Raw genomic sequence first — 121,158 nt, forward strand, 5'->3', positions numbered from 1 at the left:
AGATACAGCTGTGGCCTACCGTACAACTATATACTGTTAGTCACCTAAATGCTGCACTGTAATACTATATATACTGCTCACAAAAATGCCGCACAGATATGGAATGGATACTTGCAGTGACACAGAGCTGCAAGATACAGCAATGGCCTAATGTACTGTACTACTATAATTATTATATACTGGTGGTCCCAGTCCCCACAATGCAGCACACTGAGCAGATATTTGCAGCACACTGAGCACAGATATGGAGCGTTTTCAGGCAGAGAACGTAGATATTTTCAGCACACTGAGCACAGATTATTTGCAGCACACTGAGCACAGATATTTGCAGCACACTGAGCACAGATATTTGCAGCACACTAAGCACAGATTACGGAGCTTTTCAGGGAGAGAATGCTGCCACATCCTCTCCGTTCAATCTCCAATGCACGAGTGAAAATGGCGGCGACGCTCGTCTCCTTATATAGAATACGAATCTCGCGAGAATACGACAGTGGGATGATGACGTTCGGGCGCGTTCTGGTTAAACGAGCAAAACGGGAAGATCCGAGGCTGCCTCGGAACCGTGTAAAATAGGTGAAGTTCGGGGGGGTTCGGATCCCGAGGAACCGAACACGCTCATCTCTAGTTGTTACATCCCATCTGAAATAGAGCTCCCATCTTAATAAATTTACCCCTGTGTTTTAACTGGAAGACTTGTCTCATAAGTCCTTATTTCCAGTATCCATTTTACAATATACATAGAGAGAGAGAGAAAGATAATTCTATAGGTGACAGGCACTTCCTATCTTATACAGCAGCTGGCTTGGGTGCCATCCGAAATAAATAGTAGATGTAGAATAGGCAGCGGCACTCACAGTTTCTTAAATACATTTTTGTCAGGACATGTCCCGACAAAAATGTATTTAAATAAATTGACTGATTGGAGTAAGTTGTCTTTGTGAATCATGCTTTAAAATGACTACCGCTGCCTATTCTACATCTGTGTATATATATATATATATATATATATATATATATATATATATATATATATACATGGGTTAAAGTGAGCCGTGACGGGGCAGAACTGCGTTCCATCAGTTCCACTTGGAGACTGAACACAGTTCCGCCTCCTCTGGCTCACCCAACCCGATGTGTGCCCAGCACTGCAGGGAGATGCCGGGCGCCCGCTGAGATTGTGTTACCAGTGGGCGCCCGGCTCTCTCTCCACAGCGGAAGCCAGCGGCAGGAGCTCACTACTGAGCGCCGACTTCCGGCTCTGGCAGGGCGCGCTATGGGAGAGACGTCATGACGTCTCTCTCAAAGTGCTGAGGAGCGGACGCTAGGAAGACTGCAGCGGTCGGACGCGGAAACGGGGCTTGGTGAGTATGGTGTGTTGTTTGTTTGTTTTTTAATATGTGTGAGTGCTTCTGCTGGGGGAAAACTAAAAGGGGGCTAACTCCTAGGGGCAAATTACAGGTGATCATTACTACTGGAGGCATAACTACAGGGGCATTACTACTTGGGGACATTGCTACTGGGGACAAACTACTGGGGCCAGTTGCTGGGAGCAAACTACAAGGGGGCTAACTACTGGGGGCAAACTACAAGGGGGTTAACTACTGGGGCAAACTACAGGGGGGCATTACTACTGGGGGCATAACTACAGGGTCATTACTACTTGGGGACATTACTACTGGGGCAAGCTTCGGGGGCAAACTATAAGGGGGCAAACTACAAGGGGGCTAACTACTGGGGGAAAACTACAGTGGGGCATTACTACAGGGGCATTACTACTTGGGTGCATTACTACTTGGGAGCATTACTACTTGGGGCAAAATACAAGGGGGCAAGCTACTGGTGGCAAACTGCTGGGGGCAAACTACAAGGGGGCAAACTATAATGGGGCTAAATACTGGGGGCAATCTACAGGGGGCATAACTACAGGGGTATTACTACTTGGGGGCATTACTACTGGGTAATGGGGCAAAATACAGGGGGGCTAAACTACTGGGGGCATAACTACAGAGGCTAAACTACTGGGGGCATTACTACTTGGGGGCTAAACTACAGGGGGCATTAGTACAAGGGGGCTAAACTACAAGGGAGCTAAACTACAGGGGCTAAACTACTGGGGGCATTACTACTTGGGGCTAAACTAAAGGAGGGCAAACTACAGGGGGGCACTACTACATAGGGCTAAACTACTGGGGGCATTACTACTTGGGGATAAACTACAAGGGGGCTAAACTACAGGGGAGCTAAACTACCGGGGGCTCAACTACTAGTGGCAAAACTACAGGGGCTAAACTACTGGGGGTATAACTACTGGGGGCATTACTACTTGGGGCTAAACTACTGGGGGCATTACTAATAGGGGCTAACTACATGGGGGCTAAACTACAGGGGCAAAACTACTGGGGGCATAACTGCAGGGGCTAAACTACAGGGGGCATTACCACTGGGGGCTAAACTACATGTGGCAAACTACATGAGGGCTAAACTACAGGGGCTAAACTACAGGGGGCATTACCACTGGAGGCTAAACTACAGGGGGCTAAACTACATGTGGCAAACTACATGAGGGCTAAACTACAGGGGCTAAACTACAGGGGGCATTACCACTGAGGGCTAAACTACAGGGGGCTAAACTACATGTGGCAAACTACATGAGGGCTAAACTACAGGGGCTAAACTACAGGGGGCATTACCACTGGGGGCTAAACTACATGTGGCAAACTACATGAGGGCTAAACTACAGGGGCTAAACTACTGGGGGCATCACCACTGGGAGGCTAAACTAAAGGGCAGGTAAATTACTGGGGCCATAACTGCAGGAGCATTACCACTGGGGGCTAAACTACTGGGACATAACTACAGGGGCATAATTACTGGGGTTAAATGACTGGGGGCATTACTACAGGCGACATTACTACTGGGTGCAATACTACACAGGGGCATTACCATTAAGGGCATTACTAATGGGGGCACTACTAATGAGGGCATTGTAAAGGGGGCACTTCATAAGGGGTATCACTCCTGGGGACATAAGGGGCACTACTACTGGGGGGCATTGCATAAGGGGCACCACTACTATGGGCTCTTTATAAGGGGCACTACCACTGTGGGCACTACCACTGTGGACACTACTAGTACAGTGGACATTGCATAAGGAGCACTACTACTGTGGGCATTGTATAAGGGGCGCTACTGCTGTGGGCATTATGTGTATTACGGGGTGCTACTACTGTGGGCATTATGTGTATTAGGGGTGCTACTACTGTGGGCATTATTACTATTGTGTGATCATGCCCCTTTTCTCTAACGTCCTAGTGGATGCTGGGGACTCCGTAAGGACCATGGGGAATAGACGGGCTCCGCAGGAGACAGGGCACTTTAAGAAAGAATTTGGATACTGGTGTGCTCTGGCTCCTCCCTCTATGTCCCTCCTCCAGACCTCAGTTTGAATCTGTGCCCGGACGAGCTGGGTGCTACTTAGTGAGCTCTCCTGAGCTTGCTAAAAAGAAAGTATTTTGTTAGGTTTTTTTATTTTCAGAGAGATCTGCTGGCAACAGACTCTCTGCTACGTGGGACTGAGGGGAGAGAAGCAGCCCTACTCACTGAAGATAGGTCCTGCTTCTTAGGCTACTGGACACCATTAGCTCCAGAGGGATCGTACACAGGATCGCACCCTTGGTCGTCCGATCCCGGAACCGCGCAGCCGTCACCCTCGCAGAGCCGGAAGACAGAAGCCGGTGACAGAAGCAAGAAGACTTCGAAATCGGCTGCAGAAGACTCCAGTCTTCATATGAGGTAGCGCACAGCACTGCAGCTGTGCGCCATTGCTCCCACACTACACCCACATACTCCGGTCACTGTAAGGGTGCAGGGCGCGGGGGGGGCGCCCTGGGCAGCAATTAGAGACCTCTTTGGCAAAAGTTTGCATAATATACAGTTGGGCACTGTATATATGTATGAGCCCCCGCCAAAATTGTACATGAAAGCGGGACAGAAGCCCGCCGCCGAGGGGGCGGGGCTTCTTCCTCAGCACTCACCAGCGCCATGTTTTTTCTCCACAGCACCGCTGAGAGGAAGCTCCCCAGTCTCTCCCCTGCAGTTACACGGTAGAAGAGGGTAAAAAGAGAGGGGGGGGGCACATAATTAGGCGCAAAAATCAATATAAACAGCAGCTACTGGGTTAACATTAAGTTACTGTGCTATTCCTGGGTTAATAGCGCTGGGGTGTGTGCTGGCATACTCTATCTCTGTCTCTCCAAAGGGCCTTATGGGGGAATTGTCTTCAGATGAGCATTCCCTGAGTGTGTGGTGTGTCGGTACGTGTGTGTCGACATGTCTGAGGTAAAAGGCTCCCCTAAGGAGGAGATGGAGCAAATATGTGTGTGAGAGGGTGTCTCCGTCGACAACGCCGACACCTGTTTGGATATGTGTAATTAAGTGCTAAGGTGAATTTATTGCACAAAAGATTAGAGAACAGACAGGAAATCTACCCATGTCTGTCCCTATGTCGCAGAGACCTTTAGAGTCTCTCAATGCTCACTATCCAAAATAATAGACACTGATATCGACACGGAGTTTGACTCCAGTGTCGACTACGATAATGCAAAGTTACAGCCAAAATGGCAGAAAAGTATTCAATATATGATTATTGTAATAAAAGATGATTTGCATATCACTGATGACTCATCTGTCCCTGACACAAGGGTACACATGTTTAAGGGGAAGAAAGCTGAGGTAAATTTCCCTCCTCTCATGATGAAAAAGAGCGGGAATCTCCAGACAAGAAGCTGCAGCTTCCCACAAAGAATTCTCAGCCAGTATCCTTTCCCCACTAGGGCCAGGATATGATGGGAATCTTCCCCTAGGGTGTCACGTTTGCCCAAAAGGTAGCCCTGACGTAACAGCTATTCTCAGGGATCCTGCAAATAGCGTGCACATTCTGGTATACTACCCAGACCGGCGATTGTGTCGGCATGGGTTTATAGCGCTGTGGCAGCGTGGACAGGTACCTTATCAGCAGAGATTGAGACCCTAGTATGTATTGTATATAGATATATATATGTATATATAGAGATATATATATATATTAAAGATGCTGTCTTAAGAGATATGTATATATAAAACATGCCCAAAGAGACATGAGTATACTGGGTCCTAGAGTCAAAGCTATGTCGATTTCTGCTTGACGTGTCCTGTAGAATATGCAATGGACAGATGATGCCGACTTAAGAGGCATATGGAAGGCTGAGGATTGTGTGGAGAAGGGTTCTCGGACCTGGTCTCCACAGCTATAGCTGGTAATTCTGATATTTTGCCTTATATTTCTGCACAGCCTAGGAAAGCACGACATTATCAAATGCAGCCTTTCGAATAAAGAAACAAAGTCCGAGGTGCGTCCTTTCTTGCCAGAGGCGGGGGCAGAGGAAAGAAGCTGCACAACACAGCTAGTTCCCAGGAACAGAAGTCCTCCCCGGCCTCTACAAAAATCCACCGCATGTCGCTGGGGCTCCACAGGCGGAGCTAGGCCCGGTGGGGGCACGCCTTCGTTAGTTCAGCCACAAGTGGGTTCACTCCCTGTTAGATCCCTGGGCAATAGATATTGTGTCTCAGGGATACAAGCTGGACTTTGAGAAGATGCCCCCTCACCGACGGCCCTGCCGGCTTCCCCCCACGAGAGGGAAACAGTGTAAACTGCAATTCACAGATTGTATCTTCAACAGGTGGTGGTCAAGGTTCCCCTCCTTCAACAAGGAAGGGGGTATTATTCGACCATGTTGTAGTCCCGAAACCAGACGGTTCGGTCAGACCCATATTGAATTTAAAATCCCTGAACATATACCTGAAAAGGTTCAAGTTCAAGATGGAATCGCTAAGAGCGGTCATTGCAAGCCTGAAAGGGGGAGATTTTATGGTGACTCGGGACATCAAGGATGCATACCTTCATGTCCCCATTTATCCACCTCATCAGGCGTATCTCAGAATTGCGATACGGGATTGTTATTACCAATTTCAGACGTTGCCGTTTGGTCTCTCCACGGCGTTGAGAATATTCACCAATGTAATGGCGGAAATGATGGTGCTCCTGCGGAAGCAAGGTGTCACTATTATCACGTACTTGGACGATCTCCTCATAAAAGCGAGATCAAGAGAGCAGTTGCTGAACAGCGTATCACTTTCTCTGGAAGTGTGACGGCAACACGGCTGGATTCTATATATTCCAAAGTCGCAGTTGGTTCTTACAGCTCATCTGCCTCTCCTAGGCATGATCCTAGACACAGACCAGAAAAGGGTTTATCTCCCGATAGAGCTCAGGAGCTCGTGACACTGGTCAGGAATCTATTAAAACCAAAACAGGTGTCAGTGCATCACTGCACTCGAGTCCTGGGAAGGAGGGTGGCATCATACGAGGCCATTCCCTTCGGCAGGTTCCATGCAAGGACCTTCCAATGGGACTTACTGGACAAGTGGTCCGGATCACATCTTCAGATGCATCGGTTAATCACCCTATCCCCCAGGGCCAGGGTGTCTCTCCTGTGGTGGCTGCAGAGTGTTCACCTTCTCGAAGGTCGCAGATTCGGCATACAGGACTGGGTGCTGGTGACCACGGATGCAAGCCTCCGAGGGTGGGGGGCAGTCACACAGGGAAGAAATTTCCAAGGGCTGTGGTCAAGGCAGGAGACTTGCCTTCACATCAATATCCTGGAACTAAGGGCCATATACAACGCCCTAAGTCAAGCGGAGACCCTGATTCGCGACCAACCGGTTCTGGTTCAGTCAGACAATATCACCGCAGTGGCTCATGTAAACCGCCAAGGCGGCACAAGGAGCAGGGTGGCGATGGTAGAAGCCACCAGAATTCTTCGCTGGGCGGAGAATCACGTAAGTGCACTGTCAGCAGTGTTCATTCCGGGAGTGGACAACTGGGAAGCAGACTTCCTCAGCAGGCACGACCTCCACCCGGGAGAGTGGGGACTTCATCAAGAAGTCTTCATGCAGATTGCAAGTCAGTGGGAACTGCCACAGGTGGACATGATGGCATCCCGCCTCAACAAAAAGCTGCAGAGATATTGCGCCAGGTCAAGAGACCCTCAGGCGATAGCTGTGGACGCACTGGTGACACCGTGGGTGTTCCCGTCGGTCTATGTATTTCCTCCTCTTCCTCTCATACCCAAGGTGCTGAGAATCATAAGAAAAGAGGAGTGAGAACAATACTCTTTGTTCCGGATTGGCCAAGAAGGACTTGGTATCCAGATCTGCAAGAAATGCTCACAGAGGACCCGTGGCCTCTGCCTCTAAGACAGGGGCCCTGTCTGTTCCAAGACTTACCGCGGCTGCGTTTGACGGCATGGCGGTTGAACGCCGGATCCTAGCAGAAAAAGGCATTCCGGATGAGGTCATTCCTACGCTGATAAAGGCTAGGAAGGATGTGACGGCTCAACATTATCACCGTATATGGCGAAAATATGTTGCTTGGTGTGAGGCCAGGAATGCCCCTACGGAGGAATTCCAGCTGGGCCGTTTCATTCACTTCCTACAGTCGGGAGTGGCTTTGGGCCGGAAATTGGGTTCCATTAAGGTCCAGATTTCGGTCCTATCCATTTTCTTTCAAAAAGAACTGGCTTCTCTTCCTGAAGTTCAGATGTTGTAAAGGGAGTGCTGCATATTCAGCCCTCTTTTGTGCCTCCAGTGGCACCTTGGGATCTTAACGTGGTGTTGAGTTTCCTGAAGTCACACTGATTTGAGCCACTCAAAACCGTGGAGTTAAAATTTATCACGTGGAAGGTGGTCATGCTATTAGCCTTGGCTTCAGCTAGGCGTGTGTCAGAATTAACGGCTTTGTCACATAAAAGCCCCTATCTGGTTTTCCATGTGGACAGTGCAGAATTGCGGACCCGTCCACAATTTCTGCCAAAAGTGGTGTCATCTTTTCATATGAACCAACCTATGGTGGTGCCTGTGGCTACTCGTGACTTGGAGGATTCCGAGTTGCTGGATGTGGTCAGGGCTTTGAAGGTTTATGTAGCCAGAATGGCTAGAGTCAGGAAAACTGAGTCGCTGTTTATCCTGTATGCATCCAACAAGCTGGGTGCTCCTGCTTCAAAGCAAACTATTGCTCGCTGGATCTGTAACACGATTCAGCAGGCTCATTCTGCGGCTGGATGGCCGCTTCCAAAATCAGTAAAAGCCCACTCCACAAGGAAGGTGGGCTCTTCTTGGGCGGCTGCCCGAGGGGTCTCGGCATTACAGCTTTGCCGAGCAGCTACTTGGTCAGGTTCAAACACTTTTGCAAAGTTTTACAAGTGTGATACCCTGGCTGAGCAGGACCTTGTGTTGCTCATTCGGTGCTGCAGAGTCATCCGTACTCTCCCGCCCGTTTGGGAGCTTTGGTATAATCCCCATGGTCCTTACGGAGTCCCCAGCATCCACTAGGACGTTAGAGAAAATAAGATTTTACTTACCGGTGAATCTATTTCTCGTAGTCCGTAGTGGATGCTGGGCGCCCGTCCCAAGTGCGGACTTCTTCTGTAATACTTGTATATAGTTATTGCTTAAATAAGGGTTATGGTGTGGTTGCATCAGGGTTGATCTGATGCTCCGTTGTTGTTCATCCTGTTAACTGGGTAAGTTTATCACAAGTTATACGGTGTGATTGGTGTGACTGGTATGAGTCTTGCCCTGGGTTCCAAAATCCTTTCCTTGTACTGTCAGCTCTTCCGGGCACAGTTTCTCTAACTGAGGTCTGGAGGAGGGACATAGAGGGAGGAGCCAGAGCACACCAGTATCCAAATTCTTTCTTAAAGTGCCCTGTCTCCTGCGGAGCCCGTCTATTCCCCATGGTCCTTACGGAGTACCCAGCATCCACTATGGACTACGAGAAATAGATTTACTGGTAAGTTAAATCTTATTTTTTGAGACCATGACCCCTTTTTTGGGCGAGAGAGGGGGCATCAGGGAGAGACAGTGTCAGGTGGAGAGACGTGTCAGAGAGAGACAGTGTCAGGGAGAGAGACAAAGAGAGTGTCAGGGAGAGAAAGGGCAAGACAGGGTCAGGGAGAGAGGGACAGGGTCAGGGAGAGAGAGCCAGTGTCAGAAAGAGGTAGAGAGAGAGACATTGGCCCTCATTCCGAGTTGATCGGTCGGTATTTTTCATCGCATCGCAATGAAAATCCGCTTAGTACGCATGCGCAATATTCGCACTGCGACTGCGCCAAGTAATTTAACAATGAAGATAGTATTTTTACTCACGGCTTTTTCATCGCTCCGGCGATCGTAATGTGATTGACAGGAAATGGGTGTTACTGGGCGGAAACACGGCGTTTTAGGGGCGTGTGGATGAAAACGCTACCGTTTCCGGAAAAAACGCAGGAGTGGCTGGAGAAACGGAGGAGTGTCTGGGCGAACGCTGGGTGTGTTTGTGACGTCAAACCAGGAACGACAAGCACTGAACTGATCGCACAGGCAGAGTAAGTCTGAAGCTACTCTGAAACTGCTAAGTAGTTTGTAATCGCAATATTGCGAATACATCGGTTGCAATTTTAAGAAGCTAAGATACACTCCCAGTAGGCGTAGGCTTAGCGTGTGTAACTCTGCTAAATTCGCCTTGCGACCGATCAACTCGGAATGAGGGCCATTGTCAGGGAGAATGAGACAAGGAGAGAGGCACAGTGTCTGGGAGGGACAGAGACAGTGTCAGGAAGGGAGAGAGTTTCAGTGAGGGAGAGACAGTGTCAGGGAGAGAGAGTGTTTCAGGGAGAGAGTGTCAGGGAGAGAGAGACAGTGTCAGGGAGAGACAGTAACAGTGTCAGAAAGATAGAGAGCGACAGTGTCAGTGAGAAAGAGGGAGAGAGGCACAGTGTCAGTGAGGGAGAGACTGTGTCAGGGAGAGAGAGAGAGAGCAGATAGAGAGGGAGAGAGACAGTGTCAGGCAGATAGAGAGAGGTAGAGAGACAGTGTAAGGTGTAAAGAGACAGTGTCAGGGAAAAATAAGGAGAAAGAGACCATGTCAGGGAGAGAGATATAGTGTCAGGGAGATAGAGGGAGAGAGACAGTGTCAGGTGGAGAGAGATAGTGTCAGGGTGAGAGAGAGTGTCAGGGAGAGATAGGGAGAGAGAGTGTCAGGGAGAGAGATAGGGAGAGAGACAGTGTCAGGAGGAGAGAAAGTGTCAGGGAGAGGGAGAGACAGACAGCGTCAGGTAGAAAGACGGAGAGAGGCACAGTGTCAGGGAGGTATATGGACATTGTCAGGGAAGAGAGAGTGTCAGAGAGAGAGAGATAGTGTTAGGTAGAGAGCGACAGTGTCAGGAAGATAGAGAAAAGGAGTGTATCAGGAAGAGAGTGAGGGAGAGAGAGAGACAGTGTCATCAGGGAGAGAAAGAGACAGTGTCGGAGAGAGAGAAAAGAGGAGCAAGAGAGGGAGTGTCAGGGAGATAGAGAGACAGTGTCATGGAGAGAGAGACACACTGTCAGGGAGACAGTGTCAGGGAGAGAGATAGGGAGAGACAGTGGGAAAAAGAGATAAGTAGAGAGAGTGTCAGGGAGAAACAGAGATAGTGTCAGAGAGAAAGAGAGAGTGTGTCAGGGAGATAGAGAGAAAGTGTGTCAGTAAAAGAGTGAGGGAGAGAGAGTGTATTCAGCAAAAAAGAGAGACAGTGACAGGGCAAAAGATAGAGAGAGGAGCAAGAGAGGGAGCTTCAGGGAGAGAAATAGAGAGACAGTGTCAAGGAAAGAGAGAGTGTCAGGAAGAGAGACAGTGTCAGAGAGAGAGAGAGAGAGAGAGGGCGAGACAGTGTCAGGGAGATAGAGAGAGTGTGTCAGGAACAGAGAAAGAGTCAGGACAGAGAGACAGTGTCAAGAGGAGAGAGATGGAGAAAGAAAGTATCAGATAGAGGGAAAGACAGTGACAGAGAGAGGGATGAGAGGGATAGAGACAGTGCATTGGAGGGAGAGAAACAGTGTCAAGGAGGAAGAGAGTGTCAGAGAGAGAAACAATGTCAGGAAGAGTGAGAGACAGGCTCTGTGAGCCGCTGGCATGCCCCCTCTCCCTCTGAATCCAGTGAATAGACGCTGTGCGTCTATTCACCGCTGCTTGCAAAGCAGGGCAGCGAGACGCAGAGCCTCCCAACTGCCCCCCCCCCCCCCCCACACACACACACTGCGGCCCGCGGGTGGGACAGCGGGACAGTCCCCAAAAATCGGGACTGTCCCGCGAAAATCGGGACAGTTGGGAGGTATGCATAAACTACTACATAATACCAGATTTAGAAAAAAGGAACTCATATACCAAAAACAGGTGGCAGAGTAGTGAGACTACAAGGAGGAATAAAATAACACCCTGTGTTCACCACTGGTCTTAAAATGCATGCAAGGCCTACCCCTCCTCACCTCTATCAGCACATTCCAACGGGGCTGCATGTCTGAACTGCTGTATACCAAGTGTGGAGAATGTCCATATAATCACAGCTCTGCAACCCAGAGGCGTCACTAGGGTTGGTGTCACCCGGTGTGGTAACTCATGGTGTCACCCCCCCATGATCCTCCTCCTGTATCACACCACACAGAACCCTTAGTAATGTACTAGTACTAGTTTTACTTGTAAATCATAATTCCTGTATATCACTGAATGCAATGGCAATAGTAGTGACATAAACAGCTAACAAAATTAATATCATACCTTTAAATTACAATATCATATGCACAGCCTAAATGTAATAACATTTACATTGGTTAGGCAAATTAGACTCAATGCCTAAATTATTACACTCAACAGTTTCATGATTTACTGGCCACAAACTGTCTTGCACTGCAATGGTGTTTTTACCGACGGGGTTTGTCCTCATTCGGCATACCAGAAAACGCACATTTGATTGTGTTCTGCCTTGAAAAAAGGACGGAAGTCCTGAAATGTCGCCACTTAGCCGAATATACAGTACACACACACATATAACACACACATGTTCTGCAGCGCTGTACAGAGAATATTTGGCCATTCACATCAGTCCCTGACCCAGTGGAGCTTACACTCTATATTCCCTACCACATATACATGAACACACATTCACACTAGGGTTAATTTTTTGTTGGGAGCCAATTAACCTACCAGTATATTTTTGGATTGTGACGCAAGCACGGGGAGAATATACAAACTCCGCACAGTTAGGGCCGAGGTGGGAATTGAACACACGACCTCTGTGCTGTTAGGCAGTAATGCTAATCATTACACCATCCGTGCTGCAAATTGTATCCATATTACAAGGAGGGCAACGAAGCACATTTATACTGCCGGGCTGACACAGTATATATATATATATATATATATATATATATATATGGTGGACGTAGTTGGCACTCAGGAACAGTTGCTGTTGTATGGACCGGGGTGCCCTCCTCAGTGGTATGTACAAAGTAGATGTTCCTGGTGACCGGTGCCACAAGACAATGACCCCCTCACCACAGAAACAGGCGGCACTCCACGGATTTGAAAGTGAAAAAAATTCTTTATGCAACAAGCATCATGTAAAATCCAACGTTTCAACACCACGCTGGGTGTTTTTCTCAAGGATACATGTATCCTTGAGAAAAACACCCATGTATCCTTGAGAAAAACACCCAGCGTGGTGTTGAAACGTTGGATTTTACATGATGCTTGTTGCATAAAGAATTTTTTTCACTTTCAAATCCGTGGAGTGCCGCCTGTTTCTGTGGTGAGGGGGTCATTGTCTTGTGGCACCGGTCACCAGGAACATCTACTTTGTATATATATATATATATATAAAGCACGGCACTACATGAATTTGGTAGTGCCGTGCTTCCGGCTATATGACGTTTGGCAAGGTCAATCTGTACTATTACAGCAAAGGCAGATATGTGGTTTCAACAATTGATACAGAGTGCCAGATTGCTCAAGTATATGTGTGTGTGTATATATATACATAGATCTAGTTACATAAATATATAATATATGTAAATATATATATATGTATGAGTGTGTGTATAGCGAGAGAGAGAGATAGATATACATAGATAGCAGACAATGTGTGTGCGTGTGGAGGGGTTGTTGTGCCCTCATCTAACCCACAGCGGGGTTAATGTATAGCAGCAATATAGACGTGGCACTCTGAGGACTTTTTAGTTAAGTAAAAACATTGACGGACGTCTTAGGAAGATGTCAACGTTTCAGTTACTTTATTTGCAATAAACCTCATCTAACCCCACTGTGGGCACAACAACCCCTCCACACATACACACATTACGGAGCAGGTATCCCACATATCTAAAAAAAAAAGAGAAAAAAAAGAAAAATCCACATAAAATACATTGCAAAAGCCAGATCCACATTAAAAAAAAAAAAACTTAAAGCCACATCCGCATTAAAAATAAAAACACTGAAAAAGCCAAATCCACACAAAATATCCACATAAAATACATTGCAAACGGCAGGTCCACATTAACAAAACAATACTTAAAAAGCCAGATCCACATTAAAAATAAAAAACACTGAAAAGCCAAATCCACATAAAATACATTGCAAAAGGTAGATCCACATTAACAAAAAAATACTTAAAAAGTTCAGATCCACTTAAAAAAACGTATAAAGTCAGATCCACGTTACAAAAAAAGCTGAAAAAGCAAAATCCACATAAAAAAAAAACACTGAAAAAGCATGATCCATATAAAATACATTGCAAAAGCCAGATCCACACCACATGAACAAAAAAAAACCCGTAAAAGCCATATACACTTTAAAAAAAAAAGTGACAGTACTATACTCACCATTGGCTGAAGTCTTACTGTTATGCGGGTCCCTCACCATGGAGCTCACAGACGGGCAGGCTGTGGGAGACCAAGCAGCAGGAATGCGAAGCTGCAATGCATCAGGCCATCAGTGGGATGGGGATAACCAGGCACAGTGGTGGGCGGCCAGGAGCCATTTTAAATGTGGCGCCTACTTGCGAACCAATAGGAGCTTGCGGTGCGGCAACGCTCCTGATCGGCTGTCGGTCCGTGAGCTCAGAATGGCTGGAGGTCGGCGCCTCATTTGAAGTATTGTTAGCGCTATCATCCATAGCTGCCCAGCCCCTGCCTTACCGCTTGTGTCGATGTTCCCTTCGTGATCAGGACCAGGAAGTGACAGCACGAGAGGGCAGTAGATTACTTCCGCCCTTACAGCACCTTAATGTTGTATCCATTCTCCGTTCGTTTGTGGTTATTTCGTTTTACCTATGCACCATTGGACGCTCGACACGCTTCGGGCTGGGTGTCTCACTCTGCTTCGCTCGCCACAGGTTACTATTAAAAATAGTTTGTGACATGGACCCAGGGGGTTATGGGAAAGGTCCTCTCCACAAAAGATAACTAGACGCTACCCTACCTGACCTCATGCCCGGCCCCATCCTCACTACCTTCCCAGTCCTCTCTTCATAGTGTTCAGGGCCCTGGTCGCCAGGCACCAATACCTGGTCGCCATGGCGTCTTGGCAGCCGGAATTTGTCGTGCCATGCAATGCACACTTACAAAATCTAATCTAAATTACCTTTTATCTTTTTGATAATCAAATAAACATTTAGTATCAGTTGTACAGCAGTCACATAGGGTTGTGTCTATGTTACCTTCGTGCTAAGGACCTGGACGTGACAAAACGAGTGGGCAGGAGAGAACTTCCGCCCTTACAGCTCCTAAATGTTTTCTTCGTTCTCCGATAGTCTGGGGTATTTTTTTTGTCTATGCAGCATTGGACCCTCGCCACGCTTCGGACTCGGTGTCTCGCTCGCCACACTTTTCTATTACAAATAGATTGTGACATGGACCCAGGGGGTTATGGGAAAGGTCCTCTGCACGAAGAGAATCTGGACGCTACCAGTCACATAGGTGTACTAACCTCCCCCGCCGTATTATTTGGCTTGTCTCAGAGCACTTTTTGTATTATCTTTGCGGCTACTGGTCACCGCTCCGCTGCCCGGCGCTACCCATTGCTCCCCATCTTCATTCTCCTCTCTGCCATCCGCATCATTACTGCCGTGGCCACTGATTCCTCCGCTCTCCGTAGAGCTTAGTCAGCACTGCGCTCCCCCTGTCAGCTGTCTAACAGGAAGTTGTGACAAGTGCGCATGCGCAGCTGACAGGGGGAGCGCAGCGCAGACCAAGCTCTACGGAGAGCGGAGGAATCAGTGGCCGCGGAGGTGATGATGCGGATGGCAGAGAGGATAATGAAGACGGGGAGCGTGGGGGAGCAACGAGTAGCGCCAGGCAGCGGAGCGGTGACCAGTAGCCACAAAGATAATACAAAAATAGCGCTGGGAAAAGCCAAATAACATGGTGGGGGAGGTTAGTACATCCCACCCTCAGACTGTACAGGAGGAGCTTATACCAACTTACTCAGCACTGCAGTCTCTGCTCCAGACAAAAATACAGGCCAGCCCTGCCCCTGCTTCAAGTTGTGAACTGCGCCACAGGACTCAGCTACATGCACCCACCCAGTGTCAGCTTATCCCGCAGAGTCCCCGCCCGCTCCTCCCAGCGCCTCCCAGCCTCCCTCTACAGCCGCTACAGTGCAGAGAGAAAGACTCGCGAGATGATGATGTCATCATCTCACGAGTCTGTTCTCCGTGCATAGCTCCGCAGCGGCGGCTATGACTGAGACACAGTGCCGCTGCCGGACCCCCAGTAGCAGTGACAATACCCCGGGCGGCGGAGCACATGAAGCGCGCTGTCCGTGGCATTGTCCGCGTCGCAAAGGGTATGTGTTTGTTTACTTTAAACATAGCGGGCGTGACTGCGGTCCGCTATAGGAGGAGGTGGTGCGGACGTGAGAGTGCTTGTATTTGGTTTCACCCCATTGAAGGGTGACACCGGGGTGCGGGCCGCACCCCCCGCACCCACTAAGTGACGCCACTGCTGCAACCAAACCACTGCTGTAATCAAAGGATATCTCTATTATAAACGTGTATCAGAATCAAATGTATATATCAAACCTTGTTACCACATAAATACCTATGGGTCTGGAAAGGTGTGCACAAGACTACACCTGGATATATATATATATATATATATATATATATATATATATATAGAATACATATGTGTTTCCGGTGGACTGGATGCCGGCTCTCAGTATCCCAACAGCGGCATCCCACCCGCCAGAATGCCAGCAGTGGGGTGATGAATCCCTCTCATGGTCTCATGATTGCCTCCTGTTGTATAGCATCTTGGTCTTACTGCCATTCTCCATCTTCTCCATTTTTTATGAAGAGCCTACTGCCTGTAGTCAATGAGACACTTCCAAAAAAGACTCAGTGATCTCACTGTATGATATACAGGACTGCATTTTCCCACTAGTAATAAGGAGATCCTCTTTAGTTAAGTAATGGATGCAATGTTGAAGAGTCTAGACAAACTATTTTTAAATACCATTAGCATTGCATGGGCACTGCATCCAGAACAGGACTAATCCATAGGGAAAATAGCAGCTTTAGGCCTGTTACTACTATGTTCTGCCCAAGCGTAAACTCTCTAATCAGCAACTAGAGAATCATTTGATTACACTGTACAAAGTAAAGCGCCCAACATGGCTGCCCCATATGGTACACTTGTGGATGGGATGAAAAATACATAGGCCTGATGGTTTTGATGGAACCCTACTCTGAACTGTAGGACTCTGAAATCGCCCCCATTTTGTGTCATCTCTTCTAGGGGTGGACTATTCCACCGTGGGTAATCCTATGCTGAGCGCCCAAGATGGCTGCTGCACTTGGTACCTGTGAGGATGGAATACACAACCCTTGGAAGTTATTACCCAAAATGCCTACACCAATCCTGCATTATGCTTTCTGTGTGCTTAAGGTTTTCTTTTATGTCTGTGTTGCTTGTCTATTGTTGTATTACTCAAATCCTCTGTATCATGTGCATTGTTTTTGATATCTGTAAAGCGCCTTGAGTCCTGTTGGAGAAAGAGCGCTATATAAATAAAATTATTATTATTATTATTATTATTATTATTATATGCCTGCCACAAATGTGAGAACTATGATATACCACATGGCATAATTGAAGAGTTTTGTGGACGAAAGTGTTATGTTACGTTTAGAAGATAGTTAAATTCACATGAATGTTATGCTATATTCAGTACATTTGGCATTATGATGGAATGATCCCTATGTCATAACATAAGATACATTAAAAAAAACTAATTTTACAGAAAATTGTTACTTACTTTATTCACTCACCTATTCAATTATATAGCATTCTTAACAGTGCCTATATGAGTATAAACTATAAATTTAAGCTCACCGCTGTTGGAAGTGTTTCCAAACTCCCATCTATTGCTGTTCAGCGGTGTCCCCGCCTCCCCTGCAGGCTTACCAGTGTGCGCTGATGAATCGGACGTCTCCGGCAGTGATGTGGAGCCTGATTTGCAGACTAGGGGAGAAAGCTGGATGAAACTTCTACTCTACCTATAGCGGAGAAACGCGTCAAGGAACCTACAATTTCTCTGTGGAAATCAACTTATATCTATCCGTCACCACTTTGCTCCGTGCTGCCTGCATCCAGCTTTCTCCCCTAGTCTGCAAATCAGGCTCCACATCACTGCCGGAGACGTCCGGCTGTGCGGCCACGGTTCATCAGCGCACACTGGTAAGCCTGCAGGGGAGACGGGGACACCGCTGAACAGCAATAGATGGGAGTTTGGAAACACTTCCAACAGCGGTGAGCTTAAATTTAAGTGGCATTGGACTGCTACAGTACATCTTTTAACAGTTAAAAGCTACTTGCTGGTGACATTAACGATACACTAGGATTCTGGACTTGCTCAGTAATTATTGGCTAAATAGCCTAATCTGGACCCTTTAACACCAGCAACTGAGTTGTTTATTTCCACGAGAGATGTCCATTTGATATGGTTTTTAATTTTTTAATTGATATATCTTATTATTATTAAATTGTGCATTGTCATTCTATTTTTTATTGTCTAAATAAATTAGATACTTATGAATATTTAGCGCTCCCTGTGTACACATGTATGTATACATTATTGTAATTTCTTGTTCGGTTTGAATAATTGCAGATTATTAATTGGGAGCAGCATTGTAGATCTTTCTTATCCAGGTTATTTAAAGTTGGTAATAAGTGCGCCTGATTGCCTCTTTCTAAGTAAAATTAGTGTGAGTTTTATAAGGTGTCACTGAGCAGGAACGTTACAGTGCAGCAACCTGTCTCCTGTCACTGAGCAGGAGCCGGCACTGCAGCAAGAGCACTCATTGGGGCTGCCCGTTCCTCCCGGACCCCGACGTGATGAAAACGGGGGTCGGGACGGCTAACCACGCCCCTGTCCTGTAAAGCCCTGCCCGTGAGGCCACGCACTATTTGTACCCGCCGCACCGGGTGTCAAGGGGCAGAGCGACGCCTCTGTTATATTCATGTATAAGTGGTCTTCTGTATTCCTTTCTGTTGGGCCTTTCTAACTATAAATATGCATGTATTTGTTTCTGTTATGTTTATTGTTCATTGATTTATACATTGTTTCAATAAAATATGTATAAAAAAAATAAAAAATAGTTCTTAGGTATAGTGTCAGTGCAAGATAAAGAGAGGTCACAGTGATACCTTGTTTCAAAACCAAGATAAAGCTGCAGTCCTATTCACGCACATTGGCTGTGGCTTTGTTGCATCAGGCGGGCAGGACTCCAGGCCTTGGAGAGCAGATGTGAATGTTTCTTGGCCTGAGTCAACAAGTGTGAGCTTACAAGAAGGTTACATCAGACATGAGAACAGAGTTCTAGATGCTGGAATGTGCCACACGGAGAGGAAATGAAATATAAATATAGAAACATTTACACCCATTTGTGTACCAGGTGGAAATGAATGACATATACTGCTTTTTATGTTTGGTTTAAAATAATAGTACACATTTTTTCTTTCTGCATAAAGGTTAAGCCAAATGGATAAACAAATTGGAATCATTACACACAGACCCAGCTTTTTAAAAAAGCCCATTCTAGGAGGACAGGTCACAATTTTTTTTATATGTACTGTAAAGTAGACAGACTACTGCTATCTATGAGGATCATTACGGTTCCTTTATGATGGTGGAATAGAGCAGACCCACAGCACTGGGCACCCAGGTTTATAAACAAGTGTATGGTTACTTAAACTCCTTTATTAGCTCCCAAAGAAGCTGCAGGCCCCTGCTTTTATAATGTGGAGCATGTCCATTAAATGGGTAAAATCAGTTGTTCCAAAGGCAGGCACAATAAACATTGCAGTGAAGTGTGGCATGAGTTTGTTATCTCTAAGACTACAGTACGTGCCATGTGGTCTTGATCACGAGTCACCGTGAAAGAGAACGTACAGGAACGTACAGACAATGACATGTACAACTGAGCTCTTAAAGTACAGTAATGTTTTTCCTGGGCTTTGGGCCCAAATGTATTAAAGCTTTAACACTGATAAAGTGGAGATGGATAAAGAGTGATAAATGTCCAGTCAACCAGCTCCGTGCCATCATTTTTCAAACACAACCTGTGACATGACAGTTATGAAGCTGATTGGCTGGTTATTTATCACTCTTTATCCGTCTCCACTTTGGGGGTCATCCCGACCTGATCGCGCACTAGGATTTTTCGCTGCGCTGCGATCAGGTCAGAACTGCGCATGCGTATGCACTGCAATGCGCAGGCGCGTCCTACGGGTACAAAGCGGATCGTAGCTGAGCAATGGATTTTACAAAGAAACCATTCGCACAGCCGATCGCAAGGAGATTGACAGGAAGAAGCCGTTTGCGGGTGTCAACTGACCGTTTTCTGGGAGTGGTTGGAAAAACGCAGTCGTATCCAAGCGTTTGCAGGGCGGGTGTCTGATGTCAATTCCGTGTGTGTGTGTGGTGGTGGTGGTGGTGGTGGTGGTGGTGGTGGTGGTGGAGGAGGGAAGGGAGCAGTACCGCACTCCTTGGTGTCTCCTTGTAGTGGGGAAACCAACCTTTATCTTGCACAGACTGATATGAGGGGGCAGATGGAGAGAGGAGTGCTCCGTCACACACGGTGTCCCTGGCACCTGCTGTTAGGGATTGTGTGTGTGTGTGTGTGTGTGTGTGTGTGTGGGTTACGTGTATGCAGAGTTCTGGGCACTACAGGGAAAGAGGGGACGTGCTGCAGTAAGTTGACCTTCTAAGTGGAGCTACCTCCTACCTCTGAATGATGCCAATGGTGCCTTCCACAATAAAATTTTAAAATGTTTGGTTAGATATATAAACTACCTACAAGCTTTTCTATCACGTAACTGGTGCTGCAGTCTCTGTGCCTCATAGTTTCTTTTAGTTACTTTAAGGCCCTTAATCCCTAATATACTGTAGGTCCTTTTTGTTTTATCTAACCATCCTTCCTTGGTCATCTGCAAAAAACTCCTCTTTTTTTCATTGCCCAAATAGCTCAAAATACTCCAGGCTATTCACCCAATCTTTAACTCACTACTTTGTCACTAATCTCCTGCCCACTCATTAAGCTTGCATGTGCCAGTCTACAAATTGATTCAAAACAGAACTGGTCCAGCGGCTGTGCTGTCCATTTCCTCTGTCACTGTCAAGTCTATCATCAAAGCTACATGCCAGGTTTGTTGTAATCTATTATGCTGAGCTGTCGTTCATTGAAGAAGCACAGTTTTCTCCAACAAGCACCCTGCTCTTACATGTGCTGCCAGTAAGATTGATTCAATGTTTGTATAACTATTACTTACCGCTCTATAAATATGGTGTGATGAGAGCCTAGGCATACGCCTGGGGTAGAATCTTGATTAAGGTTAGTAGATTTTTCCAAACCCAGTGGCATTAAATAACAATGACAATATACTGTATGTGCCTTTTACAGTAGATACCAAGACTACAGCAGCTGTCATTGTACTGCAGCTGTCATTACTACTCGGGTGGCTGACCGTACTAAGCTGACTAATGGGAGCACACAGCACCTGCCTGCCTATGGGGCTTTCTGTGCAATCAGATGCCAATCACCATTAGAGAAGCATCCTACTGTCATATAACAGAAAGCACATAGAAATGAAAGCTTTACATTTAGTAACCATTGTGCACGTTCTTTCCCCAAAATAAATATTTGAAAAGCACTAACATTAATAGCTAACATTGTAGCTGGATAATTGTTCAGAAGCTTTGTAAATAAAGGACTCAGAAGCTTTGTGATCCTGCGGCATGTGTGCTTCTAAAATGACCAACTACTACTGTACATATGCACAGCATAAAAATGTTATAGAGCCGAAAACTAGCCACACAAAGCCAAACCTCCTGCTGAGCCGCAAAGGTGACCACATTGGAACAAAAAGAGGCTGATCCTCTATTTATCAACATACCCTATTGGTGATCCTATGGATTTCAATAATAATAATAATAATAATAATAATTATTATTATTATTATTATTATTATTATATTAACAGCAATTTATATAGATCTTGCATATTATGCAGCACCACAGGAGCTTATACACACACACACTAGGGCTATACTTGTCTGAAGCCAGATTTCCAGTTTTTCTTCTATGTACAGTATGCACCCGAGTCACGCCACGCCACGCATGCTTCCAGATTTTATCCGTACAGAGTCACATATCAAATTTAGATTCACGGTACCAGAAATGTAAGGGACGTTCCTGGACAGTGACTGGAAGTTATAAGGAAGTGGACTCAGAGATGTTGCCTCTTATGGGAGGTCTGCAGGCATGTCACTGAAAATGCTCACATCGGGGGCCTACTCAGACAGAGAAACAGCATCTGCCATTGGGCCAAGTTTTGATGGGGCGTCTGATGGTTCATCTAAAGTGGTATTTCAGCACATAGGCAAATGCAGGGGAGGTTTCCAGTTGCCCGGAAAACCCCCCTTCCTCACAACCTGGCCAGTGGCTACTACATGCAGTATAAAGAGCAGAATGGAGCTGCTGCATATGCCCAGTGGCAGCAGATTTTTTTTAACCAAGTCTGCTGTTTGTGCATGTGTCTGTGGATCTGAGTGCTCAATCACCGCACAAAAGAGAGAATATAGTAAGCGGCTTACCTTGATCATTAGGCCTGTATATGTCCGATGTACTTTATTACAGAAACTGCATTTTGTTTGCTACGGACTATGGAGGGTATTCAGTGGTAGACGCTATTTTAAGAAAATGGCAAATGGCTGTGTATCGGCCATCTGCACATGCGCTGTGTCCGCATTCCACATGCACAGACTTTCACTATGTGATTGCAACCCAGAAGGATGCATGTAACAAGCTATAGGGGGGTGGTTGACATGGGGGGGGGGGGGGGGGGGGGGGGCGGCGATGCGGCATTGGGGGAGGAGTGAAGCAGAAAACGCAGGCGTTTCATGCCCATTTTCGGGGCGGTCGGATGACGTTGCCTGGGTTTCCTCTATTTTGAGAATTCTGCGATGCGATCACATCCTAGTGAATATGGTAATCGGGTATATGAACTCACCCTCAAATGGAGGGAAAAGACGTGGAGAGCAGTCATTACAACTATCAGTTGGTCAATTAAGGTTCAAAAAGGGTTGAGATTACCCAAAGGATAAAAAAGGGGCAGACTAGATGGGCCAAGTGGTTCTTATCTACCGTCAAATTCTATGTTTCTATGTTTCTATCCTTCTAGGATGCAATCGCATAGTGAAAGTCTGCGTATGCGCAATGCGGCCACAGCGCATGTGCAGATGGCCCATACACAGGCATTTGCAATATTCTTAAAATTGCATATACCACTGAATTGTACTTTGCTGGGCACCACTACACATGCTGGGTGGCCTTACCCTGTGCTGGGTGGCCCCCACATGCAATTTTATTCATAGCAATTTTTTCTATATTAGCAAAAACTGCTACGGACTCTGAATAGTCCCCTATAGCTTGTTACGTGCTAATTAAGCATTCTTCATGGGCTGGCAGGGGCAACAATTGCTCTAAAATCAAACATTTGGAAACCCCCCTGCAGAAATCCTGCCCCTGAGGAAAGTGGTTAAAAAGATCACTACAACAGGGGAGATTCCAACGCAACACTTCTGATAGTATCTGAACTTAATGAGCAGTATACTTCAATATGACATATGTCGCAAGTTTAAATGATACTGACAGAGTTAGAAACAATACAAAACCAATATTATCCACAATAAATAATGTGACATCTAATACCGGTGTACTCACAAACAAGACAAATGGAAAAATAAAGTTAAAAAAGAAAAATTATAAAGGATTCATTAAAAATCGTAATAATGTTAATAAAAGAAGCCTCACTTAATCAACATTGGTGGATGACATCAAACAGTCCCAACTTATCTCCAAACAGAGTAGTTCCACAATGCAGAACCTAAAGTGGCAGAAAAAATGTGGTAATCGGGTATATGAACTCACCTTCATATGGAGGGAAGAGACGTGGGGGTAAATTTACTAAGGTGGGAGATTTTTAGAACGGGTGATGTTGCCCATGGCAACCAATCAGATTCTACTTACCATTTATCTAGCTGCTTCTAGCAGATAATAGATATAATCTGATTGGTTGCTATGGGCAACATCACCAGTTTTAAAAATCTCCCACCTTAGTAAATTTACCCCGTGGAGAGCAGTCATTACTATCAGTTGATCAATGGCTGGGCAGAAGGTGCTACAAATATGGGTGTAGAAAAAATAGTGCCACGGCGAACAGAGGTCCTAATTCACACCGCATCGCTGTTGTGAGAAATCGCACAGCAGCTGATTATCAAATGACTGCACATGCATATGGATCACAAGGCGCAGGTGCGAGGCCAAACTGCGAAAGAATCGTCCGAAAATTTTAATCGCTAGATGTGCGCATGTTGATTGACAGTAAGCGGGCGTTTGGGGCTGGTAACTGCCCGTTTTCTGGGAGTGTCAGGAAAACGCAGGCATTCCCAAGCGTTTCAGGGAGGTTGTCTGACGTCAGCTCCGGTCCTGAACAGCCTTTTTCTATCGCACTGTAGGAGTAAGTCTTGGGCTACACACAGACTGCACACACTGAAAAAAACATTCGATGGTGAGTGAGTTGCGAACAGATTTGCAAATGTCTGCTGTCTGGCAAAGTGTTCATACGGCGTCCACATGCACTCGCACACTTGCACAGTGCGGCTTTTCAGTCTCTATGGGCGGCGGCTATCTGTTTGCAGCCCTCTGCAAAATCATAGAAGAGCGATTAGGTCTGAATTAGGCCCAGAGTCATAATCAGAAAAAGCTGTATTGGCGATACCCTTGATCCATTTTCTATGGAATGATTTAACTATCATGAAGGAGACAAGTTATGTATTCTATACAGGGGTTAAAGAGAGCTGGAACGGGGCGGAACTGCATTCCGTCAGTTCCACTTGGAGACGAGTACTAGTGCGCCCACCTGCCGGTGACTGAGGGGAAGGAGAGGCGCACGCTGCACTCTCCTCCCCGCCCTCACACACAGCAGGAGCAGCAGCAGCAGCAGCCCCCCCTTCCCCCGCCCAAGAGAACCATCGGCAGCGCGGTGAGCAGCACTTGAGGGCAGGGAGGGGGGGCACTGTGGGGCATGTGTATTTGGCACTGGGGGCATATCTGGCACTATGGGGCATGTGTACCAGGCCTGCTACGGGGCATATCATGTGTAGCTGGCACTGCTGTGGGGCATATCAGGTGTAGCTGGCACTGCTGTGGGGCATATCAGGTGTAGCTGGCACTGCTGTGGGGCATATCAGGTGTAGCTGGCACTGCTGGGGGGCATGTCAGGTGTAGCTGGCACTGCTGGGGGGCATGTCAGGTGTAGCTGGCACTGCTGGGGGGCATGTCATGTGTAGCTGGTGCTGCTGGGGGGCATGTCATGTGTAGCTGGTGCTGCTGGGGGGCATATCATGTCTATCTGGCAATGCACTACTGTAGACATTATGTGTATCTGGCACTATACTGGAGACATTGTGTGTAAGGAACACTACTGTGTTATGTGTAAGGCTGCTAATTGTGTGCGTAGAGGGGGTGTGAACATATATTTATTTATAGTGTGATAATATGAGGATGCAAGGCCACGCCCACTTTTCCAGGAGGTCACGCCCACTTTTGCACGCATAGGTGGGTGGGGGCGCTTTGACATTTTCTCGCTCAGTGTGCTAGTAGGCCTGGAGCTGGCCCTGGCTGTTCCAGCACCCTGCACTGCTACCTGGAACCTGCTCACTGGCTGGTGAGCTGCATTACACCCTGCTCAGCTCAATCTCTGCTCCATCTACCAGAGTGTATAATAGTGAGTACGGCTGCAGTGGCGTCACTGAGGACCAAAAAGGGGGGGCAGTCTCATGGGGAAGGATGTAGCCTCAAACCTTAACCAACTGTTTAACCAACTGTTTTCATCACTCCAGGGGCGTTCCTTGCATTCCCAAAGATGCTGGGCTGCCCCCAAGAGACTCTTCCTGAACTGCCGGTGACTGGAGCTGTTGTACAAAATGGGAACCTGTCATCCCTGTTTAGTAGGGATGCCGAGCCCAGGGTCTTCGTTGTTGGAGTCAGACTTCCTGGACCTGGCAGAGGGGATCTGACAGTCAACTTACACAGACTGGCCAAGTGCTGTGACAAGTGTCGGATTAAACCCTGTGGAGGGCCCTAAGTAGTTGAAATCTCGGGGCGCCCCGCATAAATTATTTCCTAATACGGTTTTAATTTTATCAAACAACAGTCTACGTTCTGGAACTGTAATGTGAATCTGATGTATATGGTTTATCTACTTTAAGTTGTTAATGGGTACATTAGATTAAGACAGTATTTTCTCTATAAAGAGAAGTTTTCGTTTCTATGAGTTGATGTATTTTTTCTATCTTTTGTAATTTTCTTTCCAGATCAAATCAGAATTATTTTGATCCGTTGTTGCCTGGGCCACTAAAAGGCGTGGAGCCCACAGTCCGAGACAGAGCCATAACTAGACATTTTGGTGCCCTGTGCCGGAAAGAGAATTGGCGTCCCCCCCATATTTAAAATCGGGGCAGTGCGTAAAAATATGGGGGTGTGGCTTCATGGGGAAGAGGTGTGGTGACACAATAATACCAATTCATATTACATCGCACAATAGTCTCCATTATTCAAATTACTCCACACAGTAGTGCCACTTATACACATTACATCAGGTAGAGCTCCTTATACACATTACTCCAAGTAGAGCCCCTTTTTACACGTTAAGCCAGGCAGAGACCCCTTTTTACACATTATGACAGCAGAGTCCCCTTTTAAACATTACGGCAGGTAGAGCCCCTTTTACACATTATGGCAGGATGTTGCGGACAAGCTGCAGCACTGCTCGGCTAACTGTGTGAGAAGAGGTAGCTGGGCAATGCAGGTGAGCAGAGCAGTGACGGTATACGGCAAAGGGTGGACCCCAGAGTGTGGCAATGGTGGTGGTGCGATCAGGGGGGTGTTGCTGGTGGTCCTGCGCCCATGGTGCATATGTGCTGTGTGCAAGGCACCACTGGCACACCGCTAGTTACGGCCCTAGGCCGAGGCCTACTCTACCTATTTGGTAATCTGGCACCATTGCGACTGATTTTTATGCTGGAGATCTTTAGACGTAGCACTTGGATCACAGATGTTAGCAGAAGGCAGCTATTTCTTACAGACGACTCCTGCACCGTTAGAATATTCGCTGTACAGCATTGCACAGTCACTTCCTTACAGCTGTGCAGCTGTGTAATACCGACCACATCAAAAACAGGCCCTTAATGTCCATGTGAACAGACCATGCAGGAGACATACAGAGGCGTCTACCCATACTTGCCAACTTTGACAAAACCCCTTCCTTCTGGGTCCTCTAAGAGGCAGACATATCATAGGTGTGGCATGGCGTGAAACATGAATCGCATCACCATGGCTGCAGCATTCACTGTTGAAAACCAAAATTTGCTGCATTGTACAGTACGTGTAGGACCACGATGATGATGATGATGAATTCAATGCAAACCACATAATCAGACTCTAAGGAGTCTGGGAGTGCTGGGAACTATGAGTCTGCCTCTTGCAGCATTCAAGGATCTGCATAGTATATAACTTTCCAGGTGGGATGTTATGATTATAGTTTATTAGGATAATTAGGAAATAATTAGAGATTTTCTGATTTTATGTTTTGGATCTGGATCTCCGTTTGTGTTTTGCATCTGGATTGGTTTTGCCAAAAGCACCCTTTCAGGGTTTTGGTTTTAGTTTTGCATCTGGATTTAAAAAACAACAACAACATAAAAACAGCTAAAATCACAGAATTTGGGGGTATTTTTTTTTAATCCTACGGTATTATTAACCTCAATAACATTCATTTCCACTCATTTCCAGTCTATTCTGAGCACCTCACACCTCACAATACTGTTTTTAGGCCAAAAGGTTACACCAAGGTAGATGAATGACTAAGCGAAGTGACACAAGTGTGCGGCACTAAAACCTGGCCCATCTAGGAGTGGCACTGCAGTTGCAGACAGGATGGCAGTTTTAAAAACTAGTCACAAAGAGCACATGATGCAAAGAAAAAAAGAGATGCAAGATGGAATTGTCCTTGGGCCCTCCCACTAGGGTTGCCACCTCTCCCGGATTTCCTGGATTCTCTAGGATTTGGTGGAAACCCTCCAGGAGGCTTTTTCCCTCTCCTGTATTCCAGGATCTCCTGGAATAAGGGGACTTGGGAGCAGAGGTGGGTCTGGGCAGGGGCGGATTGGGAACAAAAAGCGGCCCTGGAAAAATTTGTACTAGTGGCCCCACATGGGCAGCACCAGAGGTGTAAGGTCTAGCCATGGGCCATGGCAGCAGCACACTCCCCCCAATACTTTCTAGATAGTGGGCATATCTAGAATCAAGGGGGAAGTTAAAAGGAAATAAAATTAAATATTATGAGCACATTATATGATACACCTTCAGAATTTAGGAAACTATATCATTCTTTAGAAAGATATATTTTCTTGCTTATTACACCAACCATATCCCAATCACTAATCACTCAATCTTATATGTCAGCCAAGCAGACAGACAGACAGAGCATACACTAGATCATCTGCAATCACAGGCTAAGTGGCAAAGTAATGTTCATATATGCAAATTATTTAGCATCTTATTCATTATGTCTATAAAAAGGATCACATGTCCTCAAACAAAACAGGCCCCATGGGTGCGTCGGCCCACCGGGAATCTTCCATGTAAACCCTATGGCCAATCCGCCTCTGGGTCTGGGAGTGGAGGCAGGTCTGGACGTAAAAGACCTGATTACCTGTGACCTGCAGCTTGACTGGCAATCATCTATAACTTCTCCCCCCTCTGTCCTGCCTGGAGAGATAGTGCTGTCACTCTGCTGTGTAACTCTTCCCCCTCAGCATTAAATTCCTCCAACCTGAGCTGTGTGTGCTGTCACTCTCCTGTAAAATCCCGCTCCCTCCTCCTATAACCCCTCCCGCCGGCAGTCTGTGCAGTCTCCTGGCCGCCGCTGTGCAGGAAGGATGGGGGTCTCTGGCGGCAGCTGCTGGGTCCTAAGTCTCCTCCTCATCACCTTGGTGTGTGCTGCTGCTGCCGGTCCCTGCTCAGAGCCCGCTCTCTGTCAGCCCATCACAGACACCTGAGCCCCCGAGGTACAGGCTGAGTGTTATGTGTGAGTGTGAGGCACAGGCTGGGTGTCACTGTGTGAGTGTGAGGCACAGGCTGGGTGTTACTGTGTGAGTGTGAGGTAAAGGCTGAGTGTTACTGTGTGAGTGTGAGGTACAGGCTGGGTGTTACTGTGTGAGTGTAAGGTACAGGCTGGGTGTCACTGTGTGTGAGTGTAAGGCGCAGGCTGGGTGTTACTGTGTGAGTGTGTGAGGTACAGGCTGGGTGTTACTGTGTGAGGTACAGGCTGAGTGTTACTGTGTGAGTGTGAGGCACAGGCTGAGTGTTACGGTGTGAGTGTGAGGCACAGGCTGGGTGTCACTGTGTGAGTGTGAGGTACAGGCTAAGTGTCACTGTGTGTGTGAGGCGCAGGCTGGGTGTTACTGTGTGAGTGTGGGAGGTACAGGTTGGGTGTCACTGTGTGAGTGGGAGGTACAGGTTGGGTGTCACTGTGTGAGTGTGAGGTACAGGCTGGGTGTCACTGTATGTGTGAGGTGTGGGCTGGGTGTTACTGTGTGAGGTACAGGCTGGGTGACACTGTGTGAGTGTGAGGTACAGGCTGGGTGTTACTGTGTGAGTGTGAGGCACAGGCTGAGTGTTACTGTGTGAGGCACAGGCTAGGTGTTACTATGTGAGTGTGTGATCTAAGTAGATTATTTAAATGTACTCACCGGCACTAGTAGTGCCCAAAGTCACTCAGCGTGGCAGACAAACAGTGCCAGCCTGGAACTGTCTGTCTGCCGTGCTCAGCGACACTGGGCACTACTAGATTGAGATTGGGGGATGGATCTCCAGGAATCGATGATGCATGAGGTGGCAACCTTACCTCCCACCCATGTTGTTTTAACAGGACATGCACAATTTAATAAATCCATCATTTCAGCGACAGGTGGTCCCCTGAAAAAAGCTTGCTAACTTTTCCGAATCATAACTAACTACAAACATACCACCTTCATATTTGATGACTTTTCACATCATGAGAAGAGGCAAGAGGAAGAGGACAGTGTCAAGAAGGTGAGAGGCACACGCATTCAGGAACAACACACAGGCTTTCACCTCCACTCCTACAGTATATTGGTGTGGAACAGAAAGGACTTTAACCAAGCAAATATATAATTATCACATTACTGGGCAAACTGAAAAACTAGGGGCCAAAGCCTCCGAATTTGTACTCCCTTCTCCATTTTCAGGGATTAAAATAATCTCAGATTTAATGCTAGGATACAAATCAAGGATCAAGATGGGATATTTTCCCCTCCACTGAGTCTGGAGACTTATTTTGTGAAAATCTCGTAGGTTTCTTTTTTTCCATTTTTTAATTGCATTTTTATTTACATATTTTGTGGCAGATGCCTTATTGTCTTTTTTCACAGCTCCCAGTTACACGCATGTGAGCATACCTGTGTGTCCCAGTTACACGCATGTGAGCATACCTGTGTGTGTTGTTTATTTTATTCATATTTTATTTTTAAATAAAGTATCCCCCTAGATGTTTTAGCAGCACCTCATGAGCCCCCACAGCAGACCCAGATCTAGCAAGTTCAGTTCGGGTGGGTTCGGTACAGTACTAAGCAGGACTGTGTAGTGAATTTTTTGTTATTCAGTCCCTGCCCTAGTGGAGTTTACCACTCTACAGTCCAAACTCATTTCATATTACAAGTAGGACTGTGAGAGGAAGCAATGCTAACCTCTGTGCCAACAGCGTGCCTCAATCTAGCAAACCAGACCTCTTCCTGGCTGTAAGCCACCATTAGACTCCATACTGGGCCCTTATACAGTAACTGTGCCTCACAGGAGCTCCTGGCCCATCTAGTGCTGCAGTGCAATAGAAAGCTGATGCAATGCAAGATCACTGAAACACTGTTCTTCTAACACCGCGAAGTCTTGCGATAACCCTATGCAGCCCTTACATTGTACAATTATTAAGGAGAAAACATTTACAAAATAAAGGAAAAGAACCCTATACAAATAATGCGCATCTTGTAAATAATCCCAAAATGTGGAACATTAATAATAAATCAAAATTAAGGTTGACTAAGTGGAGCCATTCATTTGAGTCCCTAACATGAAATAATTGAGAAGAACCTCTCTCTAATGCTAATAGAAGATGTAGATGAGCAGGTTCAGACAGGGCACTCCTGGAATTATATGGCAGACATATAGACATAGGTGTGTTTGGGAAATCTAGTTTTCTCTGGCAGTTGCACTGGATTATGACTCTGTCTCTTCTGAGTCTAACTGACTTTGGCCACATATGTGGTCTCATTGGAAAACACTATGTCAAAATTGCAATTTCCATTTCCACCTTTGCGGCTATATGTTTTCACAAATCTGGTTGTGATGTTGAACCTTGTTTCATTTCTGCTCTAGGCTTTAATTGAAATCTAGGGTCAAGTACAGCAGCACCCCTGGAATTATATGGCAGCACCTCTGGATTTATACAGATTGGCAGCACCCCTGGATTTATACAGCGGATAGGCAACAGGCCTGGACTTAAACAGCATAGGCAGCACCCCTGGAGAATTTCACAGCACAGCAGATAGGCAACAGCACCCCTTGACTTAAATGGCAGTGGGATAGCACCCATGTTCTGATAGGGCAGAGGAGCAGCACCCCATATAGGGCAGCACTCCTGGAATGATGTGGGAGACAAAGAAAAGACGTACAAGATGGAATTGTCCTTGGGCCCTCCCTTGTATAAACAAGACATGCACACCTTAACAAACCAATCATTTCAGTAACAGGGTCTGAAATGATTGGTTTGTTTTTGGCCCCCACCAAAAAGGAAGCAATTAATCTCTCCTTGCACAAACTGACTCTTCAGAGGCAAGATGTCGTCCTTATCCTCATCCTCTGATTCCATCCCCCTTCAGTGTTTACATCTTTATCCTTATCCTCATCCTCACAGAAAATAATTACACACCGAAGAGGTGGATTTTTTGGTATTTTGCCCAGGCATGACAATGGGCTTTTTCATCCCATGGCCAACAACTGTTCCCACTGGTGCCTTATTCAAACAAAACCACATCATTTAGGTGTCAGTGGACTGCTTACGCTATTACCCAAAGTTTCTGAACTTGACAATGACTTATGATGAATGCATTGCAGGTGACATATAAGGGAGGATGTTCCTAGGTGGTTAACATCCTTACCCCTATTTATTATGGATTGACAAAGGCAACACATGGCTTGACACCTGTTGTCCAGATTTGTGGAGAAATAATTCCACACCGAAGAGGTGGCTTTTTTGGTATTTTGGCCAGGCATGACAATGGGCTTTTTCATCCCATGGTCAACAACTGTCTCCACTGGTGCCTTATTCAAACAAACCACATCACCATCAGAATCCTCATCGTCAACTTCCTCCTCAGCGCCAGCTACACCAATATCCTCCTCATCCTGGTGTACTTCAAAGTGACATCCTCAATCTCAATATCAGCAACTGGACTGGCGGTGGAGGGGGCGTGCAAATGGTGGTAGGAGCCTCCTCTTTCCATACAGTCTTGGGAAGGTCAGGCCTAGACATCGCAACCGCAGACACACGGACTCTCCCTGTTGGATTTGTGATATCTCTGAACACATAGTTGTTTTTTTCCTGTGCTTTAACAAGCTTTATTCTTTCAATTTTTTGAGAGGGAGGAGGGCTTCCATCTTCACAAGAATCTGAACCACCAGTCATGAACATAGGCCAGGGCCTTAGCCTTTCATTGCCACTTCGTGTCGTGAATGGCAAATGTTCATCAGAGAATTTCTTTTTTTTTCCTGATTTTTGCTTCTTGGATTTTACATGCCCTCTACGACATTGGGCACCGGCCTTAGCAGACCTGCAGCACATTCATTAGAAGTCATTGTTACGTTCAGAAACTTTGGTTAAGAGCGTAAGCAGTCCACTAACACCTAAATCCCTTCTTCCTGTTGTACCCAAGCTCCTGCAAGCCACACCACTAACTCCCTCAACGTCAATTTCCTCCTCAGTCAGGAACGTAAGTAGTCCTGCAGGCCATGTCACTGGCATGACCAGAGTCGGCCCTAACCAATATGATGCCCTAGGCAAGATTTTGGCTGGTGCCCCCCTAGCACCACCGCTAGTTCCACCTCTGACCCTACACCCCTTTCCCAGCACCATCACCTCCCACCCATAGCAGTTCTTTTTTTTTTTCCTACCTACCCCCTGTAATTTAAATAAGAACAGTGTGCACATTCGGTGCACAGCCCAAAAAGGTATGTGTTTTTTTCTGGCAAGGGGCATGGCCACACAGTAGTACCCCCAATTCAAATTATGCTTCACAGTAGTGCAACTTTATTCACAATTTATCATGCGATAGTGTCCCTTATTCACATTACATCGCACAGTATTACCACTTTACCTTATATACGTTACTCCTCACAGTAGTGCCCCTCATTCACATAACATCATACTAAATTGTTCCTTATTCACATTACACCACACCATATTGCTCTTTATTCTCATTACACCACACCATATAGCTCCTTATTCATATTACACCACCCCATATTGTTCTTTATTCACATTAGACCACACAGTAGTGCCCTTTCTATACGTTACACCACACAGTAGAGCACCTTATACACATAATGCCACACATTGGTAATGCATTTATACACAATACCACACAGTAATGCCCCTTACACATATGACACCCATTATTAATGTCCTTATAAACATAATGCACCTTACACATTATGCCAACCTTTATTAATGCCCTTATACACATAATTTCCCTTACACATATGCCGCACATTGTTAATGCCCTTATAAACATAATGACACACATAATGTCCCTTACACATATGCTGCACATTATTAGTGCCCTTCTACACATAATGATACACATAATGCCCCTTACACATATGTTACACATTATTAATGCCCTTATACACATAATGACACACATAGTTCCTGGCGTGAGTCATCTGGCAGTTCTGCTAATGTCGGATGCCTATTTTTTCTGAAAATGCATCTTATTTGCATTGCTATGTGGCTAGGGTGCACAAGCAGCTTCTGCTGATTAAAATGATATGTGGCATGCCTATATACTGTGTGCGACTGTGGCTGTATCTGCATACGAAATGCTACACACAGAATATAGGCATGCCGCATATCATTTTAATCAGCAGAAGCTGCTTGTGCCCCTAGGCATACCAGATGCCCTAGGCAATTGCCTAGTTTGCCTATACCTAGGGCCGGCTCTGGGTATGACTGACGAGTCCTCTACTAACCGGGATTCCGCCAGAGGATCCTTGAGTAGTACACCTAATGCTGCTGCCGCTGGTGTTGTTGTTGCTAGGAGTCGATCGTCATCCCAGAAAGGAAGTTGGAAGATCACTTGTACTACTTCAACTAAGCAATTGACTGCCCAATAATTATTTGCGAGGAAGATGAAAAATGACAGCAGTCCCCCTGTTGCAAAGCGGATTACTGAGGCCATAACAACTATGCTGGTGTTAGACGTGCGTATGGTATCTGCCATTTGTGCAGTGGGATTTAGACAGTTGATGGACGTACTGTGTCTCCGGTACTAAATCCCATCTAGATTCCACTTCACTAGGCAAGCGATTCCAGGACTGTACAGGGACATTAAGAAAAGTATACTCAGTGTCCTGAAAATTTTGTGCTTGTACCCACTGTTCACTTTACCACGGAGATGTGGACAAGTGGAGCAGGAAAAACTAAGGACTACATGACAGCCCACTGAGTAGATGTATTGCCTCCTGCAGCAACAACAGCAGCGGCACCAGTACAGCATCTCACAAACGCCAACTCATTCCTAGGCAGGCTACACTGTGTATCACCGGTTTCCGTAAGAGGCAAACCGCTGACAACCTCTTACGGAAACTGAGGGACATCATCGCACAATGGCTTACCCCACTTAGACTCTCTTGTGGATTTGTGATATCTGACAATGCCACCAATATTGTGCGTGCATTACATCTGGGCAAATTCCAGCATGTCCCATGTTTTGCACATACAATTAATTTGGTGGTGCAGAATTGTTTGAAAAACGACAGGGGTGTGCAGGAGATGCTGTCGGTGGGCCGAAAAATTGTGGGCCACTTTCGACAATCAGCCACTGTGTGCCAAAGACTGGAGCACCAGCAAACACTCCTGAACCTGCCCTGCCATCACCTGAAGCAAGAGGTGGTAACGAGGTGGAATTCAACACTCTATATGCTTCAGAGGATTGAGGAGCAGCAAAAGGTCATTAAAGCCTATACATCCACCTGTAATATAGGCAAAGGAGGGGGAATGCACCTGACTCAAGCGCAGTGGAGAATGATTAGCGTGTTGTGCAAGGTTCTCCTACTCTTCGAACTTGCCACACGTGTTGTCAGTTCAGACACTGCCAGCTTGAGTCAGGTCATTCGCCTCATCAGGTTTTTGCAGAAACAACTGGAGAAATTGAAGGAGGAGCTAAGACAGAGCGATTCTGCTAAGTATGTGGGACTTGTGGATGGAGACCTTCACTCACTTTGCCAGGATTCAAGGGTGGGCAATCTGTTGAAATCAGAGCACTACATTTTGGCCAAGTCTGCAGAGGTTCAAAGACCTGCTGGTGAGAAAATTGTCAACTCAAGCGGAATATGACCCGTCAACAGCTCCTCCTTCATTTTCTCATGCAACTGGGGCTGCGAGGAAAATTATAAAGTTTCCTAGTCCACCCGCTGGCGGTGATGCAGAGCAGTCAGGAGCAAGTGTTGACATCTGATCTGGACTGAAGGCGCTGCCGACAATTATTGACATGTCTACTGTCACTGCATATAATGCTGTCACTATTGAAAGAATAGTGGAGGATTATATGGCTGACTGCATCAAAGTAGGCATATCAGACAGTCGGTATGTATACTGGCAGGATAAAGAGGCAATTTGGAGGCCCTTGTACAAACTGGCTTTATTTTACCTAAGTTGCGCATTCTCCAGTGTGTACTCCAAAAGAGTGTTTAGTGCAGCCAGTAACCTTGTCAGGGATCAGCGTAGGATGTTACTTCCAAAAATGTGAAGAAGATTATGTTCATCAAAATGAATTATAAATTCCTCCATGAAGGAGGAATTGCCAGCAATTGCCTCCAGAAAGTAGTGATGAGCGGGTTCGGATCCTCGGAATCCGACCCGCCCGAACTTCACCTTTTTTTTACACGGGTCCGAGCGACTCGGATCCTCCCGCCTTGCTCGGTTAACCCGAGCGCGCCCGAACGTCATCATCCCGCTGTCGGATTCTCGCGAGACTCGGATTCTATATAAGGAGCCGCGCGTCGCCGCCATTTTCACACGTGTATTGAGATTGATAGGGACAGGACGTGGCTGGCGTCCTCTCCGAGTCCGTTGTATTATATTAGAACTTAGTTAGTTATAATTGTGGGGAGGATTGGGGACGGGGAGCAGCTGTTAGGGAGTACAGTGCAGGGTTTTGAGTTTAATCCGTTGTTTCTCTGCCTGAAAAAAAACGCTCCACCATATCTGTGCTCACTCAGTGTGCTGCACTGCTGCATGATATATCTGTGCTGAGTGCACTGCTCACACTGCCTAATTGTGGGGACTGGGGAGCAGTTATAGCAGGAGTACAGTGCACAGTTTTGCTGACAGTGACCACCAGTCCAGTATACGTTTGTCTGCCTGAAAAACACTGTGGTGTTTTTTTTCTTTCTTTCTTCATGCTAGTTTGTTTAGCAGTCTGCTGACACTGCAGTGTCCACCAGGTCCGTTATACAGTATATTATATATATAATTAAGCACTAAGCAGCAGTACGGTAGGCCACGGCTGTACCTACCTCTGTGTCGACTCGTCACTTGTCGTCCATAAGTATAAGTAATACTATCCATCCATCTACATTGTATACCTGTGGTGTTTTTTTTTTTCTTTCTTCATACTAGTTTAGCAGTCTGCTGCTGACACTGCCACCAGGTCCGTTATACAGTATATTATATTTATATATAAGCACTAAGCAGCAGTACGGTAGGCCACGGCTGTACCTACCTCTGTGTCGTCACTCGTCATCCATAAGTATAAGTAATACTATACTATCCATCCATCTACATTGTATACCTGTGGTGTTTTTTTTTTTCTTTCTTCATACTAGTTTAGCAGTCTGCTGCTGACACTGCCACCAGGTCCGTTATACAGTATATTATATTTATATATAAGCACTAAGCAGCAGTACGGTAGGCCACGGCTGTACCTACCTCTGTGTCGTCACTCGTCATCCATAAGTATAAGTAATACTATACTATCCATCCATCTACATTGTATACCTGTGGTGTTTTTTTTTTTCTTTCTTCATACTAGTTTAGCAGTCTGCTGCTGACACTGTCCACCAGGTCCGTTATACAGTATATTATATTTATATATAAGCACTAAGCAGCAGTACGGTAGGCCACGGCTGTACCTACCTCTGTGTCGTCACTCGTCGTCCATAAGTATAAGTAATACTATACTATCCATCCATCTACATTGTATACCTGTGGTGTTTTTTTTTTCTTTCTTCATACTAGTTTAGCAGTCTGCTGCTGACACTGTCCACCAGGTCCGTTATACAGTATATTATATTTATATATAAGCACTAAGCAGCAGTACGGTAGGCCACAGCTGTACCTACCTCTGTGTCGTCACTCGTCGTCCATAAGTATAAGTAATACTATACTATCCATCCATCTGCATTGTATACCTGTGGTGTTTTTTCTTTCTTTCTTCATACTAGTTTAGCAGTCTGCTGCTGACACTGTCCACCAGGTCCGTTATACAGTATATTATATTTATATATAAGCACTAAGCAGCAGTACGGTAGGCCACGGCTGTACCTACCTCTGTGTCGTCACTCGTCGTCCATAAGTATAAGTAATACTATACTATCCATCCATCTACATTGTATACCTGTGGTGGCTTTTAGTTGTGCGCAAAATATGGAGAACAAAAATGTGGAGGTTAAAAAAATAGGGAAAGATCAAGATCCACTTCCACCTCGTGCTGAAGCTGCTGCCACTAGTCATGGCCGAGACGATGAAATGCCATCAACGTCGTCTGCCAAGGCCGATGCCCAATGTCATAGTACAGAGCATGTAAAATCCAAAACACAAAAGATCAGTAAAAAAATGACCCAAAAATCAAAATTAAAAGCATCTGAGGAGAAGCGTAAACTTGCCAATATGCCATTTACGACACGGAGTGGCAAGGAACGGCTGAGGCCCTGGCCTATGTTCATGGCTAGTGGTTCAGCTTCACATGAGGATGGAAGCACTCATCCTCTCGCTAGAAAAAAAGAAAAGACTTGCGGCAAAAGCACAGCAAAGAACTGTGCGTTCTTCGAAATCCCAAATCCCAAAGGAGAGTTTAATTGTGTCGGTTGCGATGCCTGACCTTCCCAACACTGGACGGGAAGAGCTTGCGCCTTCCACCATTTGCACGCCCCCTGCAAGTGTTGAAAGGAGCACCCGCAGTCCAGTTCCTGATAGTGAAATTGAAGATGTCAGTGTTGAAGTACACCAGGATGAGGATATGGGTGCTGCTGGCTCTGGGGAGGAAATTGACAAGGAGGATTCTGATAGTGAGGTGGTTTGTTTAAGTCAGGCACCCGGGGAGACACCTGTTGTCCGTGGGAGGAATATGGCCATTGACATGCCTGGTGAAAATACCAAAAAAATCAGCTCTTCAGTGTGGAAGTATTTCAACAGAAATGCGGACAACAGGTGTCAAGCCGTGTGTTGCCTTTGTCAAGCTGTAATAAGTAGGGGTAAGGACGTTAACCACCTCGGAACATCCTCCCTTATACGTCACCTGCAGCGCATTCATAATAAGTCAGTGACAAGTTCAAAAACTTTGGGCGACAGCGGAAGCAGTCCACTGACCAGTAAATCCCTTCCTCTTGTAACCAAGCTCGCGCAAACCACACCACCAACTCCCTCAGTGTCAATTTCCTCCTTACCCAGGAAAGCCAATAGTCCTGCAGGCCATGTCACTGGCAAGTCTGACGAGTCCTCTCCTGCCTGGGATTCCTTCGATGCATCCTTGAGTGTAACGCCTACTGCTGCTGGTGCTGCTGTTGTTGCTGCTGGGAGTCGATCGTCATCCCAGAGGGGAAGTCGGAAGACCACTTGTACTACTTCCAGTAAGCAATTGACTGTCCAACAGTCCTTTGCGAGGAAGATGAAATATCACAGCAGTCATCCTGTTGCAAAGCAGATAACTGAGGCCTTGACAACTATGTTGGTGTTAGACGTGCGTCCGGTATCCGCCGTTAGTTCACAGGGAACTAGACAATTTCTTGAGGTAGTGTGCCCCTGTTACCAAATACCATCTAGGTTCCACTTCTCTAGGCAGGCGATACCGAGAATGTACACGGACGTCAGAAAAAGACTCACCAGTGTCCTAAAAAATGCAGTTGTACCCAATGTCCACTTAACCACGGACATGTGGACAAGTGGAGCAGGGCAGACTCAGGACTACATGACTGTGACAGCCCACTGGGTAGATGTATTGCCTCCCGCTGCAAGAACAGCAGCGGCGGCACCAGTAGCAGCATCTCGCAAACGCCAACTCGTTCCTAGGCAGGCTACGCTTTGTATCACCGCTTTCCAGAATAGGCACACAGCTGAAAACCTCTTACGGCAACTGAGGAAGATCATCGCAGAATGGCTTACCCCAATTGGACTCTCCTGGGGATTTGTGACATCGGACAATGCCAGCAATATTGTGAGTGCATTACATCTGGGCAAATTCCAGCACGTCCCATGTTTTGCACATACCTTGAATTTGGTGGTGCAGAATTATTTAAAAAACGACAGGGGCGTGCAAGAGATGCTGTCGGTGGCCAGAAGAATTGCGGGCCACTTTCGGCGTACAGGCACCGCGTACAGAAGACTGGAGCACCACCAAAAACACCTGAACCTGCCCTGCCATCATCTGAAGCAAGAGGTGGTAACGAGGTGGAATTCAACCCTCTATATGCTTCAGAGGATGGAGGAGCAGCAAAAGGCCATTCAAGCCTATACGTCTGGCCATGATATAGGCAAAGGAGGTGGAATGCACCTGTCTCAAGCGCAGTGGAGAATGATTTCAACGTTGTGCAAGGTTCTGCAACCTTTTGAACTTGCCACACGTGAAGTCAGTTCAGACACTGCCAGCCTGAGTCAGGTCATTCCCCTCATCAGGCTTTTGCAGAAGAAGCTGGAGGCATTGAAGGAGGAGCTAAAACAGAGCGATTCCGCTAGGCATGTGGGACTTGTGGATGGAGCCCTTCATTCGCTTAACCAGGATTCACGTGTGGTCAATCTGTTGAAATCAGAGCACTACATTTTGGCCACCGTGCTCGATCCTAGATTTAAAACCTACCTTGGATCTCTCTTTACGGCAGACACAAGTCTGCAGAGGTTCAAAGACCTGCTGGTGACAAAATTGTCAAGTCAAGCGGAACGCGACCCGTCAACATCTCCTCCTTCACATTCTCCCGCAACGGGGGGTGCGAGGAAAAGGCTACGAATTCCGAGCCCACCCGCTGGCGGTGATGCAGGGCAGTCTGGAGCGACTGCTGATGCTGACATCTGGTCCGGACTGAAGGACCTGCCAACGATTACTGACAAGTCGTCTACTGTCACTGCATATGATTCTCTCACCATTGAAAGAATGGTGGAGGATTATATGAGTGACCGCATCCAAGTAGGCACGTCAGACAGTCCGTACTTATACTGGCAGGAAAAAGAGGCAATTTGGAGGCCCTTGCACAAACTGGCTTTATTCTACCTAAGTTGCCCTCCCTCCAGTGTGTACTCCGAAAGAGTGTTTAGTGCCGCCGCTCACCTTGTCAGCAATCGGCGTACGAGGTTACTTCCAGAAAATGTGGAGAAGATGATGTTCATTAAAATGAATTATAATCAATTCCTCCATGGAGACATTCACCAGCAGCAATTGCCTCCAGAAAGTACACGAGGACCTGAGATGGTGGATTCCAGTGGGGACGAATTAATAATCTGTGAGGAGGGGGATGTACACAGTGAAAGGGGTGATGAATCGGACGATGATGATGAGGTGGACATCTTGCCTCCGTAGAGCCAGTTTGTGCAAGGAGAGATTGATTGCTTTTTTTTTGGTGGGGGCCCAAACCAACCAGTCATTTCAGTCACAGTCGTGTGGCAGACCCTGTCGCTGAAATGATGGGTTCGTTAAAGTGTGCATGTCCTGTTTTTACAACATAAGCGTGGGTGGGAGGGCCCAAGGACAATTCCATCTTGCACCTCTTTTTTCTTTCATTTTTCTTTGCGTCATGTGCTGTTTGTGGAGTATTTTTTTGAAGGGCCATCCTGCGTGACACTGCAGTGCCACTCCTAGATGGGCCAGGTGTTTGTGTCGGCCACTAGGGTCGCTTAGCTTAGTCACACAGCTACCTCATTGCGCCTCTTTTTTTCTTTGCGTCATGTGCTGTTTGGGGAGTATTTTTTTGAAGGGCCATCCTGCGTGACACTGCAGTGCCACTCCTAGATGGGCCAGGTGTTTGTGTCGGCCACTAGGGTCGCTTAGCTTAGCCATCCAGCGACCTCGGTGCAAATTTTAGGACTAAAAATAATATTGTGAGGTGTGAGGTGTTCAGAATAGACTGAAAATTAGTGGAAATTATGGTTATTGAGGTTAATAATACTATGGGATCAAAATGACCCCCAAATTCTATGATTTAAGCTGTTTTTTAGGGTCTTTTGAAAAAAACTCCCGAATCCAAAACACACCCGAATCCGACAAAAAAAATTCGGTGAGGTTTTGCCAAAACGCGTCAGAACCCAAAACACGGCCACGGAACCGAACCCAAAACCAAAACACAAAACCCGAAAAATTTCAGGTGCACATCACTACCAGAAAGTACACAGTGACATGTGATGGTGGATTCCAGTGGGGACGAATTAATACTCTGTGAGGATGAGGATGTACACACTGAAACGGGTGAGGAATCGTAGGATGAGGACGACATCTTGCAACTGTAGAGCCAGTTTGTGCAAGGAGAGATTAATTGCTTCTTTTTTGGTGGGGGGATTAATTGCTTCCTTTTTTGTGGGGTCCCAAACAAACCAATCATTTCAGCCACAGTCACGTGGTAGACCCGGTCGCTGAAATGATTGGTTTGTTAAAGTGTGCATGTCCTGTTTTTACAACATAAGGGTGGGTGAGAGGGCCCAAGGACAATTCCATCGTGCACTTAGTCATCCAGCGACCTTGGTGCAACCTTTTGGCCTAAAAACAATATTGTGAGGTGTTCAGAATAGACTGGAAATAAGTGGAAATTAATGTTATTGAGGTTAATAATACCGTAGGATCAAAATTACCCCCCAATTATGTAATTTTAGCTGTTTTTATGGTTTTTCTAAAAAAACATCCAGATCCAAAACCCAAAAGCGTGGTTTTGGCAAAACCAATCCAGATCCAAAACACGAGTGGAGATCCAGATCCAAAACCAAAACACAAAACCCGGTAAGTGTCCGATGCACATCTCTAAGTGTATGCAATGTGAATGTGTGTGTGACTCTGTGTGTGTGATGTGCTATGTATATGTGTATAATACAGAAAACCCCCTCAGAAAATCTTGCGTTTGCCCGTGTCCATATCATGGACTATCAGCTCCAACATAACTTCTGATTGTCCGTGAGGAGAAAATGTATCAAAGCTTGGAGAGAGATATAAAGCAGTAACTACAGTATAATGTACTTTGGGTTCCATGTACTAACTGGGCACCTAACGCAGTGTAAAAGTCACTCCTGCTTCGCCTGCTACTGCTGCATTGCAGAAGCCGTCTACCACTTTTGTTACAAATAATAAACCTGCCAAGGAGGGTGAACCCCTCGGCAGTGGTGGCCCCAGAGCAGAGACTGGACTCACTCTGTCTTCGGAATCCCGTTCTGCGCAGAGGCAGCAGAGAGTTTTATGACAATCAGCCAGTGGTGGAGATATCAGCGCTGGAGAAAATACCTGACGGTAAGTGACCTTGGGGTCTATTTATGAAGCATTGAAAAGTATGGAGAAGTGAGCCAGTGGAGAAGTTGCCCATGGCAACCAATCCGTTGCTATGTATGATTTTATAGAAGGCACTTTATAAATGTTACCTCAACACTGATTGGTTGCCATGGGCAACGTCTTCACTGGCTCAATTCTCCACTCTTCACACTGCTTCATGAATAGACCCCCTTGCCTCTTAGTAACGCCTGGGACAGATAGCATTGGCCTAGGTGCCTATGGCTGCTCTAGTGTCCCAGGTTCAGCACCGATATTATAGCGGGTGGTATTCATGTGACCGGCGGTCTGCTGACCGACAGTCACATGACCTCCTCCACCATCCCGCCGGCTCAGTATCCCAATGGTCGGCATGCCGACCAACAGGGACTTTTCCACTCGTGGGTGTCCACGACACCCATAGAGTGGGAATAGAACCCGTGGCGACCGCAGGTCGCCACCGAGCCCGCAGCGTGGCGAGCGCAGCGAGCCCGCAAGGGGCTTGCTGCACTCGCCCCTCCCCAACGGGATCCCGGCGTCGGTATGCTGCCGGGATCCCGGCGTCGGTAAGCTGACCGGCGGTCAGGAGACCGCCGGTCACCCATACTACACCCATTATAGCCAGTGCTGGCAGACTGCAGACAGAGAAAATCCCTTCAGTAGATACTAAGAAGCGGTATGTACAGGGATTACTCTGCATTTAGCATTTTTCCTTCTTTTCTCCACTTAGTACATGGACCCGTTTAAATCTCACCAAAAGTAATTAATTTAATATCATTCACGTTTAATAAATAGGTCTTCCTTACTCCAAGCCTGACATTAAATTATAGCCCACACATTTAGCAAAGATACTTCACATTGAATTATTAGCTCCATGAACCACACATTGATAAATAAATTATTAATACAAAAAAAACAAACCACTTTATTTAACTGGACCAATTATGTTCCTTTTTAGCCAAAGATATTTTAGCCAAGCTGTTATGGGCCTGGGGACTCTTTACCGGGTTTTTAAAAATGATTGATAACTCTTCTGTGACAAAAGGAAATAAATTAATAGAAAAAATCAAAACAAAGCATCATGAATTAGGCCTCTCATGTAGTCTGGCACCTTCTTTACAATACATTAACCTCTTACATAATGTTATTTAAAGAAGCTTCATATTTTAGTATAAATCGTGACCAAATTATTATATTATTTCTAGAGATAAGCGGGTTCGGTTCTCAGAGAACCAAAACCCCCCGAATTTCACGATTCAAGCCGGGAACCGAGTCTGGCTCGTGACTTCCTGCCAGACTCGGATCCCAGAACGAGGCAAAATGTCATCATCCCGCTGTCGGATTATTGCGTGTTTTAGATTCCATATAAAGAGCCACTCGTCACTGCCATATTCACTCCGGACTTGGAGAGTGAGGGAGACAGAACTCTGCCTCTCTCTGTGGGTGGTGGCATCGGGTGGGGTCAGTGTGTACTCTCTAGGGGTGCTGTCCTGTCACTGTGCTGTCCTGTGCAGTTAGGGGTGCTGTCCTGTCACTGTGCTGTCCTGTGCTGTTAGGGGTGCTGCAGCTGTACATGAGTGTTGCTGTCCTGGCTGTCACTGTGCTGTACAGGGGCACTATCCTGTATGCTGTGAAAATACAGGGGTGCTGGTTCTGTCCTTTATTCTGTGAAAATATAGGGGTGCTGGTTTTGTCCTGTATGCTGTAAAAAATACAGGGGTGTTGTAAAGGTACACTGGCCCTGTCTTGTATGCTGTAAAAATTCAGGGGTGCTGTGAAAATAAATGTACACTGGCCCTGTCTTGTATGCTATAAAATTACAGGGGTGTTGTTTAAATACAAGGGTGCTGGCACCTTCCTGTATGCAGCAGCAGCTTCAGCACTAGTACTAGGAACTGGAAGTGGTTCCTGATCTTCCACTATATTTTCCTCCACATTTTTGTTCTCCATTTCACAGGACAGCACCCCTTTATTATTACAGCACACAGAACAGTGCCTCTTTATTTTAACAACAGCACCCCTGTATTCTTACAGGATACAGTGCCAGTGTACTTTTGTTTTAACAACAGCACCCCTGTATTTTTACAGCATACAGGACCAATGTACTTTTATTTTAACAACAGCACCCCTGTATTTTTACAGCATACAGGACCAGTGTACTTTTATTTTAACAACACCCTTGAATTTTTGCAGCATACAGGGCCAGTGTACTTTTATTTTAACAACGGCATCCCTGTATTCTTACGTCATACAGGGCCAGTGTATTTTTATTTTAACAACAGCACCCCTGTATTCTTACAGCATACAGGGCCAGTGTACTTTTATTTGACAACAGCACCCATGTATTTTTACAGCATACAGGACCAGTGTGCTTTTATTTTAACAACACCCTTGAATTTTTACAGCATACAGGGCCAGTGTACTATTATTTTAACAACAGCACCCCTGAATTTTTAAAACATACAGGGCCAGTGTACTTTTATTTTAACAACAGCACCCCCCTATTTTTACAGCAAACAGGACCAGTGTGCTTTAATTTTAACAACAGCACCTTTGATTGTTACAGCATACAGGGCCAGTGTAACTTTTACTTTAACAACAGCATACATGAATTTTTACAGCATACAGGGCCAGTGTACTTTTATTTGAAAAACAATACCCCTGTATTTTTACCGCATACAGGACCAGTGTAGTTTTATTTTAACAACAGCACCCCTGAATTTTTACAGCATACAGGGCCAGTGTACTTTTATTTTAACAACAGCACCCCTGAATTTTTACAGCATACAAGACAGGGCCAGCACCCCTGTATTTTCACAGCATAAAGGGGGACAGTGCCTCAGCCTCCTGTACAACACAGTGACAGCCAGGACAGCGACACCCATGGGCAGCTGCAGCACCCATAACAGCACACGAAACACCAATGACAGCCAGGACAGCACCCATAACAGCACAGGGACACCACAGTGACAGGAACAGCACCCCTACAGGGCACACACTGACCCCACCTGACTCCACCACCCACAATGAAACAGAGGTCTGTCTCCCTCACTCTCCAAGTCCGGAGTGAAAATGGTGGTGACGAGCGGCTCTTTATATGGAATCCAAATCCCACGAGATTCCAACAGCAGGATGATTACATTTTGCCTAGGTCTGGTTTCTGAGTCTGGCGGGAAGTCCAGAGTCAGACTCGGATTCAGGCTCGGAGTGTGAAGTTCGGGGGGGTTTGGTTCTGAGAACCAAACCGCTCATCTAAAATACACAAACATAGCAAAACACACACACGCACACACACATACTGTATACATATCACACCACACACATTGCATACACATACATACATTACATAGAACACCACACAAATAAACACATTGCACACACACACACACACACACACACACACACACACACACACACACACACACACACACACACAGTAAACATACCACACACACATACATAGTGCAAAACATATACATATAAACATAGTATACCACACAAACACACATAGCTCACCACAAACATTGCACACACATACATAGTACACCACACACACACACACACACACACACACACACACACACACACATATTGTTCACACAGCTCTCTAGTCCGTGACATTCTGTTAGAGAGCTCTGCTGGGAAAAGTTCTCTGCTGTGGTCACGATCGCGATTGCAATCATTGTTTATTTTGAGACGGAGACATAGCTGTCTCTGGAAAAAATAATTTGGTCCATCATGGGGGGTTTCTGAGTACTCAGTAATCCCCCCTGCATGCGCCACTGGGACAGTATTTGCAAAGTGTAGGTGAAGTCATTAGTGGGAGCCACCAATCTAGATGACATTTCCCTCTTTAAAATATTAGTCTCGTAATATTTAACGTTTTTCTTGTAGAACCTCTCTTAGTTTTTAGTCTTGTGGGAATGACGCTTTTTCCCATTTAGCGAAATGGCTAATTTTACTATGTGTATGCCCCATGCTATGATTGAACTTTTTATGTTGCTGGGGGAAAAAAATCTTTTCACTGCTTGTGTCAGTCATTTTAAGCCTTGAGTAACTTTTACATTTAATTGGCTTAGAAGGACTCATATTTGCCCACTGTTTTCTATATCCACTTCTGTTCCCAAAGTAAATTGCATATATTTCCAAGTCTATGCAATGGCAAAACATGCAAATTAGCTCATGACCGTACATTTTTGTGCATAGGAAATACAATCTTAATACAGTGGCGTAACTAGAAATTTTTCTCCCCCAAGCCAAAACATTCTCTGGCGTCCTGCCCCCCCCCCCCCCCCCCCCCACCCATAATTGCCACTAGAAAAGCAATGAATCTGCGCGCGCCGTAGGAACGTGCGCCACAAAAAAGGGGCTTGGCCTTGCTGAAATGGGTGTGGTTTTGCGGAAAGGGGTGTGGCATTGCAGGAAAAAAAATAATCCTGATTTATGCCTTTTACATTATTTGTCATTTTTCCTCCTTATCGTAATGCCCAGTATACATTATGCCACATACTGCAATACATCTCTGTAATAAGTTGTGAAAAGTACTTGAATTTTTTTGGTCAATTACTGGTACTTTATTTTAGAAGAAGGAAACATACAAAATTTGGTGTTTAATTAAAAGTTTTCTTCAAGCGTGACTATACACATGGCTGTTCATGGTCTTTGAATCCTGCATTACAAATAGGAAGCACATATACAAAACTGACTGTACAAGTAAGCAGGTAAGTCTCTTCAGAAAGGATCTCAACTGCTTGTACTGAAGTATTAATAGGTAAATTATCAACTACTACTTTCATTGGATTTGAGTGATCTGGATTTTTATAGCATAGTAGTGATTACATTGCATAGTTAAAACTTTACAAAGCTGTTATAACTTATAAGTGCGGTGTGGGCCCCCTTGACCCCCGGAGGCCCGTGTGCACTGCACACACTGCACCCATTATAAATACGCCAGTGGTCAGCGGCTTCAATTATAAGGAAGGCATCCTACGAGGAGGGCTGGCTTCTCTCTGCTATGCGCCTCCCTCCGGAGCCACCGCAGCCGCCCATATCAACATGCATAATGGTGAAACGCGGCCGGCGGTGATCAAGTAATAGGCAGCATTGAGGACGCAAGTTGGACGCAGCCTCTGCATACAGACGCGCGGCTGCGTCCATCTGAATGCGGGCCTATTTGATATTACACCTCAGAATATTGCTCCTTACTCACGTTACGACACACAGTACTGCCCCATATTGACATTATGCTTGTAGTACCCCTTATACACAATGCGATTTTGTTAGTTATTCTTATTATTCATCATTTTATGTTCATAGTGCATTATGCATGCAGAGGAGGATATGCTATCTTAACTATTTCCAGACATATAGGGGGTCATTCCGAGTTGATCGCTCTCTAGCAGTTTTTAGCTCCCCCCACGGGGGAGTGTATTTTCGCTTTACAGGAGTGCGAACGCCTGTGTAGCAGAGCACCTGCAAACACATTTTGTGCAAAACAAGACCAGCCCTGTAGTTACTTATCCTGTCCGAAAATTTCTGCGACGAGTGACACGGTAATGATGTCAGATACCATCCCAGCTAACGCCCGGCCACGCCTGCGTTTTTCTAAACACACCAGAAAACGGTCAGTTGACACCCATAAACGCCCTCTTCCTGTCAATTTCCTTGCGTTCGGCTCTGCGATTGGAATCGTCGCTAGAACCAGTGCAAACCCATAAAAGACTTCGTACCCGTACGATGCGTGCGCGCATTGCGATGCATACGCATGCACAGATTAGCCATATTTTTCAGTGATCGCTACGCAGCAAACAATGGCAGCTAGCGATCAACTCGGAATGACCCCCATAGGGCGCTATTCAATTCTTTTCACCCCCTTCCACGCTTGTTCTGTTTCTGCTGATTGGTGTGGTATTATCATTTCAGTTCACTAGCGAGGCGTCCAACCCTTTATGCAGCTAAACCTGATTACCATGGGCGCGATATATGCAAAATGGGGATCACTTTAGAAAGGAGATTGGGCGTGATATATCATTTGAATACCACCCATAGTCTGCTTCTGCCACTCACCTGCTGCATGGACCCTCCACTCAGGAGTTAAAGTGGGCTGGAATGGGGCAGAACTGCATTCCCTCCTTGCCTGGGCATGGGAGTTCTGTACAGGTAGTGCTGCCTCCTCTATGTGAGCTACGGTTACCGTATTAATAGATGGTGCGGGATACAGCTGCAAGGTGATTGACTACGGCGGGAGGTTTTTTGTGGGCGTGGTGGCCAAAATGGGGGCATATCACGAGTGTTTTCGGGGCAGCTGCTTGGCGTCAGCGTAGCCGCACTAATGAAAAAAATGGCGGCGGACCGCCTGCCAATGCAGCCAGACTGCGAAGACAGGGGTGACCTTAAATAAATGCGCGGATGCATCATGAGGCAGCGCCACACATGCTGAGTGGCCTTGCCCTGTGCTGGGCGGCCCCCAGTATGTGAAGAGATGGACGCAGATCTTGCTGCAGATGCAACGATCTGCATCCACCTCTGCATAACCCCCTATGTGCAGTGTAATGACAATAAGATTGTGCTACTGTATGGAGTCATTTGAATTGGGGGTACTATTGTGTGGACATGCCCCTTCCTTGCAATACTACACCCCTTTTCTGCGCAGCACGACTTCAGCGTGTACTGTTCCTTTACACAGTACGGGGGTTAGGGCACAAATTTGTAATTTGCAGAGGAGCGCCCAACACCCTTCCATCGGCCCTTTTTCCGCCTAAAGGGAGCAGGGACGTGCAATCAGGGGAGGCAGTGCCTCCCCTGTCATTAATGATTCCAATAATAGAAAGAAAATACTTATGACACATATTCTGTGTCATAAATAACTTCTTCATATTAATCTACTAATTTTAACACATTAAAGTAGTTTGGGAGGACCTCCCATTAACAAGGGGGGGCGGGTCTAAGCACTGTGCTGTAAAAGTCTATTAAAAAAAAACAGGGAAAAGCTGTACTTATAGAAGTGCCTTGTTGACAGGGACGGGCTTTCAGCCCACAGCAAAACACGTCCCTGTCAGCGAGGCAGCTGTGATTGGACAGGCGGATCCAGTGCTGGATCCGCTGTTCAATCACCCATACACGGCAGAAGCGGCGGCAGGACCCGGCGTATGACATTACTCACCTGGCTGTAGTGGTGGGAGCCTGACAGAAGCAACGGTGTCCCCAGAGGCAGCGGAAAGACCAAATGGGGAGTGCAAGTGGCGTCCGGTGCTCTTCCCTCTTCTTTCTCCTCTGCACTCCCAGCCAGTAGCAGCGGTGTCCCCAGAGGCAGCGGAAAGACCAGATGTGGAGTGCAAATGGCGGCCGGCACTCTTCCCTCTCCTTCTTCCTCTGCACTCCCAGCCAGCAGCAGCGGTGTCCCCAGAGGCAGCGGGAATACCAGACGTGGAGTGCAAGTGGCGGCCGGCATCCTTCTCTCTCCTTCCTACTCCGCACTCCCAGCCAGCAGCAATAGTGTCCGTGGAGACGGTGGGAAGATCAGACATGGAGTGCAATTAACGCAGATCTCCTGGAACCAGCGGCTCTTCCCTCTCCTTAGTGTTCCTCCTCCTCCGTCCTCCCAGCCAGCAGCAGTGGCAGCATCAACACCAGAGCCTGCACTCTCCCGGACAGGGGGCCCTGCACAGGGAACATCTGCCCTGGACCACCCAGGTGAGAGAGGGAGGTAGCTGGGCAGGGTGGGAAGCAAGGAAATTACCTTAACAGGAAGGTATAGTGGGCACTTGATATGTTTTTCTGCACCAACAGCTGCTTATAGAAATGGGGAGAGTCACTCCCCGATGTTAAAGCAGATAGCAATAGAAGTAGCAGCACCTATACTAGTATATTTTACCTTGATTCAGTGATTATACAGACTATGCATACATGTAAAAGGATTATAGCAATTTATTACATATATAAAAACATGTTCACAACATGCATCAAATATAAAAACATTTTCACCTAAATTTGCTTGAAGAAATGACTTATTTAGGACAATTAGTCAGTTAGGTAGTGTCTGTTACTATGTATACCCCTATAGCTTTAACTCCAAACTCCTATGCTATTATTCCTCAGATATTGTATATGATACAATAAAGTGGCATATTTACCAATCGCAGCTAGAGGATAGATTTTACAGCGAGTAATGGGCCCAACACACTTGACGACTGGCCGCCGAGCTGCCTGGACAACCCGGCTCCATAGCCCTGCATGCTAATATGGATGATATTTTCCATTTTGGCTTGCAGGTATGAACAAGCCGGCACCAACAATGAACAAGCTCGGGGTCGCGCATTGTTCATCGCTGGTGCATACACACTGAAAGATATGAACGATATCTCGTTCATTAATGAACAAGATCATTCATATCTTTCAGTGGTATCGGCAAGTGTGTAGGGCCCTTAAGTTCTGTATTCAGGTGTGGGTCCACAGAGAATACGGCATGGATATTCAGAGTTCCGATTTGACAAAGCTGTAATTAGGGCACAGTGAAACGCGTCAGTTCTACCCAACCCATCATACTAAAAGGACATCGCATACAAGTGTGTCTGAACCAACCCCAGTATCTACACACCTACTTGGTTTACCTTATGTTCCAAAAACAACAAGCGTAACTGTTACCCATATATCCACGCCACATCCTCTGAGGACACAGTGGAATACAAAACTATACTCTAGATGCGATTGGTAAATATGCCACTTTGTTGGATCATATACAATATCTGAGGAATAATACCATAGGAGTTTGGACTTAAAGCTATAGGGGTATACATGGAAATGGACACCACCTAACTGACAAATTGACATACAGTACATAAGCCATTTCTTAAACCAAATTTTGGAGAAAATGTTTTTATATTTGGCATATGTTGTGAATATGTTTTTATATATGTAATAGATTGTTATAATCCTTTTATATGTCAATCCAAACACTGGATCAAGGTAAAATATACTAGAATAAGTGCCATCAATTCTTATGCTGGGTGAAGTGACAGGGCAGCTCACCCCAGATCCTCTACAGCCACCTGGGTGAAATGGGTTGCAGGCAGGTGCAATATTACATTACTATGTATATCTGAACTTCTATGTATATATATATATATATATATATATATATATATCGTACTGCAGTGCATACAGTTCTATTATACATTATTGTTGTTATTGTTGTTCATGTGTAAGATGCCAGGGTATTGTTCAGTGTGGGACAGGGGGAACCAGAGCATACATAAAGCAGGGACATACTGTACTAGGTAGACAAATGCAGACATGAGAGGAGATAGAAAGATCATTATGCAGTACTTCATAAAATGATGATGATTTTTCCTATCAGGAGAAGAAACAGACGTCTACAAGGCCTTTGTTGCTGGAAAAATAAATGAAACAATCTTTTCTCACCTGTGCTCAGGTTGCTTGGTAAAAATTTTTTTTTCTTTGCACTGTAGCAGTTACGTAATGAAGCTTTATTTCCATGCATGGTATCACGAGTGTCTCCAGATAAATAATATGACTGAAAGTAGCCAATGGCCGAGCTCTTCTCCAGTCAGACCAGCTTTTAAAATAGGTCACATCAGCACTTAGAATAATGTTCTGGTTTAATCCCCATACAGGATCTTGCATACACTTCTCTGTAGTCACTGTCATAGCACAGTACAGTACAGCACAGCCATTATTAATTCATTTATGTTATACCTAAGAAGGGTTAGACTGGCCCACAGGGGTACAGGGTAAACTCCGGGTGGACCCCACTACCTGAGGGCTCACTCCAAACCTCTAGGGCTCAGACTGTGCACTTGAATTATACATTATACATATGTTTCATTATACTGAACAGGACTATATATTCAGTTTTCTACAGTGCATTACTGTCTGGCACATTATCATACATGGATTATATTTATCAAGGGGCCCAGACTGGTTAGCCAAGTTTCTGTGTAGGCTGACCACACCCCTAAGCATGGGCCCCTACTATTACTGCATTTTTCCAGTGGGCCTAGTACTACACTGCCAACTAGGGAAAAAGCATGGCAAATTCATTGTTCAGATAAATGAGCATAGTGGTACAGGATAACAAAAAAATTGCATTTGTTCAAAATTTTGAAACATGCCCTAACTGTGTGGAGTTTGTATATTCTCCCTGTGCCTATGTGAGTTTCCTCCGGTTTCCTCCCACAATCCAAAAATATACTGGTAGGTTAATTGGTTCCTGAAATTAACAATCATACCCAGTGCCGGCCCTAACCAATATGATGCCCTAGGCAAGATTTTGGCTGGTGCCCCCTAGCACCACCGCTGGTTCTGCCTCTGACCTTGCACCTCTTTCCCAGCACCATCACCCCTCACCCATAGCAGTCCTTGTACCACCTATATTTTAAATAGGAACAGTTCGCACATTTGACGCACAGCCCAAAAAGGGGCATCTTCTTGCTTGGAAGGGGCATGGCCACACAATAGAAACCCCAATTCCAATTACGCCACACAGTACTGCAACTTTATTCACATTTTATCTTGCGATAGTGTCCATAATTCATATTACATCCCACAGTAGTATCACTTTACCTTATAAAAGTTACTCCTCACAGTAGAGCCCCTTATTCACATTACATCACACTGAATTGCTCCTTATTCACATTACACCACACCTTATTGCTCTTTATTCACATTAGACGACACAGTAGTGCCCTTTCTATATGCAACGCCACATAGTAGAGCACCTTATACACATAATGCCACACATTAGTAATGCATTTATACACAATTCCACACAGTAATGCCCTTACACATATGAGACACATTATTGTCCTTAAACATAATGCACCTTACACATTATGACAACCTTTATTAATGCCCTTTTACACATAATGTCCCTTACACATATGCCGCACATTATTAATGCCCTTATACACATAATGACACACATTGTGCCCCCTACACATTTGCTGCACATTATTAGTGCCCCTATACACATAATGACACACATACAGTAGTACCCTTTTACACATATGCCGCACATTATTAATGCCCTTATACACATAATGACACACATAGTGGCCCTTATACACATATGTTGCACATTATTAATGCATTTTTACATGGCACACATAATGCTCCTTACACATATTCCGAACACTACTGCACAACCAACCCACACACATGCACACAGCACTCACACTTCCACTAACACTGTGACCTCTGCCTCTGCTTGGATACAGATGTGTCCTCACAAATCTTGCATCAATGCTAACGTCGGGCACTTTTTTTTTTTTAATGAAAATGCATTTTATTTGCATTGCTATGTGGCTAGGATGCACAAGCAGCTTCTGCTGATTAAACTGATGTGCAGCATGCCTATATACTGTGTGAGACTGTGGCTGTATCTGCATATGAAATGCTACATACAGAATGTAGGCATGCTGCATATCATTTTAATCAGCAGAAGCTGCTGATGCCCCTAGGCATACCAAATGCCCTAGGCAATTGCCTAGTTTGCCTATGCCAATGGCCGGCTCTGATCATACCTCCCAACATCGGTGATTCTTGGAGCGGGACAAAAGGGATGGATTGTTAGGGGAAAGGAGTGGAACTTCATGGCAACCTCCTTTGCCATCATAGTTGGGGCATGCCCAGAACTCTCCGAGATGCTGGGGTGCCTTCAGGCATACAGTATAACAGTGTGTGCTCTCCCCACTCCCATCGCAGGACACTGAGGTCCGTGGATGGGACAGTCCTAGAAAAAAGGGACTCTACTGCTGAATGCGGGACAGCTGGGAGGTATGGAGAATGAACCCTAGTGTGGATTTGCGTATACATGTGATAGGGCTTTAGGGCCTGATTATTTATGCAATGCCGATATTTGTAGAGTTGAGTGATTATCGGCTGACTGTGTCTGCGCCATGGCCTCACTGCGCACGTGCCAAGGTACCTATGCGATGTCACTCGCTCTAAGGATTCAACTGACTGCGTCTGCGCAATGGCCTCACTGCGCACGTGGCAAGGTACCCCTGTAATGTCACTCACTGTATGGATTCATTTGTAAAGTGAGTGACAGGAATAAAGCATTGGGTGAGGGACTGGGGAACAATCCCTTGTGCAGAGAACATGCTGCCAGCATCTAACGTACTGCAGCCATTCTGCGTGACCATAGAGTTGATTATCGGGGCATCTGTGTGTGTTCCATGCCCAGATCTGCTGAAACCACACACATTTTGGGTGAAGCCATGCCTCCTTTTACTTTCAAAAATTGGGTCAGTAAGGACCATTGGGAACACATTTATGCAAACCAGTTTTAGATGGGATTGGGTACAAAATGGAATGGTCCAGGCCCCGGAACTCCAGACCAGCTCCCAGCAGCAAGCTCTGCCTCTCTGGAGCTTGTAGTGTGCATACCCAGCCATTCCTGTCCGGAGGATGTCCCCTCTGAAGGGTGCCTGTGACAGCTGTCACTGGGGAGACAGGGAGAAATTACAGCCTCTCTGTGTGGCATCCGGGAAACTGTCCTCAAAACTCACTCCCAAAGGGTTAATATATGCTGCCTGTGGCTGAGGCGGGATGGGACGTTATGTCTCCTACCAGGGCTCTTGTGATTGGACAGTGGCTTTGGAGTGAATGAGGGAGTGGCCAATGAAGTGACGGGTGTGCAGCACGGGAGAACTAGTGTCTGACGTCAGCAAGGAGACCAGTGGCGTGAAGAGCATGTGCTCGGCTGGGCTGTGTGAGCGCCTGGCATGACAACGCTACACTACCGGCAGCTGTGGCTGGCGGTAGCCCTGTGTGTGTTCCATGCCCAGATCTGCCGAAACCACACACATTTTGGATAAAGCCATGCTTCCTTTCACTTACAAAAATTGGGTCAGTAAGGACCATTTTGGGTGAGGCCATGCTTCCTTCCACTTACAAAAATTAGGTCAGTAAGGAGTTCTCCCTATATCTTGTGTCAGTAAATTTATTTGGTGATAATTCCCAGTCACAATACAAAATTTTTAGAGCATGGTCAGGTCAAGCATGTAGCCAAGGGCCGTACCTAGGTGTGGGCAGATGGTGCTTTGCACACAGTGCATTTGCACTGTGGGTACGCCATCCGCATCCACCCTGATTGGCCACTATCTCTGTCTCCCTGTCCTGTGTGCTGCAGCTCTGCCCTGCTCCTCTACCCTCCTCCTTTACTGGTGCAGCAAGACAGTGTCCCTGCACCATACAGGAGGCTGGAGACACGCCTCCTCCAGGCAGGGAGCCACGCAGGGGATGCCGGGAGGATGGAGTGGCGGCAGCTCAAGCAGTAGCTCTGATTCCATAGTGTACCGCAGCTACAGCCATCACCAGCATAGGGACATCCCCCCACCGCCACCATGACTGCCTGCACTCCAGCCATCATCACATAGGTAATGCTGTGTGTGTGTCTCTCCCACTCTCTCCTCTCTACCCCTCTCACCCCTCTCTCTGTCTCCATCCCACCACTGTCTCTACCTGCCACCTTTCTTTCTCTGTCTCCCTCCCTCTCTCTCTCTCTCGTGACTCTACCTGGCAAAATGTGTAAAAGGGGACTCTGCCTGCCATAATGAGCAAAAGGGGACTCTATCTGCCTACTGTGTAAAAGGGGACTCTATCTGCCTACTGTGTAAAAGGGGACTCTACCTGCCATACTGTGTAAAAGGGGACTTTACCTGCCATAATGTGTAAAAGGGAGCTCTGCCTGCTGTAATGTGTGAAAGGGAGCTCTGCTTGCCATAATGTGTGAAAAGGACTCTGCCTGCCGTAATGTGTAAAAGGGGACTGTGCCTGCTGTAATGTGTAAAACGGGACTCCACCTGCCGTAATGTGTAAAAGGGAGCTCTGCCTGACGTAATGTGTGAAAGGGAGCTCTGCTTGAAATAATGTGTAAAAGGGGCTCTGCAAGCCATAATGTGTAAAAGGGAGCTCTGCCTGCTGTAATGTGTAAAATGGAGCTCTGCCTGCTGTAATGTGTAAAAGGGAGCTCTGCCTGCCATAATGTGTAAAAGGGAGATCTGCCTGCCGTAATGTGTAAAAGGGGGCTCTGCCTGCCGTAATGTGTAAAAGGGGACTCTACTTGCCATAATGTGTAAGAGGGGACTCTACCTGGCATAATGTGTGATAGGTGGCTCTACCTGGAGCAATGTGTAAAATGGGGTTCTACCTGGCATAATGTGTAAAAGGGGACTCTACCTGCCTTAATGTGTAAAATGGGGCTCTACATGGTGTAATGTGTGATAGGGGCACTACCTGGAGTAATGTGTAAAATGGGGCACTACATGGCGTAATGTGTAAAAGGGGACTCTATCTGCCGTAATGTGTATAATGGGGCACTACCTGGCATAATGTGTGATAGGTGGCTCTACCTGGAGTAATGTGTTAAATGGGGTTCTACCTGGCATAATGTGTAAAATGGGACTCTACCTGCCATAATGTGTAAAATGGGGCTCTACATGGTGTAATGTGTGATAGGGGCACTACCTGAAGAAATGTGTAAAATGGGGCACTACATGGAGTAATGTGTAATAGGGGACTCTATCTGCCGTAATGTGTATAATGGGGGCACTACCTGGCATAATGGGTGACAGGGGCTCTACCTGGTGTAATGTGTGATAGGGGCTCTACCTGGCATAATGTGTAAAACGGGCTCTACCTGGTGTAATGTGTGTAAGTGGTGCAATTGTGTGGCGTAATTTGAATATTGGAAACTACTATGCAGCATAATAAGAACTGGTATTATTTTGTGGCCCCATGAAGCCAAACGATAATCAAAACCCCCAAAACTTCAAATAATGGTCGTTACAATGAAACGTAGTTATGTGACTGGCAGTCAGGAGACCTCAGGTCACAACACCTCCCCCTACATCCTGCCCCCTGAAAAACATGACAGTCGGCATGCTGATAAGCTGGGACTATTCCCACTCGCGGGTGTCCACGACACCCACAGAGTGGGAATAGCACATATGGCAATCGCAGGTTGCCACCGAGCCAGCAAAGGGCTTGTGCCCCCCCCGCTGGCATTCTGCTGCCAGGATACCTGTGGCGGTATACTGACCACCGGTCTCCTGACTGCCGGTCACGTATACCCAACCGGTTTCAACTAGTTGGGAAAATTAAACTTGTTTGGGCTGTCCATCACTGGATGGAGCAGAAGCCGAGAGGTGAGTCAGAAGCAAGCAGCAACAGTCCATCACTGCTAGGCTGGTTCTGTCAGCATGGGTTTAGTGGCAGTGGAATGGGGTCCAGTAGGAGGGTTAGGAGACGGCTGCGGCTCCTGTCAGTCCGGGATACCTGTCAGCAGAGGCGGAGCAGGAGAAGGTTTGATTCTATCACCCATCCCCAATACAGCTGACACTGTGCACCATGTACCCCCAGAACAGGACTGGCACTGCGGGTGGACTCTCTGGTCATCCACATCAAAGTGCCCTACACTACTACTTTAGACCAACGTTAGTGTTTGTTGACTTGGTAACGATTGCAAGCAATTTTCTGTCTGGCTTTGAAAAAATTGGATAAATAATTGTAAAGGCATTATATTTTTCTCTTACGTCCAAGAGGATACTGGGGTCCCATTTAGTACCATGGGGTATAGATGGTCCACTAGGAGCCATGGGCAGTTTACGAATTTGATACTGTGGGCTGGCACCTCCCTCTATGCCCCTCCTACCAGACTCAGTTTACAAAATGTGCCCGGAGCAGCCGATCACGCTTATGGAAGCTCCTGAAGAGTTTTCTGCATTTGTTTTTCGGTTTGTTATTTTCAGGCAGGTCTGGATGGCACCTGTCTGCTTCATGGGACTTAGGGGGGGGGGGGGGGGGGGGGGGGGCAACCTCTTGAAGGGTTAATGGTCCCGTTCCCCGCTGGCAGGACACTGAGCTCCTGAAGGAACTATTCGCAAGCCCCACCACGGTGAGCGTACATTCCCACAGCACGCCACCATCCCTAACAGAGCCAGAAGAAAGAAGAGTGGTGAGTACTAAGCCGGCGACCCGGTTAGCGGGTCGCCGGCCATTATGGCGGTATGAGGTTACGGAGGCACGCGGCTTTTCACTGGGGTGGATTGTGTCTCCAGACTCAGTACTCTGTACACAGTACACACACTGGCAAACAAAGCCTTAAAACGGATTTGGCTCCATTTTAAGCACAAAATTACCTCAGCCAGTATAAAAAAAGCAGGAACATTGTGCACCATTGAAGGGGCGGGGCTTATCTATGAGAGGATCCAGCAGCACACCAGCGCCATTTTTCCTCTGCAGTAGACACAGACGCTGACTGACAAGGACGTGCAGCTTCTCCGGTGTGACTCCAGATTACCTCAGCGGTACCAGGGGTCATAGCAGGGGGGGAGCGATTATTAGTGTACTAAGTCCCCAATCTGGGAACTTAGTCTGCAACCCGGCTAAGCTTGGCATTAGCAATAAGGTCACTGTGTGCTGGCTCCAAAATATCTCGTGTCTCCCTGGAAGGGATCTTTGTGGGTTAATAGTGCTTTTAACCGTGTGTGTGTGTGTGTGTGTGTGTGTGTGTGTGTGTGTGTGTGTGTGTTTGCTGTCACATTTACAATATGTCAGGCAAAGAGTGTGTTTCATGTACGGCAGAGTGGGGGTAATTCTGAGTTGATCGCAGCAGGAACTTTGTTAGCAGTTGGGCAAACCCATGTGCACTGCAGGGGAGGCAGATATAACATGTGCAGAGAGAGTTAGATTTGGGTGTGGTGTGTTCAATCTGAAATCTAAATTGCAGTGTAAAAATAAAGCAGCCAGTATTTACCCTGCACAGAAACAAAATAACCCACCCAAATCTAACTCTCTCTGCACATGTTATATCTGCCCCCCCCTGCAGTGCACATGGTTTTGCCCAACTGCTAACAAAGTTCCTGCTGCGATCAACTCAGAATTACCCCCAGTGTTCCTCTTCCCCAGGGAGCTCACTACTATGTACTCAGTGTAGTGCACCTTCTCAAGCTAGCAGGGCTTAACCTGCGCGGCTGGATGCCATTAAAGGAATAATTTCCAATATATCTAATAAATTGGCCCGCAATAAGAAAGAGACGCATTTCTTAAGACAGTCTGTGGATGAGATCATGAATAGAGACTCAGTCCCCAAACAAGCGTCTCAGTCCCCTGCCATTTGTCCACAAAAGTGAACTCTGGCTCTTATCCTGCAATCTGACTCTGACACTGAGGGGTCAGACATGGAGGAGGGGGAGGTGGATTCAGAAGAGGGGGACGATGCTCTGTCACAGCGAATAGAGGCTCATATAGAAGCTATCAGAGACGTTCTGCAAATTCCTGATAAAGTGGCAGAGGAGTGTGAGGAATATTATTTTAATGTAACAAAGAAATCCTCTGTCACTTTTCCTTTGTCAAAGGGATTGAATAACCTATTTGAAGAACCGTGGGTTAATCCTGATAAAAAATGTCAGATCCCTCAAAGGTTAATCTCATCTGTTTCTCAAGAGGATAGGAAAAAAATTGGAAAATCCACCGATCGTGGATGCATCAGTATCCAGGCTGTCAAGGAAAATAGTGTTGCCTGTCCCTGGTGCAACCTGCCTGAGAGACACGGCTGTTCGCAAGATTGATACTACACTCAAGTCCTTGTACATGGCTGCTGGGGGTGGCCCAGAGACCCACTATAGCATGTGCGTGGATAACTAAAGCCATTGCTAGATGGTCAGGTAACCTAATTGAGGGGTTGGATTCCTTATCTAGAGGGGAGATTGTTTTACTTCTGAAACATATACAGGACTCTATGAACTTTATGGTGGAAGCCATAAAAAAAGTGGGTTTGCTTAACGCACGCACCACTGCTATGGCAGTGTCAGCACGCAGGGGCTTATGGTTACACCAGTGGACTGCGGACGCGGACTCCAGGAAAGACGTGGAAGGCCTACCCTTCACAGGAGAGGCCTTATTTGGAGACGAACTAGACAATGGATCTCCAAAGCTACTGTGGGTAAGGCTACATATCTTCCTTCTGCAGCTCCCCCAACTAGGAAGACCTACTCAGAACCTACTCTACAGTCTTTTCGGACTGCCACATTTAAGGGCAAAGCCAGAGGATCTTCTACAGCCACCAGAGGCGTTAGAGGTAAACCACAAAAACCAGCAACTGCCGGTTCTCCAACTCTGCTTCTGCAAAGCCTTCAGCATGACGGTGGATTGCGATGCCTGGAAGACTGGCAGGTGGGAGCCCGACTAAAAAATTTCAGTCACATCTGGACAACATCATGCTGGGATCCCTGGGTCACAGAATCTTATTTCCCAGGGTTACAGACTGGAGTTTCAAAAACTCCCACCCACAGATTCTTCAAATAAGGCTTACCAGTTTCACAGGAGGCAAGTATAACCTTACAGGATACCATTCAAAAACTGGTACAAATGCAGGTCATTGTTCCAGTTCCACCTCATCTCCAAAACAAGGGGTATTATTCCAACTTGTTTGTAGTACCGAAACCGGACGATTCGCTAAGGCCGATTCTGAATCTAAAATTATTGAACCAGTACTTACAAGTGTTTAAGTTCAAGATGGAGTCTCTGAGATCGGTGATCTCAGGTCTGCAGGAGGGGGAATTCCTAGTGTCTCTGGATATCAAGGATGAGTACCTTCACATTCCGATCTGACCGCCTCACCAGGCTTATCTACGGTTTGCACTGCAGGATTGTCACTACCAGTTCCAGGCCCTGCCTTTTGGTCTCTCCATGGCACCGAGGGTGTTCACCAAGGTGATGGCAGAGATATTTCTCCTTTGCAAGCAGGGAGTACACATAATTCAGTACCTGGACAATCTTCTGATAAAGGCTCCATCCAGGGAGAGGTTGTTGAACAGCATTGGCCTCACAACCCAACAACTCCTGGATCACGGCTGGATTCTGAATCTTCTGAAATCTCAGAGCACACTCTGAGACTCCAATTTCTGGGAATGATACTGGACACACAGTCGCAGAAAGTTTTTCTTCCGTTGGAAAAGGCATTGGTAATCCAGTCAATGGTTCGGGATGTCCTGAAGCCAACCCGGATATTGGTAGACCCATGCATTCGCCTTCTGGGAAAAATGGTGGCCTCTTACAAGGGTCTTCAGTACGGAAGGTTTCATGCACGACCCTTCCAGCTCGATCTGTTGGACAAATGATCCGGATCACATCTTCACATGCACCAGAGGATCCGTCTGTTGCCAAAGGCCAGGATCTCCATTCTGTGGTGGCTACAGACTTCTCACCTGATCGAGGGCTGATGGTTTGAGATTCAAAATTGGATTCTGCTAACCACGGTCGCAAGCCTCAGAGATTGGGGAGCAGTCACCCAGCAGGTGCAGTTTCAAGGAAGATGGTCAAGGCAGGAAGTCGTCCTTCCAATCAACATTCTGGAATTCAGGGCTATATACAATGCCCTTCTGCAAGCCTCATATCTTCAAGATCGGGCCTTTCAGGTCCAGTCGGACAATGTGGAGGCAGTAACGTACATAAACCAACAGGGCAGAACGAAAAGCGGAGCAGCACTGTCCGAGGTGTCAAGAATTCTCCTCTCGGCAGAAAAACATGCTGCAGCGTTGTCAGCGGTCTTCATTCCGGGAGTAGACAACTATGAAGCAGACTTCCTCAGCAGACATGGCCTGCACACAGGGGAGTGGGGCCTTCACCCGGAGGTGTTCATATGCTTGACAAGTCGATGGGGATATACACAGATCGACATGATGGCCTCTCGTCTCAACAAGAAGCTCAAGCGGTATTGTTCCAGGTTGAGAGACCCACAGGCAGTGGCAGTGGATGCTCTGATGACTCCGTGGGTATATCAGATGGTGTACATGCTTCCTCCACTTCCTCTGATCCCAAGAATTCTGAAAAGAATAAAAAAGGAAAAGGTTCAAGCAATTCTCATTGCTCCGGACTGACCAAGAAGGGCCTGGTACGTGGACCTCTTGGAGTTGCTCCTCGAAGATCCGTGGCCTCTACCTCTTCGCGAGGATTTTTGGCAATAGGGCCCATTCATCTATCAAGACTTACCACGGCTACGTTTGAAGTTGAACGGCTGATTCTTGCCAGGAGAGGCATCCCTGACAAAGTCATCCCGACTATGGCCCTCATTCCGAGTTGTTCGCTCGCAAGCTGCTTTTAGCAGCTTTGCACACGCTAAGCCGTCGCCTACTGGGAGCGAATCTTAGCATATTAAAATTGCGAACGAAAGATTCGCAATATTGCGAAAATACATCTCTGTGCAGTTTCTGAGTAGCTCGAGACTTACTCTGCCAGTGCGATCAGTTCAGTGCTTGTCGTTTCTGGTTTGACGTCACAAACACACCCAGCGTTCGCCCAGGCACTCCCCCGTTTCTCCAGCCACTCCCGCGTTTTTCCCAGAAACGGTAGCGTTTTTTCCCACACGCCCATAAAACGGCCTGTTTCCACCCAGAAACACCCACTTCCTGTCAATCACATTACGATCACCAGAACGAAGAAAAAACCGTGAGTAAAATACCTAACTGCATAGCAAATTTACTTGGCGCAGTCGCAGTGCGGACATTGCGCATGCGCACTAAGCGGAAAATCGCTGCGATGCGAAAAAATTTACCGAGCGAACAACTCGGAATGACCCCCTATGATCCAAGCCAGGAAGGGGATAACGTCTAAACATTACCACCATATTTGGAAGAAATATACGTCTCTTGGTGTGAGAGCAGAAAATATTCTGCGGTGGAATTTCAGCTGGGGCGTTTCCTGCTTTTTCTGCAGTCGGGAGTGGATGTGGGCCTACGTCTGGGCTCAATTAAAGTCCAGATTTTGGCCTTGTCCATTTTCTTTCAGAAAAAATTGGCTTCTCTTCTTGAGGTCCAGACGTTCTTGAAAGGTGTTCTGCACATCCAACCTCCCTTTGTGCCTCCTACGGCACCTTGGGATCTCAATTTGGTGCTGCAGTTCCTCCAATCGCAGACTGGTTTGAACCATTACAGGAGGTATATCTTACATGAAAGATAGTCACACTGTTGGCCTTGGCTTCAGGGAGACGTGTGTCGGAGCTAGGGGCGTTGTCTCACAAAAGCCCCTATTTAATTTTTCATGAGGACAGAGCTGAACTCAGAACTCATCAGCAATTCCATCCTAAGGTGGTGTCTGCGTTTCACATCAACCAACCTATTATGGTTCTGGCTGTTACGGACACCTCTGCTACTCCAAAGTTTTGGATGTTGTGAGGGCTTTGAAGGTGTATGTAAAGAGGACAGCTCATCACTGGAAATCTGACTCGTTGTTCGTTCTCTATGATCCCAGGCTCACTATCCAGCATACTTATTCCACGGCAGGCTTGTCAGTTCAGAAATCTGTTCAGGCCCACTCGACTAGGTTAGTGGGTTCTTCTTGGGTGGCTGCTCGGGGTATCTTGGCTTTACAGCTCTGCTGAGCAGCTACTTGGTCAGGGTCGAACACATTTGCTAAGTTTTACAAGTTCAATACTTTGGCCTCTGATGACCTTCAGTTTGGTCAATCAGTTCTGCAGGAGCCTCCGCACTCTCCCACCCGGTTTGGGAGCTTTGGTACATCCCCATGGTACTAAATGGAACCCCAGTATCCTCTAGGATGTAAGAGAAACTAGGATTTTAATTACCTACCAGTAAATCCTTTTCTCGTAGTCCATAGAGGATACTGGGCGCCCGCCCGGTGCTCCGTTCTTCCTGTACTGTTACTTGGTTAAGTATTGTGGTTTTGTTCAGCTGTTGCTGTTCATGTTTCAAGTTTGGTTAGCTTAGCTTTCCTCTTGTTTGTGTGCTGGTTCGGAATCTCACCACTATCCTTATCTATCCTTCTCTCAAAGTATGTCTGTCTCCTTGGGCACAGTTTCCTAGATTGAGTCTGGTAGGAGGGGCATAGAGGGAGGAGCCAGCCCACACTATAAAATTCTTAAAGTGCCCATGGTTCCTAGTGGACCCGTCTATACCCCATGGTACTAAATGGAACCCTAGTATTCTCTACGGACTACGAGAAAAGTATATACCGGTAGGTAATTAAAATCCTATTATTTCCATTAGAAAACAATTATCCAGAGATAACAAGAATAAAAAATTAAACATTATTAAGTTGATGAGTTTTAACAATAAGTCACAAAATGAAAGATTTGTACACAATAGGGGGATTTCAATTGTATGTGAGGTTTTGCCCGTAAAACAAACTTGCGCCCACTTTTGGATTGTGGGTATGTGCATTCCCGATACTTGTAGTATACATTTTTTTTAAATGGGTGCGGGTTTTCAGCTCTGATATCTGCTGTAGTCCCTCCATTTCTGACAGCATACACAGCCCTTATAGGGTTCGCATTCCAGAGCTTAGCCCAGCTAGGATAATACCATCTCCAGATTAGGTTACACTATAGTAGCCTAGTAACTCTGGGCTACTAATTTGCTATTTTTTTTGAAGAGGGAGAATCTGTCGGCCCCCAGTGACACATGTGACGGCCGGCGGCTGCACATGCTCATTGGCTGCAAAGGACCTGTACCAGCAAGCTTTGTGATAGCATTACACTGCTTCCCGCACTTCACAAGGACAGGTTTTAGCGGAGCCTGTCTCCTGCCAAAAGAATTTTACTTCATTCACCTGAAAATATTCATTTTCACATTGCGAATGTTATGAGGGGCCGTTCAAGTCAAAATGCGGATTATAATAAATATGTAAGAACTACATGACCACAGATAAGCAGGGTAAGTAGCACTTCCAGTGCCACTATTCCTATTCATCATTGGGGGTAATTCAGATCTGATCGCTGCTGTGCATTTTCATAAGCGGGCGATCAGATCCGAACTGCGCATGCGTATGCACCGCAATGCGCCGGCGCATCGGCCGGCTATAACGGACTTCGCAAATGAGCAACGGGATGGTGCAAAGGATCCATTCGCATGGGCGTTCGCTAGGTGATTGACAGGAAGAGGCCGTTCATGGGTGGCAACTGACCGTTTTCAGGGAGTGTCCGGAAAAACGCAGGCGGGCTCAAGCGTTTTCAGGGATGGTGTCTGAGGTCAGCTTCGACCCTGATCAGCAGGATTAATTCGCACTGGAAGAGTAAGTCCTGGGCTGCACAGGGACTGCACAAACTAATTTTGTACAGCTCTGTTACACATGCCACCGCACACCTGCACAGCAAAAATACACTCCCCCTGTAGACGGCGACTATCTGATCACAGGGCAGCAAAAAAGGCAGCCCAGCAAACAGATCTGAATTAGGCCCATAGTAGCTGACTTCCAGGGACGTGCAGTCAGGGGAGGCAGTGCCTCCCCTGTCATTAATGATTCAAATAATACAAAGAAGATACTTATGACACAGATTTTGTGTCATAGGTATATTTGTATTATTTTAATCATTTTTATCCTGTTAAAATCCGTGTTTCGGAGGCACTGCTCGCGGTGCCTCCCGCTGACAACGAAAAAGTGCCGGAAGCGGGGGGCGGGGCCAAGCTGCAGGGAGTAAAATCCCATTGAAAAAAAGCCCTGCAAGCAGCACTAGTATAAGTGCCGCTTTGACAGAGGCGCACTTTCAGCCCATATGAATGCACGCCCCTGTCACTGTGAAGGAGGTGATTGGGCAGTGGTGGATTCGGGGGTGTGCACTGCTAAGCTGAGCTCCCGGTCCCCAGCCGTGCAGACAAGCTCCGTCTGAGTGCCTACTCTGCCTGAATGTGACGCTGTGGCACTGGGAGCTAAGCTCCCGGACCTCATCACCCTGCACTGCTCAGGGAGCCGGCTAGCCTGGTCTCCCTGTGTGCCGCACACTCGGATGCAGCGGGTCCGTCCTCCCCCCGCCGTCTCATTTCCCGGCTCCCTGACAGCGACTCTGCCGCTCTCCCGATGCTACTGCCATCTGCACTGCATGAGGATCTCTTACAGACCAGACGAGGAGAGAAGTCAAGAAGACTTCTTATGGTTAGTACTGGGGTCAGGGATGCCGCAGGATCCATAGTGGAGGGAGACGGGCGTCGGGCAATTTAAACAGGACAATAAAGAAAATACAGACTCTGGAGTGTCTGAATATAATTTTTATATATATATATATATATATATATATATATATATATATAAAATACAAAAATAAATAAATACAAATAAATAAAATACAGTGCATATGGTGGGGGTTGGGGGCAGCACAGTAAAGAACTTATTGAAGGTGGCTGGAGCACACTCAGGAACATACAAGATGGGGGCCTCCCACACTGCCCCAAACATTGGTCACGACTGCTTCTGGGAGGAGGATCAGCATTGCGGACGTGATGTACTATGCTGCAACGCTTCTGGTAAGGGGTGTGGTAGCAGGGTGCTGGTGGCAGCAGGTATGTGGTTCGTGGGTCATTTTTAATGGTTAAGGAAAATACAGATTTGGGGAGCATTAAAAAGCATATAAAAAAGGATTAGCACAATACAGAAGATGGGAAGGGAGACAGCACAATAAAGGAAATATAGATGAGGGAGCACTATACAGGACATATTGGTGGAGCACATACAGTTAAAGAAACATATAGACATAGAGGGGCGCAAACAGACATAACGTGCTACATACGGACATAGAGGAGCACAAACAAACAGACACATATGGACATACAGGAGCACATACAGACATAGGCACATACAGACATAACGTGCCACATACGGACATTGAGGAGCACAAACATAAACACATACGGACATACAGGAGCGCATACAGACATAGCGTTCCACATACGGACATAGAGGAGCACATACAGACATAGCGTGCCACATACGGACATAGACACATATGGGCATACAGGAGCACATATAGACATAGGCACATATAGACATAGTGTGCCACATACGAACATAGAAGAGCACAAACAGACACATTATGGACATAGAGGAGCACATACAGACATAGCGTGCCACATACGGACTTAAAGGAGCACAAACATAGACACATACAGACATACAGGAGCACATATGGATATAGGCACATACGGACATACAGGAGCACATATGGATATAGGCACATACGGACATACAGGAGCACATATGGATATAGGCACATACGGACATACAGGAGCACATACAGACATAGCGTGCCACAAACGGACGTAGAGGAGCACATACAGACATAGCGTGCCACATACGGGCATAGACACATATGGGCATACAGGAGCACATATAGACATAGGCACATATAGACATAGCGTGCCACATACGAACATAGAAGAGCACAAACAGACACATCCGGACATAGAGGAGCACATACAGACATAGCGTGCCACATACGGACTTAAAGGAGCACAAACATAGACACATACGGACATACAGGAGCACATATGGATATAGGCACATACGGACATACAGGAGCACATATGGATATAGGCACATACGGACATACAGGAGCACATATGGATATAGGCACATACGGACATACAGGAGCACATACAGACATAGCGTGCCACAAACGGACGTAGAGGAGCACATACAGACAGCATGCCACATATGGACATAGAGGAGCACATACAGACATAGGCACATACGGACATAGGTATATACGGACATACAGGAGCACATATGGACATAGGCACATACAGACATAACGTGCTACATACGGTCATAGAGGAGCACAAACAGACATAGGCACATACGGACATACAGGAGCACATATGGATATAGGCACATATGGACATACAGGAGCACATACCTACATACATAGCGTGCCACAAACGGACGTAGAGGAGCACATACAGACAGCATGCCACATATGGACATAGAGGAGCACATACAGACATATCATTCCACATAGGGACATAGAGGAGCACAAACAGACATAGGCACATACAGACATACAGGAGCACAAACAGACATAGGCACATACGGACATACAGGAGCACATATGGATATAGGCACATATGGGCATACAGGAGCACATACAGACATAGCGTGCCACAAACGGACGTAGAGGAGCACATACAGACAGCATGCCACATATGGACATAGAGGAGCACATACAGACATATCATTCCACATAGGGACATAGAGGAGCACAAACAGACATAGGCACATACAGACATACAGGAGCACAAACAGACATAGGCACATACGGACATACAGGAGCACATATGGATATTGGCACATATGGACATACAGGAGCACATACAGACATAGCGTGCCACAAACGGACGTAGAGGAGCACATACAGACAGCATGCCACATATGGACATAGAGGAGCACATACAGACATATCATTCCACATAGGGACATAGAGGAGCACAAACAGACATAGGCACATACAGACATACAGGAGCACATACGGACATAGGCATACACGGACATACAGGAGCACATATGGACATAGACACATACAGACATAACGTGCTACATACGGACATACAGGAGCACATACAGACTTAGGCACATACAGAAGCACATACGGACATAGGCACATACGGACATACAGGAGCACATACAGACATAGGCACATACAAACATAGCGTGCCACCCTCTCCCTGGCGTCATGCTCTTCCTGTCACCCTCTCCCTGGCGTCACGCTATTCCTGTTACTCTCTCCCTGGCGTCACCCACTCCCTGTCACCCACAGCTGTCACCCTCTCTCTGGCGTCACGCTCTCCCTGTCACCCACTGCTGGCTATTTTGTTGTCAAGAACTTCCATTAACTTAATAGTGCCACACCCATGGTGCTAATAAGTTAATAGAAGCCTTGGACAACAAAATTGCATTCATGTTCTCCTCCCACTCTCTCCCCAGTCCCAAACACAATTTTTTTCTTCTATAAAAATGTACAATATATTAGCTGCCTGCTCATCACATGTTTGATAAGCAGGCAGGCTGCGGGCATTGGTGGCGGCTTCGGACTGAGATGCGAATTAGTGGTGGAGGGTCGGGACAGATGATGGTGGGCGAGTTTGTAAGCCATTGGCGGTGGCAGGGGTAGCGGGCATCGGCTCAGGGGCAGTAGCTGGCTTTGGCTCAGCGGCGGTAGGGGTCATCGGCGTGATTCAGCGGACATTATGGCTGCAGTGCCTCACCAGCCACTGACCTCACTACACGCCACTGCTGACTTCCTGGCTGCTCTCTCCGGGATAGAGCAGCCAGGTCGGTTCAGCAGTGGGCCAGGGGGAGGTAGGATGCATCGAAGGTGGTGGGTGAGGGTGGGCCTATGCAAATGATGCTGTACGGGTAGTGGTGACAGTGATTATGTCATCGTAGCCACGCTTCCTGACCTATAATACCAACATTATACAGCAGGGGGCGTGGCTATAATGACACAATTCAGTGAGAATCACGTCTTCGGCTGCTCGGACCACCCACTTCACTCGCAGAGTGGGCGGCTGGGTCAGGGGGCGCTGCAACAAACAGGAGAGTTGTCTATTCTTCTGGGGGGCCGGGAGAGCGACCCGGTGTTTGTGAGTCTCCTGGACATTCCAGGAGAGCAGGCAAGTCTGCTATACATATTTGACCTAATTCAGACCTGATCGCTAGTATGCGATTTTTGCACTGCTGCGATCAGATAGTCGCCGCCTACAGGGAGAGTGTATTTTCGCTTTGCATGTGTGCGAACGCATGTGTACCAGAGCTGTACAAACAGATTTTGTGTAGTGTCTGCACAGCCAAGGACTTACTAAGTCGATGCGATCGCTTCAGCCTGTTCTGGACCGGGATTGACATCACACACCCGCCCTGCAAACGCTTGTACACGCCTGTGTTTTTCCAAACACTCCCAGAAAAGGGTCAGTTGCCACCCAGAAACGCCTTCTTTCTGTCAATCTCCTTGCGAACGCCCGTGCAAATGGATACTTCGCACAGACCCATCGCTGAGCGGCAATCCGCTTTGTACCCGTGCGGTGCATACGCATGTGCAGTTTAGACCTGATCGCCCACTGTACGAAAACGCAGCCTAGCGATCAGGTCTGCAAGTGTTATCTATTCAGCATGTAGGAGTTTCTCTATGTAATATATTGCTACATTATTTATTTATCTGGATATGATACACAGCTGACAACACGAGTATCTTATGTTTAGTTCAAGGTGTTGTCTTACTCAGCCTGCCGTCACAGATGAACATTGCGACCAATGGACATTTATTTGTTGGAACAGCTGCTATTGTGTCCACGTGGACTGATCTGTGTGGGGGATTTGTGTGTTAATCCAGCGCTGGGTGGGATGAGGAGAACTGGATCTCTAGCGTGTTACCACTCCCTGCTGCTGACAATGTGACAGGCAGCTCCCCGGGTGATACAGCATAGGCACTGCTACACTATCACTCACAGCCAGAGCCGGCTCCAGGCCTACCAGCACCCTGAGCGAGAAAATGTAAAAGCGCCCCCTAGGGGCATTGCTTCGTGGGGAAGGTGCGTGGCCACATAATAGTGTCAATTCGCAATACACCACACAGTAGTGCAGCTAATACACATTGCGCCAGACAGAGCACTGAGACACTTTGCGCCAGGCAGAGCACTGAGACACATTGCCTAGCGGGAACACTACATGATATGCTCCCCAGCCGTGCCAGCTACACGTGACATGCTCCCCAGCAGTGCCAGCAACACGTGACATGCCCCCCAGCAGTGCCAGCAACACGTGACATGCCCCTCAGCAGTGCCAGATACACATGACATGCCCCCCAGCAATGCCAGATACATAAATGGCCACACAGTGCCAGATATGTCCCCACAGTGCCAGATACATAAATGCCCCCCAGCAGTGCCAGATACATAAATGCATCCACAGTGCCAGATACATAAATGCCCCCACAGTGCCAGATACATAAATGCCCCCACAGTGCAGATATGACCCCACAGTGCCAGATACAAAAATGCCCCCACAGTGCCAGATACATAAATGCCTCCACAGTGCCAGATACATAAATGCCCCCACAGTGCCAGATACATAAATGCCCCCACAGTGCAGATATGACCCCACAGTGCCAGATACAAAAATGCCCCCACAGTGCCAGATATACCCCCACAGTGCCAGATAAATAAATGCCCCCACAGTGCAGATACTGTATGCCCCCACAGTGCCAGATACATAAATGCCCCCACAGTGCCAGATGCATAAATGCCCCCACAGTGCCAGATACATAAATGCCCCCACAGTGCCAGATACAAAAATGCCCCCACAGTGCCAGATAAATAAATGCCCCCACAGTGCCAGATAAATAAATGCCCCCACAGTGCCAGATAAATAAGTGCTCCCACAGTGCCAGATAAATAAGTGCCCCCACAGTGCCAGATAAATAAGTGCCCCCACAGTGCAGATATACCCCCACAGTGCCAGATACATAAATGCCCCCACAGTGCCAGATACATAAATGCCCCCACAGTGCCGATATGCCCCCACAGTGCCAGATACATAAATGCCCCCACAGTGCCAGATACATAAATGCCCCCACAGTGCAGATACATAAATGCCCCCACAGCGCAGATATGCCCCACAGTGCCAGATATGCCCCCACAGTGCCAGATACATAAATGCCCCCACAGTGCAGATATGCCCCCACAGTGCAAGATACATAAATGCCCCCCACAGTGCAGCTGACCCGACAGTGCCAGATATGCCCCCACAGTGACAGATCCGTTTATGCCCCCTCAGTGCAGATGACCCCACAGTGCCAGATATGCCCCCACAGTGACAGATCCATAAATGCCCCCACAGTGCAGATGACCCCACAGTGCCAGATATGCCCCCACAGTGCAGATATGCCCCCACAGTGCCAGATACATAAATGCCCCCACAGTGCAAGATACATAAATGCCCCCACAGTGCAGCTGACCCCACAGTGCCAGATATGCCCCCACAGTGACAGATCCATAAATGCCCCCACAGTGCAGATGACCCCACAGTGCCAGATATGCCCCCACAGTGACAGATCCATAAATGCCCCCACAGTGCAGATGACCCCACAGTGCCAGATATGCCCCCACAGTGACAGATCCATAAATGCCCCCACAGTGCAGATGACCCCACTGTGCCAGATATGCCCCTACAGTGACAGATCCATAAATGCCCCCACAGTGCAGATGAGCCCACAGTGCCAGATATGCCCCCACAGTGCAGATATGCCCCCACAGTGCCAGATACATAAATGCCCCCACAGTGCAAGATACATAAATGCCCCCCACAGTGCAGCTGACCCCACAGTGCCAGATATGCCCCCACAGTGACAGATCCAGAAATGCCCCCACAGTGCAGATGACCCCACAGTGCCAGATATGCCCCCAGTGACAGATCCATAAATGCCCCCACAGTGCAGATGGCCCCACAGTGCCAGATATGCCCCCAGTGACAGATCCATAAATGCCCCCACAGTGCAGATGGCCCCACAGTGCAGATATGACCCCACAGTGACAGATCCATAAATGCCCCCCACAATACCTGCGGCGCGGGAGGGAGGGCGTGCTGCTGTCAGAGGGCGCGGGCCGGGACTGGAGGACTCTTCCAACGGTGGTGTGATCGATGCGCGCTGCGCGGGAGGGGGAGTGTGGCTGTCTGCAGGCTTGGGACTGGACGACTCTAACGGTGGTGTGCTCTATGCGCGCTGCGCGGCGCCGGCGTCTGACGTCAGACGCCAGCGCCGCGCAGCGCACATATCGCGCACCACAGTTAAAGGCCGGGGAGAGCTGCACAGCAGGGTCGGCTCCAGGTACGAATATGGCGGCACCAGCGCGCGGCGCCCATTAAGGGTGGCGCCCTGCGCGGCCGCTCTATTCGAACATGCCTGGAGCCGGCCCTGCTCACAGCGTACTGACTGTGGGCACCTGTTGGCACAACGCAAGCTCTGTGAAGGAGCCGGGCACCCACTGATGGAGAAGGCAGCGACAGCCCCCTCCACCATGCGGCGCTGTACGCGACTGCATAATGGCACTCATTCCGAGTTGTTCGCTCGCAAGCTGCTTTTAGCAGCATTGCACACGCTTAGCCACCGCCTACTGGGAGTGAATCTTAGCTTAGCAAAATTGCGAACGAAAGATTCTCAAAATTGCGAATAGAAATTTCTTAGCAGTTTCTGAGTAGCTCGACACTTACTCTGCCACTGCGATCAGTTCAGTCAGTTTCGTTCCTGGTTTGACGTCACAAACACACCCAGCGTTCACCCAGACACTCCCCCGTTTCTCCAGATACTCCCGCGTTTTTCCCAGAAACGGCAGCGTTTTTTCACACACTCCCATAAAACGGCCAGTTTCCGCCCAGAAACATCCACTTCCTGTCAATCATATTACGATCACCAGAACGAAGAAAAAACCTTGTAATGCCGTGAGTAAAATACCTAACTTAATAGCAAATTTACTTGGCGCAGTCGCACTGCGGACATTGCGCATGCGCATTAGCGACTAATCGCTCCATTGCGGAAAAAAAATAACGAGCGATCAACTCGGAATGACCACCAATGTTCAAACCAGTCTTGTTCATAGCACTCTGCTCGGGTGGAGTTTTGTGAAATGACGCGTTGTGTCATGATGTCACAACGCAATCACATTGTTTTGCAAAACTCCGCCCCACAAGCGGAGTGATGTAGGTGGCAGGAGGGGGAGCGATAATAGCAGCCATCAGATGTGTATGTAAACGGCTCTGCTCTCAAGACATACACACATTGCGATCGCAATTTAGTCACCACGCACGTGCAATGTGTTCAAAGTGCATTTGCAGTAGTGATGTGCACCGGACATTTTTCGGGTTTTGTGTTTTGGTTTTGGATTCGGTTCCGCGGCCGTGTTTTGGATTCGGACGCGTTTTGGCAAAACCTCCCTGAAAATTTTTTGTCGGATTCGGGTGTGTTTTGGATTCGGGTGTTTTTTTCAAAAAACCCTAAAAAACAGCTTAAATCATAGAATTTGGGGGTCATTTTGATCCCATAGTATTATTAACCTCAATAACCATAATTTCCACTCATTTCCAGTCTATTCTGAACACCTTACACCTCACAATATTATTTTTAGTCCTAAAATTTGCACCGAGGTCGCTGGATGGCTAAGCTAAGCGACACAAAGTGGCCGACACAAACACCTGGCCCATCTAGGAGTGGCACTGCAGTGTCAGGTAGGATGGCACTTCAAAAAAATAGTCCCCAAACAGCACATGATGCAAAGAAAAAAAGAGGCGCACCAAGGTCGCTGTGTGACTAAGCTAAGCGACACAAGTGGCCGACGCAAACACCTGGCCCATCTTGGAGTGGCACTGCAGTGTCAGACAGGATGGCACTTCAAAAAAATTGTCCCCAAACAGCACATGATGCAAAGAAAAAAAGAGGCGCACCACAGGTATAGAATGTAAATGGATAGTATACTTAATGACGACACAGAGGTAGGTACAGCAGTGGCCTTCCGTACCATACTGCTATATATAGTATACTGGTGGTCACTGTGTCAGCAAACTGCAAAACTAAAATGCACCACAGGTATAGAATGTAGATGGATAGTATACTTAATGACGACACAGAGTTAGGTACAGCAGTGGCCTTCCGTACCGTACTGCTATATATAGTATACTGGTGGTCACTGTGTCAGCAAACTGCAAAACTAAAATGCACCACAGGTATAGAATGTAGATGGATAGTATACTTAATTACGACACAGAGGTAGGTACAGCAGTGGCCTTTCGTACCGTACTGCTATATATAGTATACTGGTGGTCACTGTGTCAGCAAACTGCAAAACTAAAATGCACCACAGGTATAGAATGTAGATGGATAGTATACTTAATGACGACACAGAGGTAGGTACAGCAGTGGCCTTCCGTACCGTACTGCTATATATAGTATACTGGTGGTCACTGTGTCAGCAAACTGCAAAACTAAAATGCACCACAGGTATAGAATGTAGATGGATAGTATACTTAATGACGACACAGAGGTAGGTACAGCAGTGGCCTTCCGTACCGTACTGCTATATATAGTATACTGGTGGTCACTGTGTCAGCAAACTGCAAAACTAAAATGCACCACAGGTATAGAATGTAGATGGATAGTATACTTAATGACGACACAGAGGTAGGTACAGCAGTGGCCTTCCGTACCATACTGCTATATATAGTATACTGGTGGTCACTGTGTCAGCAAACTGCAAAACTAAAATGCACCACAGGTATAGAATGTAGATGGATAGTATACTTAATGACGACACAGAGGTAGGTACAGCAGTGGCCTACTGTACCGTAATGCTATATATTATATACTGGTGGTCACTGGTCAGCAAAACTCTGCACTGTACTCCTCCTATATAATATTATACTGGTGGTCCCCAGTCCCCACAATAAAGCAGCACACTGAGCACAGATATGGAGTGTTTTTCAGGCAGACAACGTATACTGGTAGTCACTGTCAGCAAAACTCTGCACTGTACTCCTGCTATATAATACAGCTGCTCCCCAGTCTCCACAATTAAGCAGTGTGAGCACAGATATATGCAGCACACTGAGCACAGATATGGAGCGTTTTTTTCAGGCAGAGAACGGATAACTGGTGGTCACTGATCAGCAAAACTCTGCACTGTACTCCTCCTATATTATACAGCTGCTCCCCAGCCCTCCCCACAATTAAGCAATAATGCACAATCAAGTTCAACAATAACGGAGAGGACGCCAGCCACGTCCTCTCCCTAACATTTCCAATGCACGAGTGAAAATGGCGGCGACGCGCGGCTGCTTATATAGAATCCGAATCTCGCAAGAATCGGACAGCGGGATGATGACGTTCGGGCGCGCTCGGGTTAACCGAGCCATACGGGAGAATCCGAGTATGGCTCGGACCCGTGTAAAAAAGGGTGAAGTTCGGGGGGGTTCGGTTCCCGAGAAACCGAACCCGCTCATCACTAATTTGCAGTCTGCTGATATTCGTCCGATTTGCAATTTGTAATTTTGCAACGGAAGCTGAATGAGGCCTATCATACAGAAGATTAATAGAGCAGTGCACAAGCCACACAGACATAAAAATGAAAACGTAGAACGCTAAGACTAAACATAACACCAATCTAACAAAACAAAGAAAACTGAACAACTAATAACAAATGTGAGTCACTTCTCAGATCACACACCTCCTTATGGTTGCATCTGATTAAATAGCACGGAACTACCTTAGTTGGACAATTCAAAAACCATCCATTTCACCTACAAATGCTTGTATCTGTATTATTGTAATTTTGTTTTTGAAGCACAGCTGCACCAATGCAATTTTACCTGCAAACACTTAAAACATCTAACATAATTACCATCGCTTCTTAAACCTCTCACAATCCTTTCATTTCTTACACTCCAAATACATTTCTGCACCCACTTTATCTACGCTTTTGACTAATTTCATACTAAATCTACACCCATTAAGCCTACACTGCTTTTCTCACCTGCATTTCTGCAATTCTTCTGCTCGGATTCCCTTACAGCCTCCACTCCCACTTCCACTTTCCCTCAACCTATTTACCTACTTAACACTATGTCAAGGCTTTCTTATACTCCCCACATCAGTCACTGTCTACCTAATAATGTATCTTTATCCTTCCCCCCTAGTCTCCTACACCTCCTCCTCTCTCCCCTCCTCCTCTCTCCCCTCCATCCCTCTGTTTCCTTCCCCCTCCTTTCCTGTTACCCCACTTTCATTCACCTCTGCCCCATGGTCCTGCTACCCCACAACTCAGCCCTGCTCCCTCTCTCCTTTCCCTGTCACCTCCCCACACCCCCATCCACATCACACTGACCTCCCTCCCTGCCCACCTCCTGCAGTTTCCCCTCCTAGCTCAGGCACCCGTACCATCACTACTCTCTCATCATCCCTGCCCTCAAAGTTAATCTCTCCTCATCGCTTCAGCAACCCTGATAATCTCATTCACATCTCTCCCACAAACTCATACCCCCTATCCTGTGCCCTGTGGAATGCCAGATCTGTTTGTAACAAACTGGTCCCCACTCATGACCTTTTCATTTCCAACTCCCTATACCTACTAGCCATTACTGAAACTTGGATTACGCCCTCTGACACTACTTCTCCTGCTGCTCTCTCTGTTGGGGGCCTCACATTCACACACACACCCCGACCTGGGGGTCGCCATGGGGGTGGTGTTGGGGTCCTTTTACCTTCTAGTTACTCCTACCAACTCATACCACCAGAACCATCCCATACATTCTCTACATTTGAGGTCCATGCCATACGCCTCTTCCAACCAGTACATCTTAGAGTAGCTGTCATTTACCGCCCCCCTGGCACTGCTTCCAAATTCATCGACAACTTTGCTTCCTGGCTTCCTCACTTCCTCTCTTCTGACATTCCCTCCATTATCCTAGGCGATTTCAACATCCCTATTGACATCCCCACACAATCCCCGGCCTCTAAACTCCTTAACCTCACCTCTTCACTTGGTCTCTTCCAGTGGACCTCCTCACCCTCCCATGTGAATGGGAGCTCACTGGATCTGGTCTTCACTCACCGCTGTGATATTTCTGATTTTTCAAACTCCCCATTTCCACTCTCTGACCACCACCTGCTTTCCTTTAACCAATCTCTCTCGACTTCCCCATCTCTACCTCCTAAGGCTACCATCACTAAGCGTAACATTGAAGCTATTGACACCACATTCCTTTCCTCCCTGTTTGACTCACTTCTCTCTCCTATTCTCTCTCACTCATGCCCTGAACAAGCCACTTCCACATACAATGCATCCCTTACTTCTGCTCTTGACTCTGTTGCTCCACCAACCACTATTCACCCTCGCAAATTAACACCTCAACCCTGGCACACCAAATGCAGCAGATATCTGCAAAAATGCTCACGTACTGCTGAGCGACACTGGAGGAAATCACGCTCTAAGGCAGACTTCCTCCATTTCAAACTTATGCTCTCATCCTTCAGTGCTGCCCTTTCTCTTGCTAAACAGTCATACTTCAAGAACCTCATCTCCTCCCAGTCTTGCAACCCCCGGCGCCTCTTTGCCACTCTCAACTCACTCCTCTGCCCACCTCCACCTCGTCTCCCATCCTCACTCTCTGCTCTTGACTTTGCCACGTACTTCACATCCAAAATTGACTCCATACGTCAGGACATCACATCACAACAGACCATTAGTAACCAGCCTTCTCCTATCCCTTACCAACCCTCCCCATCCCTCGCACCAACTCTGACATCTTTCTCCCATGCATCTGGAGAGGAAGTCATGGCCCTCATTCGTTCCTGTCCCCGCACCACCTCCCCACTTGACCCTATCCCCTCTCGCCTCCTCTGCTACCTCTCTCCTTCTGCTTGTTCCCATCTTTCCCACCTTCTCAATCTCTCCCTCTCATCAGGCACTGTCCCCTCTGCCTTCAAGCATGCACTCATCTCTCCTATTCTTAAAAAACCTACCCTTGATCCAAACACTCTCTCCAACTACTGACCCATCTCTCTCCTGCCTTTTGCCTCCAAACTCCTTGAGCGTATTGTCTACAACCGCCTTACTTCCTTTCTTTCCTCACACTCACTGCTTGACCCATTCCAGTCTGGCTTCCGTCCTCTCCACTCCACTGAAACTGCCCTTACAAAAGTATGCAATGACCTCCATGTTGCTAAATCTAAGGGACACTACTTTATACTTATTCTACTTGATCTCTCTGCTGCTTTTGACACTGTGGACCATCCTCTCCTACTGCAAATCCTTCACTCCATTGGTCTGCGTGACACTGCCCTCTCTTGGCTGTCTGCCTACCTTTCTGACCGTTCATTCTCTGTCTCCTCTCATGACTCCACCTCCCCCTCACTTCCACTAACTGTAGGGGTACCCCAAGGTTCTGTCCTTGGTCCTCTTCTCTTCTCTCTCTATACGTCCTCACTAGGTAAGCTCATTAGTTCTTTTGGTTTCCAATATCATCTCTATGCTGATGACACTCAAATCTATCTTTCCTCTCCAAACCTCTCCCCTGCTCTCCTCACTCGTATCTCCAACTGTCTCTCTGCTACCTCTTCCTGGATGTCCCAGCGCTTTCTTAAACTTAACATGTCTAAGAACGAGCTGATCATCTTCCCTCCCTCCCGTATAACCTCACCTCCTACAATCTCATTATCTATTGATGGCACTACTATCTCCTCTTGCCCCCAAGTGCGCTGTCTTGGAGTAATCCTTGACTCCTCCCTCTCCTTCAAACCACACATTCAGCACCTCTCACAAACCTGCCGTTTTCATCTAAAAAATATTTCCAGGATCAGACCCTTTCTGACCCAGGATGCTACTAAGACTCTTATCCACTCACTGGTCATCTCCAGACTGGACTACTGTAATCTCCTCCTGACTGGCATTCCTGACAAATACCTCTCTCCACTCCAATCTATCCTCAATGCTGCTGACCGGCTCATTTTCCTCACCAAACGCACTACGTCCACCTCTCCTCTCTTACTAGACCTTCATTGGCTCCCCTTCCCTTTCAGAATCAATTTCAAGCTTCTCATAGTTGCTTACAAAGCCCTCATCCACTCCTCTCCCATCTACATCTCTGACCTTATCTCCCTTTACACTCCCACACGTCCTCTTCGCTCTGCTAATGCACGCCGACTCTCCTGCCTACGGATTACTTCCTCCCACTCCTACCTCCAAGATTTTTTACGTGCTGCACCACTTCTCTGGAATTCCCTACCTCTCCCCCTCAGACTCTTCACCTCTCTACAAAACTTCAAACGGGCTCTCAAGACCCACTTCTTTACCAAACCCAGCCGAATCTCATCCTAAACCTCTGTCCCATGCTCTCTATGTACCCCATCTGTCTCACCCCTGTCTGTCTACTCCTCCCCTTTAGAATGTAAGCCCTCACGAGCAGGGCCCTCTTCCCTCATGTGCTTATCCTTTTCTTACTCTAATAATATTCAACTGCACCAAATCCAGCAGTCTTCTGCCACCTGATACTTATTCCAGTGTCATCTGCTGATGTAGCTATGTTTATTTACCCTGTACTTGTCCTATATTGTCGTCAACTGTAAGTTGCTGTTTTCCTGCTTGATTATTTGTTTATGTACTCTGTAATTGGGCGCTGCGGAACCTATAAATAAAGGATAATAATAATAATAATAATAATAATAATAATAATTCAGGATGGAGAACAGAATGACAGACATGGGAATGGAGAGAGTTAAACCTCCTGTGATGGGTGTGGACCAAAATGGCATGACAGGTTACAGCCAATTATAGGTAGGGGAGGGATCACTATATATAGGGGATGCATAGGGCATTAAGGGTCTCTTTTAGTTTGCCTTCCTTGCTGGTGAGTTTATGCTGTCCTGATTAGGTCAGTTTATTGCTTGCTAGGAGATTTAGGTAGTGCTTTTAGTGCTTTAGTGTATTTTTGCTGTTGCCTTTAGCTTAACTTAGCTTTCGGGGGTTTTAGCACTCTGTTCACCTCCCCCTCCTTCTCCCTTCTTGTGTCATGGCTGCCGCAGTCCGACCCCAGCATTCCCCCCGGGCCTCTGCACGCTACCGCTCAGGGGGTGGTGAGGAGGGCGCCATTGTGGGGCCAGTAGCCTTGGCCGGCCGTTCTGCCTCCTCGTCTGCTGGCACGCGTGGCGGCGGTGGGTCGAGCTCGATCTCCCCTGCCACAGTTGCCGGAGGGGGGGCGCCAGTACGCGGCTAGGGAGGGAGTTGTGGCCGGGGCTCGGCTTGCGGCTCCCTCCGTCTGTGCCCAGTCTTCGCGGGGCCGCGGGCGCACGCGTGCACACCGGGGCGGGCCTACGCGCCTTCCCACAGGGGGTTTCATTCCACCTCCGTCGCCCGTAGCTAAGCCGTAGTTGTCTGCCGGCCGTGGGTGGCGGGGTGGGCGGCAGGCACCGGAAAGGCATGGGGAGGCGGTGGCCGGATCTCGGCCGATGGCTCTCTCCCCTGCAGGCCGGACTTGTCCTCGGCATGGGGAGGGGCACGCTCGGCAGGGGTCGCGCGCGGCCGTCCCTGCTGCTTCTGGCCCCGCTCGTACACATGTGCGCGCAGCGGCGGCTCTTGATGGTCTCTCTCCCCTGCTGCCTCCCTCAGTGCCGGAGTCCCGTCGGGGACGACGGAGGGGGCGGGGGGCGGGCCGTTTTAATTATGCTGCTGACACTGATAATTCTGATGATGAGTTGGCTGAGGGGGCTGCTTTCCCTGTCGCTCGGGGGTGCTCCAGGTTTCAGGAACCTGGAGCCTCCCGGCTGGGGGCTGGTGTTGGAGCGCAGGCTCGGGCTGGCAGTGGTGGCCGGGCATTGGAGGATGGAATGAGTGAAGGGGGCGGGGTGCAGAGGGCAGGACAGGGGGTCAGAGGGGGGACCAGCAGGTCACTCAGGCGATCTGACCTTTTAGGGGCTGGGCCCTCCCCGGCACCTTATGTAGGCCAGGGTAGGAGGCGTAGTGGGGCACCGGAGGCCCCGGGAGTCTCGCTTGGCAGTGGTCGGGAGGATAGAGGTGAACGGGGGCCACTGGGGACCTGGCATCTGCACTGTCATCAGTGGTGTCGGCTTTAGCCCCATTGGTGGCAGCTGCCTCCCCGGGTTCGGTGCATCTTGCGGGCACGCGGGGGGTTAGGGGGGCTTTTGCCGCACCGTCGGGATCAGTGGTGCAGCGGATAGAGTGAGCTTGCCAGGAGTTGCAGGAGGCCGCAACGCAGTTGGGCACCCCGCCAACGGGGGTGAGGCGCTCGCGTAATGAGCAGGCGGGGGTATCTCGGAGTGGTCTGCCGGTCCCGGCAGTGGTTTCCGGGTCCCGTTCTTTGTTTTCTTTTTCAGGAGGGCTTGGCGAGATGGAAGATGATGGGGACGAGGATTTTGAGATTCACACAGTTCTGGCGTCTGAGTCCGAGCAGTCGTCATCGTCAGGTGAGGTGGAGGTTTCGGCATCGGGCTCTTCCGCGCGCACTAGTTCTGACAGTTCCTCCTCTTCTTCATCCTTATCGTCGCAAGCGTCCAAGGTTAGTAGCACGACTAGAGCGAAGAAGCGGGCTGCCAAGTACGCAAAAAAGGCGGCTGGGCAGCGGATTTAGAGCAATCGCAGGGCCAAGAAGCGCCGTAATTTGCCGGGAGTGGTGCACTGTGACTATACGGCAGTGTTAAGGGGGTTGCGGGATAGCTGCCATAGGAAAATTGGTAGAGGCGATTACGTGGATTTGTTCGTGCTGACTAAGGATGCTAAGAAAGAGTATAAGGCAGCTAAAGCTAAGAAGGGCATAGGTGCTGAGGCGTTCCAGTCGTTTGACAATTGGCTGGCTTCTGCGTCTTTGCGGCGTGTTATTTGGAGGATAGGCCGGATGAGCACATGAATATCATCCGGTACTTGCACCTGATACATGATAGGCAGCGGTCTTCGACAGGAGTTGAGTGGCGCGCGTATGATGAGAAGTTTAGGGAGAAGCAGGACTGCTTGCATATAATTGATTTTGGGTGCAAAGACGTGGAGGTATGGCTTCAGGTCACTCGAGCTTCTCAAGCTGCAAAGGAACCCCGGACTCCGGGGGCGGATGTTCAGCACACTGGGTTAGCAGCCCAGGGAGCTAGCGCGGAGGTGGAGTTGAACAGGAAAGGTAGAGCTGCTACTCGCGCGGGGGGGGGAGGTGCCGGCGAAGGGTAAATGCTACGCTTATAATAACGTGTCCTGTTCCTTCAGCAGGCAGTATCGTTTTTGACACACATGCTTGCAATGCGGCGGTTTTCACCCGGCCTCCAACTGTTTTAAGGGCAGTCGGCAGGGGCCGAGAGGCGGTAAGCAAGGCTTTGGTAAAACCCCTGGGAGCGGGAGCGCTCCAACGCCAATTAAGTTGGATGCCATGTCCAAGTGGCTTGGCTGGTATCCTGATAGGCAAGTCGCTAGTTTTTTGTCTCAAGGGTTCCAGTTTGATTTCCGCCTGCCAGTTGTGGGCGACGTCAGTGTTAGGGCCCTCAGGAATTTTCAATCCACTCGCACTTTTCCGCCAGTTTTGCGCGAAAAAGTGGAGAAAGAAGTGCGACTGGGTAGGATGGTAGGCCCATTTCCTCTGCCCCCATTGGATGATTTGGTTATTTCTCCTGTGGGGGTGGTCCCTAAGAAGACTCCAGGTGCCTTTTGGCTCATTCAGCATCTCTCTTACCCGTCAGGGTCGTCAGTCAACGACGCAATACCGCAGGAACAATGTTCGGTGATGTACCAGTCGTTTGACGAAGCGCTGGGGATTGTTCGGACTTATGGCCCAGGAGCCCTGATGGCTAAGATTGATGTTGAATCCGCATTTTGGTTTCTTCTGTTGCATCCGGACTCATTCTGTTTTATGGGTTTTCGGATCGGAGCGGAATATTTCATTGACAAATGTTTGCCAATGGGATGTTCCGTTTCCTGCTCATTCTTCAAAAAATTTAGCACGTTTTTGCACTGGTGCGTTGAGTCTTCTACAGGAGGTCATGGGGTAGCACATTACCTTCATGATTTCCTGTGCGTGGGACCGTCGAATTCCCCGTGCTGCAGCGGTTTGTTGTTTAGCACCCGGGCCCTGTTTTATCACTTTGGCGTCCCTGTGGCCGAGGATAAAATGGAGGGGCCGGTCTCCTGTTTGTCGTTTTTAGGGATTGAAATCGACACGATGGCGGGCTCCTGCCGCCTTCCTCAGGCCAAGGTTGCCAAGCTTTGCAAGGTTATCGGGCAGTTCGTGGCGTCACGCAAGGTTACGCTGCGGCAGGCGCAGTCTTTGTTGGGTCTCTTGAACTTTGCTTGTTGGGTCATCTCGATGGGCAGGGTTTTTTGCCGAAAGTTGGAAAGGTCGATGGCGGGGTGTGCCAGACCGCATCACTTCATTCGCTTGTCCTCCGAGATTAAGAGGGACTTGGCCATTTGGGCCTCGTTCCTGGAGGGATTCAATAGGGTGCGTATCTGGTTGGCCCCGACGGTCGACAATGCTGGATTGCAGCTATTTACTGACGCGGCGGGTTCCTCTGGGTTCGGATGCTACCTAGAGGGATCTTGGTGTGTGGCTCCTTGGCCTGAGGAATGGTTTCGCGTAGGTTTTACTAAGGACCTTTTGCTGCTTGAGCTTTTTCCAATCATGGTGGCCTTGGAGGTTTGGGGTGAGCGTCTGGCCGATCGCAGCATTTTGTTCACATGCGACAATCTGGGCGTGGTGCACGCGATTAATAATCAGAGGGTCAAGTCACTTGTGGTATTGAGGGTGCTTGCGCAGCTGTTGCTGATGTGCTTGCGTCGGAATGTATGGTTTCGAGCGCAGCATGTTCCAGGACTTGAGAACGGAATAGCCAGCGCGTTGTCCCGCGGGCAGTGGGAAAGATTTTGGCTTCTAGCACCTGAGGCCGATGCGCGGGGTTTTCAATGTCCTGATTATGTCTGGCAGGTGATCGGTCCGGACGGAAGAGCTTAGCGAGGCGATCAGTAGCTCCGAACACGCTCAAGGCTTACAGTCAAGCTTGGAGTGAGTGGGAAGAGTTTGTCCAAGCGCAAGGGCAAGCAGGTAAGAGCAGTCATCGGCTGATGTTTTCTTTTATTTGGCAGCTTTTTGTCACGGGTAGGTCTAGAGCCGTGGTGTCACAGTACCTGGCAGGGATTTCATTTTTTAGTAAACTAAAGGGTTTTCCTGATGTAACAAAGAGAACAAAGAGCGGCCTCCTTACAAAAGTGATGAAAGGGTGGGCGCGTGTAGCGCCAGCTCCGCCGGATAGGCGGCGCCCGATCGATGCGGCTCTGCTGCCGGCGGTCATCTGTGCGGTGTCCAAGGTCGCGTCTTCACTTTTTGAGTCATTGTTGTTCGAGTTGGTGTTCTCCATGGCTTATCATGGGGCCTTTCAGGTTTCGGAACTGGTGGCACCTTCTAAATGGACTGATTCACGCATGCTCCGAGACGATGTGGTGGTGGGTGAGAGGTCTTTGCTGTGTAGACTGCGTCGCTCTAAGACGGACCAAGTGGGTAGATGGGTCACTTTGGTTTCGTCTTTGGATGAGCGCATTTGCCCGGTAAAGTTGGCGATTAGATATGCGGCAGTACGGCCCGATGCGAGGGGATCCTGGCTGCTGCATTATGACGGTTTACCATTGATGAAGTATCAATTTCGCTGGCTGCTGAGTCGCTGGCTGGTCGGCTTGGGCCTTTCACCCTCTGCTTTTGGTACGCATTCCTTTCGAATCGGGGCTGCGACGTCGGCTGCGTCGGCAGGTTTTTTCCATTGTGGAGATTCAGGCGGTGGGGCGCTGGAAGTCTTCCAGTTACAAGCGATATATTCGCCCGGATTTATGAGTTCCTGTTTTAGCAAGTGTTAAGAGGTTTACTGTTGGATTTGTTGTGTCCGTCATTGTTCAGTTTGTGTCCGTTTGTCTCCCCTGTTCATCCTACTCAGGGATTATCTACTCGCCACTGCTGGCAGTGGGGGTCTGGAGTTCTTTTGCACTTTTTGCCTGACCTGACGGACTGAATTTCAATTTTACCATAATTCGGCTGATTGGTTCCAATTAAAAGTCCCTCGGCAGGTTTTTTAAGCTTTCACCTCCAGCTGAGTTCTATGTTTTCCCCATTTTCACACCCCCACCCCCTCTTTTACTTTTGCTTTGTTTTATTTGATCTTTCCCTTTGTGCCTTTATGTTATGCTTCGATTGGCTTGGAGCTTGTTTAGCACGGCTAGGCCGTGTCTCAATGAGAAATGAATTTTTTTTTTCTTTTTGGCAGATCCTTCAGGTTAAGTCATATATTAAGCTCATGTTAGGACATTTACTAACCTACTTTTTATTCCTTTCTTTCACTTTAGGTTGGGTGGATGACGAGTTGTCAGTATGGGTAGTCAGTCACTCTTTTGTTTACTGGGCAGCCAGGTTTTTGGCCTCGGAAGGGGCGCAGTTTTTTCCCAAGGCTCATAGTTTTCGTTGGCTTGGTTGGCGTGGAATGATGTGGCATGAGTTAAAGGGTAGGTTGGTCAGTCAAGCCAGGGAGCATGGAGTCCCTAGGGTCCTGGTTGTCCATTTGGGTGGTAACGATCTGGGTAAGAGGACGTCTTTAGATTTGAGATGGTCCATGGTGGAAGATTTGTCAAGTATTGCCACAGCTTGGCCTAGCTGTGTTTTGGTGTTCTCCATGATTGTGCCAAGGTTGCATTGGCGAGGAGTGGCAGATGGTCGCCCTATTGATGAGGCCAGGCAAAAGGTGAATGCAGCGGTAGCAAAGTGGGTTTTGGCTCACAGAGGGACAGTGGTTCGCCACGCTAGGATTCGGTTCCGTGACACTCACCTTTTTCGGCCTGATGGTGTACATTTGTCCAAGGAAGTGATGATGTTTTTCCTGGAGGATCTGTTTGAGGGTTTGCAGGAATTAGGTTGAGGGTATGGTGGTGGTGCGAAGCCTCTGTAGAAGAGTCTTTCGCTGTTGGCAGAAAAGAACGGCAGGTTCTAGTTTGGCTTGATAGTCACAGTTTTTACGGTGTTGGTGTGGTTTAGGTGCACTCACCTCCAGTGACACACTGGTGGGCACCATCTCACTGTGGCCTCCATTTTGCCGCCTGCATGTCGCTGCAGGCTGTGCTCTGCCTATAAACCTCTATGTCAATGGCTTATGTGCTGCATCCATTGCCTTGCATCTCTGTTGAGTGGGCCTGCATGGGTGACTGGCTCCAATTGCTCCCGGTCTGCTGCTGTCGATCTCGGCTGCCCCTGGCCATCACTGCCTCTGTGTGCCCTAGCCCTTTCCCTGGGCTGTGGACTCACATTGCTGCAGAGGAACATCCCCGGCCTCTGGATCCTGCACCGGTAACCCCTGCACACAGATGCTACTTAGTACGTTGAGCTGCTGGTTAGTATGCCATCCATATATTCTTATGGGTGCCCAAACTTAGATGCATGCACATCCTAACTGCGGAAACACCTGGATTGCTGTAAATACGGCAAGCTGCAGGCTAGATGAGCGTGGCTACATCTGTAGTTTGATTATTTTCTATGCTAATAGTTAGCCTTTCTTCTACTTCTGTCCTGCAGAATCCAAGGTATCAAAAGCTAATCATTGTATTATCTTTGTAAACATTTAAACATTGATTCTAAATGAAGTCACTTCCTTTTTCTAGATATACTAGCCCAATTAATATTTTTCTGTTTTCTAATCTAACTCTTCCACTCATTTGCTTTATAACCACAATTGCCAGCTCCCTCGTGTTGCTACAAGTAATTCTACTCATACAGTATAGAATGCATCTGGGATGTGGCATACAAATTGTGGAGTAGATGTTTATGTGCATTCCCCTTTCTAAAACAATGGGAAACTCAGTAACTGACCAAAACGGGAAAGCATGGGATCAGTTGGTGGAGAAAATGCTGATCCTTGTTTTGACATAAAGTATGGGTGGATCTTGGGGTGCATCCAGGTGAGTTAGCTCTCAATTTAGAAACACATGAATATATGACCCGTAGTGGGGCTATTGTTATGTAGTGCAGGACCACCTGAGCAGAGATGAGTTGACTTGGCTGGTGGCTTACCATATACAGTATTTGCAAATGTGTTTAACTGAGTACTGTGCATTGTATTATTATGTAGGATGCCAGTCGAAGAGTCTAGATTAACCTCTCGCTGGCAAGTACCTGTGATTGTCCAATAAACTGAGCAGCTTCCATTCTGTGCATTACTGAATTTAAAACATCACAGTACAAGTTGGCACTGGCGTCACAAGCTGGGTGTGGGGGGTGCTGTCCACACCTGGGTGTCCACGGAAGGGGTGACACCAAAGTGCAGAGTCTCTTTTGCAGTGACAGGAGCCGACTCTTTGGTGACACTTGTCTCCCGTCACAAATGAGGAGCCAACACTGCAGTCAGCCCAGTCTCTGGGGGCAGCCTGCATCTCCAGGGATGCTGGACACACCCCCAGAGTGAAGAAACGGAGACCCCCGCAAGGGCACGCCTCTTTTGGCGCGGGGGGGATAGTACACCTGGTGACGCCACTGCAAGCAGGATAGTTCTTAGGTACTGAGCAAATTTACATTTATAGTTTTTCTGTTAAACTGTATGGGATTCCTTTGGATTCCTTGGCAAAATCTTTATGCCCTCTGTTATTTGTCATAGTCACCAATAACAGAAAGAAGAAGAAAATAATCCTTAGACTGTGGATATCCTCTTCTTCCCCCTGAGAGGAAACACTCAGGGTCTGCTTTAGAGCCGCAAGCAATCCGCACACAATGCCGATGGTCACGTAGTTGAGTGATTATTTGCACCTGGGCATGCAGCAAAGGTTCTGACATTTCCTACTGTGCATGTATTATGCTGAGTGTGCGCACACAGGTGCTTGCTGTTATATAATATTATGGATCACAAGATAACCTGATATATATTTAATAAGTGTATTCATTTTAATTACCAGCATGGTGACCTTTGATGTGTACTGTCTACCTGCAGGGTTAATCATTTGTCTGAGGGAGGCTGGTAGATTTTATGTAGAGCCCATTAGGACTGCCTTTAATTAATGGCAAAATTATGGGGTGTTATACAGGGGTGTATTAAGAGAAAAGGGGGCCCATGTGCAGTCTCCTCTCTAGCCGGTAGCACAGTCGTTTCTGAGCACTAGGGTTACTTGGAGAACCTAGTGATGTGCCATCAGTGCATGCGCAGGACTCTGGGAAAATAGCATGGTGGCCATTTTCTACATGATTTTCCTACTGTGCATGTGCAAAAGCGCCGGGAAAATGTCACTTATCCCAATTTACCAGTGACTCGTGCAGCACTGCTGCCACTGATGTGGGACTCCAGAGGGGTAAGTATTCAAAAAGTGGGTGCAACGTGTACAATGTGGGCCCCCTGGACCCAGGGGCCCATGTGCACCACACAATAGGAGCTGCAAACCCGTGTAACCCCCATCCGCCTTTTTTCCTGCTGCCATTGCGCTCTGGAGTCCCGAGTGCAGAGAGCAAGAGACATTCCGGGTGCAAGAGATGGCAGTTCAGGGCAGGACTGTGTAGCAGCATTATTCAACGAGGGAGAGAGCAGGCAAGCGACCCGAGGTGTCGGAGTGGCTGGTGAGGAAGTAGAGCAGCATGCTTCAGCTGACAGGTCCTGTGAGGCAGCGTCTGAGGAGGGAAGCAGCGCAGCAGCCAGAGTACCGGGCAGAGTGGGAATGCCAGTGCTTTACTGAAGGAAGAATGCATGAGGTGACTGAACAGTGCAAGGGAGTGTACCTGTGGTGCTTTGAAGAGATGCAGAGAGACAGACCGTGGGAGCCACAGGAACTGTTGCTGGCAGGACAGTACTCCTGGGGTGGGTAACCACTATAGCTCCCAGCCAGAAGCTGAACTCATAGCATTGCAAAGAGTCACACTAACTCATTTAATGCAGCTGCCACTTGTCCATCAGTCCCTGCTCTGAGCCGCCAGCAGCATATTCCCCCATTAACTAGAGTGAGCAACTCAGGCTCAGCTGCTTTCCGACCAGAGGAATATCAAGGTCTGTGATTCCTGCTTCACCTCTCTCCTCTATTGCTCTGACACTGGCTTCCTCCCTGTCACCCACTGCTTCTTTCCATCACCCGTTTCCTGTCACCCACTACCAGTCACCCACTCCTTATCTCCATCACCCTCTCCCTGTCTCCCACTAACAGTCACCCTCTCCCTGACGTTACTCACTGCAGTCACCCTCTCCCTGATGTCACCCACTGCCTCTCTCACCTTTACCTGGCTACTCCCACTGTCTCTCTGTCACCCACTGCTTATCACCCTCTTACCTGCTACTGCCTATCATCATCTTTATGTGTCACCCACTGACTCTTCCTGGCGTCACCCTCTCCCTGTTACCCACTGCTGGCACCCTCTCCCTGTCACCCACTGTCTCTCCCTGTCACCACCAGTGGGTAACCACTATAGCTCCCAGGCAGAAGCTGAACTCATAGCATTGCAAAGAGTCACACTGACTCATTTAATGCAGTTGCCACTTGCCCATCAGTCCCTGCTCTGAGCCGCCAGCAGCATATTCCCCCATTAACTAGAGTGAGCAACTCAGGCTCAGCTGCTTTCCGACCGGAGGAATATCAAGGTCTGTGATTCCTGCTTCTCCTCTCTCCTCTATTGCTCTGACACTGGCTTCCTCCCTGTCACCCACTGCTTCTCTCCATCACCAACTTCCTGTCACCCACTGCTTCTTTCCATCACCCATTTCCTGTCACCCACTACCAGCCACCCACTCCTTCTCTCCATTACCCTCTCCACGTCTCCCACTAACAGTCACCCTCTCCCTGACGTTACCGACTGCAGTCACCCTCTCCCTGATGTCACCCACTGCCTCTCTCACCTTTACCTGGCTTCACCCACTGTCTCTCTGTCACACACTGCTTATCACCCTCTTACCTGCTACTGCCTATCATCTTTATGTGTCACCCACTGACTCTTCCTGGTGTCACCCTCTCCCTGTTACCCACTGCTGGCACCCTCTCCCTGTCACCCACTGTCTCTCCCTGTCACCACTCACTGTCTTTCTGGTCACCCAATGCCTCTCGCTGGCGTCACCCACTTCCTCTCTCTGTCACCCACTTTACCACTGTCTCCTTGTGACCCACTGACTGACACCCTTTCCCTGTCAACCACTACTTCTCTCTATCGCCCCTCCATCACTCACTTCCTAGTATTCTCTCCTTGCCACCCACTGCCTCTCCCAAGCATTACCCACTACCTACCCACTACCTATACCGATCACCCCAATGTCACCCTCTCCCTTTCACCCTGTCACTTACTGCCTGTCACCTTGTCCCTGTCTCCCACTGCTTCTCCTTGTCACCCTCTCCCCATCACTCACTGTTTCTCCCTGTGGGTATAGTAGGTTATGCCGGCGGTCGAGATCCTGGCGCCCAGCATACCGGCATGGGGATCCCAACCGCCGGCATGCTGGCAGTGGGGCAAGCGCAAATGAGCCCCTTGTGGGCTTGCTGCACTCACCACGGTGCGGGCATGGTGATGTGCTATGCGCTCCACGCTAGTTATTCTCCCTCTCTTGGTCGTGGACCCCCAAGAGGGAGAATAGTTGTTGGTATGCCGGGTGTCGGGATTCCGGAACCGGTATATTGAACCCCGAGATCCAAACAGCTGGCATACTGACACCCACCCTGTTACCCACCGCCTCTCTGTGTCTCCCTCTGCCACATTGCATATTATGAACTTGGGACCTTATTCAGTACCCACACAAGGAACAAAAACAAGGTGTGACCACACCTAGAGGATGGCTGCTTCAGCCGTGTGAGGGTCCATCAGACTACTCTGTGAACGCCTAAAAGAACCTAGTCAGCCATATGTCCAGTCCAGACCTGCATGTGGCAGGGTGGACTACCAAGCTCTGTGTTTTATTTGCAGGGAGGACTACAAGAAGGCCTCTAGTTTTTTTAAAGTGGCAATCATTTACATTGCCAAAACAAGGTAGTTTTTGCTATGTAAATGTTTGCCACTTAAAAAAAAAAAAACAGGAAAAATCTCCTAAAATCTCTCACTTTCTGATTTTCACACCCTGTTACATTCAACCCATTGACTGAGTCTGCCATTACTACCTTCTCTGGCAGAGAATTCCAAATCCTTACTTTTTTCGCTGGGTATGAAATTATTTCCTCTCTTCTAACCTCAGATGGTGTCCGTGTGTCCTGTGTAGAGCTCTCTCAATAAAAAAAAATTGCCTGATGCAGACGGAGCCATGCTCATCTATCCCTTTAATAGGATTAACTGAGTCAGGGCAGTCGGACTTAAGCTAGCCATACATCAGACCAACTTTTCTCCAACACTCCAAACTTCCAACCATCCAACTTGTCTGTTCAACTAAAACAGTGCCCCACACATCTCACCAACTTTTTAACCAGTGCTCCACACATCTAACCAACTTTTCATCAGACCAACCAACCTTCCAACTTCTGTCCAACTTGTGATGTCACCGAAGTAGGCGGACAGTGCCTTCCTACAGTTCTTCAGTTTTGTTTTGTTTTTTCATTTCAAAACATGCAGAAGTGTCTTTTTTTCAGTGAAACTGGGCTTTTCTTTCACCACCATACATTTATTAGATTTACTAATTTTTATACTGAACTATGGATACCAGCATGGTTGGGCTGCCAAGGCAAATATATATATATATATATATATATATATATATATATATATATATACACCAGATGTAGATATTCGGCACTCCCAATGTAGTAAAATGTACAGCTTGCCTGGTGCCCTCCTGAGCTTCAAAAAGCAAACATATCACAAACGATAGGCGGCACTCTAGGACTTTTCAAAAATCAAGAACATACGTGACCCTGTTCTGACAGCTTAACGTTTCGGTTTCGGTCATTTTCAATCCGCCACAGTTTGCTGGCGGAATCTAATAAAAAAATTTAAAAACATGTTTTTTTTGGGTGTTTTTTTTTTTGTAATAGCATATCTATTTATATTAGAAGGGATTAGGTACTTGGTTTGTCTTTTTTGGAGGCACAAGTATTATTTATATATTTTTTAAAAGATTATTATTATTATTATTATTTTTTTTTTTTTTTTAATGGAATGGGGGAAAAAAAAACAAAAAAATTGCGTGGGGTCCCCCCTCCAAAGCATAACCAGCCTCGGGCTCTTCGAGCTGGTCCTGGTTCTAAAAATCCGGGGGAAAAACGGACAGGGGATCCCCCGTATTTTTAAAACCAGCACCGGGCTCTGCGCCTGGTGCTGGTGCAAAAAATACGGGGGGACAAAAAGAGTAGGGGTCCTCCGTATTTTTTACACCAGCATCGGGCTCCACTAGCTGGACAGATAATGCCACAGCCGGGGGTCACTTTTATACAGTGCCCTGCAGCCGTGGCATTAAATATCCAACTAGTCACCCCTGGCCGGGGTACCCTGGGGGAGTGGGGACCCCTTCAATCAAGGGGTCCCCCCCCCAGTCACCCAAGGGCCAGGGGTGAAGCCCGAGGCTGTCCCCCCCATCCAAAGGCTGCGGATGGGGGGCTGATAGCCTTGAGAAAATGGAAAGAATATTGTTTTTTCCAGTAGTACTACAAGTCCCAGCAAGCCTCCCCCGCAAGCTGGTACTTGGAGAACCACAAGTACCAGCATGCGGGAGAAAAACGGGCCCGCTGGTACCTGTAGTTCTAAAGGGAAAAAAATACCCAAATAAAAACAGGAGACACACACCGTGACAGTAATACTTTATTTTACACATGTCGACACACACATACTTACCTATGTTGACACGAAGCAGTCGGTCCTCTTCTCCAAGTAGAATCCACGGGTACCTGAAAATAAAAGATAATTATACTCACCTGATCCAGGGTCCAGATTATAATCCACGTACTTGGCAAAACAACAAACCGAACACCCGAACCAAACGGACTGAAAGGGGTCCCATGTTTACACATGGGACCCCTTTCCACGAATGCAGAGACACCCCCGTGACAGCTGTCATAGAAGTGTCTCTTCAGCCAATCAGGAAGCGCCACTCCGTGGCACTCACCTGATTGGCTCTGTGCGCGTCTGAAGTGACAGAAGCGCATCGCACAGCTCCCTCCATTAGTTTCAATGGTGGGAACTTTCCGGTCAGCGGTGGGGTTACCCGCGGTCAGCCGCTGACCGCGGGTGACCTCACCGCTGACCGGACAGTTCCCACCATTGAATATGTGTGTGTGTGTGTGTGTGTGTCAGTGTATGTGAGTGTAACAGTATGTGTGTATACCAGTGTATATGTGTGTGTCACAGTGTACATACATGTGTATCAAAGTGTATATGTGTGTGTATCACAGTTTACATATGTGTGTATCAGTTATATATGTGTGTGACAGTGTATATAGGTGTGTCTCAGTGTGTGTGTGTGTGTGTGTGTGTGTGACAGTGTGTATATATGTATATGTCAGTATGTGTGTGTATCTCACAGTGTATGAGTGTGTCACAGTGTCTATACAGTACGTGTCTATCACAGTGTATATATGTGTGTCTATCACACTGCATATAAGTGTGTATCAGTGTACATATGTGTCAGTGTGTGTGTATATATATATATATATGTGTGTGTGTATATCAGTGTACTTATGTGTGTCAGTGTGTGTATATATGTGTGTGTCAGTGTGTATATATGTGTGTGTGTGTCTGTCTGTCTGTTGTCGGGCGGGGGGGGGGAGGGGGTGAATTAGCGGTGTGCTGAGGGAGGCTGGCGGCCGGGGGGGGTGAATTAGCGGTGGCTGAGGGAGGCTGGCGGCCGGGGGGGGGGTGAATTAGCGAAGCGGGGGCTAAGGGAGGCTGGCGGCCGGGGGGGGGGGGGGGTGAATTAGCGGTGCGGGGGAGCCGGTGCGCTGGCTGAGGGAGGCTGTCGGCCGGGGGGGGGGGATGAATTAGCGGTGGCTGAGGGAGGCTGGCGGCCGGGGGGGGGGGTGAATTAGCGGTGGCTGAGGGAGGCTGGCGGCCGGGGGGGGGGTGAATTAGCGGTGGCTGAGGGAGGCTGGCGGCCGGGGGGGTGAATTAGCGGTGCGCTGGCTGAGGGAGGCTGGCGGCCGGGGGGGGGTGAATTAGCGGTGGCTGAGGGAGGCTGGCGGCGGCGGCGGGGGGGGGGGGGGAATTAGCGGTGCGCTGGCTGAGGGAGGCTGGCGGCCGGGGGGGGGGTGTGAATTAGCGGTGGCTGAGAGAGGCTGGCGGCCGGGGGGGGGGTGAATTAGCGGTGGCTGAGGGAGGCTGGCGGCCGGGTGGGAGGTGAATTAGCGGTGCGGGGGCTAAGGGAGGCTGGCTGGTGGCCGGGGGGGGGGGGAATTAGCGGTGGCTGAGGGAGGCTGGCGGCCGGGGGGGGGGGTGAATTAGCGGTGGCTGAGGGAGGCTGGCGGCCGGGGGGGAGGTGAATTAGCGGTGCGGGGGCTAAGGGAGGCTGGCGGCCGGGGGGGGGGTGAATTAGCGGTGGCTGAGGGAGGCTGGCGGCCGGGGGGGGTGAATTAGCGGTGGCTGAGGGAGGCTGGCGGCCGGGGGGGGGGGGTGAATTAGCGGTGGCTGAGGGAGGCTGGCGGCCGGGGGGGAGGTGAATTAGCGGTGCGGGGGCTAAGGGAGGCTGGCGGCCGGGGGGGGGGGTGAATTAGCGGTGGCTGAGGGAGGCTGGCGGCCGGGGGGGGGTATGAATTAGCGGTGCGGGGGCTAAGGGAGGCTGGCGGCCGGGGGGGGGGGGTGTGTGAATTAGCGGTGGCTGAGGGAGGCTGGCGGCCGGGGGGGGGGGTGAATTAGCGGTGGCTGAGGGAGGCTGGCGGCCGGGGGGGGGGGTGAATTAGCGGTGCGGGGGAGCCGGTGCGCTGGCTGAGGGAGGCTGGCGGCCGGGGGGGGGGGAGAGATGGACGGTGCTGTGCGGTGGCTGGTCACTGCGGCTGGGGCGGTGAGGTGGCCGGAGGGGGACTGGTCAGAGAGGGTCCTCTGCAGCCCGAAACAAAAGTAGGCGGACACTAGCAGCCAGTGTCCGCCTACTTATCGTTCAGTTTCCCCTACACCTGAACGATTGGTTGGGAAAATCAAACAGGTTTGATTTTCCCAACTAGTTGGTCAGACCGTTTCTGACCGTTTTTTAGCGTGTGGGAGCAAACGGCTGATAATCGTTTGCTCCCACACACTGCCAGATTATCTTTCCAACCAGCCAACTAGTTGGCTGGTTGGAAAGATATCGTCCTGGTGTATGGCTACCATCAATCCCCTGCTGTAATGACTTAATCCCCTGCTGTATTGTTCTCTCTGTATTGTATTGCAACTGAGAACAATTTATGACAAGCTTATGCTAATAAACCATGATGCAGTGAGGGAATGCCATGTGCACCGAATTTCCATTATACCTCAAAAATACATATGTGACATTACATGGGGGCCATGCAGAGTGTAGATTACTGTGTAATGCCACATTTGTGTGTAAGAAGGTTAATGCCATTTTTGGGAATGCAGTGTAATGTTTAATGCAATATTGTTGTGTAATATTGTTGAACAGCATTTTTGGGGTGCAGCGTAATGTATAATGCCCATAAAACAGTGGCATATTATGTTGCGTTGTTTGTCAGGGGTTTTGCACATTGCACTTGTATTTTGTAGATAAATTGTGTTTCTTTATTTTCCCACAGATTTGTCTTCAGAAGAGCAACGCCAAATCTGGTCTGGGTTCATTGAGCTGTACCATGTGAATAAATGCCTTTGGAGAGTCAAGAGCGCAGACTATGCCAACAGAACCAAGAGGAATCGGGCATATGACCAACTGATATGATTCAGTAGAGTCTGAAAAGTGCTGCGTATCTCAACAGTGTTTTTGAAGGAACACAAGAAAGTTGTCGACTCACAATGATCGAGTGCCGGGATGGATAAGGGCTACAAGCCAGCGCTGTGGTATTATGACCTCTTGAAGTTCACCTTGGAGCAAGAGCAGAGGATAAGGTCCTAGAGTAGTCTGGATTGAGAGTTTCCAATCCTCGTTGAAGAGGAGGCCCAGGAGAGTCTGGATCTGGTAAGTACACACACATTTGTATTGTATTGTACCCACACATTTTTACATGGAAATAATTTTTGTTTGATTTATATTGCAGGATCTTTGGAGCTGAAGGTGAAGCCTTCTACCAGAAAGGCCTCAGAAGTGGTCGACCCCATTGTGGCTTCACCATCACCACAGCCACGTCCTCCAAAACAGCAGAGGATGACCAAAAAGGCCACTTCTGCCCCATCCAGCTCACATCAGTTTTTTCAACGTGCAGAGGAGGTTCTTCATAGGCCCCCAGATGTTTACCAAACATTTTGCAACTATATTGCAGTGAAGATGAGACTGATAACGACTCATCAAAAGAGGATCCACAAGCGTTTGGTACTTGATGCTACCTCACGTGCCACCAACCAAATTCTTGTAGATCAGTGTGAGATAATGCCACTTGCCAGACGCCATCACCCAAATATGGCCCCATCCACCTTCCCACATCAACAGCCCATGCAGTATGTGCCAAGAAACCCTCCTCAACAGATTAGGTTTATTTCCGCCAGGTTCTACAAAGCCCGCCCACTTCTCCCAGTCCAGCCCGTCATCCTGTGGCATGTACTAAGACATGCTGAGTACACAGTTCTCTGTACTGGAAGACCCACATTTTTTAAATTTCTAATTAGTTTTTTTATCCCAGTTTTTTAGTTCTGTTGAAAAAATTGTTGTTGACCGTATCCTAGTCTCTTGCTCCAAGTAAACTGTATTGAGGTCATTAGTACGGGTGGTCTTCAGTATGCCGGCGGTCGGGCTCCCGGCGCTCAGTATACCGGCGCCGGGATCCCGACAGCCGGCATACCGACACTTATTTTCCCTCGTGGGGGTCCACGACCCCCCTGGAGGGAGAATAAAATAGCGTGGCGCGCGTAGCGCGCCACCGTGCCCGTAGCGTGGCGAGCGCAGCGAGCCCGCAAGGGGCTCATTTGCGCTCGCCACACTGTCGGTAAGCCGGCAGTCGGGCTCCCGGCGCCGGTATGCTGGTCGCCGGCAGCCTGACCGCCGGCATATCGTAGTGAACCCATTAGTACCACAGCGTGGGCTTCCTGACCTCATTGTCCCAGACTTCTGATTGTTGTGATCGAAGCATTTCTTGTGTTCCTTCTATAAACACTGTTCGGAAATTTGCACTTCTTTACCCAATATATGGTCGCAGCACTGTATTTGGCTCTACTGTATATGATATTCAGTGGATTATGCCTGATTTCTCTTGTGTATTCTGTTGGCAAAAAGCACTTGTTCTCGTGGTAGAGCTAATGAATTCAGTCCAGAATTGGCGTTGTTTCTTAACAATTTTTGAACATATAAAGTTATTAAAAACTATCTTTGTGTGGTATTTTTATTTCATTTTTTAAAATTAATTAATGATCTTGTCATTTTGTTATTTTCAATTTGGTACAACATCCCAAGGTCAGCACAGTGTTATGGAGCCAATGCACCTTTTAATATTTGCCGCAAATAGCAGATTTTAAATACCTCCAAAATGTAAGTAGAAGGGACTGCATGCAGGTATCTCCCATACCTGATGCAATCCCTCCTTTGCCGACGGCAGCAGCATCCCCCATAGGGATGGAAAAAAAGTACCAGCCATTCTGCTACTTGTGATTTCTCAAACCCAGCTTGTGATATGGGTGTAAAGCTGGATACACACTGGCAGATATATCTGCAGTTTAATCAATCTGCAGATATATCTGCCAATGGTGGAAAGATGCACCAATATATCTTAAAGGTATATCTGCTGTTCAATCTATCTGCAGCTATATATGCAGATGGGGGTCGTTCATACATACAGAAAGATGCACCAATATATCTGCAGATATACTGGCTATCTGCTGTACTGTACAGCAGATGCAATACATCTCTACAATACGTCTTTCACAGACATATTGCTTGTACACACCTGCAGATCAGCAAAAGATATATTGGCCAATCAATTGATTGGCCAAGATATTGTCATAGTTGAAAATATTACATACATACCACATGCAAACACCAAACAGAGTGGCCTCTGTGTGTGCACATACACGCACGCTACGTACACTGGTTCACGAGCCTTGCGTATTGGCGTGTGGTATGAGTATATACAGTAGCACACGCATTCGCACAGAAAAGCCACAAAAACATATTCAATATTCTATTCATATAGTGCATAATTTACACATAGTCTCCATACACATTGCCAGCAAGTTACATACACTTAAAAGGTAGAACAATAGAGTTATTCAGCTTTACAGGATGTGAGGGGACAGAGCAAGTTTAGGACTTAGTGTTTGGTATCCAGATGTGCAGTATTTTGTGATCTACATTCCGATTGCTATTTGCAGTTGATCACATGTTTCTGTGTGTAGATATATGCAGAAATATAATATTAGTAAACTGTTATGATACTGTACTCAGGATATTCGGCGGGAACCCAGTGGCGAACACCTGCAAGCACACCTGGACCAAGCATCGCCCATTCATTCAAACCAACCTATGACCCCTCATGTACTGTAAATGGCCTGCCCCTTGACCTATGGAATAAGATAATATTGTTGCATCTTTTATCTGTATCTTTTGAGTAAATACTGTTGATGCGTTGGACCACAACATTACATTTAACTACTGGTGTCGCATTCCATTCTTGTTTGGGATAAGGTGTATTCAGCCACACGTGTCGCTACATTGTGCGTATAATGTGTCGGCGTGTATACGCAACTTAATATACATACTTTAGCGGGTGTACGCATATGTTTAGAGGCCGCAGCGGCTATAACCCTAGTGTAAAATGGTACTGATTTTCCCTATAAGTTAATCGAACTTTACAGTTGGGGGCTCTTCCGGTTCATCTCATACTTGCGGACTTGCAGGGCCTTACAGACTTTGGTCTAACAACAAAGGGTGGAGATGCGTCTACAGTAATTTTGTTTTGTGTTAAAACTACCTAATGTTGTTAAACCACGTCTGTCCTGTATAGTCTCAGAGGTGCTGGGGCGAACTGAGGGACAAGAAGGAAAAGCTATTCTTTTTTTGTGTGTGTTACTTTTGGCGTGAAAACCTGCACAAGCGTACTGATATTTTGTGTATATTCTCATATATTGTTGCCATAGGTTGTAATAGTCATTATAGATCTGCATAGAATCGGATAAGTTATTTGTTATACATCTGGTGTATTTGTTTAAGTGGGTACTTGTAAAACACATACAAAACTCAGTTCCGGCCTAAAGGTTTAGGCAGCACACAATGGAAGTTATCCTCGTGGGTGACTTCCAGCGTGTGTGAGGAACAAAGGAGTATTGTGTATTAAGCAAAAGCAGTAGAAACACAAGTTTGCTCCATTGCTTACATTGATCGATATAAGTGTGGTATATTTATTTGTGAACGCACGATACACACGTGGTATGGTACAACAGTACGTGAAGCGTGTGTACTGGAATGCGCACGTTTGCACGATTACAAGCACGGTTGCGTACTTACGCAAAAGATGCGTAAAATAGCGAGCGCAAGTTTGCTACATAATAGAAGTTAATTTTAAGGTGGGATAAAAGACTTATTAACAAGTAACTAACCGATTTTATACAGATTACTCAAAATCTTATTATAAGTGTACAACCTCTGGGGCAAGCTATCAATCAAAGGGAGTGATTTTTTTTTTCTGTCCAGAAAATATTGTGTATTACTGTGGGTTGAAAGTAGGTGTGATTGTATTGAACCCCGGAATTCGAGATCCTGTAGGGCGAGAAACTCAGCTAGGAGAAGCTCGTAACCGCACGTTTAAGGCCAAGGTGTGGGGTTAGCCAAAACACCCCAGGTGACGGAGACATACCCTTCTAAAAGTAAAATTGTCTTCATAATCGTAAGGCACACAAATAACAAGTATTTGTGAGTCGTGCGATTGGACCGCACATGTGTGTATGTAATACGTGGAGCAACGTGATACAATTTGCGTCATTTTGCGCAATTTCATCATCACACGTGCGCTGTGTTAGCATACGCAGACGTGATTTGTGTAAGGAAAAGGAATTTTCACTGAATCTCACAGGAAATATTCCTAGGTGGACATTCATTGGATATGGTGATCGATAAGTTGTTTCTCACCCAAGAAAATTCCAGTGGATAGAAACCAAAAAAGAGCAGGCCTGTAACCTCCACTGAAAAAGGTGGGGTATTGATTTATTGCTGTTAATACGTCATACTTCTAGTGCTGAGGGGTCTGGTAGGGATCCTCACTGGGTACGCGGCAGTCACTACAGAAGTGGACCATGGTACTTTCCAGTGGAGAAGGAGTTGATGAAAGAACTCGGAGGACTTTCACCGTTTGCTCGTATTGTCCATTTGGGGATCGTGTTAAAAGGCCCACGATGGGAGCCAAATGCACAAGCAAGAAACATTCGGCAGCCAGGGCTCAGGCTGAAGTATAGGGGCCGAAAGGGTCCGCCGGTTATATTATGTATAGGAAATATGGTCCTTACACAGAGGCTTTTTGGGATGAATGGGTACGAATGACTGTTGATGATAGGGCATCATTTCCTAGGGTTGGTAGTTTTGAACCAGCAGTGCTGCAGAATGTTAGAAATAGGATATGTCTGATCAAACCCAAGAACAAAGATAATGTCCCACTGCTAAATGCTTATTTATGTGAGGAGGTAGTCTGTGACAAATTTAAAAAGTTAAAGATTAATAAGTCACCTGGTCCAGATGGAATTCACCTGAGAGTTCTTTTGGAGTTGCACGCTGAACTAGCAAGACCTCTATATTTGATCTTCATGGATTCGGTTAAATTGGGTATGGTTCCCAAAGACTGGCGTACAGCGGAGGTAATGCTGATATTCAAAAAGGGGAGCAAAGCTGAACCAGGTAATTATAGACCAGTTAGTCTTACATCTATAGTGGGGAAAGTATTGGAAGGTATTCTAAGGGACAGTATTCAAAAGTTCCTTGAAGCAAATAAGGTCATTAAAAGGAACCAACATGGATTTGTGAAGGACAGATCATGTCAAACCAACTTACTTGGCTTTTATGAAACAGTAAGTGCAAACCTTGATCAGGGTAAGGAGGTGGGTGTAATCTTTTTAGACTTTGCCAAAGCTTTCGACACTGTACCACACATGCGTCTTATATATAAGCTGCAAGAAATAGGGCTAGGGAGTACAATATGCACTTGGGTCAGTAATTGGTTAGATAATAGGGAGCAGCGCATTGTGGTCAATGGATCATTTTCAAATTGGACTAAAGTACTAAGTGGTGTGCCACAAGGGTCTGTACTTGGACCACTTTTGTTCAACATTTTTATCAACGACCTAACAGTAGGTCTAGAGAGCATGGTGTCAATTTTCACAGACGATACCAAATTGTGTAAGGTTATAAATACGGAGGGGGATGCTGAGTCTCTTCAGAATGACTTAATTAAACTGGAAGCATGGGCAGCAAAATGGAGAATGAGATTCAACACAGACAAGTGTAAGGTAATGGAGACTAAGAGGGGACATGATCAACATCTACAAATATATAAGGGGTCAATACACAGAGCTCGGGAGGGACCTGTTTTCTATAATATCAGCACAGAGGACATGTGGTCACTCGCTTAGGTTAGAGGAGAGGAGTTTCCGCACATTGAGGCAAAAAGGTTTTTTCACAGTAAGGACAATACGTGTTTGGAATTCCCTGTCTGAGAGAGTAGTAACAGCGGACTCAGGCAACACCTTTAAGAATTGGTTAGATAAATTCCTATTGGATAAAGATATTCAGGGTTTTGGTGCGTAGGCACGCATTATAGTTAATATAACTAGTCCTAACATAAAAATAACTAGTCCTATAATAAGACAGCATAGGAGACCACAAATAGGTTGAACTCGATGGACAATTGTCTTTTTTCAACCTTAGTTACTTTGTTACTAGTTACTATGTAAAGGATCAGACATAATGACTGTTTAAACATATGGCAACAAGAGGGAGAAATGCAAAGGGAACTTGCTCGTGTAGCAAGTTCCAAACCAGATAGGAATGTGAATGCGAGTGCACCACCACCGCCATATGTCGATGGAGAGAAGGCTGCTACAACCAATAGCATACCAGGAAATGATAGGAATGCACTAACAAATTGTATTAACCCTAACCCATGCAAATTGTACCCTGTTTTAAGTTCTCTCAAGGGTCATAGTTCAGAAGAGGATGACGAACCTAGCCTGATCTCGGCCCTCTCTCAGGCAGTAACCATACAGGAAACCCAGGTAGGGCAAGCCCAACAACTGCATCCTCTTCAGGTGAGACGGCTGGGATCAGAGCTACCGGTAAGTATGGGTCCGTCCATTATGAAGAGACAGTGTATCCCCAGGTTGGGTCAGAAAGAAGCGATATAGCAGGGGCTACACCCTGTCCGCATAATTGCTGTCCCCAATGGGAGAACTGACAGGGACGGGGTAACCCCCATGAGGAATATCGCAATGTATTGCCCGTGGACCAGGTCTGAACTGCAGTCAATCATGTCAGAATTCCCCGATCCCAGGAGAGATTTAGCCGGATGCCAGAAGTTTATTAAAGACCTGGGCAATGCCCATGTACCCACAAACAAAGATTGGCGGACAGTGTTAAGAGCGTGCCTACCCCCTAATATTGACACCCAAAAATTTATAACAGATTGTAAGATAGAGGCAGACAGTCCTCTGACTGATGAATACAATCAGGAGAACGTAAAACAGATTAATATACAACTAGGAATGTATTTTCCCACAGTTGTAAAATGGAATAAGATTTTCACAATCAAACAGAAAGAAAGTGAACTGGCATCCAAATATTTCTATAGAGCGTTACAAGATATGACTAAATACACTGGGATAGAGGATATAAAGGATGATTTGAACCACAGGGAGGTGGCTGTCTCTGTTCTAATGGACGGGCTCAAAGAGGCATTGAAAGTCGGGGTACAGACTTCTTTGCCTAATTGGGGGGGATTACGGTAGATGCCCTGAGAGAGTCCGCTATTGAGCATGACCAGAATATCATCAAACACAAAGAATCGCAAGGGGAAAGGTTGATGGTAGTAAGTATACAAGCACTTGAAGGGATGACCAACCAACCGAAACCCCAGACCTTTGAAGAGAACTGGAGAAGGTCAATAAAATGTTACATTTGCCAGATGGAAGGACATTTTGCTAGATATTGTAGGAACACAGGGACACATAGTAAGTATAGACCCCCTAGACAAGAACATGAGCCACGTTATCAGACACATAGACAGGACCAGGGTACATATAGAAGGAATTACGAATATTCTGCAGCCAGTGAAACTGCTGGCCTTGGAGATGAACCTGAGGTCATGGTCAATGTAGCTGGTACAAGACAACCTTTCCTTGTAGATACAGGGGCGGCCAGATCTGTATTAAACTCTTCAATAGGAATAATGACCACGGGCAAAACTATTTCAGCAATGGGAGTAACAGGAAAAGTGCAACAGTACCCTTTGACCAAACCTGCAGAGGTTACGATAGGGCCCTTGCACACCAAACATTCTTTCTTGTTGGCTGCATTGGCTCCAACTAATCTACTTGGCAGAGATCTATTATGCAAATGCGGTGTGTTATATATTGTACTCCTGAGGGTGTGTTTTTAGATATCCCTGAGAACCATGCGCGGGAAGTACAAGATATGTTAGACACCCCTCAAAGGCTAATGTTGCATTCTACCGTTCTAGATACATGTCCATCGCAGTTAGAGTAAATGATCTCACAAACACCGGGTTCCTTATGGACCAAAGATGGACAGGATACTGGATTGATGCCAAATGTAGCCCCAGTAGTAGTGCAAATAAAAGATGGCAGGATAGCTCCCAAAATCCTCCAGTACACTGTAAAACCAGAGGTGGAATTAGGAGTATACCCTGTCGTAGAACGGCTGCTACAGCAGGGCATCCTAGTCAGGATGTCCAGCACAGCGAATAGTCACATCTTCCCTGTGAAAAAGAGTGGGGGGAGGGGTTACAGGCTAGTGCAGGATTTAAGGGGACTAAACAAAATAGTCAACAGCCAATTCCCAGTAGTGCCCAATCCAGCTGTCATCCTCATGCAGATTCCCTCTACCTCTAAGTGCTTTACTGTGATTGACCTCTGTTCTGCTTTCTTTTCCGTTCCTCTTCACCCCAACAGCCAGTACCTCTTTGCCTTCTCTTACAGGGGAGTACATTACACCTGGACCCATCTTCCCCAAGGCTTCATTGACAGCCCAAGTATTTTCTCCCAAGCCCTACATGACTGTTTGCAATCCTTTCAACCTGAGCATGGGTCGGTGCTGATACAATATGTTGATGACTTGTTGTTATGGTCTGATTCATTTGAGTCTTCCCTGGCAGGCACTAAACAGCTTCTGTTTCACCTCTCCCAGACAGGACACAAGATTTCTAAGGATAAATTAGCCATACAAGAGTTAAATACTTGGGGCACTGCTTGACACAAGGACTAAGAGACCTGACCACAGACAAGATACAGGCCATCCATGACATGACTCTGCCGCAAACCCAGCAACAAATTCACACTTTTCAAGGAATGTGTGGGTATTGTCGGAATTGGATTCCGGGGTTCTCTATTTTGGCACTACCACTGCAAGAAATGGTCTCTTCAAGCAAACCAGAATGGGTCTCTCACACTGAGGAGTCCGAACTGACGTTTGAGAGACTGAAAGAGTGCTTGTCAAAAGCACCAACATTGGGTATGCTAGATTATGAGAAACCTTTTGCATTATATGGTACCGAAAGTGCTCGGTGTGCGGCAGGGGTCCTAACACAGAAACACGGTGATGCCAGCAGACCGGTAGCCTAGTACAGTGCACAGCTGGACACTGTAGCACGCTCTTTCCCCACTTGCCTATGAAGTGTTGCAGCCATAGCTTTGTTGGTAAGTAAGAGTGAAGACGTAGTGCTAGGGCATGACTTGACAATTCATACACCTCATGTAATATCAGCCTTGCTAAACTCCGCCCAAACCAGACATGTCTCATCTGCTCAGTTTACAAAATGGGAACTATCATTGATGGCCCCTGTAAACATCACCATAAAAAGGTGTAGCACACTAAATCCTGCAACTTATTTGCCAAGTGTGCCTTGTCATGCACAAAGGGTGGAGGATGAGAATGATGGTGAAGCAGAGCAGGATTTAGTACAGACACTGATACGCATGACTGTATGGAATACTTGAACCAGACCTTCACTGCGAGACCTGACATCAGTGACAACCCACTAGAAGACGTAGACTTTACCTTTTACACTGACGGCAGTTGCCACAGACAGACGGACTCAGGAGACCTGTGCACTGGATACGCAGTTGTAGATGATGAAGGTATTATAGAAGCTGAAACCCTTGGTCCACCTCACTCAGCACAAGTCGCTGAGCTGGTAGCACTGACCAGAGCATGTGAGTTGGCAAAGGGTAAGTCAGCTAATATATACACAGACTCTATATATGCTTTCAGAGTGGTGCATGATTTCGGGGCCCTGTGGCACCTCAGAAATTTCATGACGGCAGCTGGCACACCTGTGGTGCATGCGTCACACATCAAAAGACTGCTGAAGGCCATACAGGAACCTGACAGAGTGGCTGTTATCAAGTGTAAAGCACACACTTACAACCTAGACCCAATTTCACTTGGTAACAGCCGGGCGGACGAAGCTGCTAAATCGGCAGCAAGCACAATTACACAAAGTACCACCACACAACTGATGACATTCAATACAGTAAATACAAAACAGTTAATTGAAATGCAAGATTTGTGTTCCCTACAGGAGAAGGCGGTCTGGAAGTCAAAGCGATTGGTCAGGAGTCCTCAGGATTCTGGAAAGATGGCAAAGGTAAGCCAGTGGCCCCCAGGGCATATCTCCCAAGCCTAGCTGAAGCAGCACATGGTCTGACTCATCTGGGCAAGGAAGGTATGTGCAAATTGGTAAGAGCTTACTGGAGTGCACCAGGGTTCTCTTCTCAGGCAAGCAAGAAAGCAAAGACATGTCTTACTTGCTTGCGGAAGAATATTGGTAAGACAATACCGACGGAGCCATCCCATATCCCACCTACAGACGGACCTTTCCAGGTAATACAAATAGACTTCATACAGCTACCACCCTGTAGGAATTTGAAATATGTACTGGTATGCACTGATGTCTTCTCAAACTGGGTAGAGGCATTTCCTGCCGCCACAAATACTGCTGTGTTTACCACTAAGAAAATTGTGCAGGAATTTGTGTGTAGATATGGTATCCCTAGGATTATTGAGAGTGATAGGGGTACCCATTTTACAGGTGAAGTCTTTCAAGTCATGTGCAAACTTATGGGCATTAATAGTAAGCTACATACTCCCTACTGACCACAGGCCAGTGCGATGGTGGAGAGAATGAATAGCACTATTAAGAACAAGCTGAGCAAAGTGATGGCTAAAACTGGACTGTTGTGGCCAGAGGCACTGCCACTAGTGTTGTACAGCATCAGAACCACTCCCAGGTCACCGCTTAACCTATCACCCTTTGAAATTCTTTTTGGACGACAGCCCCATGTAATGATAGATCCCCAGGATGATCTGAAATGCAATAATGAAATGACTGTGTAATACTTGGCTAGGATGAGCCAGCAATTGAGAAACCAGCAAAAGAATTTGAAACTGGCAATTCCTGACCTACCAAACAGTAATTGTCATGAAATTGAACCTGGGGACTATGTGATTATTCAAAATTTTCTACACTCAGGTTGCCGTATCAAGTTTTGTTGACCAGCACAACATCACTGAAGGTTGCAGAGAGAGAGACTTGGGTCCACTCGTCCCACTGCAAGAAGGTCGCTAACCCGGAGAAAGCTTGTTAGAAAGAGAAAGGTGAAGAAAACCTGATATCACTAGAGAATCTGTTCCGGGAAAGCTTAAAGGCAGGACTGTTGAACTGCACCTGAGCGTGGTGAAAGGCGTGGTGAAAGGCAAAATCAAGGACTGTTATCTTAATTGTTTTCTCTCCAAACACCCCTTCCCCCTCTTCATTTTCCCCCCCTTCCTCTTGTCGAAATGGATTCGCATCAAGAGACTGTGTTCTGGATTTTTTTTGTGACTCTATTTTTGATCAGGACAATTTGTTTTTGCGAGGGCCCCCGAGAAGTCGAGCAAGGATCTGGAATGGGTTCTGATGGAGAGGATGAATTTGTAGGACCCCAGGATCAGTCCATCACTTTGGTCAACGCTGGTATAAGAGATCTGGTAGTCACTGAGCTCGAAGGCAATGTGAAGGTTTGTTGTCTGATGAATACTGCATATGTAAGTACTGCGATAACATAGTTGAAGATGAGTACATCCAGAGATATCAGTCAAAGAATAATATCAGTATTGATGGACATCCTTTGAGTGACTATCACTCATTAGTGGGTACGGTCTTAAACAAAACAGAATGCTGGGTGTGCTCACAAGTACCTCAAGGACAGAGTAAATCGGGATTAGTGCCATACCCATTAACAGTAAATGAGGTACTCAAATTGCATGGGGGAGACCGGTGGACAGAAAATACAATATATCTAGACCCCCTAGCCTAAAGCTCCAACAGTACCAGGTAGATAGATCACTACTATGTTTCAACATAACCAATTTCCAGAGACTAGGAAATTGGGAAGTGACTTGGAACAATCAGACAATGACCTTCTCACACAGAGCTGACAAAGAACCCATCAACTCTGAACTTGTACGTGGGATAGCCACAAGTGGGAGGTATTTCCGATACAAGTATACACGTGGGATCAAAACAATGCGGGCTGGAAAAGTGTCACAGGGATATTGTGCGCACATCATCCAGCCAGATACTTGTGTCAAACAGATGGAAAAACTGGGGACAGGTTTCTTTGTAAGAATTATATGTGACATGATATTGATGCATTTTGTCCCCTATGTTCTCCCAGATGACGCTTATTTCATATGTGGAAAGAAGGTGTACAAGTGGCTGACTCCGAGCTCTGAAGGGTTGTGTTACATAGGTAGAGTACTACCAGAACATAAAGGGAGGGAATACCGCACAGGAAATATTAAGTATAGAAAATTGATTTTTTTTTAAACCAAAATCAGGTAATTGCAAGAAAACGCTGTTTTCTAATTCTGATATTGTTTGGTGGTGCACCCTGAGTCAGTATGAGAACATAGACAATAGGGAAAGAAGAAGACTCTTTTGTTGGCGCACTCTTTACTTTATATAAATATAGGAAATAGTCAAAATAGATTAAAAATACAAATTTTAATAATTCAACAAGATAATTTCAACAAAATTAGAACAATTGGTGGTTCATCAAGAAGATAATGGTGGTCAAATAATTAACAAAATGTTCAAAATAGCACTATGTGCTGATATGAAATTAAAACTGGGTTTGGCTGACGGAAGGAAATTCTAGACGTTATGTATTTGTTGGTACGTTCAATTGGTAAGCCGATCACTGTTATACATTCCCCTGTAATAAGTCTGGATACTGGTGGTACTTGTGAGTAATATAGATGTCTCTCTCTTGTCTCCTGCCAAAGAAGAGAGGGGAGGAGGGGGCAGAAGGGGAAAAGAAGAAGAGTGGAAGTTGAAGAGCAGTGTGAATCTGCTGTCAGTGTTAGACACTATATGGGCTCAATCAATTTCATATCAGCACATAGTGCTATTTTGAATATTTTGTTAATTATTTGACCACCATTATCTTCTTGATGAACCACCAATTGTTCTAATTTTGTTGAAATTATCTTGTTGAATTATTAAAATTTGTATTTTTAATCTATTTTGACTATTTTCTATATTTATGTAAAGTAAAGAGTGCGCCCACAAAAGAGTCTTCTTCTCTCCCTATTGTCAGAGTACTACCAGAAGTCATGACCATTGCACATGACAAAATGAAAGACATTCACCGCAGCACTCTGCCTCCTTATACTCCCACCCACTACGAACACATTTTCAAGAGACACCTCATACACAGCTTGCAGCCTCTAATTTGATTCATGAATCCACCAGGATTCAGATTCTTCTTTCATTAGATCTCACTTTAACGGCTGTGGGTAATGAATTGTCTGGATGGGCCTCATGGTTGAATGCACTCAAGTGGTTCTCTGGGTTAGGAGAGTGGGCACAAGGAAAGATTGCAAATGTGGGGAAGTTTCTCCTCTGTATCCTGGGTGTTGTCATAATTATTGGCCTGATATTTAAATGTGTTCGGATTCTGACGCAGCGAAAAAGGCATAATACAAATTTGATGAGTCTAAGGAGCAAGTGCATTGTAAATGTGGCAGATCTGGTATACGATCCGATGATAGAGACAGTACTGTGATAGGAAGGTAAATGAATTTCATGGCCTGTTTCTTTCACCATCTTTTTGTGTTTTTCTCTCCCTCTACCCAGCAAAACTTCTACCAAATCCGGACATCAGTGTGCAAAGACATAGGTACATGTATGTATACAACACTCGTTCAAATCAGACATCTTAGGCTATAGCACTGTCCCAGCATAATCTATAGGTTGAATGTTGTCCCACACCCAACCAGTGGTCCCATGACCGCCGAGTACACATAGAGGATGTCTCGTCCTTTTCCCTGTCTTCCCCAACCATAGTCAATGTCTGATTTGCGAAATAAATACATACGTGTGTCTAGGTCACCTGTTATGTGTTTTGAAATATTTTGTTAGTAATTTATGACAGTTATTGTTTACTGTCAAAGGGTGGACTGTCGAAGTTAAAAATATCAGATACACACCACATGCAAACACCAAACAGAGTGGCCTCTGTGCGTGCGCATAGTCGCCGTGTGTGCCCATACACGCACGCTACGTACACTGGTTCACGAGCCTTGTGTATTGGCGCGTGGTATGAGTATATATGGTTGCACACGCATTCACGCAGAAAAGCCACAAAGACATATTCAATATTCTATTCATATAGTGCATAATTTACACATAGTCTCCATACACATTGCCAGCAACTTACATAAACTTAAAAGGTAGAACAATAGTTATTCAGCTTTACAGGATTTGAGGGGACAGAGCAAGGTTAGGACTTAGTGTTTGGTATCCAGATGTGCAGTATTTTGTGATCTACATTCCGGTTGCTATTTGCAGTTGATCGCATGTTTCTGCGTGTAGATATATGCAGAAATATAATATTAGTAAACTGTTATGATACTGTACTCAGGATATTCGGCGGGAACCCAGTGGCGAACACCTGCAAGCACACCTGGACCAAGCATCACCCATTCATTCAAACCAACCTATGACCCCTCATGTACTGTAAATGACCTGCCCCTTGACCTATGGAAGAAAAGCTTAAATTTTCCATTGTATTGTATTTGGACTCATTGTATAAAAGAGAGGTCTTCTGATCCAGGCTTCAGTCCCTATTCTCTGAAGGTCATCTTGCTAAGACTGACTGAGTCCTGGATCCGGGAGCGCTCGCGAACAAACGTATGTACTATTGGTTGTAGCTCTTCTCTGTAATATTGTAATATTGTTGTTTCTTTTATCTGTATCTTTTGAGTAAATACTGTTGATGCGTTGGACCACAACATTACATTTAACTACTGGTATCGCATAACATTCTTATTTGGGATAAGGTGTATTCAGCCACACGTGTCGCTACATTGTGCGTGTAATGTGTCGGCGTGTATACGCAACTTAATATACATACTTTAGCGGGTGTACGCATATGTTTAGGGGCCGCAGCCGCTATAACCCTAGTGTAATAAGGTACTGCTTTTCCCTATAAGTTAATCGAACTTTACAATATATATATATCTGCCAGTGTGTACCCAGCATTATGGAGCTGATTGGCTGCTACTTTATCTCCATCACTTGACCTCCATGAAAGACTATTATTAATATACCTTGTTTCCTACACCAGTGGCAGGGTCGCCCAAGTTGTTCAGGCATATTTTGTGATGCTTTTTTACAGCTCCACACCAGCAATAGGCTTGCTGGCATGGGACAAGAGCCACACCCTAAAAATTGATTAATAAAGCATCCTGCACACATTTACACCATATTCATTTAAAGACAAGGGTCAGGTAAATTTTGTTCAAACACAATGAGGCAATCAACTGACATCATTTAATGTAAACAAAGGATTCATATATCCATATATGTACACATCAGTAATGTCTATGGTAAACAGAAACTAACATTACTTAATTGCAGCTTCCTGCCATGCCACTGCCCACACGCCGTTAAAGAAGGCCAGGTAGTCCTCCCTGACCTGTTTAGCCTCGGCATTGACTGCCTGTGTGGTGTGTCCGGAGGTGACTTCCACGTTAGTCCACCTGTCATTGTCCGAAATGTGCGGTGTGTCTTCCAGCACAGTGATAGGTTGAGGACTACAATGGGAGTGTTTGTGCTTCAGATAGTTATGCAACGCACAACACCCAAATGCCACCCAGTTTATTTTATCGACATGCAGATCTATTGCAGTGTTGAAAATCCAAAATCGCCTGCTCAGGAACCCAAAGGCATTTTCAGCTACACGCTGGGCCCGAGACAGGCGATAGTTGAAGATGCACTTCTCCCTGTGAGGTGCCTTTGTGGGTAGGGCTTAAGAATATGTTCTTGGAGAGCAAACACTTAATCAGCCACAAATACAATGTTTAGCCCATGCTTGCAGTCCTCTGCTTTAGGTAGCTGTGGCTGCTGTGTTACAAGCATCTTGTAAAACACTATGTCCTTTAATCTGAGGCTCGCCCATTTTTACCCACATCTACAAAAAGAAACTCATAATTAGCATTGACAATTGCCATTAGAACTACACTAAAGAAGCAGGGGCGTTTCAACAGAGGAAAGGGCCCGTGTGCACCTTTGGATGGACCCCCTCCTCTGTACGGTGCTGTAGACTCCGGCTTTGTGCCGGAGTCTACTGTGCATGCGCAGGTCTCCGGAAACATGGCGCCCAAAATGATCCAGAGACCAATGTGGCTACTGTGCAGGAGCGGCAGCAATTTTGGAAGTGATTTCCACCGCGACCGCAGCACCCAACACTGGAATCCGAAAAGCTAAGTATTAAAATGGGTGCAGTGTGGGGCCCCCCTGGACCCAGAGGCCAGTATGTACCGCACATATTGCACCCATTATAGAGATGCCAATGTAGAGAAGCCCTTATAGTTGTAGTACAGGGATCCACTTTTGGTAGGAGGAGTGATGTGCACATGTTTCCCATCAATAGCACCTCCACAACTGGGAAAATTCCACTGAACTTCATATTCTTCTGCAATAGCTCTTCAGTCATCAGCAGAAGCAGGAAACTAGAGAACAAAACAATACACTGTAATAATAATTATTTTCTTTGTACATTACATTTTTGCACAAACACAGAATACATATAGATAGGGGGAAAATACAATAGTGTCCAAATGGTGTCTAGGGGATGTAGTAACGATACTGGCAGTAAGGATCCTGGCAGCCAGCATCTGTATGCCACAATACCAACATGGGACCAAGGCCTATTCCTAACCATGGGTGTCCAGGACACCCATACAGTTGGAATAGAACCATGTGGCCAGTGCAGGAGACTTCTTAGTGCTTCCCCTCCCCTGCCGGCATTCTGGCGATGGGGATCCCGGAGTCAGTATGCTGACTGCCGGGATCCTAGCCACCGGACACACATACCCAACCCATGCAGAGGGCTGCCAGGTTCACAATGGTGCAAAAATGACACGTCAACCCCTGACCCTGTTGCACCCATCACCTGCATGTGCAAAGCCATAACTTGCAGCAAATTACTTGCTGGGTATACTTTAGGTCATCAAACACTTTTATATAAAGTGGCTGCAAACATGGCAAAGCACGGCAAGTGACAGGCAACATACACGTGACTCCAGACAGCAGCTTATTTTTTTCAACATACAGAACAGCATTTCTAATTTTCATTAAATTTTGTGTCACGCAAAGAAATAACAGCCCCCAAGCCCCTAGGACATTACTTTCCCTCACAAACATTATACTATATACAATTGCAACACACCAGAAAACTTAGAAAAGCATGCTGTAATTAACCTAGGGCTGAGTGACATGGTTATCAGCTATGCAGTAGCCCCCATTATAACCTATTGAATAAACCCCTCATGTTCTTACCTTAAAATACTCTTTTCTGAGCACGGTGAACACGACCTTGCAGGTCTCAGGAATAATATGCCCCAAAGCCTGAGGGGAAATGAGGGTGCTGAACTTGAGGTCCTGCAGTGATCTCCCGGTAGCCACATAGCGCAGGTAGCTACCAGAATGTCCTGCACAGATATGACCTTGTGCATGTTGGTATCCCGCTTCTCGATGAGGGGTGTCACCAGTCGCAGCAGCTCCTGGAACATCTCCTTGTCCATCCACAGGTAGTTGCTGTAATCCTCCGGATTATTCTCCTGAATCTCCATTAGCAATGGCATGTGAGAGAATGACTCCCTCTGCATCAGCCACTGCTTGGTCCAACAGGATCGAGCATGTCTCCTCTCCCTCCTCTGCTCTCTCTCCATGTCACACACTGCCACAGCCTGAGCATATAATACGTACCCTGACTTGTTGGTAGTAATCCATGATGAAAAGCACTTTGTTCTGGTCCGCCAAAAAACAAAGAAATGCACACTAGCAATGTGAAGCATTCAGCAGGTAACCCTAGCTAAACTAGCCACAGAGCATAAATGCACTGATTTAAAATAGATGCCACTATTTATTTACAAAGAGACACACCCTCACCCTGTAATGTCACCCCACTATTCTAATGAGATAGCCAAACTCACATATTCAAAATCGCAAGTAAAGATAGTCAAAATCAGTGGTTCTGGGCTCCGGGGAGTTCAGGTGAAATCGCAAAGTCATAATCGCACATAGTCAATATATCACCATGTGTATGCACCTTTAGATGCCTCTTTTCTGCTGTAAACATATCTAACCTAGTAAGCCTTAACTAATAATCCAGTTTCTCTAACCCCTTTATTAATTTTGTAGCTCGCCTCTGAACCCTTTCAAGTTCCAAAATATATTTTTATAGTGTGGTGCCCAGAACTGTACATGAAAGGATATCAGCCTCTTCTTGTACCCCTCGATTTGATGGCCACTGACGTCAGTGAGAGCAATCCTTAAAATTACAGATTATACACGACACCATGTAATTAAGAATCACTCTGCGTTTATTGTTCATAACAATGGTATATAAGGCATCATTGTCTAGGGAGGGATTGGAATGTCCAGGGAGGGGTAGGCAAAAGTAAATACTTTATTGGTTTAACTTTACTGCATAGGAGGGATAAAACAGGCTACATGGGGGGGGATGTAGGATACAGCCTAGTACTTCATCTAGGGGTGGTGATTTCACACAGTTCCCAACAAACTATGGGTGGAGCTATATTCATTTTATGCAATGCAAGCTAAATCCAAGGCAAAAGAAAAAGAAACAATATTTACACAATGCACACTGACAGAGGAGATTTAACCCTTCAATCCCCTCTTAGAATCATGATTGTTATATGACATGATTCTTAAGTGAGGCTCCTTTCTTGTTCCTCCAGTTCTTGAGATATTGGGCATAATCGTCGGGTCCCTTACTATCAGAGGAGGTGACAGGACTGGTGGTTATATCATAGTACATCAGGGCCTTATCAATGCCTTTGGAGGTAAGTTTCTTTCCACAGGGAATTACACAATAAACTATAATGCCTAAAAGAATTAAAGTTACAAGTATGAATATGCTTATTTGCACAAGAGCCTGTTTCCAATTTTCAAACCACCCAAAATATTGGCTCCATGGGTTATCAATACCTGAATTTTTCTTAAGTTCTATGGATAAGGTTTCTAACTTGTTTATGGCTAAAGTAACCTTACCGTTGGGACCAGTGTTGTCAGGAATATATGTACAACAGCCTTCCACCTTACTAATGTAAACACATGTACCGCCTTTTTCTGCTAGAATCATGTCAAGGGCCATTCTATTTTGGAAGGTCATTTGGGAAGTGGCTTCTAGCTGTTCAGCTATACCTTTAAGAGCATCTTTGGTATCATTAACAAATCTTTGTTGATTATAATATATATAATTAATCCAGGCTACGTTTTTATTTACAGTTACTATAGGGAACAATGATTCAAAACCCGCAGCCACCTCATCTCTAGCTTTGAACTCATTTGGAACACCTCTTGGGACCCCTATAGCATCAATGTATACGTGGGGGTCAAAGCTACCTCCTGGGAGTGCTCTTTTCTTTCGATTAGCAGGAGTATTAGAGGGAGGAGTGGGGTCATCGGTGATCATTAGGAGTGGCATTATGACTTTGGCCAGGGCACACTCACCATACCATGGTGTGTCTAATTTACTTCTAAGTTTCATATCCCCACATATGTAATAAATGTCGCCTAATGATCTAGTTTGGTTGACTAAAACAGTTGTTCTTTTATTTGCACAATACCCTGGTGGGAAGGTTTTTAAATTTCTCCCTGTGGTGGTGTTAGATGTATAACAGGTATAGTTTCCAGGATATATGGTTATGGTGCTTCCTGGGTTGGGATTTTTTGACAATATGGGATATTCCCTTTTCCACATTTCGCACTGACTGTCATTTGTTTTGGTGTCATTAAAAAGGCTGAAAAAACAATTTTCCTGTTCTAGGGGTATATTAAGGGGCACTGTACCTAGGTGGGGCCTAGATTTGCCACAGACATAACAGTTACTTTTATTATGTTTGCTAGCACTATACTTCATCCATTCTAACCAGAAATTGATGTCAGAGAAACCAGTTTCAATAGCTAGGGTGTCTTTAAAGGTGGGATTGTTAACGGCCATCATATCCTTGAAGGTGGTTATATGAGGTTTCAAGAGGTTGGGGCGTGGTTTAGGGGGCTTGAGCTGGGCATACTTTTCATTGTTAAACATATCCTGTAACAAGAATGGTGTAAGGGATGGGTTTAAAAAAAAGGATTCACCTAGGACATAGGTGCCTGCATCAGTAGACTGGGGATGTTTTATGCTTAATATGAATTTACTATCACATCTGTTTTGTCTATGAAGGGTAAGACGGGTAAGCAGGGACTCACCATATTTGTCTTTTCTTGAGAGAGCCTCTTTGGGCTGGTATCCATAACTATGGCCAGAATTCCATCCCACTGATCCCCAATACGCACATTTATTTCCCCAATATTTACTAGTAACACAAATATAGGCTTCAGTGGGGGTATTACGTGTACCATACTGATCACACTGCCAGGCATAATGTTTGTTAAGACAGGGAGCAATGGTACAGAAATCTATTTTATAGGCGGCAACCTCAGTATTGGAGGAGTTATACCAAAATGTGTAGGTGCCGGATTTTTGTGTAATGTCTACTTCAGCTGTAGCTTGGCAAGTGAGGACCATTAGGATTATCAACATAGTCCCCAGGATAGAGGTAGGGGACAGGTTCCTCATCCTCCTCTGTTCTTCTGTCTTCGCTAGGTGGGAGGTCAGGGCTGTCTGCCCCCGTTTGTACCTCGCTGGAATCACTTGCTTCCCTCTCTAGGTCTGGTCTAGGAACCTTTTTCACTCGGGATGCATGGATCCAGGTGGGGCTTTCCTCTGTCAGGACTGCTGTTCTGGTTACTGCTACGACCTCTGTCTCTGGACCGTAGGTAAAGTCTCCTGGGCTCTTGTTCCTGGGGAGCACCTTCACCACGACTCTGTCTCCGACTTTAAAGGGGTGTGTAGGTTCCTGTGGATTCAAAGGGTTTTTACAAACAACCTCATGTTCAATTTCATTCAGTTTTATTATCAGGGACCTGACATACTCTTCTCTGATAAGTTCTAGATCTCCCTCCTGTATTACTAATGGTTTCTTAGCCCAAGGTGTAGGGAAGGGCCTACCCATTAATATTTCAAAGGGGGAGTAACCCAAAGTCTTTTGTGGTGTCATTCTGATCTCTGCTAGGATAATAGGAAGGACCTTCTTCCATTTATGGAAGGTACCCCCTGTGGCCTTCCTAAGCTTGTCTTTGAGGGTCCTATTCATGCGTTCTACGACCCCTGAACTCTGCGGGTGATACGGGATGTGGAACTTCCATTCCACCTGCAGGGCCTTTACCAAGGCCTGTGTAATTTTTGCTGTAAAGGCGGAGCCTTTATCACTATTGATTTGCAATGGGCACCCCCATCTGGGGATGATTTCCTGAGTTAGGATCCTAGCAACTGTCTTTGCATCCTCAGATTTAGTGGGGAATACCTCTGGCCATCGAGAGAACATGTCTACAATGACCAGGGCATATTCCTGTTTACCAGTACCTGGGATATGGGTGAAGTCAATTTGCAGGTGTGTAAAGGGTGTGGTGGGGTATTCAAGATGCTGATGTTTTGCCTTGTCAGGGTTGTTGGGGTTGTTTCGCAGGCAAGTGATGCATCTACTGACATACTGATCTACTAATGACTTGGCATCCGTGACATAGAAATCATTACGTAAGAGTAAGGTAGTTGTTGCCTTACTGTGGTGTCCTATGCCATGGTAGTGGGCAATAAACAAGGGTGCACTGGACTGGGGTATACAAGGTTTCCCCTCTTTGCAGATTAATCCTGTTTTAGGATTCTTCTGCAAAACTGGGTAAGTCCAGTCAGCTAGGTCGGCATTGGAGGCTGAGGCCTGTAACTGGGTGATCAGGTAATGGTTGTCGAGAGCTGGGGGGGGTCATGATGGTCATGTGGGCCTGAGTGATGGGCTGTGAGGCTGCATGTTTGGCAGCAGAGTCAGCAAGGGCATTTCCAAGGGAGACTGCATCCTTCCCCCCGGTGTGTGCCCTGCAATGGAGGATTGCAATGTCAGAGGGTAAGGTTATGGCATGCAGAAGGTCAGAGATGAGTTGGGCATGTGATATGCCTTTTCCATCAGCTCCAAGGAAACCACGGCGTTGCCAAATGACCCCATGGTCATGCACGACGCCGTACCCGTATTTGGAGTCAGTGTAGATGGTGACTGGTTTATTCCGGTAAAGGTGACAAGCCCTTGTGAGAGCAATGAGCTCTGCAGCCTGTGCTGACTGGTAAGGAATGGGCTGTGCTTCCAGAATAATGTCAGGGAGAGTGACAATAGCATAACCCGCTTGGTACGTGGTGTCATTGGGTCTGCTACAGGAACCATCTACAAAAATGACATCCGCGTCGGGGACAGGGACAGGGGACATGTCCAGTCTGGGGGATGTTTCTGACTCAATGGAGGCTGAGCAGTCATGGGGTTCAGGAGGGTGGTCTTCAGGACCTTTGAGCCCCAGGAGAGCGTTGAGAATGGGTGCAGGACCTGAAGAGTTGGTGGCATACTTAATGGTGAGGGAGGGGTTGTTCAAAAGGAGAACCTCATATCCACTAAGGCGCTGAGCTGACATGTGTTGTGTGTGTAACCCTTTTAAAATGGTTAGAACATCATGAGTGGTGTGAAGTATTGTTGTGTGGCCTAGGGTGAGTGTGGTGGCCATTTCAGTTACCATTGCACAGGCTGCAAGTGCCCTGAGGCAAGCAGGCATACCTTGCACAGTGACAGGCATTACTTTGGAAAAAAATGCCACTGGGCGCAACTTTCCTCCATGAAACTGTGTGAGCACCCCCGCCATGGTTTTACAATTGTCCCTTGCAAACAAATGAAAAGGTAGTACATAGTTGGGGAGGCCAAGTGCCGGACTTTTCATTAACATACACTTTAAGCTTTCATATGCAGTTAACATTTCTTGTGACCATTGTACAATATTAGGTTTGTCTTTCAGTGTGGCTTGTCTCAAAATGTTATCATAATAGGAACAATCAGATATCCACTGTCTGCAGTAATTTACCATACCCAGAAAAGACAGCAGTTCTCTCTGGGTAGTTGGGGTGACCAGGCCCAATACAGACTGAATGCGCTGTGGACTGACTTTCCTTTCCCCCTGAGTGAGCACAAAACCTAAGTAATCCACATGCTTCTTACACCATTGCATTTTTGTTTTGGACACCTTGTGTCCACATTCACAGAGCCAGTTTAACAGTGATATACCATCCTCCCGGCAGGCCTCCTCAGTTTGACTACAGAGCAGCAGATCATCTGCATACTGTAGCAGGACTGAACCATGGTGAGGTTGCCAGGGCCCCAATGTGGCCTGGAGTACAATGCTATAGACAACGGGTGCGTCAATATAGCCCTGGGGTAAACGACACCAGGTGAGTTGCTTGCCCTCAAAAGAAAATGCAAAAAGTAACTGTGTCTGTGCATCCACTGGAATGCTAAAAAATGCATTTTTTAAATCAATCACAGAAAAAATTGCAGCATCTGCAGGGATAGCTGAAATGAGTGAGTTAATGTCAGGTACAATGGGTGCTATGGGCACAATGAGTTGGTTAATTGCCCTGAGGTCTTGTACAAACCTTACACTACCATCTGACTTAGCAACAGGGTTGACTGGTGTGCAGTAAGGTGAGATTATGTGTCTGAGAATGCCTTGTTGGAGAAACTGTTGTATCATTGGTCTAAGACCTTCAACCTTCTCTTGTGACAAGGGGTATTGCTTTTGATAGACAGGTTGTGTGTCAGGTTTCAGGGTTGCTCTATATGGTGTGCAAGGAATGAGGCCAGTGTCATAGGGACCCTCCGACCATAGAGCAGGGTTCACTTTGTCAAAATCAGGTGTAATGTCTGTTGCCTCCCACACCGGTAGGTGTGGGGACTCGACCTCCAGGCCACTGCTAGTGGGTGAAGGGAGAATGGAGATTTCGAGTTTGCTAAGAAGATCCCTTCCCAGAAGATTAATTGGACATTCAGGTATTACAGTGAAATTGTGTTTACCCATATACGTGCCTCCCGTGGTTCTGACACTAAGGGCATCTGTCAGGTAAGCATCTGTGGGTATCCCATTGATTCCCATTGAAGGAGCAGTCTTTTCCAAATGACCATCGTACAGGTCGACACACAAAACACTAGTAGTTGCCCCGCTATCTACCAGGAAAGGGATTGCTCTCTTTCCTATAATCAAGGTTAGTAGCGGTGGGTCCTTCCAGTGTCTGGTGAGTTGGGCAAAGGCTGGGATACCCTCCTCCGGGCCCCGTCAGTGGGAGGGGTCCTGCCAGTCAACTCGGAATCGGACATGATCCTGAAAGGGGTTGTTGTGTGACTGTCGGGGATGATCCCGGGAGGGAGCCGGAGCTTGGGGCTGTCGGTGGTTTTGTGGGGGACAAGGGCAATCCCTTGCCCAGTGATCGTCCCTTCCACAGTTGAAGCAGGAGGTTTGTTTCCTGCTGGCAGAGTCAGGGGGGTGGGGTGGCCTGGCTTGTGGGTTTTGATATCGGGCTGGATTGCGGGGTGGG

General features: G+C 47.0%; 2 long non-coding RNA genes across 4 annotated transcripts; one reads left to right on the plus strand and one right to left on the minus strand.

The window, feature by feature from the left end:
- Positions 1-50,239: 50,239 nt before the first annotated feature.
- LOC134907503 (uncharacterized) lies at positions 50,240-98,236 on the plus strand. 3 transcript variants are annotated; one of them, XR_010175774.1, is made up of 3 exons: positions 50,240-50,265; positions 96,522-96,898; positions 96,978-98,236. It is a non-coding gene; the product is annotated as an uncharacterized LOC134907503 (long non-coding RNA). The 3 variants fall into 3 exon arrangements; XR_010175773.1 differs by lacking the exon at positions 50,240-50,265 and adding an exon at positions 89,842-89,893; XR_010175775.1 differs by lacking the exon at positions 50,240-50,265 and adding an exon at positions 90,390-90,478.
- Positions 98,237-111,944: 13,708 nt separating this feature from the next.
- On the minus strand, positions 111,945-114,504 carry LOC134935930 (uncharacterized). The gene is made up of 2 exons (XR_010180427.1): positions 113,970-114,504; positions 111,945-113,140 (listed from the first exon to the last, which is right to left on the minus strand). It is a non-coding gene; the product is annotated as an uncharacterized LOC134935930 (long non-coding RNA).
- Positions 114,505-121,158: the final 6,654 nt, after the last annotated feature.

This window comes from Pseudophryne corroboree, chromosome 1 (assembly GCF_028390025.1).
Source record: "Pseudophryne corroboree isolate aPseCor3 chromosome 1, aPseCor3.hap2, whole genome shotgun sequence".
NCBI classification, from domain to species: domain Eukaryota; kingdom Metazoa; phylum Chordata; class Amphibia; order Anura; family Myobatrachidae; genus Pseudophryne; species Pseudophryne corroboree.